The sequence below is a fragment of the Pipistrellus kuhlii genome, unplaced genomic scaffold (assembly GCF_014108245.1).
Source record: "Pipistrellus kuhlii isolate mPipKuh1 unplaced genomic scaffold, mPipKuh1.p scaffold_m20_p_1, whole genome shotgun sequence".
Lineage (NCBI taxonomy): Eukaryota > Metazoa > Chordata > Mammalia > Chiroptera > Vespertilionidae > Pipistrellus > Pipistrellus kuhlii.
In genome coordinates this window covers 64,059,604-64,201,214 of record NW_023425404.1, presented here as the reverse complement: position 1 = coordinate 64,201,214, position 141,611 = coordinate 64,059,604, and the positions used below count along the sequence as shown (strand labels likewise).

Genomic DNA, 141,611 nt, shown 5'->3' with positions numbered 1-141,611 from the left:
AAGCACTCACATTCTTACTCCTTCTTGCACCTTGTGGCTTAGCAGTGGGAGTACAAGTGTGGTGGCAGTGCCATTGTCAGGAACCAAGCCTGAGAACTTACACAAACATCTGGTGTGATGACACCCAGCAAAACTAGAGGGGTGCAGTCTAGGAGGTGCAGGAAGTCACTGAGCCACACTCCCCTGCTCCCCTTAGGGGTTTGTGTCTAGACACCAGAAATACCAGCAGCTCTGACCTGGGCAGGCATTTGAGGAAGATGCAGCCACTTCTGTTCTTTTTTTTTTTTTTAATTTTATAGATTATGATATCACATAATTGTCCTCATCCCCCCATTCCCATCCCAAAACCCTCCCCACACATGCCCCGACCCCCTTATTGCCCATGGCCACTAGCTAGGCCCAAATGCATGTATACAAGTCCTTTGGTTGATCTCTCCCCCTTTCCCTCACTCTACCCTACTTTCCCTCTGGGGTTTGAGAGTCTGATCGCTGCCACTCTTGTTCTTGTTGGTCTTTCTCCCGCCCCACTCCTGCCTCCTAGGTATGACTGGTAAGTGATCATCCCCGTTCCAGAGGCCTGAGCCCCACCACCTCCAACAAATTCTGACCCTTCTGCCCAGCACAGGCAGGAACTTTTCTTCCATTTGCACCCAGGAAATTCCTAAATGCCAGGTCCCATCCCACAGTTTAACAAGTCTGATGCTGGATAGACACTCAACAAGGATGGCCATGTGAAAGGTGTGCACTAAAAGGTCTAACAGTTGTTAGCTGCTCTCTTATCACCTAGAAAATAAGTTTTCCAGAAAAAGGCATTTGGCAAAAGGTGTGAAACTACAAAAGACAAGTTTTCCTTTTTTATTTGTTTTTGTTTTGTTTTTGAGGATTTTTTTTTTATTATTATTACTAATCCTCAGGACCCAAGGATATTTTTCCATTGATTTTTTTTTAAAGAGTGGAAGGGAGAGGGAGAGTCAGAGAGATAAAAACATTGATGTGAGAGAGACACATCTTTTAGTTGCCTCCTGCATGTGCTCTACTGGAGCCAGGGATGGAGCCTACAACCAAGATAAGTGCACTTGACTGGAATTAAATCCAGAACTCTTCAGACCACCGGCTGATACTCTATCTATCCACTGAGCCAAACCGGCTAGGGCAGTGGTTGGCAAACACATTAGTCAACAGTGCCAAATATCAACAGTACAAAGATTGATATTTCTTTTGAGAGCCAAATTTTTTTAAATTAAACTATATAGGTAAGTACATCATTATTAGGTTAATTAGAGTACTCCAAAGCTGACCTTTGCTAAAAACTCAAGGGGTTTGAAAAACACATGTGGTTCGAGAGCCGCAGTTTGCCGACCACGGGGCTAGGGCATACAAAAGACAAGTTATTAAAATCCCTCACCACACCTGGTCTCCTACTCATCTTGAAAGTGAATATAGGCCATGCCCAGGAGAGGAGCAAGGCATGACTGACCTGAGATGTGGCTGGAAGACTGTACACAAGCACCTGGCTGCCTTGGCTCTGCCCCAGCCTGAGCTGCCCAGGTCCAGCCCCACCTCCCCTGCTTCCCAGGCCCTCTGCTGCTCCACTCTCTCTGGCTGTGCCCTCTCCCCATCCCTGTGGCCTTGAATCCCATCAGACATCAGGCAAAAGCTAATTGGAGTCCATCATTCATGCAGCCAACAAATGTTTACTGAGAACCTAGGATGTATTAAGCACTAGGACAAGAGGACTTTAGAAAATCCAACTCCACACCCTGATATATCAAATCATTATGTTGGACACCTGAAATAAGTCACTAAGAGATTTTTATTAAAATTTTATGCAAATAACATTTGAAAAAAAATAAAAAGAAAATCCAACTCCATGAGCTCATGGGTAGATTATTAGAAACAGCACAAATCAGGTGTCAATACAGGTTCATAGCATCAAGGAGACTGAGTCCTGTTCCACCATCTGCAAGATAGGCCTTGTGTCTGAGGAGGACATGGAGAGAAGCACTGTACCCTCATTCTTATAAGGGAGGGCAGTTCCTGAGGCCTGAGGTTCAGAGAAAGTTTCTGGGCTAAAGGAGGATCTAAGAGATCCTCCCTCAATTGTCTTTAGGGCACCTAGACCATCCACTTCAATCATCTCCTTTCTAAGCCTTCCCTCCTGACCACAGACACTGCCAGTCAACTGCCTTCAAGCCTTAACCTTCAGGGAAGATCACTGGGGGACATGAAGCCAAGTCCCATTCCTATACGGCCTTCATTCACATTCAAGATGAGAAGTAGACCAAATGGGGTGTTTCCTTTTGAGAGTGAACTTGGTCCTGACAGCTCATCCCTTCTAAGACCACTACAGGGACCCTATCCTTTCCTCACAGGATGCAGCCCAGGGCAGCTCCCCAGAGTCCTGGTAACTCAGAGAATCCCTCTGAGATCATGACTGGGGCAATGAGAGGCTGGGAAATAGACAAGATTTGGGCTCAGAGTTGAGAGCAAAATAACATAGTTAAGAAGAGAGGGAGGGACCACACTGGGCAAATAAAGCAACAGTGAACCAGGGATTCATGCATTCGGGTCAAAATGCAAATTTAAGCAATTTTGTGATATTTCCTAAGTGCAAGAAAGTGAGCTCCCAGCTCCCTAACCTCAGTGTCAGTGAGAAGCTGAGACGCTCAGCCACCATTTCCCCTAGCCCAAGCCCTCCCTCTGTTGTCACCTGCCTTCATGACTCTGGGGCTATATCGCCTATGACTCTGCCTCCTGCCCCACTCATTATTCTGCTCTCTGTGCAGGTCAATTAGTGTCTCCCTAGGAGCCCACACCATCAAGGAGCAGGGGAAGACGAAGCAGGTCATCCTGGTGAAAAGAGCCATCCTCCACCCTCAGTATAATCCTAAGAACTTCTTAAATGACATTATGCTACTACATGCTACTACTGCTGTTCTTACTTTTATGAGTCCATATTGTTTCCCCTCAACTGCATGAAGTGCTTCCCTTCCTTCCTTTCCATCCTGGCCACCAAACCAGTCCCAGTGATTCAGGTATCCCTCGGTGTCCCAGCCCAGACGCCACTGTCTGTGAAGCCCTTCAGCCTGCTCAGTGGCGAGGATGGGTGAGGCCAGGACAGAAGGCACGGTGGCCAGCTGAGGGCCCATGGAGATAGCACTCTACCAACCACTCTGCAGGAGGTGGAAGTGACCACACACAGTGATGGGCAATGAATGTCATGCTTCCCCAGATACTACAGCAGGGTCACCAGATTTGGGAAGGACATCTAGAGAAGAGAAAGACTGGCTTTGGGATCAGGTTTCCAACATTTACCTTGGCAAGTCCCAGGAGATGGAACTTGGGGAATAGCCATCTCTTTGTGCCTCATCCTGAGAGTTTGGACTTTGATATTTTCGCCTGGGTGGGTCAGGGGTGGAGGTAAGGAAGAATCAGTCACCCACAACAGTGTTATCCCCAGAGTGTCCCTGAGTATTCAAGAGAAAATCTTGGCATGGGTCAAGCTGGGAAGAACGTCAAGTCAAAATCAAGCTGGAGCCAGGGACCAAAGAAGACAACAATGCTGGCCCTGGCCCAGATCCCCCCACAGCCCCAAACACAGACCACCAGCCCCTGTGCGGCAGGAAAGGCAGGACTCCAAGGAGTCCAGAGGGAATTCAGCTCACAGCAAGACTCTAGGGCCCCCTCATGTTTAACAACAGGCCCAGGGTATTTTCTCCTGTGGAGAAAAGAACCTCTAGGAGTCTTCATGAACGTCTCAGACTTCCTCCCCTGGACACAGAGAACAATGAAGAGCCTCTAACAGCAGGCGTGAGACTGGCCTTCCTCTTGGCTTAACCATCCATCTGGGGACAGAGGCAAAAATCCCATGGGGCGGCAGTGTAGAGTACAGGGCCATAATAAGCTCATCTCTAGAGCCAATGCCACAGAAGTCTTATTCAGTGAACTCCTTTCAATAGTCAACAACACTGCTCCACACGCCCTCTGCTGGCAATTCTGGGCTTGCTTCCTCCTTTCTCCCTGGAGCCTCCATCCTCCCTAAACCCCACACAGTTTAGTTTCTCATCCACTTTGCAAGCACACTTCTCTGGTGTTTAACCCTCTGGAAGGCCTGATTCTAAGCTCTATTATTTAAATATATATATATCCCAAGAAATGGTCCTCTTTGGGCCTCGGAAATTTCTTATCTTCTTTAAGCCAAATACTATCATTAATCCCCCTCTTCCCCAACAAGTTGGCTGAAGGAAAATAACTCCAGGATCTAGAAGCCAGAAGGCCATGCCATGGGCACTGTTTCCTGTTTCCAGGGTCTCTCTCTCCAGTGGCAGCAGGATTCTCAGGAGGGTCAGATGCTATGATGGTCCCATTTCCCTCCCCGGCCCTGGGACAGCACTGAGCTCAGTCAGCCTCCTTCCTCCCTGGCTGACCTTCCCAGTTCTGTTTTCCTTCTGAGTGATCAGACACCAGATTCTTCTCCCACCACCACCCCCCACCCAGACCACCTATTTTGAGCAAGCCTCTCTCACACCTACTTACCACAGTTCTGAATATCCAGCGTGAATTCTCCTCTATTGTTTCCTCACCTGAACTGCCAGCCCACCTGATACCTATCAGAAGAAACAGAATCTACCTCCCACCTGGGCAGGACCAGCTCAGTGCCTTCCAGCCCAGCATCCCCCAAGAGCTCAGCCCATTCATCCTGGCCTGGCCACAAGTCCTGCCTCCCCCTGCTGGCAACCTGGGTTATGGCACCTTTGTGAGCCAGAGGGCTTCAAGCTGCATGGTTGTAAAGTACCACTTTGCCATCCAACAATAGATCAAATGTCCTTCTATCTTTTGTGGCAGGAACAAACAGGCTCTGTCTCTGCCATTGGGACACTTGCCTTGATGAGAAATTTCCTCTAAAAATTCCTGGTTCCTCTCATTCAGCAGGCAGATCAGTTTAACACAAATAGGTCTGTATTTGGAATCCAAAGGAAATTTTGTCTTTAAAATAATTAAACTCTCAGTGCTTTTTCTTTATTGCACATACAATTTCACATGCCTGATTGTGTTTGATTCCAGAATGACAGTGTGAAATGAACATCTACCGGTCCTGAGTTTTCCAATCCTACTCAGTGCAGTTCATGTCAGGCGCTGAGGGAAAAGGCAGCCAGGGCAGCCTTATCTTTAGTTACAGAACATGTAGGGGGCATTAGACTCAGCACGCAAACCCACAAAATGCCACATTTCAAGTGCAAGGCAGTTCATTGTGACCCAGATTCCCTCTGTCAGAGCCTGTATCCTCCAAACAGCACCACCGATGGCTGAAGTGACAGAACACAACAAATTCACAGCAGCTGCACAAACAAGGAGTCAAGTGGGGCCCACATCAAAAGGAAAAACAACTTCCTTAAAAAGAATAGCAAATGAACCACAAGTGTATGAGGAACAAAACCCAGCATACTTAAGTGTAAGCTGGAAAGTTCATTTTTCACTAGACCATCCCTACAGCCATGTGCCATGTGTTCCCTGGGGTTCCAGCCCTGGCAGAAGCACAGGTGAGAGAAGAGCTGAGTGTATGTGTGAGCTGAGCAGGTGAAAGGGTAGACAGAGCTAAGGGACCACTTCAGTCAAACATGACCCCCAGGAGGAGCCATCACACAAAAGAAATGGAGCCCCAGGCAGTCAGCCATGAGGGGCCCAGGTGTAAGGCAGAGCCAGCAGCAGAGAGTCCACAGGTACCCAACCCCAAGGGCAAGGTGTGTGGCCTTGAAGGACAGCACTTAGTGGGTCTGCCTTCCCCTGACATCTGATGAGAGTACTTAACATAGGAAGATATACATTAGGAAGAAAATTATAATGACTGAGCATAATGAGGACAGGGCTGCTCTTGACAGTATATGTTTCCTTAAAATGATCTCTAAGTATGTTTGAATTTATTCCTCCCTGTTTGATGTAATGATTTTTATTTCTAGAACCTTTATTCTATGGAAGATCTAAAGTGTGTGTGTGTTTGTGTATGTGCATGCATACAGAGGGACTTATCACATGATCTATATATATAAAAGCCTAAGCAACCAAAGAACAGGAAAAACCAGAACCACCAGAATGACCGGTCACTGTGATGCGCACTGACTCCCAGGGGGCAGACGCTCAATGCAGGACCTGCCCCCTACTGGTCACTGTGCTTCCACAACAGGAGTGCTGCTGAGCTGACAGACCCATCCCAGCAGCCCACAGGCCTGGTAGCAGCCATTCCCTCAGTTATCCTGCAGGTCCAATCTCCGAAGAACAGGCCAGGACCAGCGCCACCAGCACAATTCCAACAGCAGTGCCGCCAGCCTCCTGGAAGTTGACCTCAGGCACCACGGCCACTTCCTTTCCTTAGATGCTCCACAAGGAAGGAAGGATATAGAAGTGGCTGCCAGGTGACTCCCAACAACCAGCACAAATGTTGACAGGACAGATCCGGATTCCAGGCCTGCAAGGGCATCCCACCACCTGCTCGGAGGGCAGTCGTGTCCTGGCCTCCCCCATCCACCTCAGAACCCCACTTATCCATGAATTTTGTGCACTGAACCTCTAGTTATTTAATAATAGACTCCAAATTGGAATCAATATAGGGAATTGATAAAATATGGCACATCATATTATGTATGTACTAGAGGCCTGGTGCATAAAAATGCATGCTCTGGAGGTGGGGGTCCCTCAGCCTGGCCTGCCCCCTCTCACAATTCTAGAGCCCTTAGAGGTGGGAGAAAACCCGACAATCAGGGGAAGGCAACACTCCATCACACTTCTGCTGCTGCCACTGCCAGCAGTGCAAGCTTCAGCCAGCCCTGGTTACCTGAGTCTTGGGCTGGCCCTCAGAAGCTGGGCAGCTGCCATCCAAGGCTTGCCTATGCCTCAAGTCGGCCATGGGCAGCTAGGGAGCTGAGGAGACTGGAGGACTCTGAAGGCAGGTGCCCAGGTTGTCTGAGGGGACTGAGCACCGCCATCTTGTGGCTGTGGGCACTACCATGTTTGAGGGTGGGCAGTCAATTAGCATATTCCCTCTTTATTAGATAGGATTATGCAAGCCATTCACAGCTGTATTACCCACTGCTCTAGAGAACTAGGCTAGAAAATTTTTTAAAAGAAATAAAACTAGACTAAGAATATTAACTAAAGAAAAAATAAATAAACATTGGAAAAATCAAAGCACACCAACTAATCAAAGCAAATTAAAATAATAATAATATTTCACTTTTCTGATTAGGAAGAATTTACAAAAGTAATTACACTCAAATTCACTTGGACATTGAGAAAATGGCATTTTCATATCTTGTATATAAATCTCCTTCTTAAAAAAAAGTATAAAGGAGTCTTTTACCTAGCTATCAACCACACCAAGAACTTTGGACCAGATTATTTCTTATAGATTTGTTTAAAAATCAAATCTTAGAAACAATGCCAATGTCTAGCACTAATTTGGGGATTCACTTAAAAAGTTACATATGAACCCAGCCAGTGTTGCTCAGTGGTTGAGTGTCAACCCATGAACCAGGAAGCCACAGTTCAATTCCCAGTCAGGGCACATGCCCAGGTTGCTGGCTCAATCCCCAATAGGGGGTGTACAGGAGGCAGCCAATGGATGATTCTCTTTCATCATGGATGTTTCTTTCTCTCTATCCCTCTCCCTTCCTCTCTCTGAAAATTAATTAAAACCTTTTTTTTAATTACATATGATCAAACACTATGGGAACTATAAAGTTATGACATAAGTTACATTTTGTCATAGGGAAGAATGGTATATTTAAGGCAAAAGCAGGTTAGATATCAGTATAGAGTTATGTGTCACTCAGTGACAGGGATACATTCTGAGATTTTGTGATCTTAGTGCACTTACACAAACCTTGCCCACCACACACCTTACAAAACACAAGACTGAATAAAGCACCAGAAAAAAAGGATGCAGACAAGAGATGTGGTACATGTGAGGGGTATAAGGCTGCAGGCCTAACATGCACACAGTTTTATAGAAAACTTTTTTAAAGGTAGAAAGAGCACACTCAAAAAATATGACTATCCAGAGCTTCCAAAATGTCCTTCAAAGAGTGATATTAAGGCAGCTCTGAGGATTTCCAGAATCCCTCAGAAGTACACAGCCTCCCACTGAGCCAAGGGCAGCTACATGACGGTTGACTAGAGCAGCATCAAAGGGGAAGTGACCCAGCATCAGCTGGCAATGCTTTCCGAGAAGAGCTGCATTGTTGGTGGCATGTGGGCCACAAGGAGGAGGTGGGAAACGGCCTATGTTAATGTCCCAACATCCCAGAGGAGAAAAAAATTGTAACTGACAAAAATGTAATGAATTAGTCCAACCTAGGCATAACTAGCTATGGGTATTGTGAAGCATATCACATTCTTACTAGTACAAATATTATAATTTTATTAAAATAAAAATAGAAATATTAAAAACTTGCTTGCCCCATCTACTCTCATACTGCTCCTCCCATCTAATTTTTTCTCTATCTCTATTCTTTGACAAACAGACTTTTTAAAAAAAAAAAAAAATTTATTGCAAAATATCCTATATAATAAAAGTCTAATATGCTAGGTGTCTGGTCATCCAGATGGCTGTTCAGCCAATCAAAGCATAATATGTTAATGATATGCTAAGGCTTCTCAACCACTCGCTATGACATGCACTGACCACTAGGGAGCAGACGCTCCAACCAGTAAGTTAGCATGTTGCTGGGGTCAGGTCGATCCCAACTGAGCTAAGCGGGCCAGACATACCCTGGAGCCCTCCCACAATCCCTCCCTGGCTGACCAACCTCCTATGTTTCCCCCCAGCCCTCAGACTGGTCTGCACCCTCTCACAATTCAGGACCACTCTGGGGATGTCAGAGAGTGGGTTACAGACCAATCCTACAGGCCAGGTCAAGGGACCCCAATGGTGCATGAATTTGTGCACTAGGCCTCTAGAACACATATGAAAGTGCACAAAACATAAAGGTACAGTTTAAAGAATAATTATAAGGCAATCACTACAATTAATGTCAAATAGACCATGTAATATGTCTCCCCCTGGTCAAAATGCCCTCTCTGCTCTCCAACCTGACTTAACCCACTGTATTATTCTGCCATACTCTACTGGATCTCATTCTCAGTGTTGAATGAGTGGCTTCAGTTCTTTAGATTTATGTTATTATAGGGAGCACAGCAAGGATGTACCTTCTAAATCATCCCCATCCCTGGATAGAGAATGGGGATTTGGATCATGGGACTCATATCCTGGATAAGATCTTATAAGTTTCAAGCCAGGTTCAGACAGCTCTCAACAGAATCCATCCACCAGGCCTTGCCTGCAAACAGAGAACCCCCTGAGACACAAAAGTTCTCACCTTGAGGAGGAAACGGCAAACAGAAGACCTCAACTGTCCTACCTTTTACTGGGAGTTCCTTCAGGCTCAAGTGACCTAAGAAAGTTGCCATCAAGGGCACAGCCTTGTTCTTCCATTTTCCTTCTCTGCCAGCACCCTCCACCCACCCAGCACAGAAAGCTACTCAATCTGCCTTGACAATTTCTAGAAAGAGGTGGGAGCAGCCAGGGTTTCAGCAGGTGGCCAGGGCCCAAAGGGTGAGTTCAGGCAGGCTTCTATCCCAGAGGGATAAGAAATGAGGTCATAGGCAGCTAGCAGCTTCTGTGCCTTCTTGGGATATTATTGAATTAGATGGGTTTAGGGTCCTGGGTTGCCATGCCCAAAGCTTCTCTTCTTGTGCCCTGGTTCCCATTTCCGCTGAACATGACTCAGCGGCTGTGGGAGATACAGTGTTGCCTTCCCTCAGGTCACTGGTGGTTTGTAGACGAACCTCCTGCCAGTCGAGGGTGATGAAACCTATTACACCAACAGAAAAATTGGAATGGGAACCCTCAAGTCCCCACCCTATCCTTCCTTTCTCTGTTGGGGATTAAAAGCCTGGCAGGAGGAAGCACCAGCAGCATCTGACTGGTCAGCCTTCCTGGGAAGATGCAGCAACTCCTGCTCCTGGTGGCCTTTCTCCTACCTGCAGGGGCTGGGGCAGGTGAGTGACCATCCAAACCCACAGAGGCCCAATCCCATCCCATAGACTCTGGGCCCAGACAGCCTCAGCACTTTCTCACTGTGTGTCATTGGGCACAGTAACTGCATTCACAGTTCCCAGGTATTTCATCTATAAATAGAAATAACAGCAAAGCCACCTTGTGGAGTTGCTAAGATGGTTACATTAGCTTGTGTACATGGAACTCTTGAAATTGCCCCTGGCATGTAGAATGTGCTCTGTAACTTTGCTCTATGAATTTTTCTGCAGCCCTATGCCAAAGCCAAGGAGACAAGGATATGCAATAACAGTCCCCTCAGGTCATATCTAGATTCCTAAAAGGCAGTCTGTGCTGCTCATGAGCTAGTCATGAGCTGGACTTAGGAGGATCAAGAAGAGAAAATACCAGGAAACCTCTGGGAGAAGCCACTACAGAGGGCTCTGGTTGCAGACAGCAAGCTCTCCCCACCTGAGAGGCTCAAATGGCCTTGCCTGGAACAAGGGTTGTTCTTATTTTGGAAAGGAGGGGAGCTAAGTTCTGAGATGAGGGCCCAGCAATGTTTCCTGTAAAACCCTGAAGCCTCTCCAATAATGTGGTACCCTGCAAACCCCAATTCTCAATATCTAATCCAAATCTTCCTTTCCCTGCATCATCTCTGCAGCCTCCTCAAATCTTGCCTTTCTGAAGTCACCACGCTAGTGCTCTCACCCCACACTAGTGCCCTCTCAGGGAGCACAGAGATAAGTGCTGAATACTTCATTCCAGGGGAGATCATCGGAGGCCAGGAGGCCCGACCCCATTCCCGCCCCTACATGGCATACCTCCTGATACAATCTCCAGGGGGACGGAGCGCTTGTGGGGGGTTCCTGGTGCGAGAAGACTTTGTGATGACAGCAGCTCACTGCTATGGAAGGTGAGCAACTAAGGAGCTCTCCGGCGAACATTAAGCAGCTCAGGAATTAGTGTTCATGAGAACATATGGCTGAAAGCAAAGTTCTAGCATTGGCAGTGAGGGAGTGGGGGGTGGAGAGGTGTGAGAAGAGGTTGGGATAAGTCCAGGTAACAGGCTAGTATAAATTCTGGAGAAGAAAATGACACAAAAAGCATGCATTAAAACTCAGAATATGACTTAAAGCTATTTATGAATTTATCCTATTTATCAATTTATCCTTTAGGTCACTGTGTCCCCTACCACCACCAGTTTAAGGCTTTAGAGAGGCAGAGGACGCAAAGATCTCAACCCCAAAGACTTCCTCTTCCCTCACTTTCTTCAGCTGCAGTTTTGCTACCCTGGGTTCTCACCTGCCCTGCACAGCTGGTGGACTTTAGCACATGCAGCTCATACCTACCCCTAAGCCACCATTTCTTTGCAGAACTATAAATGTCATCCTGGGGGCCCACAACATCAGGAGACAGGAAAGGACCCAACAGCGCTTGTCTGTGCTCAGAGCCATCCGCCACCCTGGATATAGTGAGCAGAGACTCCAGAATGACATCATGTTACTGCAGGTACCACCTCCTGACCCTCTGGTCCTCCACCTGAGCTGGCTCCTTCCCAGCATTGGGGGCGGGGGGGGGGGCGGGGCTTCAGGGAGGAGGAAGCAGAGGCAGAGTCCCAGGGGTGGTGGGTGAGGGCTGCATAGACATTCCCTGAGTGCCTGCACTCTTCCCTCCAGCTGGAAAATAGAGCCAGACGGAATCGATTTGTGAGGCCAGTGGCTCTGCCTCAATCCAAGACCAGACTGAGTCCTGGGTCCTTGTGCACTGTGGCTGGCTGGGGCCTGATCAGCCAGAACAGGAGGACAGACACACTTCAGGATGTGCAGCTGAGAGTGCAGAGGGATCAGGAATGCAGCCGTCGCTTTGGGCCCTTCAACGGCCAAACACAAATTTGTGTAGGCAACCGGAGGGAGAGGAAGTCTGCCTTCCTGGTAAGGTCACTGGCATCTGCCTGAGACGAGGGGGGGGGGGGGGGGGTTGGGGTACTGGGCAGAACAGGGCAGTGGGAACAGACTACATCCCCACAGCCTGTCTGGGGGCCAGACCAGAGTAAAGTGTGGGAGGTTCCCATCAACCCAGTATCTGAGGGAAGGGGAAGAGCATGAGACACGCAATGGATACACCTACAGTGTTTTCATGGGAAAAGGCAAGGTACTTTAACCTGGGTTGAGCTAGAGATAGTCACCACAGCCAGGGTTGAAATCTAACAAGTGAGAGACCCAGGAGCTTGAGACTTCTTCACCTGCACCTGCCTCCCTCCTCTGAGGGCCAGATCTTAGGGCCCCAAGCATGGGAGATATGAAGTGCAGGGGCCTGGCTTAGTGTCCCTCCCTCTCATCACCCACAGGGGGACTCCGGAGGCCCGATGGTGTGCAACAATGTGGCCCAGGGCATTGTCTCCTATGGAAGTAATAATGGGACTCCTCCAGGAGTCTTCACCAGGATTTCCAGCTTCCTGCCCTGGATAAACAGAACAATGAGACGCTTCACACAGCAGGGGAATCAAACTGAGACCTCCTATGACTGACTTTCTTCTCTAGGACAGCCGGTGTTGGCATAACTTAATAAATGACCATATCTAGAGTCAAAATAACTGACTTTGCATCATTCTGTACAAAACAAATGTATTCAGGACTGGGTCTGAGCTCCTGCAGGAAAATGGGGTCTTTTCTTTAGGGCAAATGGACCTCCCACAATCCATCCTGGCAGACAGGATGAGCCACTTCCCAGCCACCCTTTCCCCATCTCTCCTCCCCACACAGCTTTGGGGAATGGGACAGAGAGGCCTGGACATTTTGTCCTCTGCTTTTTCTACAAAACTCAATGTCCTGAGAAGAATGGTTGGTGCAATGGAAATATAAGAGCATTGGTGATGGTTGTAAAACAATGGGAATGTATTTAATGCCACTGAACTGTACACCTAAAAAAAATGGTTAATAGGTAAATTTTTATGTTATGTATACTTTACCACAATTTAAAAATTAAATTGCAACACAAAAGGGACAAATCTCTAATGATAGTACACTTGTTTGGTAAAAGCGGGCAGCAACCTCCTCTGCCATGACCAGTAATGTTGGAGCTAGTTTCCCCTTCTGAATTCTCGGGTATCTGAATCAAGAAGAAGAGGCACCACATCTAGCTAACGTCACAGACCCCAGAAGTAGCTCCATTCCAGCATTTTCCTCCTGTGAGCATGACATTAAAAGCAATAACAAATTACAAACACATTAATAACAACCTCACAAAAGCAGCCAAGCTTCTGTCCCTAAGGCTAAGCTGAGGCACAGAAGCCTTCTGCCCTTGGTCAGAGAAACAGAATTGTGATGAGCAGGTGTGAGGTCAGGTGAGATAGAAGTAAAGTGGGGAGAAAGGAGACCAGAGAGAGGCAACTGTCTGCCAATATTTACTGGATCCATGGAGAGAATGGGGGCCTGACCCATGTCCGGGGATGGGGGGGGGGGGGGGGAGGGAGGGGGGGTAGCCAAAAGGAGTATCCCAGTAGCTCAGAGGAAATAATCTATCAGAAAAATGTGATATCATAAGCAAATGTACAAGAAATTAGCTAAGGAAGTTGCTAGAACTCATGGTTCTATGTGACAAGATTCACTTAAATACACATTTGCTTTGGGCCAAAGGTATATCCTCTTATCTTTTATATTCTATACTTCTAGAACTTCATAAATATTATTTAATAGGTACTTATTATCCCACATTTATTTCATAAATCACTACAACATTGCAGAACATACTTGTGGTTTCCAAACTGAAGGTGAGGAAGGGGCATAAATCATCAAAGGTAAGAAAGCAATGACAGACCCTCAAAGGAACTGTCATGCATGAAAATGAGAAGACACTTCACATGTTCCACCTCTGGGGAAGACTGTCCAAAAGATGCAGAAGCAGCAGAAGCATTTTGTCCAGTTGGAGATAAGATCTCAGAAGTCTTCTTCTATCCATTTTATAAAAGAACAAACTCTTAGGCTGATTGCTTGTATTAAAAGTAGAATCAGGCCTTGAAACTTTGCCCTCCAAAAGCCCTTGAGTACCTCTGTGAGGAAAACTGTGTGAGCAGCAAAGCCCAGTTCCTCACCAGGGACAAGGAGCCTCGGGGACAAGATCTCTGCATACATTACAGTCTTCATTGATTACTTGGTTTGGAGGACAGGAGTGACCTGAGTGTGAAAGCCACACAGCGTGGCTTTCGGGTTCAAAGGCTTGGAGAAAAAGTTGACACGCAAATTGAAACACAAAACAAGAAATAATAATTTCGAAATTATGGGGGAAGCCAGGGAAAACTTAACTGTAATAGTCAAGTTCCCAGCTGCTTTTATTTACTAGAATGCACAATTGCCTTTTAGGAATGCAAACAGATATATCAAAGGTAATTATTTAGTAAACAGTAAGATTATCTGGTTAGGAGAGAGTTTGCTTTAGGCCATTGTGTCAGCAGTAGGTAATAAAATGCAAATTTACCCTATGAATATCAAAGGAGCCCAGGTCAGCCTTCTGATGGACTTCTCACATTTATATTAATTACTGTTGATCTTGGTTTCCAGCAACTGAGAAACTGAAAGTGAGTGGCAAAGCTTTGTTTTTTCTCTTTCAGTCTCTACCTGCATGCCCCACAACTACTTTATTATTAGGGTCTTTTTTTAATATATATTTTATTGATTTTTTACAGAGAGGAAGGGAGATGGATAGAGAGTTAGAAACATCGATGAGAGAGAAACATTGATCAGCTGCCTCCTGCACACCTCCTACTGGGGATATGCCCGCAACCAAGGTACATGCCCTTGACCAGAATCGAACCTGGGACCTTTCAGTCTGCAGGCCCACGCTCTATCCACTGAGCCAAACCGGTTTCGGCTATTAGAGTCCTTTAAATCTTTGAAATATCAACAATCTGAAATAACATTGGCTTTAGTGGGATGACCAGAAACCACAAAGTGAACTCAAGAGCATTTGTTTGTCAAACTCCTTCTCTCAAAATCTCATTCTGTCATTTCCTTATCTTTCTAGTGCTCTCATCAACATCCCACCTCCACTTCATCTCCAATACTGATCCTCACCCCCATCTCCAACAGTTTGCAGTTGCCTGAAACAACCAAGAACTTGATGGATGGCAGGGCTCTTGGCTAGTGTATTTTAGGCAAGATCAGTGTTTGGCATTTTTGCATTTATACCTCCTAAAAATGGGGGTTATAAAAAAAAAATGACGTTTAGCAAAGAGTAGGATTGGATAGCTGCAGGCTCCTCCCCAACTTGGGCCCTGGCCGGAACTTGTGCAGGAGGCAACCAATCAGTGTGTTTTTCTCACATTGATGTTTCTGTCTTTTCCTCTCTCTTCCATTTTCTAAAAAGCAATGGAAAAAAGAAAAAGAAAAAGAAAATGAGGACTATAACTCCTCATTCTGCAAGCTAAGAGTGGTTATCTATTCCAGATGCTATTGTCTGAGCCAAGAATGAAAGAGCTTATATCTTAGATGTCACCTTCTCCCTGTGTCCACTCTCACGAGCCTCTCATCTCTACCAGGGCAGATACTCAGAACCTAACCAAGCCGTTAAAGTGGTGCCTCAGCACTTCACCCACAGCCCTACCGAAGACTGGCTTCCACCCAGTCTCCTCCAGTTCATTGCCCCCTCTCACTCTGATTTCTAGTCCTTTGTACTCTTTCCTCTTCATCCTGAGGGTAAGTGCCCTGGAATGGTAAATCGAGTTGGTTAGGCCTGCCCCTCTCCAGCTGCTAGACAAAGCACATTTGAGGACGTTCATTCACATAGTCATTTGTGGGTGGTTTACTACCTGCCTGACTCAAGATGGGGGAAAAGAATCCAGTGTGTTCTGCTCAATGAGCTCAAATCATTGAGGTCTTAGATCAGACCCTTCCTGGAAGTAAATGGGACACAGGGGTCTGAGAAGCTTGGGAACAAAGAAGCAACCTGGGTAGGTCAGAGAGAGTAATTTCCAGGTCTTCTAGGACAGTCTATCCTAAAGACAGAGCCTTTTCCCTTAACATGGTTTTGAAGTGTGTTTGATTCAGAACAAGGGCTAGGCTCTTCCTCTGTATGGGGAGAGGGGGGGAAGAACACCTGAGAACTAAGCAAGGCAACAAGTCATGCTGCAGCCTGCCTTGCTGCCCACAGAAGCCTGAAGACCACTGCAGACTACCCCAGCCTCTGGTCATCCCACTGTCTCAGGCCACCAGGCAGTGCCTATGAGCAGAGATCCAGGGCAATTTTCTCTTTCAGGGGAGATTAAGTGGGGCAGAGAGGCCTGCCTGCACTCCAACCCTACATGGCATCTGTATGTTTCTATCATAACAAACAAGGCTGGAGCAGATGTGGGAGTTTCCTGGTAGGAAATGACTTCATGCTGGCAGCTGCTCACTGCAGTGGAAGGTGAGACGCACCGATGAGTCTTTGTCTTCCTGCGGACCCCTGGTACCATCCCAGGGCCTGTAAATCAGGAAGGTCTGAATATGCAGAGCCAATGTCTAGTCAGAGGAGCCATTTGATCTGCCAGGGGGCCAAGGCAAAGCGAGTGTGGATACAGAGGTGGAGCGAGTGGAGAGAGGCCTGGGTGACAAGACAGGCTGTTGAAGAACTAGGCCTGGGTCACCACTGCAAATCAAAGAAAGGCCACACTGTCCACTTTTCCCTGCTCCTAATCCGGCTCGCTGTCAGTCTGCCTTAGGCCTGCCTTTCAGGAATTGAGTTATAGCTCCCGTGACTTGTCCTACCCCCCTTTCCTTTACAGCAAACATGGGAAACCTCCCTGGTTCTACACTAGGATCTCGAGCTGTCCACACCGAATAAAAAGAAAAAGTACTTCAAACTGCAGAGACCAGACTGAGGCACTCCAGGATTGACTCACCATCATCACTCTGGGGCGAGGCCAGAACTACACTGGGAGCGGGAGGGGTTCTGCCAGAGATTTAATAAGCTCCCATTTTTAAAGTAGAAATCACTGGTCCCTTCTTTATTCACTAAATAGTCTATAGCTAATTGAGTGAATTTTTCTATAATCTCTGAACCTTTTTGAAAAGATTGGATTCAGGGCGGTAGCCTCATATTTTAAACACCCACCTTGGAGAAGTCTAGGCTGACAAGAAGCGGCTTGCTGAATGTCTGTCACTGATTGAGTGTGTTTAGACTATGGAAAAGTGTATGTTGGATATAAAAGTAATTTATATTCATCATATAAATGAAATTAATCCAGAACATACAAATAAGAAAAAGAAAATTACTGAGAATTCCACCACCCGGAGATGATCATCACTGATGCATTTAAGCATGTTTTTCTATGTGTTCATAAGGTGCTGCTTCTTGCACAGAATTGGGATTGGGCTATTTAGAACTCACAGAGCCTTCCTTTCCATTACTCTTCCTCTGACATCACACTGATAAGTGTTGGGATACTCTGTTTTCAAATGATGTAACTTCTAGGCCCAGGGACATCAGAGACAAGATTCTCTAGACACTGGACCAGCAAAATGTCACCCACAATATAAACTGGGGGACATGCAGCAGGTCACCTGTGCTCAAAGCCTTCCCTCACAAGGATTATAATTATAAAGGACAACCACAACCTACTACTGAAGGTACCACCTGGCTGAGTTTCAGGTGCACTTGTACAAGATCAAAGAATTTCTCCAAGGACATCACCTTATTGCAGGTAAGGAAACCTCCTGCTGCTCTTGCTCTCCTGGGTCCTCATTATTTCTCCTCCCACCAAAACCTGTCCCTTCCCTCTTTCCTGTCCCGGCCATGTGACCACTGCCAGTAGCTCCGCGGGGAGAAAGACAATGCAGCCCCATTTCAGTATCCAGGCCCAAAGGCCATTGGCTGACCTGGACTCTTTCCCCATTAGCAGTTGAGAAAGGACACAAGACCAAAGGTGTGGTGCCCCCCTGCCTGTTCAGGAGGAGACCGCAGTAAGCCCAGGACAGAAGTATGGGGAGCTGGTGGTGGGTCACAATAGGCACTTCAGACACTTTGCAGGAGGTGGAGCTGACAGAATAGGAGGACCCTGAGTGTGAATCCCACTTCTCCAGATGCTAAAGATCTGTGTAGGGAACACAAGGAAGATGAAGACCAGCTTCAAGGTCAGGTCAGGTTTCCAGCATTTACCTAGACAGGTCCCAAGAGAAAGGAATTTGGGGAGCTCTAGGATATGGGAGTGACCATACCTTCATGCCTCAGCCTAAGAACTAGCACAACCTGGGTCCAAGAATCTAGTATTTTTTAAAATATATATATTTTTATTGATTTCAGAGAGGGAGAAATGAAACATCAACAATAAGAGAGAATCATTGATCAGTTGCCTCTTGCATGCCCCCACTGGTGATCGAATCCACAATCCAGGCATGGGCCCTAATGGGGAATCAAATCTTAACCTCCTGGTTCATAGGTCGGTGCTTAACCACTGAGACACGCTGGCCAGGCAAGAATCTAGTCTTTCCTGGAGGGTTAGGAAAGATCAGCCATTCCCTCAGCACAGTGAAATTAAAGAGACTTGGAGATATGCAGTTCCTGCAGTTTCCAGTCCACTCAGTGAAGTCCATGTAGGGAGGTGAGGGAGGAGACAGCCAGGGCAGCCTTATCTTTACTTACAGATCATGTAAGGGGCATTAGACTTAGCCCGCAAACCCACAAAATGCCACATTTCAAGTGCAAGGCAGTCAGTCCATTGTGACCCAGATGACCCTATGTCAGAGTCCTATATCCTCCAAACAGCACCACCGATGGCTGGAATGACAGAACACAACAAATTCACAGCAGCTGCACAAACAAGGAGTCAAGTGGGACTGACATAAAAAATAATAATAATAAATAAATCACAAGGATATGAGGAACAAAACCCAGCACATTTAAGTGTAAGCTGGAAAGCAAATAAAAGCTCATTTTTCACTAGACCATCCCTACAGTCATGCATCATGTGTTCCTTGGGGCTCCCAGCCCTGGCAGAAGCACAGGTGAGAGAAGAGCTGAATGCACATGTGAGATGAGCAGGTGAAGGGTAGATGGTGCAGGTGCTAAGAGGCCACTTCGGTCAAACACAACCCCCAGGAGGAGCCATTACACAAAAGAAATGGAGCCCGAAGCAGTCAGCCATGAGGAGCTTCCTGGGGCCCCAGGTGTAAGGCAGAGCCAGCAGCAGAGAGTCCACAGGTACCCAACCCCAAGGGCCAGGTGTGTGGCCTTGAAGGACAGCTCCTGGTGGGTGTCTTCCTCTGCACTTGACACAGGATGACTGAGCATCATGAGCACAAGGCTGCTCTTGACAGTACACATTTCCTTAAAATGATTTCTAATTATGTTTACATTTATTTCTCTCTCTTTTGAAGAAGTGATTTTTATTTCTAGAATGCTTATTCTATAGAAGGTCTAAAGTGTGTGTGTGGGGGGGGGGGGTTACTTACAACAATGTTCATCACACCATTATTTAATAGCTAGAAGACCAGTGCACAAATTCGTGCATGGGTGGGGCCCTCTGGGTGGCCTACAGGGATCGGCCAAAACCCACAGTACAATGCCAGCTCCTACCTGCCGCTCCCACTCATCCCAGCCACACTGCGCCTGCCACAGGCTCACACCCAATCAGTCCCAATTTGGAGAGGCTCATGATGCTACAGCAGCACTCACCAGCCCTGAGCCCCGTGTCTGACACTCTTTTGAGGGGAGTGGCCTGTGGGATCAGGCTGAAACTGGTTCTCCGATATCCCCTGAAGGGTCCCAAATCGAGAGAGGGCATAGACCAGACTGAGGTACCACACCAATGAATGACTGGACTGGGGAAGGATCGTGGGAGGAATTCAGGGTGTGTCTGGTCCATCTAGCTCAGTCCCGATTGGTTGGAACCAGAAGCAAACTCCTATCTGTGAGCATCTGTCCCCTGGTGGTCAGTGCACATCATAGCGAGTAGTTGAACAACCTTAGCATATCATTAGCACATTACGCTTTGATTAGTTAAACAGTTGACTGGTCTCTGAATGACCAGACACATAGCATATTAGGCTTTTATAAGATAGACTACAAATTGTAATCATATTAATGTCCAAAACAGGGAAAAGCTAAACTATGGTACATCACATTATGTATGTACTAGAGGCCCGGTGCACAACATTCCTGCACTGAGCCTGGCTTGCATCTGCTAGCATTCCAGGACCCCTCAGGGGATGTCCGATGGCTGGGGAGCAGGTCTAAGCTGGTCGTTAGACATCCCCCCAAGAGTTCCTTAACACAGCTGCAGAGGCAGGACAGGCTCCTGTCAACACCACTGCACTAGCCATCTGGCTTCTGCCTGAGTAGCGCTCCCCCTGTGGGAGCACACTGACCACCAGGGGGCAGCTCCTGCATTAAGCATCTGTCCCCTCATGGTCAGTGCTTGTCATAACGACTGGCCATCCTGCTGTTCGGTCAATTGCATATTAGGGTTTTATTATATAGGTCTAGAGACCCAGTGCATGAAATTGTGCAAAACCCAGACCACCCTCCCCCCACGCAGGCAGAACCCAGACTCCCTCCTACCATGCCACGAGACCGAGACCCATCAATACACCTCCTGGTGACCGATTATTTGGTCGTTCCAGCATTCCAGCATTATGGCCACTGGTCTTTTATATTATAATATAGATTATGCAAGCCATTCATACCTGTATTATCCACTGCTCCAGAAAACTAGGATAAGGAAATGAAATAAAGAAAGGAAACTAAGCTTAAAACATTAATAGACAAGTTATAAGAAAAACTAAAGATTTGGGAGAAAGTTAAAGTTTACTAATTAATGTGGTTTCATATAGCATTAATTTTTTTGTTTTTCTGGTTAAGAAGAATTTACAAATAATAATAACAATACTTAGCTTCAATATGGCCATTGAGAAAATAACAATTTCACACCTGGTACACAAAGGTCCTAAAAATAAAAATAAGAAAAGGCAGTCTTTTACCTAGGCATTAACCACACCAAGAAATTTGGACAAGATTATTTTTTATACACCTGTTACATAAGTCAAATAATAGAAACTATGCCTATGTCTAGCACAAATTTGGGGATTGGCTTTTTAAATGTTACATATGATTGAACACTATGGAACCTTTAAAGTTAAGGCATAGAAGTACAATTTACCACATAGAAGAATGTTCACCAGGTATGATTAAGTCAAAAGCATAGTTGAGAGCATATACAGTCATGCACAGCTTAATGACGGGGATATACTCTGAGAAATGTGTCATTAGAATATTAGTATTAGTATTAGGTGTGTGAACATCAGGGAATGTACTTAGACACACCCAGATGGTATAGCCTATTACACACCTAAGCCATATGTCATAGTTTATTGCTCCTAGACTGCAAACCTGTATAGCAAGTTACTGCACAAAACAACACAAGTTAAATCAAGCACAAAAGAAAATGTTGTAATCAAGAGACTTGGTAAACAGAAGATCTATGAGGTTGCTTCCTGCATAATACACATACTGTTTTGCAGTATAAATAGAACACACTAAAATAAAAATAGAAAGTACAGAATAGTAAATATACAAACCAGTAACACTTGTTTATTATCATTATCAACGATTATGTTCTGGGAATTGTATGTATTATACTTTTACAAGACTGGCAGCCAGTAGGTTTGTTTACGCTGGCATCACTACAAACATGTGAGTAATGCCTTGAGCCAGGGTGGCTATGACATCACTAGGCAACAGAAATTTTTCAGCTCCATTATAGTCTTACGGGACCACCATTGTATATGTAGTCTGTTGTTGACCAAAACATCATAGGTCTCATGATTGTAATCAGCAATCAAATTTTTATTATACACATATTTTCCTTTTAGGCTTTTTTCTTTTTCCTGCATATTCATTTTCCTAATTTTTCTACAACTTTTATGTATTATTTAGAATACTTAAATGGGTAGTTGGGTAGTGGGGTTAAAGCTGACATTTTCTTCTACATTTTAATTTATTAAATACTCTAAATTTTATCATTTTAAAAATAAGTTGGTACATATTATAGTTAAGCTAACCTAAGGATTCTAACACATAAACACAGCATTTCCTTGACTAACACAATAAAAAGTCTTTTTCTTATTCACACACGATCCAAAATGAGCAGTGTCCGTATTTACTTCAAGTGTCCCAGGTTGGACAATAAGTTACATGGTCAACCCAAGCAAAGGGTCCCTAAAATAGCTTCCAAGTTCCCCAGGTTCATCTGCATCAAAAACTGGAAGGGGATAGTCAGGCATGAGAGCATGTTAGGGGCCAGAACTAGAAGGTGTCCACATACTATCCACTCACATCCCATTTGCTGACAGTCACTCAGCCACACTTGGCTTTAAGTGACGCTGGATAATGTAGTTCACCTATGTCCCCTAGAAGAAAAGGAAATTGTTTTTTGCCAAACTGTTACCTCTCCTCTACTACAGTGTTTAACAGTGTTTGCTGTCTATAAAGATTAAGAGCCCTAAATATTATTCTGCTCATAAATGGAAACTAACATTTCCATTATATAATAGAAAAAAAAATGTAATATAAAGGTGAAAAAGAGTCCCATAAAATAGTTGTTCTGGTTTTTGCCCTTTTTTAACAGGATTAGTATCAACTCACAACATTTTACATTCTACATTTTCCTCTTAATATTAGATGAAGCAAACTGCTCCAGGTCATGAAGCATTCGTCTAAACCTGGAAGCTTTTAATAGCTGGATAGCATTTCATCCCATAAATATATCATGATTTATCCCACGATTTATATTTTGTAATATATCATATTACCATCTCCTATTGTTGAATACTTGGATAGTCTGAGCAATTTTGGAAAAGGGTCTCAGGGAATATGTCCACCTCCAGCTCTTTCTCGCATGTACCCAGGGCTCCAGGGTCAGCTGCTCAAGCTCCTAAGTAAACTTTTCTGAGAGCCTTGAACCTTTTGTCAAATCTTCCTCTGCCATGTCCAGGCTTTGCAGTCCCCCTTTCCCACTAACTATGATGGGAAGGTTTTATGCAGATCCCATTAGATTTCCTTTGTCACCTGCTCTTCCCTACAAGGAAGTGCCTCAGTAGCACTGGCACAGTCTTCTCCCTGTACAGACTCTCCATGTAATAATCACAAGCTTGTCAGTAGAGACTTCCCAAAAAGTTTCCAAAATACCCTTCAAAGGGTGATATTAAGGCAGCTCTGAGGATGTCCAAGATCCCTCAGAAGTACACACCTCCCACAGAGCCAAGGGCAGCTACATGACGGTTGACTTGAGCAGCATCAAAGGGGAAGTGACCCAGCATCAGCAGGCAATGCTTTCCCAGAAGAGCTGGGCATGGGGGCCCCACCAGGAGCTGGGAAACAGCCTACGTTAATGTCCCAACATCCCAGAGGAGAAAACGGTTGTAACTGAAGGAAATGTAATAAAGCAGTCCAAAGTAGATGTAAGCAGCTATGGGTATTGAGAAGCAAAGTGCTGTTATTAGTACAATATTACAATTTTTATTAAAATAGAAAATAAAAACTTGCTTGCCCCATCTATTCTCATATAGTCCCCTCTTTCTCAAAATGTTCTCTCTAATCCCCACTCTCTGGCAAATAGGCTTTTACATTGTTTTATTGTAAAATATACAGACATGAGCTGAAGCAGGTTTGGCTCAGTGGATAGAGTGCCAGCCTGCGGACTGAGAGGTCCCAGGTTTGATTCCGGTCAAGGGCATGTACCTTGGTTGTGGGCACATCCCCAGTGGGAGATGTGCAGGAAGCAGCTGATCAAAGTTTTTCTCTGATTGATGTTTCTAACTCTCTATCCCTCTCCCTTCCTCTCTATAAAAAAAATCAATAATACACACACACACACACACACACACACACACACACACGAGGAGTGCACAAAACATAAAGATACAGTTTATAGGAAAATTATAAGGCAAGAACTACAATTTATGTCAACTAGACCATGAAACATTCCAGAAATCACCCATATGTCTTCTCCTAGTCAAAAAGGCCCTCTCTGCTCTCCAACCCCAGACTTAACTATTATTGTGACTTTTGTGATAACTCCTTCCTTGCTTTTCATCATAATTTTCCACCTATGTATACATTTCTATCCAATGATGTTTCATTATTGCTAACATTCAACTTTATATAAAGAGAATCATACTGAATGCAGTCTTCTTGGGTTCTTTTGCTCAACATCATGTTTGTGAGTTTCATTTGTGAGGTGCCTGTGCAATAATCATTCCTTTTCATTGCTATATAATATCCCATTATATAAATAAGAGTGGTTCGGTGCATGAAATTCATGCACAGGGGTTGGGGGTCCGTCGGCCCGGCCTGCACCATCTCCAATCTGGGACCCCACAGGGTATGTCGGACTGAAAATTTAGGCCTGATCCCTAAACCACCGGTCAGAAATCCCCCTTGCAATCTGGGACCACTGGCTCCTAACCACTCACCTGCCTGCCTGCTGATCTGCTCACTCCCAACTTCTCCCTCACCAGCCTGCTCAACCCCAACTGCCTCCCTGCTGGCTTGATCACCCCCTACATGTCCCCCTGTCAGCCTGGTAACCCCCAACTGTCCCCAATGCTGGCCTGTTTAACCCCAATTGTCCCCCACTGCCAGCCTGCTCGACCCCAACAGTCCCCCTACTGGCCTGCTTGCCCCCAACTGTTCCTCATTGGCCTGATCACCCCCAACTGCCCTCCCCTCCTCTCCTGATCACCCCTAACCACCTCTGCCTTGGCCCTGCCACCATGGCTTTGTCCAAAAGGATGTCTGGAAGGTCTCTCAGAAGGTATCCTGGTCTAATGAGCATATTACCCTTTTATTAGTATAGATGCCACAATTTGATCATCTGTGCTGGTGATGATGGACCTTCCAAGTGCTTCCAGTTTGGGGTTATCATGAATAATGCATGACCTTTTGGACATGTATTTGATGGAAATTTGCATGTGATTCTCTAGGGTGTATACACAGGAGAGGGAATATAACCAACCTGGTGACTGTAACTGGTATCCCACGGTGATTTAAGGGGAGGTTCTAACTACTCAGAGTAACACCTTTTCTAGTGTTTATTGGCCACTTGAATTTCCTCTTTGGAGATGCAGCTGTTCCAGTCTTTTGCCTATTATTCTACTGACTTGAATATCTTTTTTATATGTGTGTTATAAGCATCTTTGCCCCCTCTACAAAGTATCTTTTATTGCTCTTGACTTTAATGAGCAAATTAACAGTCCTTTTTATTATTAGTATTTTATGTACAGGGGTAGACAAAAGTAGGTTTAGAGTTGTGAGTATGCAAAACACATTGTTTATCCTTATATTATTATTTATTAATGATTGTATTATTTATTTGTATTACCACTGTAAATCTACTTTGTCCACCCTTATATATATTGTAGCATTTAACATTTTTTACCTATCATAAAGACATTATTACATTACTAGAGGCCTGGTGCATGACATTTATGCACTGAGGGGGGGCGGGACAGGGGGGTTCCTCAGCCCAGCCTGCACCCTCTCCCAATCTGGGACTTCTCGGGGGAATGTCCGCCTGCTGACCCAGGCTGATCCCCTCAGGGATGGAGCCTAAGCCAACAGTTAGACACCCCTCTCACAGTATGGGACACCTTGCTCTTTACTGCCCACCTGCAGTGAAGACGGGAGAGGCTCCCGCCACCACCGCTGCACCTACCAGCCGTGAGCCTAGCTTCTGGCTGAGCAGTGCTCCCCCTGTGGTAGGACACTGACCACCCGGGGGGAAGCTCCTACATTGAGTGTCTGCCCCCTGGTGGTCAGTGTGTATCATAGTGACCAGTTGTCCCTGTGTCTGGTCAATTTGCAAATTAGGGTTTTATTATATAGGATATTTTCAAATATTTATTCACACCTAAAATGGATTATTAGATATGGTGTGAGTAAAGGACAAGTTTTTCTTTTCCACATAGAAAATATGTCCCTACAGGACACCATAAAGATACCTATTGTCCTAGCATCATTAATTGGAGAGAAAAAGAAGTCCTTTCCCCTCTATCTGTCATGAAACCTCCATCATAATTCAAGTGTCTATATATGTCTGTAACTGTCCAAATGGGTGTGGAATCTCTATTTCTGGTCCATTAGTCTATGTCTCTATGCCCCCATCAATACCACTCTAGCTTCATCAATATGTCTTTATTTGCTAAAGCAAGTCCTCCCATCTTATTCTCATTTTTAAGAGTGTCTTGGCTATTATTGGCCATCTGTTTTTCCACATATACCAGAAATCATTTAAGTTCTATAAAATCTCTCTTTAGTGCAATGAATCTATAGATCACTTTTTGGAGAATTGACATTTTAAAAACATTTTGTCTTGCAATCCACAAACATGGAATATCTTTATAGTTAGGTCTTTTTAAGTGTCTCTTAATAAAGTCTATGAGTTTCTGCTGAGACTGATTTGGCTCAGTGGGTAGAGCGTCGGCCTGTGGGCTGAAGGGTCCCGGGTTCGATTCCAGTCAAGGGCATGTACCCTGGTTATGGGTATATCCCCAGTGGGGGGTGTGCAAGAGGCAGCTGATCGATGACCCTCTCTCATCGATGTTTCCAGCTCTCTATCTCTCTCCCTTCCTCTCTGTACAAAATCAATAAAAATATATATTTTTAAAAAAGTTTAAAAAATAAATAAATAAAGTCTATGAGTTTCTTCAAATAAGTCCTGCACACCCTAGGTGGTTTTGCTCCGTGGTTAAGAGTGTTGGCCCACAACCAAAAGGTCCAGGGTTTGATTCTGGTCAAAGACACATACCTCAGTTGCAGGCTCATTCGGGAGGCAACCAATCAATGTGTCTCTCTCACATCAATATTTCTCTCTTTCTGTCTCTCTCCTCCCTTCTGCTCTGTCTAAAAATCAATAAAGTGAGGGCTTTTTTTAAAGCCCTGCACCTCTCCTTAAATTTATTATTTATTATTTGATCACTTTCATGCCATTTATATTATTCTTTTCAAAATTCAAGTTTCTAGCAGTTCTTATGTATATATAGAAATACTAGGAGCCCATTGTGCAGTATCAGGCACAGTAGGCCGCCCCCTGCTTCCGCAGAAATCAGTGGGAACCAGGAGCCGTGCTACTTCTGCAGGAGGCAGAAGCGAGCCTCCCATGCCCATGGGAGCCAGGAGGGACCCACGCTGCTTCCGTGGGAGGTGGGCCCACATCTCCTTTCCCAGCCTGCATTCAGCCACGGAGGCTGCCGGCCAGTCCCGTTATCCCCCAAAGGCTCCAGCTGCTCCATGCCTGCTGCCCAGGGGCCCTCTGCAGGGCCAGGGCAGAATGGTTGCCTCTCCACCATGGCGACAAAGCAAGCATTCCGTCAGGCAGCTCATGCTGCCCACTCTGAGCAACCACCCCCCCAGAACTGGGGGACTCCAGTGGGGTAAGCGGACTGGGCGCCGCCATCTTTTGTGACAAAGTGATGGTTAATTTGCATATTATCCTTTTATTAGATAGGATGGTTAATCTATATATACATAAATTTCTCTAGAAATTTTGTTAAACTATACTTTTAATTATAACAATTTATCTATAGATTCTCTATGTACATATCATGTATCAATTCCTGTCCTTATCCCTTTCACTTCTATTTCCTGCCTAAATGCACTCACTAAAATCTATAGCATAATATTGAAGAGAAATGATGATTATGGCTACCCAGGTGTCATTGAATTGTTTCACTCTCAAACATTAAACATTTCACCATTTGATATAATCATTGTTGTGGCACTTTTGTGGATAATTTTTACCATATTAAAAATATTTTTCTATATTATTTTTAAATGAATGAGGAAAATTTCAGTAAATGCTTTTTTGTTTTGCTTCCATTAAATAACCACATGGTTTTTCTTTTTTCATCAATCGATGTGATGTGTTATAGCAATTGAGTGTAGAATGAAAGATCACCCATACCTACTGTGAACCCACATTAGTCATGATATAATATCTCTTGCTAATTAATTGATTTGGTATGCATCAATATTCAAGTGGCCTATAATGTTTCTTCCCATGTTGTCTCCATTGGCTTTGTCATTGAGGTTTTGCTAGTCTCATAAAGTAAATGGGTAGCATTTGCTCTCCAGAAGAAATTCTATAGCCTTCTTTGCATATTCTGTATAGATTTTCAGTGCAGCCATATGAGCTTCTGGTTGTCCTTGATGAAATGTTTTTGATAACTGAATTAACTGATTTCACCTTTATGAAAAAAATTCAAACTTCTTGAGTATGTTTTCTAGGGATTTGTCAACTTTCAAAAGTATTGGCTTTCTAATACTTGTAAGACAGCATTCATAAGATTTATATATAAAGTATATATACTTATATCTTCCAGGTACAAACCCCTTCCCAGTTATTGCAAATTCTTTTGCCCATTCTGACTTTACTTTTCACTATCTTAATAGTACCTTTGAAAATAAGGATTTCTGAATTTTTACATAGATCAATTTATCCACTTTTCCTTTATAATTTTAAATGGTTAGTGTTTTGTAGGTCTTGTTTAATTTTTTTTTCCTATCTTATGTTTATAAAGAAATTCTCCTATCTTATATTTTAACATTTATATTTTAAAATTAATTAATTTGAGGTATAATCTATATATATAAGCCTAAGCATTCTTTATGACCGAATGACCCAAATGACCAGGACAATTGGTAGCTATGATGCACACTGACCACCAGGGGCAGATGCTCAATGCAGGAGCTGCCCCCTGGTGGTCAGTGCACTCCCACAGCCAACCTCCTGTGGCCCCTCTGCCCTCCCCACCACCACCACCAGCCTGCCAACCTCCTCAGCCCCTCCCCTAAGCCAAACCAGCCAATCTCCTGCAGCCACTCCCACCCAGCCAGCCAGCCTACTTCTCATGGCCCCTCTCCCCAGCTGGCTGGCCAACCTCCTGCAGTCCCTCCCATTGGCAATCAACCTCCTGGGGTCCCTCCCCCTGGCTGCTGGTCCCCCTATAGGCCTTGATTGCCAGCCAGGCCAAGTGACCCCACCCATGCACAAATTTGTGCACTAGGCCTCTAGTGTTAAATAATTGGGCTTCATCTTTATACATAACAAACACATTTTGATATAAATTATTTTTATCATTATTAATCATTTTCAACTCACTTTTGATTTCCATTATGATTTAAACTTTGACTCATGATTTCTTTAACATTCTATTTCTCTAGTTTTAAAAATAGAGGGGAGTAGAGTGGGTCTTGCCTCAGCCAGGACAGTGTTTTATAAGAAAATCTAATGTCATGATCCAGAGCTCATGTGGCACTGCAGTGGGGTGGACCCAGAGTTCAAACATAGATGAAGATCAGATACTAATCTCACATTTCTCTTAGTGATGATTATTGCAGTATAAAATGAAGAATTCAGAAACCAACCATAGACTCAGATCAACTGCAAAAGCAGGAATGAAGCCAGGACCAGTTTGGCTCAGTGGATAGAGCATCAGCCTGCAGACTGAAAGGTCCCAGGTTTGATTCCAGTCAAGGGCATGTACTTTGGTTGCGGGCACATTCCCAGTGGGGAGTGTGCAAGAGGCAGCTGATGGATGATTTTCTCTCATCAATGTTTCTGGCTCTCTATCCCTCTCTCTTCCTCTCTGTGAAAAATCAATAATATATATATATTTTTTAAAAAGCAGGAATGAAAATTCAAAAACCTTGGAACAGAATTCCAGTGACATCAAACCAGCAAGCAAGGCCTTGCTTGTTGTTCATAAATCCAGGCCATCCTCCACCACATCCACAGGCAAGCAGAGGGCCCTTCCCACCATCACCAGCTCTGCCAGCACCACCCACCACCTCTACCCGCAGGAATTGCTCCTGCTTCTCATATATATGTAGATTTTCTGACCATATTTTGTTCTGCATTTCTAGCTTAAATTCATTGTGGCCTACAATAAATGATGTGTAATTTTAATCCTTTAAAACACTTGTTAAGACCTAACGTATGGCCTAATCTATGGTTAATATTTTGTAAATATTGTACATGTGCTTGTAAAGTATATAATCTTCATTTGTTGGCAAGGTGTCATTTCACTTCATCAGCTATCCATCACTTCTATATAATTACTAATCAATTTATAAAATGTGTCTAAGAAGCCTAAAGGACTATGAAGCTGTTTCTTCCTGACCTTTCCTCATTATTGCTATTTAGAATTCAGCCTTTAATCGCCATTTAGTTGAAAGTCCTCTTTATTTCTCATTATCTCTCTTTCTTAAGATTTCTGCCATGTATCTATGGCACTGATTTCTAGGTATACATTTTTTGTTATTATTGTACTTAAATTTTATTTATCCTCTTAAACCTGTAATTGGATGTTTTTAATCACTTTTGAAAAAACAAATCTCAGCCACTAATTCATTATTTCCTTTCTGATTCTTTTGATTTTCTTCTAGAACTCCAATTATACATATATTCAACCTTCTAATTGGGCTGTTTAATATATTTTTGTCTTTGTGACTCTGTTCTTTATTCTTGACAACTTTTTCTGAGCTACTCCACATTACAATTTTTCTTTTAATCTTTGTCTAATCTGTTAACTTTACTCACTATGACGTTAACTTTGCTTATAACATTTTTCACTTTTAGAAGGCATATTTAGTTTTTCAAATGGAATGTCTCTTTTTAAAATTCCATATTCCCTGCAACTCCACTTAAAGCTTGTTTTTATATCAGCACACTTGTTTTGTAATCTGTATCAGATTATTCTTATAATATTATCCCATGGTTTCCTAGTCATGGAGTCATATTTCTTTGTTCGCTTGTTGATCTTGTTTACATTTGACAATATGCTTGTCATTATAATTGAAATTACCCTATCACATCTCTATTTAAATCATTGGATGCATATATGTTTCTCCCCTTTACCATATATGCAAGCTATACTTTATTCTTCTGTTTTTAATTTAATGTTTCTAAAACAAAATTAGGTTGTGAAAAATAATTTAAGTAAGAATGAATTAAGATAGCCCAAATGCTAAGAGACTAATGAGCTATTATACTATTACTAGAGGCCCGGTGCACAAAATTAGTGCATGGGGGGGGGGGGGTGTCCCTCAGCCCAACCTGCGCCCTCTCCAATCTGGGACCCTTTGGAGGATGTTCGACTACTGGGCCTAAACAGGCAATTGGACATCCCTCTCACAGTCCTGGACTGCTGGCTTCCAACTGCTCGCCTGCCTGCCTGATTGCCCCTAACTGCTTGTGCCTGCCAGCATGATCACCCCCTAACCACTCCCCTGCCAGCCTGATGGACACCTAACTGCTCTCCTGCTAGCCTGATCATCCCCAACTGCCCTTTTTTGACAGCCCGGTCACCCCCAAATGCTTTCTCCTGCGTATTCCCTCTTTATTAGATAGGGTTTTTTCTTTAACATATTGGACAGCCCTAACTGGTTTGGGTCAGTGGATGGAGCAATGGCCTGCAGACTCAAGGGTCTCAGGTTCAATTCCAGTCAAGGCCATGTACCTTGAGGGTATCTACAGGGATATTGTGCAGAATGCAGCTGATCAATGTTTCTCTCTCATCTATGTTTCTAGCTCTCTATCCCTTTCCCTTCCTCTCTGTAAAACATCGATAAAATATATATAAGAAAATAAACATTTAAGATTTCTCCATATATGCCTGGCTGGTGTGACTCAGTGGCTGAGAACCCAGGCTGGACCGGAGGGAATCTCTGCGTGGGTGTGGGCACCACTGCTGGCCTGAGACCCCAGGCTGGGGCCTCAGCCCAAACCACCACTTGGTGCTAGAGCATTTCCAAGTGGCTGTAGGCAGGGCAGGAAGGTCCCCATGTCACTATGGTTCCACCCCACCCCCAGCTGCTTGGCACCGGCACTCATAGGCTCCAAGTGGCCAGGGGGCGTTCTGGGACCCCTGCCACTCAGGGCCTTTGGGCCTACAGACTAGGAGCAGCCTGGGTCCAGAGGATGTTTCTGTTGCCTAAGAAAACCAAGCTTTCCTCCTGCTCTCTGTGGCCGTAGCCATCTTGGTTGGGTTTATTTGCATACTCGCTCTGATTGGCTGGTGGGTGTGGCTGGTAGGTGAGGCTTGTGAGTAGCAGAGTGATGGTTAATTTGCATATTACTTTTTTATTAGGTAGGATACTATTTTTCTTTTTTCTCTTTGTTCTGTATAGTGCTTTTCAGATGTATAAAAAAATTTCATGATGTTGCAGTCATGGAGATGTATTAGAAAAGGTATTAAATTCCTTACAACTTTGAAAATTAAGTGAAAATCTGTATTTCCTATGTAATAAAAAGGTAATATGCAAATTGACCCTAAAGGCAGAATGACCGGGAATGACTGTTAGCTATAATGTGCACTGACCAACAGGAGGTAGATGCAGGAGCTGCCCCCTGGTGGTCAGTGCACTTTCACAGAGGGTGTGCCACTTAGCCAAAAGCTAAGTGGCAGTGCTAAGGAAATTCGACTAATGGCTTAGACCCACTCCCTGAGAAGTGGGCATAAGCTGACAACTGGACATCCCCTGAGAAGTCCTGGACTATGAGAGGGCACAGGCTGAGCTGAGGAACACCCCTCCCCACCCTGAGTGCACGAATTTTCATGCACCAAGCCTCTAGTATGTATTTATATATAAGTAAAGGACACTTAACTTGTATAAGATTTTCAAGTGGACTTATCACAAACTTTAAAGTTTAAGAATTATACTACTTTTTAATTCTGATGTACTTTTTGCAAAAATTATACTGGATCATACTGTTTTGTTGAACATATACATAATCTCCTATACAGTTTTAAGAGTGTCTCACAACCCACTGTACTATTCTGCAATACTCGGCTGGGTCTTAGTGTTGAATGAGTAGCTTCAGTTCTTTGGATTTATGTTATTACAGGGAGCACAGCAAGGATGTGCCTTCTAAATCAGTGTTTCCCAAACTTTTGACATATGTGTACCCCTTCTATAATTTTCGTAATGCTGAGTACCCCTCGTACTCATGAGAACGTAGAATTAGGCACAGCTAAGCACGTTGCTGGCATATCCCCACCAAACTCCGGTGCAACGCGTACCCCCATCAAACTCTTCCTGTACCCCTGGGGGTACGCGTACCACACTTTGGGAAACACTGTATCCAGTTCCCAGGATAGAGAATGGGGATTTGGATGATGGAACTCATATCCTAGATGAAATAGGATCTTATAAGTTTCAAGCCAGGTTCTGACAGCTCTCAACAGAATCCACCCACCAGGCCTTGCCTGCATACAAAGAACCCTCTGAGACGCAAAGGTTTCAGGAAGCCTCAAACAGAAGACCTCAACTGTCTTAACTTTTACTGAGCGTTTCTTCAGGCTCAAGTGACCTAAGAAAGTTGCCACCAGGGGCAAAGCCTTGTACTTCCATTTTCCTTCTCTGCCAGCACCCTCCACCCACCCAGCACAGAAAGCTGCTCAATCTGCCTTGACAACTTCTAGAAAGAGGTGGGAGCGGCCAGGGTTTCAGCAGGTGGCCAGGGCCCAAAGGGTGAGTCCAGAGGGATAGGAAATGATGTCGTAGGCAGCTAGCAACTTCTGTGCCTTCTTGGGATATTATTGAATTAGATGGGTTTAGGGTCCTGGGACGCCATGTCCAAAGTTTCTCTCCTTGTGCCCTAGTTCCCATTTCTGCTGAACATGACTTAGCGGCTGTGAGAGATACAGTGTTGCCTTCCCTCAGGTCACTGGTGGTTTGTAGACGAACCTCCTGCCAGTCGAGGGTGATGAAACCTATTACACCAACAGAAAAATTGGAATGGGAACCCGCAAGTCCCCACCCTATCCTTCCTTCCTCTCTTGGGGATTAAAAGTCTGACAGGAGGAAGCACCAGCAGCATCTGACTGGTCAGCCTTCCTGGGAAGATGCAGCAACTCCTGCTCCTGGTGGCCTTTCTCCTACCTGCAGGGGCTGGGGCAGGTGAGTGACCATCCAAACCCACAGAGGCCCAATCCCATCCCATAGACTCTGGGCTCAGACAGCCTCAGCACTTCCTGTCATTGGGCACAATATCTGTGTGTCATTGAGCACAATATCTGCATTAACAGTTCCCATCTATAAATAGAAATAACAGCAATGCCGCCTTGTGGAGTTGCTAAGATGGTTACATTAGTTAGTGTACATGGAACTCTTGGAATTGCCCGTCACCTATAGAATGTGTTCTGAACTCTGCTCTATGAATTTTTCTGCAGCCCTATGCCAAAGCCAAGGAGACAAGATACACAATAACAGTCCCCTCAGCTCATATCTAGTTTCTTGAAAAACAGTCTGTGAGCTAGTCATGAGCTGGACTCAGAAGGAGCAGGAAGGCCCTTGAAAAAGAAAGTCCTGGGAATTTCAGGGAGAAGCTACTCCCGTGGGCTCTGGATGCCAGTAGAGATCTCTCCATACTGTGAGAGGCTTAGGTGCCTTGCCTGGAGCAAGGGCTGTTCTCCTTTTGGGGAGGTGGGAGGAAGCTGAGGTGTGGGGTAGGAGTTGGCAGTGTTTCCTGAAGAATCCTAGAGAACCTCTCCCATAATGTGATACCCTGCAAACCCCAATTTTTACCACCAAATCCTCCTTTCCCTGCATCATCTCTGTAGCTTCCCTATATTCTAGCTTTCAAGATCAACCAAGCTGTGAGTTCAGTGAGCAGAGATAAGTGCTGAATACTTCTTTCCAGGGGAGATCATTGGAGGCCAAGAGGCCCTACCCCATTCCCACCCCTACATGGCATATCTTCTGACCCGAACACCAAGGGGTCTGAGCACTTGTGGAGGATTCCTGGTGCGAGAAGACTTTGTGATGACATCAGCTCGCTGCTGGGGAAGGTGAGGAATTAAGGATCTTCCAGGCGACCAGTAAAGCAGGTTCAGAAGAGTTCAAAAGACCATGTAGCCAAAAGCAGGGTTCTAAGCAATGAAGGGGTGAAGAGAGACTAAGTAAACCCTGGGAGGCAGGGAATAGTCTAGTGTAAATGTGGTCAAAAGGAAGAGTTGGAAGGCATGCATTAAGCCTCAAAATATGACTGCAAACTATTTCTCAAATTATGCTAAGGGAGGCAAAACTTAAGGTCAGTGTGTACCCGACCATCCCCAGTTCAAGGCTTTGGAGATGCAGCAGAACCAGAGATCTCAACCCCAGGGCCTCCCTGTCTCCTCATTTCCCTCAACTGCAGTTCTGCTGCCCTGAGCTCTCACCTGCTCAGCACAGCTGGTGGACTTTAGCTCATGCAACTCATACCTACCCCTAAGCCACTATTCCTTTGCAGCCGTATGCACGTCATCTTGGGGGCGCACAACATCAGAAGACTGGAAAGGACCCAGCAGAGGATATCGGTGCTCAGAGCCATCCGCCACCCTAGATATAATCAGCAGAACCACCTGAATGACCTCATGTTACTGCAGGTACCACCTGCCTGAGCTGGCTCCTTCCCAGCATTGGGGGGGAGGGAAGGCTTCAGGGAGGAGGAAGCAGGGGCAGAGTCCCAGAGGTGGTGGGTGAGGGCTGCATAGACATTCCCTGAGTGCCTGCACTCTTCCCTCCAGCTGGAAAATAGAGCCAGACAGAATCGATTTGTGAGGCCAGTGGCTCTGCCTCAATCCCAGACCAGACTGCATCCTGGGTCCTTGTGCACTGTGGCTGGCTGGGGCCTGGTCAGCCAGAACAGGAGGACAGACACACTACGGGATGTGCAGCTGACTGTGCAGAGGGATCAGGAGTGCAGCAACTACTTTGATACCTTCAACGGCCGAAGGCAAATTTGTGTAGGAGATGAGATCGAGGGGAAGACCACCTTCCTGGTAAGGCCACTGGCATCTGCAACACTACCTGAGACAGGAGGGCTGGGCAGAACAAGTGGGAACAGACTACATCCCCACAGCCTGTCTGGGGGCCAGAGCAACGTAAAGTGGCGGGTTTCCCATTAACCCAGTCTCTGAGGGAAGGGGAGGCGCATGGGACACACAATAGATACACATGCAAAACTTAAGGTCAGTGCAGCCTTTTCACGGAAAAGGGCAAGATACCTTGACTTGACTTGAGCTAGAGACAGTCACCACAGCCAGGGTTGGAGCCTAAGCAATGAAAGACCCAGGAGCTTGACTTCTTCACCTATAATAGCTCCCCTCCTCTAAGGGCCAGACGTTAGGGACCAAGCATGGGAGGTATGGGGTGGGGGGTAGGGGGCTGGCTTAGTGTCCCTTCCTCTCCACACCCACAGGGGGACACTGGAGGCCCCCTTGTGTGTAACAATGTGGCCCAGGGCATTGTCTCGTATGGAAGAAGATTCGGGGCTCCTCCAACAGTCTTCACCAGGATTGCTCGTTTCCTACCCTGGATAAATAGAACAATGAACCAACTTAACCAAAAGAGAGCACACCGAGACCTTTCTTCCCCCTGTAACTGACTTCTCTGGAATGGAAGCCAGCTCCAGTGGGGTTGCCAGAGCCTTAATAAATGACCATGTCTACAGTGGAAATAACAGATTTCTCGTGTTATTAGACATCTATTCTGTACAAAGCAACTGTATCCAGGACTGAGTCTGACCTCCTGCAGGAAAATGGGGTCTTTTCCTCAGTGCAAATGAACCTCCCACAATCCATCTTGGGGGATAGGATGATCTAGGTACCTCCTCCAAGCCAACCATTCCCCATCTCCCCTCCCCACATAGCTTTGGGGATTGATGGAAAGCCAGATGTCTCATCAGGGCAAGCGTCTCTACTCTCCACCCTACCAAAAACTCTTCTACAAGACATTAAAGTATACTCTAGAACTCTGTGCCACTGGTGTGTGTAGCACAGGCTGACCAAAGGAAAGAATTAAAATTCCATACAATGTTCAATTTAATATATGGCAAAAGTGCCATCTCAAATTGCTGGGAAATAATGAACTTTTAACACAAGGCATCAAAACAACTAGGTAATTTGGTGGCAAGTGGCAATAAAATTGGATCCACTCTTCATACCATAATCCAAAATAATTCTGAAATAGGGCAGAGATCTAAATATTTTTTAAAAATTAATAATACAAGGCCTAGAAGAAAGAAAAGGATCTGCTTGCTTAAAAATAGCCAATGAACCTGGCCACTGTGGCTCATGAGTGTCAACCTATGAACCAGGAGATCATAGTTTGATTCCCGGTCAGGGCACATGCCTCGGTTGTGGGCTTGATCCCCAGTAGGGTCATGCAGGAGACAGCTGATCAATGATTCTCTCTCATCACTGATGTTTCTATTTCTCTCTCCCTCTCCCTTCCTCTCCCTAAAGTCAATAAAAACATATTTTTAAAAAATAGCCAGTGAGCACCCATGTTCACAGCAGCACTATTCACATGGCCAAGAGATGAAACAATCCAAGTGTTCATTGATAGCCAGAGTATCAAATCCCCATGCCAACCAATATAGACCAATATCCTCATTTTCAATATGACAGAGGCCTGATTCCTGTTTTCAATACTCTAAAATTTATCAAACTCAAGCCATATGTTGACTAAAATAACATGACTTGTACCCTAAAGATTATTCCAGGACTGTCTACATTAATATTATATTCAAAATGAAAGATTACTGAAGTCACATGACTTAAAATCACACTTTAAGCACGTTCTTAATGTGACTGCACAGAATCAGCCCAGGAGGTTCTTCTATGTCCATCAAAATGTCAATTATTCCCTGTAGTCTGGCATTTACCATCTGAACTTCACAGTTTCCATCCTCTAAATGGAATTATCATTGAACACATAGCAAATCCAACTGGCTATATACATAAATACTTTGGTAAATTCCAAAGTTCTTATTAAAAAGTCATTTGTCTAATATTCAGTATAAGCTATTTGGCAACAAATTTTTAATCAACAATGTATCTTTGACAACACAGTCATTCTCTCTGTATGTGTTACAGCCTAACCATAGGAATTCCACCACTGCATGTTCTGGGAGATAACAGTCTCATTTTTCAAATGTTTGCATTGCCAAATGGAAAGAATACTTTATGATAGACCTGGGGAGGACAAAGGGTGGAAGAGCCCTCATCCAGCCCTTACTGTCTGTGACAGGTACTGAGATTCCCAGAGCCCCACCCAGTGTCAGGATTCAGTCCCAGGAAATGCCCAGGGTAAACCCATCTCACTTCCCTATCTTTTCTCTGACACTCAGCACTTCTAAGGCAGCTCTCTGCCTCCAGCTGCTCTGCTGGAAATGTTTCTATAGACCTCATGGTACTCACCTCCAGAAGACAATTTCTTTCCTAACCATCCCAGACTCAGCCGCATCACTTCCCAAAGCTCTGCGCGCTTCCCCACTAAATATACCTCAGCAACAGAGCTTTGGCAAGAACGTATTTTCAAGGCACATTGAAGATAGTGCAAAAGGACAACAATTCCTCCCACTTTCTTTTTCCAGTTACAGACTCTGTGCATTAGGGGCCCTACTGACTGGACTGGCATATCATAAAACCAAAACAAGCTCTTGTGCAGTAACCTCATGAGGAACCACTCTCCCAACCCAATAGCCAAGGCAGACTTCTCATCTACAGAGCTTACTGCCCCTGGCCCTGCACAGAGTATCAAGGTCAGGAGAGACTAGACACTGCTTTTCCCTGCAGGCCTGGGTTCCCCAACTTCCCTTCACCTCAGGCCCAGTCTCCCCCAACTTCCCTCCTCTGCTGGCCTGGTCACCCCTAACTGCCCTCCCTTGCAAGCCTGGTCCCTCCCAACTGCCCTCTCCTGCTGAACGGATCACCCACAATTGCCCTCCCTTGCAGACCTGGTCCCTCCTAACTGCCTTCCCCTGCTGGCCATCTTGTGGCCGCCATCTTGTGTCCACATGGGGGCAGCCATCTTGTGTGTTGGAGTGACAGTCAATTTGCATATTACTCTTTTATTAGATAGGATAGAGGCCTGGTGCATGGGTGGGGGGCAGCTGGTTTGCCCTGAAGGGTGTCCCAGATCAGGGTGGGGATTCCCTAAAGGTGTGGGGTGGCCTGGGCAAGGGGACTGTGGTGGTTTGAAGGCCAGCCATGCCCTCCTCCCTCTCTCACCTCCTTTCCCCCGCAACCCAAGCAGAGGTCCTGGTATCTGGGATTTATTTATCTTCTATAATTAAAATTTTGTAGCCTTGAGAGGAGTCCAGGGCAGGCCAGGGTGTGTGGGAAGCTTGGCTTCCTTCATTGCCAAGGAAACCCAAGTCTCCTGCTCACTTCATGGCCACAGCTATCTTGGTTGGGTTAATTTGCATATTTGCTCCTGATTGGCTGGTGGGTGTAGTGGATATATGGTCAATTTGCATATTACTCTTTTATTGTATAGGATAAATATGTGTCCATTTATTTAACATTAGAAATCCGGTGCATGAAAATTCATGCACTGGAGGGGGTGGTCCCTCAACCTGGTCAGTCCCCTCTCATAGTCCAGGAGCGCTCAAGGTCAGGAGGTGACCCAGCAATCAGGGGAAGGTGACGCCCTATCACACCTCTACTGTTGCCACTGCCGGCAGCACAAGCCTCTGTCAGCCCTGATTACCTGAGCCTCGGGCAGCCCTGAATGTCTGGGCAGCCGCCATCTGAGGCTTGCCTGCACCTTGGGCCAGCCCTGGGCAGCTGGAGGGCTGAGGGGGTTGGGGGACTCTAGAGGCAGGCTCTCCAGCAGGTCTGAGGGGACTGGACACCACCATCATGTGGCTGTGGGCACTGCCATCTTTGAGGGCATGACAGTCAATTAGCATATTCCCTCCTTATTGGCTGTGGGCGCCGCCATCTTTGTGACTGTGTGAGAGTCAATTAGCATATTCCCTCTTTATAGGTAGAATTCTTTTTTAACTTTTTTATTCTCATCCAAGGATATGTTTTTATTTATTTTAGAGATAGAGAAAGGGAGGGGAAGTGGGAGAGAAACCTCAATGTGAGAGAAAAATATTGATTGGTTGCCTTTCATAGTATGTGCCCCAACCAGAGTTCAAACTGACAACCTTTCAGTGCACAAGACAATACTCAACCAACTGAGCAACTCCAGCTAGGGTATATAACATTATTGAAATAACAACATTATAGACAAGAGATTAATGGTTGCAAGGGACTAGAAAAGGGGTAAGGGACCACAGTGGGGGAGAAGTGAGTGTGGTTATAAAATGAGATCCTTATAATAATAGAACTGTTCTTTAACTTGACTATTGTGGTGGGTAGATGAACCCACACATGATAAAATTACATAGAATTAAATATTACATGTGCATGCACACACGTAAGCTCACATATATATTATGAAGTAGATCCAGGCCAAAAGCTGATAACTTCATAAGACCCTCCTCTGACTATCGTTGCACAGAGGCCTTGTGGGTCTTTAGAAATTAATATCAATCAGAGCCAGAGCATAGTAACTGAACAAAAAGACATAGTTATTTCTCAGGATTTTTTTTTTTTTTCTCTAATTCAGTCAGTCTGGGAGATGGCCACAGTTAGCTTTGGGAAGTCATGAAGGACATCTACTTGACACCAGTTCCGATATTCATTGGTTATGAAATCTTCTTAAGTGACTCATTTTCTCTGAGCCTCCATTCCTCATCGGTAAAATGGAAACCACAGTACTTCTCAGAGTTGATGTTAGGGTGAATGAGATAAAGTACGTACCTGTATTATGCTATAGTTTGTAATATTTCATTGATTCTAAAGTGCACAATGTTTCACATTTTAACCTCTTTTCAAGAATGAATCCTGTAATCAATGGCATGTTCCTATCTAATTGAGAACACATTTTCCTTTCTTGGTGCACATCTATACTAATAAAAGGCAGTATGCTAATTAGACCGGGTCGACTGGACATCTTCAGGATGCCCAACTTCCTTCCGGACAAAGCCACAGTTGTGGGGGCAGTAGGGGACAATCAGGCCTGCAGGGGAGCAAGCAGTTAGGGATGAGATCAGGCCAGTGAGAGAGAACAAGCAGTTAGGGACGTAATCAGACCAGCACAGGGGAGCAAGCAGTTAGGGTCAAGATAAAGCTGAAGTTGGGGAGCAAGAAAGTTAGGGGGCAATCAGTCCAGCAGGGGAGGGCAGTTGGGGTGATCAGGATGGCAGGGGAGAGCAGTTGGGTATGATTAGACAGGTAGGCAGGTGAGTAGTTAGGAGCCAGCAGTCCCAGATTGCAAGAGGGATGTACGACTGCTGATTTAGGCTCAATCCCCTGAAGGTGCAGGCTGGGCTGAGGGATCCTCCCCTCCCATGCATGAATTTCATGCATTGGGCCTCTAGTAAAATAATAAGAGCTCAAAGTAATATCTCAAGTAATGACAGGTGCAGCCCTGGTCAATTTGACTCGGTGGTTAGAGTAGCAGCCTGAGGGCTGAAGAGTCCTGGATTCAATTCTGGTCAAGGGTACATACTTCAGTTGCAGGCTCAATCCCCAGCACCAGTCAGGCCACGTGTGGGAGGAACTAATCGATTCTCTCTGTCACTCCCCCTCCCTTCCATTCTCTCTAAAAACCAAAGAAAAAAATATCCTCGGGTGAGGATTAACAAAAAGAAAATAATACTGACAAGTGCAGATATCATTTCATTATCAAATGAAATGTGACTCTCATTGCACCAGTAGGAAACCTCAACACTCCCTAGAGAACACTAGTGTTCTCCTTTACACATTCCATTCCTTTCTCCATTCATTATACTAACCCTTCATTCCACATCCCTTATTATTCAGTTTAGTGGAATGAAAAAGTATGCGTTTTAGCCGAAACCGGTTTGGCTCAGTGGATAGAGTATCAGCCTGCGGACTGAAGGGTCCCAGGTTCGATTCCGGTCAAGGGCATGTACTTTGGTTGCGGGCACATCCCCAGTGGGGGGTGTGCAGGAGGCGGCTGGTCGATGTTTCTCTCTCATCGACGTTTCTAGCTCTCTATCTCTCCCTTCCTCTCTGTAAAAAATCAATAAAATATATATATTTTTTTAAAGTATGAGTTTTAGAATCTAACGTATTACATTTTCAGTCTTAACTGCTATGTGACATTCTGAGCATCAGTTGAGTGTTCCATAATTGTGTATAATATTTACCCAAAAGGATGTTTAACAGATTAAATGAGATGATACCCATAAAACTCTTATCAGTGCCAAACATATTTTGGGTGTTCATTATCTAATCTTCTGCTGATTAATTGCCTTGAAGAAAGGGCTGATCTTCTAGATGGGGAAGTAGGGCAAATACACCCACTTCCTGTTTTTGTAAATAAAATTTTCGTGGAATACAATCTTACCCACTGGTTTACATCTCTTTTTTTTAGGCCCAGTCAATGCCATTTATTAAACATGTTGTATAGCCAAAGGCTCCCATATAAGGTTTTTTTTTTTTTCTTCCTGTTTTATTTTGGTTTGGTTTGGTTTTTTTGGCATTAAACAGTTTCTTCCAAGAGCTTGCTCACAGGAAAGACAAAAACAGAGTAATCCTCAATAAGATAAAACAAACAGGAATAGCTGAACAGTCTACATATGAAAAACAAAGGTTAAAATACTCAACAGACAAAAACCACACCAAATACTCATCCCATTTAATTTTATGTTACATGCACTGAGGAAACCAAGAACATCAGGCCCCAAGACAGTAATGCTCTGAGGTTCTGGTTTAGGCTCCTTCTATGTAACAGATTCATGCACACACATTCGCACATATTACTGACTCAGGCAGAAGTACACATGCATGCACAGGTGGCCAAAGAACCACAGTGGGGAATTAGGAAATGGGGGAGTGGTGGCTGGTCAAGGATATAACATCAGCTAGACACTAGGGACCCAGAGAACCTTTCTGCTACAGTAAGAGTCAACATTAAAATAAAGGCAGAAAACATGCCCTAGACAGTTTGGCTCAATGGATAGAACGTCAGCCTGAAGAGTCCCAGGTTCAATTCCAGTCAAGGACACATGCCCCAGGGTTGTGGGGGCATGCAGGAGGCAGTTGATCAATGATTCTCATCATTGATGTTTCTATCTCTCTCTCCCTCTTCCTTTCTCTCTGAAATCAATAAAAATATCTTTTTTTTTTTTTTTTTTAAGGCAGAACACAGGATAAATGTAGGATGCTCAGAGAAGACTGGATAGATGAAGAAGGAAAGATGCAGGGGAAGTATTGGGAAAGCAGCCTCAGAAGAGGTTTTTTTAATTGGGAATGCAGATGAGCAGAGGTAGGAATATGCTGCAGCATTACCACTGCCTCCTGTGCTTACTCTCAAAGTGGAGGAAAAGTGCAAACACCCACTCTCTAGTCCTTCCCATTGCCACTCAAGGACTTTCCCAAAAACTCCCCCCCAAAAAATGACCCGCCCATATTCAAAGTTGAGCCCAGCAAAGGGTCAAGTAATTAATCTTGGTGGAACCCAAGCCAGAGAAGCCCATTACAGCTGCATCTCACATCCCCCTCAAATGTCAAGTCCTCCTCAGCCCTCCTTTCCTCCTCTTTACATTTCTCTTTCTTGTAGGCTTTGGCCTTTTCCTCTTCTTCTCTAAGCTCTTTCCTCCATTCCTCAAAATCATAATCCTTTTGTTTCTCTTCCATCTTCTTGCTGACTTCAAAACATTTCTTCACCTAATGCAAAGTGGAAAGTTCCACACCCATAGACATGCCCAGGTTTTGCTGATGTTTCTTTCCATTAATGTGATCCAGGAAGTTGGATTTTTTCCATTAATGTGATCCAACACAGTCACAGATATTACAGCAATATCCTCCCACCTCAGATTGCAGTGGTCTTGGTGATGACAATTGTCTTCCCAAGCTTGGATTCCAGGTCCACTTTGTAGTTCCTATGCTGGAGAAGCTCCTCCTTAACTGGCTGCACTGATTTTCCATACTTCTTTTCTCTCTCTTCTATGAGCCTCTTCTCAGCAAACTTCTCATATTCATCTTTGCCCCCCTTGTGGCAAAAGTCCAACTTTTTGGCCCACTGCTCAACACCATCTTCCCACTTATTTACATCTTGCCTATGCCTGCTTTTGTGCTGTGATGGCAGAGCTGAATAGCTGAGACAGAGACAGTATGACTCACAAAGCTGAAAATATTTACCATCTTACTATTCATAGGAAAAGTTTGCTGATCCCTGTTCTAGATTCCTACAACATCTAAAATACATGCCCCCTACAATCTGTGATACTATTAGGCCTCTAGAGAGCTGCGTTAGATGAGAAAGGTGCGTTCCTCACCCTAGAAGCCAGGACTCTGGGGCTCTGACCACAGCTTTCACACCAGCCAAGCAGAGAGGAGAACTATGAGAATCTCTGATTAGGAAGATAAGCCAGGCCAGAATGAACAACAAAAATGTGGTTCCCAGTTCCCCCTCACCCCCTTCACCCCACCCAACCCCCCCCCCCCCCCCCCGACGCGCGCACACACTCTCTCTCTCTCTCTCTTCTATTACTGGGGTTATAAAAGCAGGAACAAGAGTGGGGAGAGACAGAAGAACCTTCCCATGAGCAGCATCGCTGGGAAAATGCAGGTTCTACTCCTTTGGTTGGTCTTCCTCTTGCCTCCTGAAGCTGGAGCTGGTGAGTCTATGATATAACTCCCTGTCCTCTGGGTCCTTAACTTCTATTCCAAATTTACTGACCCGAATTACAGAAGACCCTAAAATGAGAATGCAAGATCCCATTGAAGTGTTCCAGGGGAAATCTCTACCTGAAAGAGTCATATTATTTCCCAGAAGTTAGTAACAGTTTCCTGGGGGGGGGGGGGGGGGGGGGGGATCTTGGGTGGAGATAGAAAACTGGCTTTGGAAGTACTTCTTAAGCTGCTCTCCTCAAAATATCCATAATTCTGATTCCTGGTCCTTTTCTCCTCTGTCTTTGCTCTCATGTGGAAAAGGTCAGGATCAGGACATGAAGAAATGTTTAAATTACAATTCAGAATCAAGACTATCTACTGTGTTCTGAAAAGTAGGATTGACAGGGTGGACTGGGATTAGGAAAGCCAATGAAAAGGATATGTGGAAGGGCTGAGTTACATTACAGGTAAGGGTGAGGCTGGGGATGAGGGGTTGCCTCAGCTTTCAACTCATTTTCCTTACCTAGTGCTCTGTCTGAAGGCTTAGTTACCCTGTGTTTGGGAACCTTGGATTTTCTATTTCAGTGAAGATTATCAGTGGCATTGAGTCCAAGCCACACTCCCGTCCCTACATGGCCTATCTGAAAATCACCATGGACCAGGGTCATGTTACTAGTTGTGGTGGATTTCTCATAAGTCAAGAATTTGTGGTAACAGCTGCTCATTGTAAAGGAAGGTAAGAAAACTTTGATTTGTTCTCTTTTCATGTGAGGAGTTGTAGGAACCAGAGTTAACACAACTTTCAAGTGGCCTCAGGAGAGATTTTTGCGTAACTATCTTAAGATGGTCAGTGATGTATATTGGGAGGAACTGGGCCGTTGTGATTGATTAGTCATCTCCATCCCCAAAGGTCAGGGCTTTACTAATGGGCAACCCAGATCAAGACAGGGCAATACTGCCCCCCTTGTCCTGGTGCCAGAGAGCTCTCTCAGTCTGCCAGGGCCTGGCCCTTCCTAAAACAGCTGTGGTACCTGGGAGGAACGGCTTTCCTCAGTAAGAACTGAGTTCCTTAGTTGGCTCTACACTGATGAAGAGGGCCTGTTGTCACTCTGCTCAAAATAGGCCCCTCTCAGGAGACCAGCACCTTTCCTGACTCTGTCTTCCCTCTCAACAGAAAAATTACTGTCATTCTCGGAGCTCATGACATAAAACAAGAAGAATCCACATGGCAGAAGCTAGAAGTCAAAGAACAATTTGTTCATCCGAAATACAACAATTTTACTAATGCCAATGACATCATGTTACTGAAGGTGCCATTCTCTTTCTTGGTCTTCTCAATTCCCCCTTCTTAACCTTCTCCTGACTTGTACATTTCTCATTCTCTTCCAACCCACTTCCTCAGGTACCACCCCCACTCCATGTCATCACCACCCCATTTGGGAAAAACTCTAGGCCCTGCCCAGGGAGCCTCTTCCATTCCACATCACCCACATTCCCTGTGACTGGCAACCATCTACTCTTCCTCCCTCACAGCTACAAACGAAGGCCAAGCTGAACCATGCCGTGGGGACAGTCCCCCTTCCCACCAAGTCTACCTTTATTAAACCTGGAAAAGTATGCCGAGCAACTGGCTGGGGGAGAATAGGCGTGGAAAAGCCAGCATCAGATACTCTGAGAGAGGTGAAGTTGAGACTCATGAAGGCCAAGGCCTGCAATCACTTTATGTTTTACAATCATAACTTGCAAATCTGTGTGGGCAACCCCAGGAAGAAAAGATCACCATATAAGGTACCACAAACTTACACTTCCTCCTCATAATCAGTTTCTGGGAGACAAGGTCCTGCTAAGAGGGGGTGGATCAGAAAGTCCCCTGGTTCAGTTACTAGTGTCTACATTCATGGGTTTCTAGAACTATGGGAACTAGAATCCTCCTTCTGGGTTCCTTCCTTCCATATTCAAGTCCTGCCTCTAATCTTCCCATCTAGTCTGCATATAAGATATCGGGGGCAGGATCTATGTTCTATGCTAGAGAGAGAAAGAAGATATTTAAATTATGACTCCTGACTTATGATTCCATTAGGAATCAAGTTTCCTGACCTGACTTGGGTATCTTGGGGCTAGCCTGGGTACTGATAGAACCAGGATGAAGTAATAGTAGGGAGGGAAGAATGATCCTTGCTCATGATCTGCTTTTTTTAACCCACAGGGTGACTCTGGGGGCCCCCTTCTGTGTGCTGGAGTGGCCCAGGGTATTGTGTCATATGGACGTACAGATGCAAAGCCTCCTGGCATCTTCACTCGAATCTCCCCCTATGTGCACTGGATTAATAAAATCTTAAGGTGCAAGTAGACCCAGAAGCCTGGCCAGACTCAGGAAAAATCCCAAAGCCAGAGCTCTCCCTGGGTAGCCCCCAGGTTCCACAGGAGCCTGTACAGAGCCCAAGACCAGGGAGGCTCCCAGAGGTACCCAAAACCCCTGCTGATTGTATCCCCAGCAAAATTCAATAAAATTCAGCCTCTGCACATGTGTGTGAGACTGTTTCTTCCCCAGAGCTCCCCCAAAGACCAACTGCTCTAAAGAGAGGAATTCAGGTACTCTTCTCTAGTGGGAATGAAGAATTTTGCTGGGCTCCTTTCTTGCCAGACTAATAACCAAGCCTACCAATTTCCATAAACATTGTGTGGTGCTACGGATTATTATAGAAAATATTTTAATCTGTACAATACCACTTAATATCCAGAGTAATATTGGTACTGAGTGACCTTCTTTCTCCTCTGTCCCCTCTTCCTCTTCTTCTTCCTAATCCCCTTCTCCTCTCACTTCTCTTCTTCCCTCAAACCCATGCCTTGGCCACTGCACTACAGGACACAGATGAGCCATAGCAAATTCTCCATCACTATTTCTGAAGATGTGCCAATGCCTGGGTTTATGTCTTTACATCCACCTCTGCCTTATGATCGTCATCTCAATAGTGTGTTTACAGCCTCAGAAGCATCTGCCAAGTGGGGGGAAAAAGAAAATTTCCTAAGCATGAGAGCTCAGGATAATAAGGTGAAGGAAAGATAACCCTTGGAAGTCCTCAGGATGTGTCTGTCTACCTCAACAGTCACAATGGGCTGTATAAGGGTCAAGGCCATTCTAGCTCAGGAGGGGGATCCCCAAGAACATCAGAATGAGCCTCATCCCTGAATTACATCAGAGTCACCCAAATTCAATTGTCATCTTCCTTCAGATATGATATGGTGTCTCCAGGTCTTCCAGAAAAAGAATACCTGAGTTAGGCAAAGTCCTCCAAATTTTCCTTCCATATGGCCTTGAATGCTCTGAATCCCATACCCACCAGCATCTGAGCTGGGTGAGTACACTCACAGCTATACACAACAAATACAAGAGGAACAGAGCGTGACCTCCAGCTACCTCTCAGGAGCCTGCAGTAAAAGGACCTCTTACAGGCCCTTGGTCCCTAAGAGGCCTAAGAAGATAGGCCTGGCCCCATGCAAGAAAGAGTTGCTACTGTTGGTCCCAGATCAGGAACTCCAGAGTTCCTCCACTTTCCCCACTGCCCACCAGCCCACAGATCTAAGCTTCCAGCTTTGCCAATGACCAATACATATAAGAATTTTGCTGGGCTCCATTCTTGCCAGATTAATAACCAAGCCTACCAATTTACATAAACATTGTGTGGTGTTATGGATTATTAAAGAAAATAAAAAGAGAATAATATGTACAAGCCTGATTATAGACTGACTCTACGCAAAAAAAAAAAAAAAAAAAAAAAAATCATATGTATAACAACAAAACTGGAAGATCTCAAAAATAAGAGAACATATGCTGAAATGATAATATAAAGATGTTTTTTTCTTTTTATCCTAACTCGTGTTTTACACTTGTATTTACACTTGTATAACTAAATAAGAATTTTTAAATGTGAGATACAAGAGGAAGAGACACTGTGTAATATTTGCTTAGGAGATCAGAGCACATACTGAATTGCAGCTAAAACCCCATCCATTCTTGATCCCCATACCCTAAGGACAACACATCCACAAGGCAGCCCTTGTTCCCTCAAAGCTGGACAATGGAGATGTGAGGAGAGTAGTCAGCCTGTCCTGCCAGCCCCAAGAAGTAGCAGGGCCAATGGAGACTGCAGGGAGCTTGACTGAGCCCACAGGCTATACTGGACTCCAACAGATTGACAGGCACTGACTTCAGTACAGCCACTGCAGAAGACCAAGTGAGCATCACATGGTCCCCTGACAGCCGTTGGTGGCTGGCACCCAGAGAAGATAAGCGCATCAACATTGCCATGGTGTTAGTTCTGCCATGCAGATAAGCCCACAGAGTGTGTCCGCCTGACTGACATCAAGAATGATAAGTCTCAGGGGAGGAGGATCTGGGGGAGATAATAGATCAACCGAAGGACTTGTATACATGCATATAAGTACAACCAATGGACATAAAACTATGGGGAGGGAGGGGCTATGGGGGAGGGAGGGAGGGGGGCAAAAAAAAATCATTAAAATATGTAAAAAATAAATAAATAAATAAATTAAAAAAAAAAAAAAAAAAAAAAAAAAAAAAAAAAGAATGATAAGTCTCAGCATCACAGGGTCAGCAGAAGAAACTGTCCAGATAAGAGGGCTTTGCCCAAACTCATGGGAAATGGGCCTCAGGACAGCTGAAGGCGGCACACAGGGAAATAAATGACACAGTAGGTAAATGTGCCTCCTCCCATGACCACATCAAAATTACAACTAAACATAGAAAAACCATCATTGAGAACTGCCTGTAAGCTAGAAGTACAGAACTCTTATAACTGAAAAGAAGCCATGTAGAGACTGGTAGGAGGGATGGAGACACTGAATGGGCTGATCTGGTTAAATATCAGGAAGGATATGTGGACTGCAGAGGTTCCCCCCACCCCACCCCCCTAAGAAGCCAGGAGTCCCAGCCCCTCATTGGGTTCCCCACCCCGGGGTTCCAGTGCCACAAATGATGCAAACAAAGGACAGACTTGGCAGGCACCAGGGCCCTGCTCAAGTGAATTCTGCTCTATAGGATTAGCCCCTGCCCAACTGCTCCTCCACTACAGTCACAGCCAGTTCTTACAACCAATCAACCTGAGGGTCAAGCCCTCCCATTGATGTGTCAACAAGGATCAAGGCTAAACTGTCAGGGCCAGCTGAGGTAGGGAGGTGGGAACTGAGAAAAGAAAGAAAGACAGGAAAGTGGGATTGGGAGGGTTGCAAGCCATTGACAGACTGCAGCAGCTTTATTAACTGTGCAATGCTTTTTATACACAAAACACTGAATAGGAGGTCTGTCAAGAGGAATGTATTTTTTGTTTCTCTTAATCTCTAAGGGAGAGATAGAGCAGAAGGGCAAATTTTCGATACAGCAAATCTCAATAGTTACAGACTTCTTGGTAAGCCAGGAAAGGTGGCTCTCATTCTACTCATAACTGCCATCCAAACAAGCCTGGAAAAACTGTGTGGGTAGGGGAGCAAGCCCTGCTAGTCCCTTCGGGTGCAAGGACTATGTCAACTTATACCTGGTTTCCAACACAAAACTACAACAGAAGGACACACACAATCTACCCAAGGGACACACCTGGAGCACCCACTCAGGTGACCAGGGAGACTGCATCACTGGGCCCCAGTGAACACCTACTATATAAGACCACTCTACCAAGACCAGGAGACATATCAGCTCTACTTATACATAGAAACAAATACAGGAAGGAAGCCAAAGTGATAAGAAGAAGAAGAAGGAGGAGGAGGAGAAGAAGGAGGAGGAGGAGGAGGAGGAGGAGGAGGAGGAGGAGGAGGAGGAGGAGGAGGAGGAGGAGGAGGAGGAGGAGGAGGAGGAGGAGGAGGAGGATACAACTCCAGAAAAAGAACTAAACAAAATGGAGACAAGCAATCTATCAGCTACAGAGTTCAAAATACTGTTTATAAGGATGCTCAGTGATCTCAGTCAGAATTTCAACAAGGATATAGGAAACATAAAAATTAAGATAAAAAACATAAAAAAGAGCTAATTGGAAATGAAGAATACAATAACTAAAATGAAGAATATATTAGGGAGGCCCTGGCCAGTATGGCTCAATGGTAGAGCATTGGCCCACAAACCAAAGGGTCATAGGTTCAATTACCAGTCAATGGCACATACCTGGGTTGCAGGTCGATCCCAGGCCCTGGTCAGGGCACATGCAGGAAGCAACTGATCAATGTGTCTCTCTCACATAGATGTTTTTCACTCTCTCACTTTCTTCCTCCCTCTCTCTTTTCTTACCTCCCTCCCTCCTTTCCAAAAAAAAATCAATGGAAAAAAATATCCTTTGGCAAGGATTAACTAAAAAAAAGAATATATTAGAGGGAATCAATAATAGAAGATAAAGCAGAGGATCAAATCAGTGATTTGGAAGATAAGATAGCAGAAAACACCCAATCAGAGCATCAAAAAGAAAAATGAATTCAAAAGAATAAGGACTGTTTAAGAGGACCTTGGGACAACATTAAGTATTACAACATTCACATGATTGGGGTATCAGAAAGAGAAGAGAGGGAGAGCAAGGAACTGGAAACCTATTTAAAGAAACGGTGATGGAAAACTTCCCTAACCAGGTAAAGGAAATAGACATACAAGCCTAGGAAGCACAGAGAGTCCTACAGAAAGTGAATCCAAAAAGGCCCACATCAAGATACATCATACCATGTGTACCAGTTAATAATGCAGATTTTTTTTTTCAATAGATGGAGTTATACATATGTTGATATGCAATTTGATAAGTATGCTATTTTGTTGATTGACAGCAAGCTTCAAAACTTCATATGTCAAATTTTTTTAAGGTGTTAACATCATAGATATTTTTATGCTCAAAAATGTCAAATTTCATGCCAAAAAAAAAAAAAAAAAGCATTTGTGGGAAGTTTTAATTCATTACTTAATTTTAAAAAAACGTGCTGCTGAAAGTTATTGTATGCTTCAGGAAGCTTATGGTGAACACCATCCAAGAGTAGCTATTGGATTTGCCACTGGAGTAGAGGCATTGTGTGGTCGCACACACAAGCAGTGAGAGTGTCTGAACTGTGGGAATGCATTGTGAATGGGGTCTGAGTTGCATGTGTGAGTTGAGAATCAGCAGACACCCGCCCTACAGAGCTGCTTCCCACGGGTAGGCCTGGCTGCCCACTTTCAGGCAAAGAAAGGAAATTGCAGAGCTCTTCCACTGATTAGACTTCTAAATCTTGCTTCTCGTTGCCCTCGGAGTTGGCTCCAGTAGCATATTATCTGTAGGACAAGAGCTATTGCAGTAGAAATACAGTTTACTCTGTGACTGAACCCCAGGAGGGGTGTTTGAGCTGGACCTATGGAGGTCAGGGGTTGCCATTATTATCAGAGAAAAACAAACCTCATTCCCAAGTAACAGAGGTAGTATAGCCCTATGAAAGCTTCAGAAGCTCAAACCGGTGAGGCCACAGAGGATATAAATCTTGCAGTTCAGGGCCATTTACTGGAACAGAGCAGAAAGACCTCCTCAGGAATAATGGGAAAACAAGGAGAATAGCAAATGCCATGAACAACCACAACAACAACAATGACCAGAAATAAAATGAGAAATCCCCAGAAAATAGGTTGGAACATATGGAATTATGCAAGTTGAATGACAGAGATTACAAAATTGCAATTCTGAATACTCAATGAGATGTGAGAAAATACTGACAGGCAATTTAACACACTCAGAAAACAAATTAATGAACAAAATGAGCATTTCTCAAAAAAAATTTAAAATTTAAAAAAGAAGCCAAAATTCTGGAAATGAAGCAGGCAAATGAAAAAATAAAAAATGAACTGATGAGCATAGAAAATAGAACAACCAGTTAGATGAAAGAACTAGTGATATAGAGAGAGAATCAAATTGGCGGCATAGGTAAATACCTATACTTGCTGCCTTCCACAACCATGTCAAAATTACAACTGAAATACAGAATAACTATCATTCAGAACTGCAGGAAACATGGTTGAGTGGAAGTACTACAATGAGAGAGGTAAAGAAGAAATCACATTGAGACTGGTAGGAGGAGCAGAGGTGAGGAACAGGCTGGTCTGGGACCAGGGTGTGCTGCTTTTTTAATCAGGAGGGAGATTGCCTCTTTGGAGGCCACCTGGAGAAGCAAGGAATCCCAGCCCCACACCAGACCCCCAGCCCGGATCCCAGGGGAAATAAGTCCCTACGACGATGGGCCATAAGAACTACGGATTGTAAAAAAAAAAAAAAAAAAAAAAAAAAAGACACTGTGCATTGTAGCTGAGTAACACACAGGATGCTGGAGACCCAATTGTTCTTCTTAAAAGGCTGGCCTCATTATCTGAATTTACAAGCTCTCACTTGCTCTGAGCTCTAGTGTCAGGTGAGGTTCTGGGGATCCAGACACATACAGGGAGAAACTGGACTGTCTGGCATCAGGGTAGGAACTCAGAAGCAGCTTTCTTCCAGATGCAGGTGCTCACAACAGTCATTGTTCTCATGCTGGGATCTCTTCAGTGTAGGGCTGACAAAGCATTTCTGTTTGCTCTGCCCTAGTGATTCTCTGAGACCCCACCCCACCTAATTTACAACCACACCCAAGCTGGCCACAGTGGGTTTTGCATATGAATGGCCTGTACTTTCTCAGCCTAAAATCTGTCAAACAAGCTGTAGCTGGATCAGAAAGCCCCAAAGCTATCAATAAAATGCCCAAGGCCAGCACCAGCATCAGCGTGCCTTGCTTCACAGCTGGGCCTTGCATGGACACTTCCAAACCCTACACAAAGAAGAAGAATATACAGATCTCCCTGTAGCTCCTGCTGGGTGGCCCCAGGTAGTGGCTGACTTTGCACCTACCTGGAGGCCCAAGAGCCAGTGTACCCAATGGTCGGTGTGAGACCATACCAGATTACAACTCTTCACATTCATAAGTGACACACTCAAGGGGCAGATTTAGTGAACACCAAAGCCCTGCTGAAGCAAGACCTGCTCCAAAAGGGTGCCTCCAGCACAGCATCTCTTCCACTGTAGTCACAGCTGGTCCCCACAGCCAATTGGCCTGGAAGTCAATTCCCCACAGTGACAGCAATAGCAATCAATGGTTTAAGAAGAGGAAGAAGAAGAAAAAGGTAAAGATTAAAATAAAATTATGAACAACAAAGTGACAAAAAATACATATCTATATTTTATATTTTACAGATGCAGTAACTACTTCATATTTTACAGATGCAGTAACTACTGCTGAGAACTTAAGGAACTAAGAGTTCAGTGTTAGAAGCAGGATATAATTGCCCCAGCTAACCCCAAAAATAGCTGCATGCCTCAAATGTCAAAGTGAATAAGGGCACAGATAACATGTTTCAGGAACTCAGAACAGGAATGATCACTCTGCATTATTGTGGCTAAGGGATCACTGCCATCATTAAAAAGTCAGTTCTTTTACATCAAGTCCAACCCTCTCCTTTCTCCTAATTGTGAATCCTAAACAAGAATCTGTACAACATCTACTTCAAATATCTCTAGCAAATAGGAAATCACTTACCTTCCCTGAATACACATTCATGTTTTAATAACTAATCATTAGTAAATTCTTCTTTATACAGACTCAACATCTGTTTGCCAAGATGCTGTAGAATCTGATCTGGACACAGCCTGGTCAGAAACAATATCTGAACTATACCATGAGACTGTTCAGCAAAGTCTCACTGCCCGCTGGCTTGGTCCAGACACTGTAGACAACACCAGACACCTAACCCATGACTAATTGTGTTCCCAAAGCCAGGTCCCTTTGGGACTTACTTTCACCATAAAAATTAATCCTACATAATGCCTGATATCTCATGTTACCCCTTCTAAGCCAAATTTTACATTTATTCACATGGGCCTCGATGCAAGACAATCAGAGAAAGAAAATCTGTGGATCATAACAACAGACCCCACCAAAATACAACGGATTGTTACAAAATACTATGAACAACTCTATTCCAACAAACTGAACAACCTGGAGGAAATGGACATATTCCTAGAAAAATACAAACTGCCAAAACTCAATCAGGAAGAATCAGCCTAGGTGCCCGTCAGCAGATGATTGGATCCAAAAACTATGGTACATCTACACAATGGAATACTATGCTGCCATAAAAAAGAAGGAATTCTCATCATTTGCAGCAACCTGGATGGAATTGGAGAACATCATGCTGAGTGAAATAAGCCAGTCAATGAAAGAGAAACACCACATGACCTCACTCATTTGTGGATAATAAAGATCATTATAAACTGATGAACCAAAAGATAGATACAGAGACAGTAAAGCAACAAGCAGATTGTCAAATTTCAGCGGGGAGGGGAGGAGGATCTGGGGGAGATAATAGATCAACTGAAGGACGTGTATCCATGCATATAAGTACAACCAATGAACATAAAACTCTGGGGAGGGAGGGAATGTGTGGGAGGGAGGGGGGAAAATCAATAAAATATGTAAAAATAAATAAATAAATGTTTAAAAAAAAATCTCAATAGACCAGTGACGTGGGAAGAAATTGAAACAGTCATCCAAAAGCTTCCAGCAAACAAAAGCCCAGGGCCAGATGGCTTCACAGGAGAGTTTTACCAAACATTCAAGGAAGAACTAAAACCTATCCTCCTCAGACTATTCCAAAAAATCCAAGAGGAAGGAACACTTCCAATCTCCTTCTATGAAGCCAGCATCACCCTAATACCAAAACCAGATAAAGACAACTCAATGAAAGAGAATTACAGGCCAATATCCCTCATGAACATAGATGCCAAAATCCTCAACAAAATTCTAGCAAATCGACTCCAGAAGAACATCACAAAGATCATACACCATGACCAAGTAGGGTTTATTCCAGGAATGCAAGGATGGTACAATATCTGCAAATCAATAAACGTGATACATCACATTAACAAATTGAAAGATAAAAATCATATAGTCATATCAATTGATGCAGAAAAAGCATTTGATAAAATCCAACACCCTTTCCTGATAAAAACTCTTAACAAGGTGGGAGTACAAGGATCATACCTCAACATAATAAAAGCTATATATGATAAACCCACAGCCAACATTATACTCAATGGGCAAAAACTAAAACCATTCCCTCTAAGAACAGGAACAAGGCAGGGATGCCCACTCTCACCACTCCTGTTTGACATAGTACTGGAAGTACTAGCCATTGCAATTAGACAAGAGGAGGAAATAAAAGGCATCCAAATTGGAAAAGAAGAAGTAAAGTTATCCTTATTTGCAGATGACATGATATTGTACATAAAAAACCCAAAAGACTCCATTAAAAAACTAATTGACTTAATAAATGAATTTGGCAACGTAGCAGGATACAAAATTAATGCCAAGAAATCCATGGCATTTCTATACACCAACAGTGAAACTACAGAAACAGAGGCTAAAAAAGCAATTCCATTTACCATCGCACCAAAAAAATTAAGATACCTAGGAATAAATTTGACAAAGGAAGTAAAGGATCTATTTGTGGAAAACTACAAGACACTGAAAAAAGAGATAGAGGAAGATGTAAGGAGATGGAAGAACATACCATGTTCATGGATTGGTATAATCAACATCATCAAAATGTCCATACTTCCTAAAGCAATCTATAGGTTCAATGCACTCCCCATTAAAATACCAACGACATATTTCACTGACCTAGAAAGAACTCTCCAAAAGTTCATTTGGAACAATAAAAGACCCCGAATAGCCACAGCAATCCTGAGAAAGAAGAGTAAAGTAGGAGGGATCTCAATACCAGACTTCAAACTATATTACAAAGCCACTGTTCTCAAAACAGCCTGGTACTGGCACAAGAACAGACATATAGATCAATGGAATAGAATCGAGAACCCAGATATCAACCCAAATCACTATGCTCAATTAATATTCGACAAAGGAGGCACGAATATACAATGGAGTCAAGACAGTTTCTTCAATAAATGGTGTTGGGAAAATTGGACAGACACATGCAAAAGAATGAAACTAGATCACCAACTTACACCATTCACAAAAATAAACTCAAAATGGATACAGGACTTAAACATCAGACGGGAAACCATAAAAATACTAGAAGCATCCACAGGCAGCAAAATCTCAGACGTATGCCAAAAGAACTTCTTCACCGATACTGCCCCTAGGGCAATGGAAGCTAAAGAGAAAATAAACAAATGGGACTTCATCAAAATAAAAAGCTTTTTTATAGCAAAAGAAACCATCAACAAGACAACAAGAAAGCCCACGGTGTGGGAGAACATATTTGCAAATAATACCACTGATAAAGGTTTAATCTCCAACATTTACAGACAGCTTATATAATACAAATAAATAAAAGGAAGATGAATGATCCAATTAAAAAATGGGCAATGGACCTAAATAGAATATTTTCAAAAGAAGACAGAAGGAAGGCCAAAAGGCACATGAAAACATGCTCAAAGTCACTAATTGTACGAGAGGTGCAAATCAAAACAACAATGCGGTACCATCTCACACCTGTCAGAATGGCCAACATCAACAAATCAACAAACGACAAGTGTTGGCGAGGTTGCGGAGAAAAAGGAACCCTCATGCACTGCTGATGGGAATGCAGACTGGTGCAACCACTGTGGAGAACAGTGTGGAGTTTCCTCAAAAAACTGAAAATGGAACTCCCATTTGACCCAGTAATCCCACTTTTAGGAATATATCCCGAGAAACTAGAAACACCAATCAGAAAGGATATTTGCATCCCTATGTTCATAGCAGCACAATCTACAATAGCCAGAATTTGGAAACAGCCTAGGTGCCCGTCAGCAGATGATTGGATCCAAAAACTATGGTACATCTACACAATAGAATACTATGCTGCCATAAAAAAGAAGGAATTCTATCATTTGCAGCAACCTGGATGGAATTGGAGAACATCATGCTGAGTGAAATAAGCCAATCAATGAAGGAGAAACACCACATGACCTCACTCATTGGTGGATGATAAAGATCATTATAAACTGATGAACCAAGAGACAGATATAGAGAAAGTAAAGCAACAGGCAAACTGTCAAATAACAGTGGGGAGGGGAGGAAGATCTGGAGGAGATAATAGATCAACCGAAGGACTTGTATACATGCATATAAGTACAACCAATGGACACAAAACTCTGGGGAGGAAGGGGATGTGTGAAAGGGAAGGAGGGGGGCAAAAAAATTAATAAAATATGTAAAAATAAATAAATAAATTTAAAAAAAGACAGAGAGAGAACAGCCTACTTTCATTCAGTTGCTTTGATAATGTAAATGATTCCAAAATTTTTAAAAGATTAAATTTATATAAAATGATTTTTAAAAAAAAGAAAGAAAATCTGTGGATCTACCTTAAGGAAGGCAAGAATCATAATTGAGAATTCTCCTAATACTGAAAGGGTGTTCAAAAGACATTAAGGATCCTTTGGCTGCCCAACATGAATGTGTGGTCTTTTTCCATAGTTTACATTCCTTGAAACAAAATGTATCCCATTGAATATAACTCTCACTGTCTTTTGTACAAAAGAAAAAAAGGCTTGACTACCTCGAAAAATTAAATAACCCTATCTCTTCATTTACTGCTTTCAACTCCAAGTACAGGAACTCTATGTGATATTCCATTCCACTTCTAATCTAGTCACACTCCCAATTTTATATTCTGCAAACTGTATATAAACTGTAAACTTCACCACCAACAACATAACACATATACAACAGCAGAGGGAGAGAAGAGGGTGGAGAAAAGGAAATCTGTTAAAATACAGAAATGCACACATGACATTGCAAGAAAGAAATGCAGACAGAAGTGCAGTCCTCATTTCAGAAAGTGGTCACCTGACTGACACTGTACCTATTCCATTCCCTTGTCCTCAGCCAGTGCAGGTGAAACAAAACTTAGTCTTGGTGAATCTGAACCTTAATGATGCTGTGGAGCTATCATACTTGCCCTGAATGCCCTATCTCTCAACTTCTCATTACATGAATGAAAAACAGATGCCCTTCATTTGTTTACCCCTCTGCTTTTTGGTCTAAAATGGTGTGGGGCTATAGGACAGGACTTCTCCAACTCCAGATTTTCCCCTACTCTGCTGAGGGTAGAATACAGATGGCAACAAATAAAAATACAGGATTCCAGTTACGTTTGGATTTCAGATAGATCGTTTGTTTAAGTATAAGTATGTCTCATTCAATATCGGAACTACTGCCTAAAAACGATTTGTTATTAAACACAGATTTCACTGAGCAGTCTGTATTTTAAACCAGCAACTCTAGAAAGTAAAAGAATTAATGCAGGGATTCCTTCGACATGAAGAAAAATGTGTAAATGTTCTATTCTAGACAGGGTCAGTGCTGAGGGCAACAGAGGACTCAGCCAATATACACTAAGAATTGGATCACCCAATTACAAGCCCAAGCTGAGTCCTGGGGCATGATAGAATGACTTGGGGAGGTAGTTATCCCTGTGCTTCCCCGACTCTGAACTAAATGCCTTACAAATCTCTAAGAGAAATGACACGCCACCATGTTACCCCACTCTTCCCTGGACTCCCTGCTTCTCCAACTCTGGGGAAACAACAGATATGCACTTGAAACCCAGTTATGATAGTTAGGAGTTGTGTGATCTTGGTCATGTTTGTGTCTGAGTCTCAATTCTACATCTGTAAAGTGACAGTAATGGTATTTCCAAGGTTATATGGGGGGGGGGGGGGACCTCATATACTAACATCTGTGTGTTCATATTCTTTTTCAGCAAAAGCAGCTTGATTCCTAATGTGAAAAAAGGAAACTCCAGCCCCGCAAAAGCAAACATCCTTCTACATCTATTGTATATCCCCATCGGCAGGACAAAACTTTTCTATTTCTCTTTGGTGGTAAAGCAGAAAAGGGCCTTAATTTATAATCAGGAAAGTCTCATTCTGGACCATAAGCCTGGATACATAAAATTGAAATAGTAATAACTACTTCACAGGATTGTGATGAAAATATATCAAAGAATTATGACAATAAATGATATGCATAGGCTCTCAAAAAGGCTACTGCCAATCTCCTTTGCTCTTGTGATAATGTGTGTGAAATCCTAAAACAAGGATTCACTTCCCCCACCTACTCTCCTTGGATCTCTCTTCTACCAATGAACATTTGATTCAGAGGAAGCAAGAGATCCAGATCAATGTTTTTCAAATTGCAGGAAATAATCATTTAAGTCGATGCTGCTCCCATTTTTAACAGGGAATGGAACGGGATGCAATGCAATGCAATGCAACGAAATTGAGTCAAATCAAATCGAAACTAACAGAGAGCATTGTACTGATGGAAACTCAGATATGGCTGCCAATCAGCTCTGTGATGGGAGATATTCCAGCACAGGAACAATGATGCCTGTGAGCACCCCAGTCTGTGAGAAAGCCACCCTGAGTTCTTTCACTGAAATCAAACAATCCAGTTCCTCCCCAAATGCACTGGAGCCTAGAGGAATAGAATCCAAGTAAGTCCTTGTGCCCAGCCTTTAAGAGGAACTGCCTGGGTCTCCAGTAACCACTGTGTCACTCAATTACAATCTCCACTGGTTACAGGAACTTCTCTTCCAAGCTCTGGAACCCTGGGCTAGGTGTCTGCTGTAGGGCTGGGACCACTTGCTCCTCAAGGAGCACCTCCACTGCTGGGATATCCCTCCTACTTAAAAACACCAGCCTGTTCCAGGTCTTGGCCCCTTCTAATAGTCTCTATGTGCTTTCTTCTTTACTTCTCTAGTTGTAGAACTTCCACTCACCCAGATTTCAGGCAGTTCTGAATGATGGTTGTTTTGTATTTTAATTGTAGTTTTGATATGGTTGTGAGAGGTGGCAAGTAGTGGCATTTACTTATGCCACCATCCTGTAATGCTTTTTAAAAACAATATAAAACAATCTCTATAGCAGAATCTCAGTTTTGTAAATGTACACTGAGTGGCCAGATTATTATGATCTCTGAATATCCTATATATGATCTTGGTATATATCCTATATAATAAAAGGCTAATATGCAAATTGTCCCCTCAATCAGGAGTTCGACCAGCAGGCAGGCCGGCCAACCACCCATGTCCCCTCCCCTTGGCCAGGCTGGCCAGACCACCCATGCACAAATTCATGCACCAAGCCTCTAACACACACACACACACACACACACACACACACACACACACACTGAGTGGCCAGATTATTATGTGTTCGGAGATCATAATAATCTGACCACTCAGTGTATGTTTTATGTGTGCATAGAAAAAAATTGGAGAGCTTATAAGCCAGAAAGACCTTCCCAGAAGACTATGAAACCAGAGCACAGAGGAGCCAGATCCCCAGGGCAGAAAGTACAGGAGAGACCCATAACTTTCTAGACCCAGAGCTGAGGGAACCACTCACAGTAGCAGCTGTAAGGGAACCCCAAATAGACACTGTGTAGGCCTGCCACCCAGGGCCCAATGCCCTGATTTGGCCTAAGCTAAGGGAAAGAGAAAGAAGCTAACACTGCTCATGTCAAAACACATTGTCTGAGTACTGACTATATGTCAAGATGTAGTGCTGTGCATGTAACGAAAGGGGAGGAATCTGTGTCAGTATGGGGGCTTGTTTTTCCTGGGAAGACTCTGGACATTTCCTCTTCTCTCTGTAAAAGATCTCATGACTGCATATCCCATATCAGTGCCCCAAGCCAGAGAGAGATTAGGTAGAAGATGATAGATCTCTGCCCAGATTATGTGATTTGTGGTTAAGACCACTATTTACTGAGTCCATGTTTTTTATTAAATGATGAAAGGCTTCTGTCCTTACTCAACCTTTCAGTACTTTCAACTTATTTGGATAGTTGAAGTGTTCGAAGTTTTTTGGTTTTGGTTTTGTAACATGGCCTTAGGGCTATCAGACATCACAGCTCCCAGAAGAGGAGTTTACTTTGGGTTGGTTTCTTCATCAATAGTTGCATCACTGGGCAGGGTTAGTCAGGAAGCGAAGATCTTTGTTAGTTTTCATTATGCTTTTCCTGATTAAAATCTTCTGATTTTCACCTCCCACACTGAGCTTATCTTTGCTGGGCCTGCTGGTTCTGAAAAGTGCATCACGACTAACTGCAAGTTTCCAATTGTCCCACTTCTGGACTGTGAAGTAATCATATCAACCTGTCTTTTGGGCTTTTATCCTCAAAGAGTCTGTCTGTCAGGTCCCAGCAGTGATCGATGGCATAATCACACCAAAGACAAGTTCAATGGAGGATTTGTTTGCAAAGGGGGCAGAGTTACAGGAAACCAACAGGGAATAGTGATGCAAGAGTGTGAAGCCACCATAGTCTCTTGAGCATGAAACAGCCTGGAGAAGGAGTGGTTACTAGAACCCAGAAAAGGGGTTCTACTAGCCTCTACTAGCTCTAGCTATGACTACAGGACATGAGCTGTGGTAGAGGAAGGACCCACAGGTAGTCAGTGGTCTGGCACAGAGAGTATGTGAATAAATTCCACCATCCCACTCTTTTCCTGCCCCCACCCCCACCCCCAGCTCCTGACAGTGCTCATTTGGCCAATTCCCACTGAAAACCAGAAGGTGAAGGGGTGGGTTGAAACAGCCCAGAAGGTGAGCCACAGAGCAGGATAAAGAGTGGTTCAGGAGGAGTAGGGTCTTTTCCAGCCTATGCCCAATCCTTCAAAGAACCCTCCATAGGGTCCTTCGGCCTCTTCTCTCTCCTATATCTCTGATTGAAAGCTCTAAAGCCACATGCCATTCTATACACAGCAGCTCTTCACTCTTCCTCTTCAAGGACAGGAGACAAAGAAAAAGGTCACATCACTGAGGCTTAGATTCTTTTCTTTTTTTTTTTTTAATATATTTTATTGATTTTTCACAGAGAGGAAGAGAGAGGGATAGAGAGTTAGAAACATCGATGAGAGAGAATCATCGATCAGCTGCCTCTTGCACACCCCCCACTGGGGATGTGCCCGCAACCAAGGTACGTGCTCTTGACCAGAATCGAACCCGGGACCCTTCAGTCCCCAAGCCGATGCTCTATCCACTGAGCCAAACCGGTCCCGGCGAGGCTTAGATTCTTAAGCCTGTACTAAAGTAGCTTGTGGAGCAGGAATGGTAACAGGCCTGGAAAAGCTACTGTTGGGATTTACTTCTACATGGGAGGCACGAAGGGCTACTTTTTTAAGGCAAACCCCTCAAGAGGGAGACATCTGGTCCTAGCTGATCAAGGGGGGTGGTTAGAGCTATTGTAGGAGCTAGGGCAATATTTTTGATCATCAGTAACAACTCACTCCCACCATTCCATCACATAGAGGGAATGCACACCTATGCCAGGGAATGTGAGGTAATCAGAGTTCAGCTTACAGTTTCAGACTCTTCTGCTTTGCGTCTTTCCCTCTGTGTTCAGTATTTTATAAACAGTTGCTCTAGTCTCTCACTGCCTGATTGCATCTGAGAGAACTGCTTACATCAGGGCCTCCCACTGCACTTGATCGGGAAATATTTTTCCAGCCCCTTTCTAAAGGGACCTACAAAATATCCAGCACCTTTGACGGCTTTTGTTTACAGGATCTATGTTGATACTAATGCTTGGGGATCCAAAATGCAATCTTGGCCCATCTGTTAGAGTTAGTACTTAGCAGATGCGAACTGATAAGTGGAATTCTCACCTACATCCATCTAAAAGTGGGTCATTTGAGTCCTTGACCCTCAGCCTGTGGTCAATTCCTAGACTTTTAAGTGCATACTTGGAATGTACATACAGTATTTAGACACTGACAGGCTCTCATATGAGTCTCTGATTTATGAACTAAGATCCATTTTGGTAGGAAAACCTGTGTAGCTGCCTCCCTACTTCTGGCCAAAGTGGATACTCAGGAACAATGCAACATCCTAGGTGAAATGGCTTAGTTTAGTGGCACCCTTAAATATGTAAAGCTTGCAGGGGATGGTGCCCTGAAAAGCAAGGTCTACCATGAAAGATAACAATCTACCATAAGCTTCACCAACTATAACCCCAATTGCCACTGCTGTTCTGCATGTCATATCTTTGCAACCGAATAAGGCAGCAACTCAAACCAACAGATATACTTACCAAGAGGTGGAGTGGGGAGTGGGAATCTGGGAGTAGGAAGGTGCTAGAGGAGAAAGATAACAATTATTAATGATGACCCCAGGACCAATGCCAACAATAAGGACTATAGCTGTACTTATAAAGGCATTTTTTTAATTGATTTCAGAGAGGAAGGCAGAGGGAGAGATATAAACATCAATGAATCAATGATGAAAGAGAATTATTAATCAGCTGCCTCCTGCCCTGCGCTAAAAATCGAGCCCACAGAAACCCAAAATGGTGGGGTAAATAAACATATCTAAACTCCAGGGGGCACAACAATTTCAAAACTGCAACTAAAAGACAAAACGTCTATCACCCAGCGCCACGGGAGGGCTGGCTGAGTGCAAGTTCTATGACCAGACAGAAAGAGAGGGGAGCATTCAGTGCACAAACGCTGAAAAACTGATGTATGGGGGAGAGAGATACGGACTGACGGCAGATTCCAGCTGGCAGCGGGCATTGCTTTCTTCAGCAAGAAGGGGAGATGCTGGACTGTCTGCCATCGGGTCCGAAAGTGAGGGTGGCTGGCTTGCAGAACTGCACGGAGAAATAATTGTTTGTTGCTCTGGGGCACAGACATGGGGACCCAGTCAGAGGCACAGGACAGCTCACTGCCAGCCATTGCTGTTTGCCACACCCTAGCCTAGTGATGCCCTGAAACCCCGCCCAGCACAATATACAAACACACCCAAACTCCCTAGCAGCTGCTTTTGCATATGAATGGCCTTCCTATGGCTGCTAACTTGCAAACCAGTTCAGACAGCTCCATAATCTACAAATCCCAAGCAGGAGGAGAGGACTATAGTTCTTCCTGTAGCTCCTGCAGGATGACCTCAGACAGTAGCTGACCTGCACCCCATTGGAGATCCAGAAGCCAGTGTACCTAGTGGTCAGTGTGAGACACAGATTTCAACCCCTCACATCCATAACTAACACATTCAAGAGGCAGACTCAGTGAACACGAAAGCCCACTGAAACAAGTCCTTCATAATAAGCATGTCTCCAGCGCAGCAGTTATTCCATTATAAACACAGTGGGTCCCCACAGCCAAGTGGCCTAGAGGACAATTCCTCTCAGGGCACCAACAGCAATCAAGGATTAACTACACCAAGACTTTGCACTCAGCCCACAAAGGGGTGTATCAAGACCATCCACCTCGGGTGATTGGGGAGACTGAGCTACTGGCCCCTGTGGTTCACCTACCACACAAAAGCGCTCCATCAACACAGGGAAGTAGCCAAAAGGCGGAGACACAGAGGCATGTCACGAAAGGGGGCAATGGAGAAAAGCAAACTACAGGACGACATGGAGTTCAGGACCACATTTATAAGGTTACTCAAGAATCTTCTAAAAACTGCTGAGAAACTTGATGAGACCTTCAAGGACCTTAATGAGAATGCCAAAAAAAAAAAAAAAAAAAGGAAAAGGATCAGTCAGAAATTAAGAAAACACTGTCTGCCGAAAACGGTTTGGCTCAGTGGTTCGATTCTGGTCAAGGGCATGTACCTTGGCAACTGATTGATGATTCTCTCTCATCGATGTTTCTAACTCTCTATCCCTCTCTCTTCCTCTCTGTAAAAATAAAAAAAATAAAAATAAAAATCAATAAAATATATTTTTAAAAAAGAAAAGAAAACACTGTCTGAAATAAAGAATTTACAGAAACTCAACTGTACTCAATTTTACTATATTTTATTTAAAGGTGTGTTTTTACTTACAGCAGCCAGCCTCCTGGACTATCCTGGTTAATCACTAAGGAGGAGGATTTTAAGTGCTTGAAAACATTAATCCAGGAATTTTAGTTCTTAATTTACAGGGTTCTTATGGGTTGCTGCCTTTTAATATTCTATGTTTACAATTTAATTAACTAAATTTCCTATTTTATTTCAGTTATCTCCCGCTTCCACAAGGGTGTTGGGTTTAATTGGGTGTAAACATTATTACTGAAGGAATTACAGTTAATACCTGGCTTCGTATATGTTGCAATCCATTTGAACATCTTGAAATCTTAAGTAAAAACATAATTTCCACCCTAATGAGGCATTTTTCACCCTTTGTTTCCTCAACTAATACAGTTTATGTTCAATTAACAGCTTCTCTAACCTCACTTTTTACTCTGGACACTGGCAACAGCCTGCAGCCCTCCCTTTGAGTGGGTAGGAAATGGAGTTTCTGGACTAGTGAGGCCTCTGGTGGTGGAAGAGCTGCTCATGGTTAATACTTCCTTTCAGCCTGACCAAAAGCTAATATCTCTTTCATAACTCTCTCTCTTCCCTCTCTTCTTTCTCTCTCTTATCACACACACACACACACACACACACACACACACACACACACCAGCACTGACAGAGCACTTAGGAGGGTAACCCTTAACTCATTTCTCACTTACTGTTCTGGGAACTAAATGCAGAGAGATACCAGGCCCTAGCTGGTTTGGCTCAGTGGATAGAGCATCAGCAAGGGTTCCGGATTCCAATCTGGTTAAGGGCCCATGCCTAGGTTTTGGGCTTGATCCCCAGTAGGGGGCGTGAAAGAGGCTGCCAAGCAATGATTCTGGCTCATGGTTGATGTTTCTATCTCTTTCTCCCTCTCCCTTCCTCTCTGAAATCAATAAAAATATAAATAAATTTTTAAAAAATAGGGTGAAAGCAGAGAGCTATCAGGAGCATTTTTGTCTTCACAGCAGGTACAGACCAAGAGCAGAAGAAGATGGGGCTGATACTAGAGGTGAGAAAGTATCAACTCCTGAGTAAAGCTCTACTGTGAATAGATGTCTGCATAGGGGTCTGACTAGAGAGGGTAGACTTTAGAAGTCTTCATGGAGGGGAGAGAAGACAAGGTGTAGCTCTGGGACGAAGCTAGCCTCTCCACAGAGGGAGAGGCTTAGGGAAACCTGCTTTTGTTACTATAAAGCCCAGGGTCAGAGGAGACTATCTTAAAGAGGAGAGGCAGGATATTCAAAATCTGTTGTGTCTTCATATTAGGATTTTTGTTGACTTGTTGGTTCTACCATATTTTAATTGAAAACCATGTGAAATGATTATTTGAATAGCATTTAGCAAGTAGCCTTCCCGAACCTAAGAGAAGTTGCAAAAATCTGTCCAAACAAAAAGAAGCAGAGGGCATTCACATAGTTAGGGGTGGATGGGGGAAGAGCAGAGGCAGCTATCACCAGCAAACCCCCACCCCGCCCTGCCCTGCCCTGCCATGCTGACAGAAGCAGCCAGGATCCCTTATAGCGTCCTGGCTTCCCGTCCCTGCCCAGTAGTGAAAACCTGATCACTCAGAGGGACTGTGTTCAGCTCCTTTTACTGTTTCAGGAAACAACTGTGGGGGAAAGAGTCCAATTTCGATGAATGAAGTCTTTGCAAGTTTTGCAGACTTGGGAGGGACCCTTGACTTTCTCAAGGGCAAACCCACTGCATTTGCCCCCTACTCCAAGATATGTAGACAGAAATTTTTCTTATCTTGTGGTCTGTCACAGATTTGAATGTTTTAATTGCTAAAGTGTCAGATGAGCTATGAGAGCTAAAAATAGTTTAATGTTAAAAGAGAGGCTGAAGAAGAGTAAGTTGGTCCACCCATCCCCAGCACCCAGAAGAAAAAAAGACCTCAAGGCCTTTGAGGGAAGCTGAGTACACTCTGACAGATCCTGCTCTCCACCAGCCTCCCTGGAGAGGAGGGAGTTTGTTGCTAAGAGCAGAGCACTGTCCCTACGAATATCCCCTCTCACAAGGGCACAAAGCTCTGGAAGGGATACCTATCTCACCTCTGTGAGGATATTGATGGACCTCCACCCTCCTGAATCTGTAATCTAAAGGCATCTAATTTAATAGAAACTCTCCTCCCTCTCCCCCCAACCCCACCCCAGAAGCTCACAGGATTGTGCCACAATTCCCAGGCATTGCCTAGAGACTACAAGCCCCTCAGATGTGGGGAGCTGCCCTGAATGCAGGGTTCCTACATGCCTGAATGCAGGCATAAGTGTGGGACACAGCTCTCCATGTACCCTTTATATTAACCTAAGTGGGAAATTACTGCTCTTTTTAGGAATGCTGATACGTGCTTAATTGCAGAAATCTTTGCTTATTCTATAGGTTAAAGAATAGTCGGGAGCCTGTTGATGCAGAAGGAACTATGGTTAAGAGGAAGATAGTGTGTTCGTGCAAGGAAGTTGGCAGGGTGATAAGGTTAAAGAACCGGGTGGGCTTCGAAACCCATTGTGCTTACAATACTTGCCTAAAGGAAACACTTCCTCTTACAGAACTGTATAAGAAGGCTTTGAGAAATAAACTCGGGGCTGCAGACCTCAGTCTCAGTCCTCCCGACCCCATCTTTTCTTGTCTGTCTTTTTTCTCATCCTCACCCCCTCATTCAGGTACTGTTCGTTGCCGGCAGGTTCCGACAGGTGGCGCCCGAAACAGGGACCTGAAAACCTGGGACGAAGGTAGAGGACACTGCCAGAGGAGCAACGAGGACGCGTCTGGAATAAGGTAGGACTGGGGCAGTGAGTGTAATAGTCGGGAGTAAGAAATATGGGGCAAGGGAATAGCCGAGCGCTGTTTGTGCAAGTTCTTAAGAGTATGCTTCGTTCTAGAGGCGTGAAGGCAGGGCAGAGAAAGTTAGAGAATTTTTTAAGCTTTATAGAAGAAGTCTGCCCTTGGTTCCCAGAGGAAGGGATGGTAGATCCTGAAACCTGGAAAAGAGTGGGGAAAAGGTTACAAGATTATTATTCTGCCTACGGACCTAAGAAGGTCCCAATAGATACTTTTTCTTTATGGAATCTAATTAGGGATTGCCTTGATCCCAGGCATGAAGGACACCGGTGGTCTGCGAGTCTTATAAGGGGAAAGAGTACATCAACCTCTAGCATAAAAGAGACTGGGGAGTTGATCCCTATTGCCCCACAAGAACAGGGAGAATTAATGCCACCCTCTCCACCAGAAAATCCTTATCAGGAGGGACGCGCCTGCTCATTATCATGATGATGATGATGATGACCTAGGGCCCTGGATGCTGATGATGAGTGCTAAGCAGGGAAAGAGGGAGCCGGAGTGGAAGGCAGGACTAGATGAAGATCTTAGAGAAGTTAATAGGATGCTAAAAGAAGTTCTGGGAAGACTTCCTCCTGAGAGCCTTATGGTCTAAAGGCTTTAACTGTCCCCAAAATGGATAGGATAGGGTCATATCCACCATCAGTGGTCATGGGGTTAGATCCTCCACCGCTGATTCCACTCGACCCTCCCCAGCCAGTCATAGTTGCCTTACAGGAGCGACCTGGCCTTAAGCCATTAGCCGTACCAGCACAACCTGACAGGGATATTCCCTGGGCCCCGGGTCCATCCCCCTTACAGAGGGCCCTTCAGAAGGCAGTGGCTGCCGATGAGGACTTGGGAGGTTTTAGCTTATACCCAGTCTTTGAGGAAAATCAACAGCGGGTGCACCAACCCATTCTATTTAAACAGCTCAAGGACCTGAAATTAGCATGTGCTCAGTATGGACCTACAGCTCTATTTACTGAGGCGATGCTTGAAGCACTGGCTACTCAGGCGCTGCCCCCTAATGACTGGAAGCAGCTGGCTAGAGCCTGCCTAAGTGGAGGGGATTATCTGCTGTGGAAAACGGAATTTGTGGAGCACGTCAAGCCACTGCAGATATGAATAGGTCACAGAACAACTCTATAGATTTTGACATGCTGGCCGGAGAAGGGGTGCAAGGGCCATTGATTAGCAGCTACACTATGCGCCAGGAGCTTATTCTCAAATTAATGTGGCAGCTCAGAGAGCGTGGCGAAGACTGCCTAGCTCCAATAAAAAGACTGAAGATTTATCAAAAATAAGACAAGGTCCTGATGAACCATATCAAGATTTTGTTTCTAGGCTTTTAGAAGCTACTGGGGAGCTTCTTAATTTCAGTGATGCTGGCATGATGCTTGTAAAACAATTGGCTTATGAGAATGCTAATTTCGTTTGTCAGGCAGCCCTGAGACCATTTAGAAAGAAAGGAAGCATATCAGATTATGTAAGGTTGTGCTCAGATATAGGACCTTCATATATACAGGGCATCACTTTGGCTGCAGCCCTAAAGGAAAGACAGTCAAAGAGGTCCTGTTCCAGCAACAGCAGAAGAAAAAGGGGAAGTCTAGAGTTGCTGGTCCCCCTGGCAGTTGTTATTCCTATGGACAGATGGGCCATCGAGCTGCCCAGTGTCCTAGTAGCCAGGGAGGCAATAACAACCAAGCAAAGATACGGGGGATATGTCCTCATTGTAAGAAGGGAAAACATTGGGCAAAGGATTGCAAGTCAGTTACTGATTTGCAAGGGAACCGGTCTGCCTCCCCTTCAGGGAAACAGGAAGCAGGGCCAGCCCAGGCCCCGCAACAATGTTACGGGGGCAATCCAGGGACAGTCCCTAGAGGGGGAGTCCCAAACGAACGGGGAAATCCGTTTGTGACTTGTTCAGAGCAACTACAGGGAGCACAGGACTGGATCTCAGTGCCTCCACCTATACAGTACTAACTCCTGAGATGAGAATGCAAGCTCTCCCCATGGGGGTGTATGGACCCCTCCCTCTAGGGACGGTGGGGATATTATTAGGAAGAAGTAGCACAATCATGAAGGGATTATTAGTAGCTCCAGGGGTAACAGATCAGGATTATACTGGAGAGATTAAGGTTATGACCCACTCTCCAAACTCTATAACAGTCATCAATTCCAGACAACGAATTGCACAGCTCGTCCTGCTTCCACTAGTAAGAACTGGGCAAACAAAAACTGGTCACCAATGAAGGAGTCAGAGTTTTGGATCTTCAGATGCATACTGGGTACAAGCCATAAAACAAGAAAGACCAGAATTAATTTTAAATGTCAATGGAAAAAAATTTAAAGGAATTCTAGACACTGGAGTGGATGTGTCTGTGATATCAGAACAGCATTGGCCTCCTCAGTGGCCAAAACAGTCAGCTATTACATCTTTACAGGGGATCGGTCAAGCTCATAGCCCTGAATAGAGCAGTGAATTGTTATCTTGGACAGATGAGGAGGGTCATTGTGGGAATTTCCAGCCATACGTGTTGCCTGGTTTGCCAGTGAATTTATGGGGAAGGGATGTTATGCAGGAAATGGGAGTGTACATTTACAGCCCTAGTGCTGCGGTCACACAGCAGATGTTTGAGCAAGGGTTGCTACCTCAGCAAGGCCTGGGGGCATCAGGCCAAGGAATCACAGAACCTTTACAGCCCAGGCCTGGACCACCTAGAGCAGGGTTGGGGTATTTTTAGGAGGGCCTTTGACTATCCTGCAGCCCAGCTCACCCTATTACATGGAAATCTGATGCGCCAGTCTGGGTTGATCAATGACCCCTAAGTGAAGAGAAAATTCAGGCTGCTGAACTATTGGTACAGGAACAGTTAGATAGCGGCCACATAGCTCCCTCAAATTCACCTTGGAATTCTCCTATATTTGTAATCAAAAAGAAATCAGGCAAATGGAGGTTACTACAGAATTTGAGGAGGGTTAACGAAACCATGGAACTTATGGGAGCCTTACAACCAGGATTGCTGTCTCCTATGGCCATTCCTGATAATACTTACAAAATTATAATAGATTTGAAAGATTGTTTCTATACCATACCCTTGGCTCCACAGGATTGTAAAAGGTTTGCATTTAGTGTGCCATCTACTAATTTTAGATAACCTATGAGGAGATATCATTGGCTTGTACTACCTCAGGGGATGGCTAATAGCCCTACTTTATGCCAAAAATATGTGGCTCAGGCCCTCAGAGTTACGAGAAAACAATATCCAACAGTGTACCTAGTGCATTATATGGATGATATACTATTGGCACATACTAACAAGGGGCACTTGCTTGCTGCTTTTGCCTGCATAAATGAAGGGCTTAAAAAACAGGGCCTAGTAATAGCCCCTGAAAAGAATCAATGAAGCCCACCATACTCATATCTGGGTTATCAGTTACAAAGATATTGCTTTAATTCTCAGAAGATACAATTAAGAAAAGATGATTTGAAAACGCTGAATGATTTTCAAAAGCTATTGGGAGATATTAATTGGATTAGACCTTACCTTAGAATAACTAGTGGAGAACTTAAACCACTATTTGACATATTAAAAGGAGATTCTGATCCAACCTCGCCCAGAGTATTGACTGATGAGAGGCGTGCCGCCCTCGCTAGGGTAGAAGAAGCAATAACTGCTCAGCATGTAACCTATTGTGATTACAGTCAGGAATGGGGTGCATATATTTTGCCAACACAACACACCCCTACTGCAGTTTTATACCAAAAGGGACCACAAATGTGGCTACACTTAGCAGTTTCTCCTTCTAAAGTTCTTACTCCTTATCATGAGCTGGTGGCAAACCTTGATTCATATGATTAGGAAAGAGTCTTGTCAGTTATTAGGAAGGGAACTTCATTTTATTTGCTTACCTTTTTCCAAGCAGCAACAGGATTGGCTATTTCAACACAGTGATACTTGGGCCATCTCTCTTGCAAACTATACAAGGAAGTTAGATAACCATAACCCCCATGATAAACTGTTACAATTTGCTAGCCTACATCAGTTTGTTTTCCCTGGAAAAATATCTGCTGTACCATTAACAGGTGCATTATTGATATTCACTGATGTATCAGTGGATCTGTGTTACCTCCAAGCAGTATAACAATAGCCAGCACGCTTGGGGACGAATACAGAAACACCTATTCGGTATATGGTATTCAGAGAATGTCTCGCTGGACCTGTTGCAATTACATAAAGAGATATTAGATATTAAAAATCCTCCCTTGGACACTGGTGTGGCAAAGTGCAAAAGATTTTGTCCAACTACTATTGGGTCAAGTACCATCCTTAACTAGTTTCCAACATCTTGCTATTGTAGTGTTAGGGTTATTAGGCCTTTTAGGTATTATCTTATGCTGTGCTCCGCTTCTCCTTCACATGTTATTCAAGAATATTTTAATGATAAAAGCAGCTTTGCATTCTACCAATTTACAGCTAAAAGCCCACAAAGGTACTCCAATGGAACTGCAGCTTATACTATGGTAGGAAAAACTATTACTTGGAAAACTGGATACCACTCAGCTCAGGAAGTCAAGCTACAAGCTGTCCTTGCTACTATTCAAAAGGTGTCTGATCAGAGATTCAATCTGTACTATGATAGTCAGTATGTAGTTAGGGCACTACAAGTTATAGAAATGGTTCCTTTTATAGGAACCTCTAACAGCAATGTTCAGAGTCTATTTAGAGCTATCCAAAAAGAACTTCAGCAAAGAACTGAAAAATGCTATTTTGGCCATATCCGAGCTCACACTGACTTACCTGGGCCTTTAGCTCAAGGCAATGAGATGGTCGATCAGGCCACAAGAATTCTGTTATCCAAGAACAATTAGCAGAGCAATCGCATGCCATCCATCATTAGAATAGTAACAGCCTCTGACTCCAGTTTAAAATTACCAGAGAAGCAGCTAGACAAATACCGTGTCTCCTCCGAAAATAAGACATCCTCCGAAAATAAGACCTAGCGCATGGAAAGATAAGACATCACCTGAAATTAAGACCTAGCGCAACTTTGGGAGAAAAAATTAATATAAGACACTGTCTTATTTTCGGGGAAACAGGGTAGTCAAACAATGTCAGTCCTGCCCGGAATTACTCTCTGTGCCACAATTGGGGGTTAATCCCTGAGGTTTATTGCCCAATCATTTGTGGAAAATGGATGTGGCTCATGTCTCTAATTTTGGAAAATTAAAGTATGTACATGTTACTATTGACACATTTTCCGGATTTCTAATGGCCACTTTACAATCCGGAGAGGCGAGCAAGCACTGTATTGCCCATTGCTTGAAATGCTTTACCACTATAGGACAACCAAAAAGTCTTAAAACTGATAATGGGCCTGGCTATACTGGAAAAAGGTTCCAAGTGTTTTGTACACAATTAGGTATAACTCATAAAACTGGGATCCCCTATAATCCTCAAGGACAAAGTATTGTATCAATAGAAAGAGCTAATAGTACTCTGAAACAGCAATTACAAAAAATAAAAAGGGGGGAACTATATCCCCTGACACTGCAGAATTACCTCAACCATGCCTTATTTATTTTAAATTTTTTAAATTTGGATTCTAATGGGAAATCTGCAGCTCAGAGATTCTGGTGTACAACATCCCAGCACACCTATGCACAAGTGCACTAGAAAGACCCTCTTACTGGACAATGGTCAGGACCAGATCCGGTGCTAATTTGGGGAAGAGGGCATGTTTGTGTTTTCCCACAGGATGCCGAAAATCCGCGCTGGCTCCCGGAGAAGCTTGTACGCCAAACAGGACCAGAGCCTAGAGGAAAAAATGAAGAGGCTACGTCTGAGTGAATCTGAGCACCCAGAGCTTCCTGCTACCCAACAACATCTTCCATGGAAACAGTGCTATGGGGACAATGTGACTCAAATACTGATAATAGAACTTAATCTCAGCATTTATGATTGGTAAACAAGTCCAACTCTCAAGACAACTTGCAAGGATTTGTACAAGGGCTATGGACATTAGACCATAAGACTTATCAGACTGACTTGTGGAAACTAAGTACTAGTATGGGGCCCTTTTTGGCCATAGCTAGGGGCAGCTCCAATCTAAAGATCACGGAAATTACTGCATGTGTTCCTGAACCTTATGCACTGCTTGTGGGGAATGTTCATATTACTGTCCATGACTCTTGTATCAAATGTAATCTCACTGTTACCTCAGTTGAGGATGATACCAAAATTGTAGTGCTATATCAGCCAGCCTTTGGAATGATACCAGTTAATATTACAGGACCTTGGTATGAAGAAAAGGGATTACAGATATGGAAAGAGGTTAACACAGCACTATCCCGTACCAAAAGATTTGTAGGATTATTGATTGCTGGAATTACAGCACTCATTACTCTTGTTGCTTCAGCAACAGTGGCTGCTGTTGCTTTGACACAGTCTGTTCAAACAGCACATTATGTTAATGATTTATCAAAGAATGTCTCCCAAGCGCTAGGAACCCAAGAAAATATAGATAGGAAATTTGAGGAGAAACTAAATGCCTTATATGATGTGGTTCAAGTCCTGGGAGAACAGGTTCAAAGTTTAAAGCTTAGAAATCAACTTCTGTGCCATGCTGAGTATCAGTGGATCTGTGTTACCTCCAAGCAGTATAACAATAGCCAGCACGCTTGGGGACGAATACAGAAACACCTATTCGGTATATGGTATTCAGAGAATGTCTCGCTGGACCTGTTGCAATTACATAAAGAGATATTAGACATTAAAAATCCTCCCTTGGACACTGGTGTGGCAAAGTGCAAAAGATTTTGTCCAACTACTATTGGGTCAAGTACCATCCTTAACTAGTTTCCAACATCTTGCTATTGTAGTGTTAGGGTTATTAGGCCTTTTAGGTATTATCTTATGCTGTGCTCCGCTTCTCCTTCACATGTTATTCAAGAATATTCTAATGATAAAAGCAGCTTTGCATTCTACCAATTTACAGCTAAAAGCCCACAAAGGTATCCCTGTTTAAAATAAAAAGAAAGGGGAAGATGTGAATGCAGGGGTCCTACGTGCCTGAATGCAGGCATAAGCGTGGGACACAGCTCTCCATGTACCCTTTGTATTAACCTAAGTGGGAAATTACTGCTCTTTTTAGGAATGCTCATACGTGCTTAATTGCAGAAATCTTTGCTTATTCTATAGGTTAAAGAATAGTCGGGAGCCTGTTGACGCAGAAGGAACTATGGTTAAGAGGAAGATAGCGTGTTTGTGCAAGGAAGTTGGCAGGGTGATAAGGTTAAAGAACCGGGTGGGCTTCGAAACCCATTGTGCTTACAATACTTGCCTAAAGGAAACACTTCCTCTTACAGAACTGTATAAGAAGGCTTTGAGAAATAAACTCGGGGCTGCAGACCTCGGTCTCAGTCCTCCCGACCCCATCTTTTCTTGTCTGTCTTTTTTCTCATTCTCACCCCCTCATTCAGGTACTGTTCGTTGCCGGCAGGTACCGGCACTCAGAGAAGCCCCAATTGTCCCCACAGAGTTTGTGGTACCTTTTATTTGACACTCCTCTCTTCAAAAGTTAGAGCCTGTCCTGGCAGGTTGCTCAGTGGTTAGAGTGTCAATCTATGGACCTTTGGGTCCCAGGTTCAATTTCCAGGCAAGGGCATATATCTCTGTTGCAAGTTCTCCGGCTCCACCCCTACTACAGGAGGCAACCAGCTACTGTGTCTCTCTTACAAGGATGTTTTTCTCTCTCCTTCTCTCTTCCATTCCCCCGCCCCTCTCCCCTCTCCTCTCCTCTCCCTTCCCCTCCTTTCCTCTCCTCTCCTCTCCCCCAGTTCTCTCCTTTCCACTGTCTCTAGAAATCAAAGGAAAAAATATCATCAGGTGAGGATTAAAAAAAAATTTTTGAGTTAGAGCCAAATTCCCCTCCCAATGGATTTAGTGACTCACTTCAAACAGAGTATAGTAACAGTGACTGCGTTGGGAAGCACTGGACTTGGTTGAAAAGTCTGTAAGGAGGATTCTCCGAAAGGTCAGGGGTCTCTCGGGGGACCTTGCTGAAGGTGGCAGCCCCTACCTTGACTTTTCCAAACAAGTCTGAGCCCCCAGGTGTTTTACTGGAATCTCTATGTCTAATCTTCAAACCCGACCTTGTAGAAGCATGTGCTTTCTCAAGGATACTTACTCTGCTGATTGTATCTAGAGGTTAATTTCAGTACAAGCTGTTGAAAAGCCTACAGAGGCAGGCAATCGAGACTGCTTTGTTCCTAAAGCAAAACAGCCCCTTAGCCTCTCTTTCACAGAAACATGTGTCAGAATAATCTATTCATCTGTTGCTCAGGGACTGCTGGTCAGCCCCAGAATGACTGTATGTAACTTCTGAGACTAGGTTGGCTATTAAGGGCATTGAAGCTTCTTTCTCATTCTTACTTTCTTAGATCACTCACTCCAGGGAAACCACCTGCCATGTTATAATGACATCAAGCAGCCCTAGGAAGAGGTCCATGTGGCAAGAAATTGAGATTTTCTACCAACAAGAAACATGACCCCCTGCCAACAGCCATTTGAGTGAGCCGTCTTAGGAAAGGATCCTACAAGTCTTCAGATCATTGCAGCTCTAACTGCTATCTTGACCCATAACTTCATGAGAAACCATGAGTCATAACTATCTAGCTAAGCTGCTTCTATATTTGTTAGCAATGTTATATAACTAATAGTGTCAGACTACAGCAAGGTGCCTGGGCTCAATCAAGAGATGAGCCTGAGGGGAGATTAACCAAGGTCCATACATTCCATGCTATTAACCAGAAAACAAGCCAAGTGTTCCTCTGAGCTCTACAGAAAATTCTGGAATGCTGAGATCAAGGCAAGAAACATGAGCATCAAAAGCATTAGTTATGATACTCAGAAGCATAGGTATCAGTATCAAAGTGTGCCCAAAGCTGACCTAACCAACTGTACCTTAGATGTCAGCAGGCAACATCTAAAGGCCCAGTAAGATGAGATTCTTCTGAGCAGGCATTGTGGACTAGACAACAGTGCCTGGACCAAAGCGCCTCCTACACCCAGGTAACTAGCCGAGAGAAGGACAGGGAAAGAGGGATATAGCTCTCTAAAAGACTAAGAATTTACTCAGAGAAACTCAGCTGAGAAATTTTAAATTAGAAATTATAACGTTACTTGGGTTGGATGAGTTTAAGTTTATTGCACTAGTAAGGAGAAATGTTCATGAGTAACTTATGTTCAATTATAAAAAATAAAGTTATATTTATGTATGTCTGAGATACAACTATGAATTTTAAATCTACTATATATTTTTTATTATGAAACTAGTGATCTGGTGCACAAATTCATGCACATTGAAAGAAAATTAATCAGAAGAAATATTTTAATATTGCTATTTGCCCTTTCTCTATAATAGAAGTGTCAACCAAATGCATGACAAATGGAAACACACACATGTGATTTGTGCCAGTGAGAGCTTTTTATGTATCGCGCATGCACAAGTTAACTTAGCCTTTTATATATACTAGTATAGAATTAACTTGATTAATTAGACCTGCTTCCTTATTTAAACTTTTTCCAGCCCAGTGAAGCACCCCAACTTCTCTTCTCAGCAGAACAGCAATAAATATCAATACAAAGCAAGTTTATTATTGTAGCTCATGCAGGGAAAACAAAGGGTAAAACATTTAACTGCATCAGTGTTTGCTATATTCTGTGCAGTGAGAAAACCTTAAGTCATTTTCAAGATCCACCATTTCTTATTTCTTTTCAGTTGGATCAAGTTTCTAAGCTTTCTAAATATCTGTTTTACTGGCTAATGAAAAGAAAATAGGATTCTGAATCTACTATCTACCTACTCCAGGACTTCTGTGAGGATCGAATGAGATGTGGCACAGTAAAACACTTCACAGACATTTGGTTAAAGTGTGAAATGTTTTCATCTGGCTATAAAGCAAGTCATGTTCCTGGGCTGAAGAAACTGCAAGGAGGCTAGTTGTCACTAAGGAGAGGAAGCCAGGCTTTGCTACGTGACATCATTACCCAGCACCCACAACATTACTGGGCCAGGCTGTGGGCCACATTTTGCACCATGACAGTATTGGCTACAATTTGGTGGGCTGTCGCTCTGGGGTGGTGGCGGGGCCTGTGCCCACTTGCGGAAAGCCAAGTGTTCCTTTTTTGGCACCAGGTCCACACTGCCATTTCTCTGTAAATGGCCAGTGCATGTCATGGCAGCTCTTGCATTGAGTGACTGCCCCCTAGTGTTTAGTGTACATCATAGCAACTGGTCAGACCTGCAGAGGGACACCTAACATATTAGCCTTTTATATATCTAGACTAGAGGCCCAATGCACGAAATTTGTGCAAGAGTAGGCCTTCCTTCCCCTGGATGCTGGCACTAGCTTCCCTCTGACACTGGGGACCCGGTCTTCCCTCCTCTGCTGGCAGTCACTCAGGACCCAGGCTTCCTTTACAGCCCCAGCCTAGTTTGGAAGGATGGAGGACTAATTAGCCTGTTAAGTTTTTATTATTAAGGATGACTAGGCATGAATTTTTTTATTTATCCAACTTGAGATTTATTTTGTTTACTGAATCTGAGTATCTCTATCTTTCATTACTTAGGGTATTTAATCAGCTATTATTTCTTTAAAGATTTTCTCTATCCCCTTCTCTATCTCCTCTCTTCTGGAATGCGAAAGAGAGAGAGAGAGAGAGAGAGAGAGGAGAGAAAGTCAGAATCTCTCACTGTATCTCGTGTCTTACTTTTTTTCATATTTTCTTCCTCTTTGCCTCTCTGTGCTGCATTATGTGTAATTTTTTCATACCTAATTAATTTTCCCTTAACCAATGATAAATCTATTCCTTGCTACTTAAACTCAGTCAATGATTTTTTACATTTCAATCATTATGTTTTTAATTTTCTAGGAATTTAAATTGGTTATCAATTCTGCTGGAATTTTTTTATAGCATCTTGTCTCTTTCGCATGTTTTTAATGTCTCCTCCTTTAAACATTTTAGATATTCTAATATCTAAAATCCTGTTTGGTCTAATTCTGCTGTGTTGTTTCTGCTGACTCTTCCTCAGAGTGATTTCTTTCCCTTTGTTTTGTAATTTTGTATTGTGTGTTCATGCTTGGCAAGATTTTATCTATTAAGAACCTGTGAAACCTATTCTTGGCTTAGGGCTTCCTATACCAAACAAGTAACAATGAGTTCAAACTCCAAAACTGTATGAGGGCAGGACAATAGATACAACTTCTCAAAAAAGACCAATTTTTAAATTTTAATTTAATTTTTCCCATTATCATTTATCCCTTGTCCATGTCCATGAGTTTTTCTTTTTCTCTTTTGCTTAATCCCTCTACCCCCATAATACCTCCACCACCAACGCCAAAGCTAGTCTGCCTGCTACCTATGAGTCTGAGTAAATCTTTTTACAAGTAATCCTACCCAAGAGCCAGGCCTACAGAAGCAACTTTATCATATTCTTTTATACTAAGTGGGCTTTTTAAGTTAATTCTTTCCCTGAGGACATAGCCCACCAAGAACTTTATCTAGGGGTCTCAGTCCTAATCTTGCTTTGTTCCCAATCATCATCTCCTGTCACCCAAGCCTCTGAGTAACTGAAATTGACAACCACAAAGTAGCCTCAGTACCAAGGCACACTTTGTTTTCGGTCTCTGATGATTTTTTTTATTTTCTAGTTAGCTCAGCCATCTATTTAAATGGGGACGTCAACTTTTATTCAGCATATCCAGGAATTTTGCAATTGAAGTTTTGTTTGGTTTTTGTTGTTGGTGGTGGTGGTGGTGATGGTGGTGGTGTTTTTTTGTTTGTTTTTTAGGATATATATATATATGCCACCTTTGTGTTCCTTCCACATGATCTTAAAAGATAATTCAGCTTGCAATGTATAAGCCAGTTGGAAAGGAGAAACAAGCAGGAGCAGGGAAACCTATTAGGAAACTATTGCAGAAATTTAGACAAAGGTTTAGATAACTTGAAGGAGAGTAGTGGTGGCAAAGGGAAATAGATGGGCAACATTTAATAAGTAAAATCAACAGGGTTTCAGACAATCAAGAACAGGCTGTCTAGTGGGGAGTTTTTATAGGAAACAGGAACTCAGAGGAGAGATTCAACTGCATGGGACATTTGACAAGTCTTCGAAAAACTGATCATTGAATTCACCCACACAGATGTTTGTGGGAAAGGGCACAGTGGGAAGAGGAGGATCCTAGGACCTAGCTTTGAGGAATACCAACATTTTAAAACCTTAGAGGAGGTGAAACAAGCAACTGAGACTGAAAAGAGCCAGGAGAAAGCCCCAGGAAAGAGTGTGGCTTTTACTCAGACCCAGGGATGAACATTTCCAAAGGGATGGAGGGGTCAGCAAGTGTCCAGTGAAACAGAAATCAAGAAAAATGACTGGGAAACGAAACATTTGTTTTAGTGACACAGGAGAAACTGGCAGTCTTGGCAAGAGAGGCAATGAGTGACAGTCAGAGCCAGAACTGGGAAGCAGAAAACGGACACCACGCATTTGAAAAGTCTGGCAATGAAGGCGAAGACAGAGGCATTAGGAGAGGGACAGAGGGCTGGAGAGGGGTTAAAGACGGGGGAAACTTTAGAATGCTTAAATGCCGACAGGAAGGGGCTGGAACAAAGGAAAAAATAAAAGACCGCTTAAAAAGAAATGCACTGTAAAAGTGGACGGATTCTTTTGAAGAATTGACCCACCAAACTGAATGTACCTCCAGAATCTAAAGCACATGTGTCAAACACAAGGCCCGCGGGCCAAATCCGTCCCGCCAGGCCTTGCAATGTGGCCCGCACCGCGCTGTCATCACTGCACTCCGCTGCGTTTCCATCACAATGACAGTTTATGACTGTTCAGTAAACCATTCGGCCCTCGATTTAGGCTGGATTTTAGATTTTGGACCCTTCTCTGATTGAGTTCGACACCCCTAAAAGGGTTCGAGCAGCTGCGGGTTTGGGGCCAAGCATGTTTTTTCGCCTCCTCCCCTTCTTTCCTGGCCCCAGGGTCTATTCCGCCACTTACTCCTCCATCCCCTCACTCGACTCCCTGTCCCTACCAGGACTGCCCCACACAATCACACACTCAACCCGGGCCCCGCCTCGCAATGAAACGCGCGAGGTACCGCCTTTGGTAGGAGTTTTTCCGGGTCACGGGGCAGGGCCACGCCCCGTCCCGCCCACGCTCCAATGGGAGCGCACGTCCCGGAGGACGTCTGCGCGTGCCCGCCCCTCCCCACCCCGCCCCCTCCGGGCTTCTAGATGCTGCGCAGGCGCCTTAGGTCCTGGTGGCTATGCGGGTGCTCGTGGGTGAGGGAGGGCAGAGAGGGAAAGTGGGGGGCGGGTTTATGGAAAGAGGACTGAGCCAGAGTTGGGGAGTAGGTGGACCCCGAGGAAGGGCACTGACTCGTGCAGCGGCCACGTGGCCTTGGCCTCCGAACCGCAGAAGCCGAATCTCCCTAATCCCTGTGACCTGAGTCACCTGTGTGCCGCGGAGACGGGGCCGAGGAAGAGGGGAGAAGGCGGGGGTCAAATGGCCTGGCACCGGAAAGGGGGGGGGGGGCGGCACATGCGGGAACCGAAGGCACCCCCTGAGAATAAACACCTCGTATTTTCTGATCAGGTGGCGGGACGGGCTTCATTGGGACAGCCCTGAGGCAACTGCTGAAAGCCAAAGGTCATGAAGTGACTCTCGTCTCCCGGAAGCCCGGCCCGGGTCGGATCACGTGGGTATGTCCACCCCACCTGGGGGGCGGGGAGGAGGGGTGGCCCCTTTGGGCGGTGCCCTGCGAGGCGGGCACCGTGCGCTTACTCTGACAGGATGAGCTCGCTACTTCGGGGCTGCCCCGCTGCGATGCTGCAATCAACCTGGCTGGAGAGAACATCCTCAACCCTCTCCGAAGGTCAGTCAGCGCTGGGCCCCAAGACTGACATCCTTCAGAGCAGGAGGTGGAGAGGGCCGACTCTGAGATGTGAAGAATGGAGCTGCCAGATCCCGGATTACTCATCCTGCCCCCCTCCTCCAAACCCATCCTCACTTCTACCCACTCAGCCAGTTGACTTTAGTCCTCACAACTCATTAGAGACAGACAGTTCCTCTAAGCCACACTGCAGGGATAAGGGTACAGACATGCCTCAGGGAGAAGGAGAAAGGGATATGTGCATGTATTCATTCAGTGGCTTATTTCCCTTGTTTCTTCTGCAGGTGGAATGAAGCTTTCCAAAAAGAGGTTCTCAGCAGCCGCTTGGAGACCACTGACTTGCTGGCTAAAGCCATCACCAAGGCCCCACAACCCCCCCAAACCTGGATCTTAGTCACAGGTGTAGGTATGCCCCGAATCACCAACCCTTTACGTGAGCCAGGGAGAGTCCACAGTGAGGGGGTAGCTCAGGCCCTGCTAGCTATACATGCCTGGAGGTCTTCCGAGGCCCTTGTTCCATGCATGTTTCTCCTGGCCTTTGTGTACTTTCTCTGAGAAACAGACCCTCAAAAAGAGAGTGGAATTGTACTGCTCCCAAGTCCCTTTCTTCTCACAGCACAGATCTGTAGGAGCAGCATTTCTGGTTCTTGTGTTTCACCTTTGGGGCCAAAATAATTACAAAATATACACCAGCCACTAAATGTTTTACACATATTATGGCATTTAATCCTCACAAGAACTCTGAGGTAGGTACTATTATTCATTTTATTTTATTGTTTTAAATATATTTTTATTGATTTCAGAGAGGGAGAAATAGAAACATCAATGATAATCATTGATCGACTGCCTCCTGCATGCCCCCTAATGGGGATTGAGCCCACAACCTGGGCATATGCCCTTGTCTGGTATTGTATCCAGGACCCTTTAGTCCACAGGCTGGCACTATCCAGTGAGCTAAACTGGCTAGGCCTGTTATTCCTTTTTTTTAAAAAAATATATTTATTGATTTTTTACAGAGAGGAAGGGAGAGGGAGAGAGAGTTAGAAACGTCAATGATAGAGAAACATCGACCAGCTGCCTCTTGCACACCCCCTACAGGGGATGTGCCCACAACCAATGTACATGCCCTTGACCAGAATCGAACCTAAGACCTTTCAGTCCGCAGACCGACGCTCTACCACTGAGCCAAACTGGTTTCAGCTATTATTCCATTTTAAAGATGCAGATATTCTGCACAGAGAAGTTATGTAATTTGCCTAACGTCATAGTTAATAAATGGTGGAGCTGAGGTTAAAACTCAGCCTGGCACCCACGTCTTTATTCTTAACCACTACACCCTAGCAACGTCTCAGCTTAGCCGTGCAGCTAAAGGTAAGTTAATTGAGGCAGTAACAAGTCAGCTAATGAAGAAGCTCAAGGGAAAAATAGCCACGGCTCTGTCCCAGGGGATATCCAACGGCCAAGGGGGCCTTCATGACAAAGGACCAGGCAGGACCAAGGACAGCCAGAGCAAACCAGCACTGTTTTACTGGCAGGTTACTACAAGCCCAGCCTGACTGCTGAGTATGATGAGGACAGTCCAGGGGGGGATTTTGACTTTTTCTCCAACCTCGTAACCAAGTGGGAAGCTGCAGCCAGACTTCCTGGAGATTCTACACGCCAGGTGGTGGTACGCTCTGGTGAGAACAAGGGGCTTGCATGTCAGGCAAGGTTGCAATGTCCTCTGGGCTGGGGGAAACAGGAGGTGTTGGGGGAATAAAAGGAGCTGAGCTTACTGAGTGAGGATGCCACTACTCCTGGCCCACTTGCAGATGGGAGGATGGGAAGTCCCAAAGAGAGCCATATTCTTGGACTACTACAGGGCTCAGCCAGGATGGGACAAGAATGAGAAAAAGGAAATGGGGAGAAACAGTAGGCTGCCTGGAGGCTGAGGAGCCTCCCTATACCATCCTTCTTGTCTACTCTAGGGGTTGTGTTGGGCCGTGGGGGCGGTGCCATCGGTCACATGCTGTTGCCCTTCCGCCTGGGCCTGGGGGGCCCCATCGGCTCTGGCCAGCAGTTCTTCCCCTGGATTCACATTGGGGACCTGGCAGGAATCCTGGCCCATGCCCTTGAAGCAAGCCACGTGCAGGGCATCCTGAATGGAGTGGCTCCAGCCTCTACCACTACCAATGCTGAGTTTGCACAGGCCTTAGGCACAGTCCTAGGCCGCCCAGCCTTCATCCCTCTCCCTAGCATCGTAGTGCAAGCCGTTTTTGGGCAAGAACGTGCCATCATGCTGCTGGAGGGCCAGAAGGTGATCCCACGGCGGACACTGGCCACTGGCTACCAGTATTCCTTCCCAGAGCTGGGGGCTGCCTTGAAGGAAATCGTATCCTAAGTGGGGAGGTTCATGGTAGGGCCTACGGCCTCGATAGAGGCTTCCCGGTTAGAGACTGTGAATAGGTCAGGTACTCCTCTACCTGAGACCTACAACCTCTTCCTTTTTTTTCTCATTCTTTTGTTGCTGCAGTTTTAACTGATTGCCCACTGTTCTGAGATTGCAATTTTACCTAATTGGGACCTTAACCTCTTCAACTCCTTGTAAAAGAATTTCCAAGTTTGGTTTCCCTGTATGTCTCATTCCTGCCCCATTTCTCTTTTGCTGTGTAATGAATTTAGGCAATAAAAATAAATAATCTCATTAGCTTTGGCTCAACTCTTTGGCCTAGGTTCTGCTTGAATGTATTTCAAGGAACGTCATACTAGATTACTCTTTCCTCGTTGTGGGATTTTAAGAGACAATGGGCAACATCTCTCTCTTTGTTCCCTCCATTGCCAAGAGTTGGCAACAAATTGGGAGCATGAGATTATGATAAAAGTAGAGACTATAAGACAAGTGACCCATTTCCAATGGATTCTGTGGTCATCCTGCTTGCTTCTTCACATGGTACCATTAGGATGCCAGCAAAGAATAGGGCCCCAACTCTAGGACAGCCTTCAATCTGTCACTGAGTGGCAGTGATTAAATAAACCAATCACATACTGGTCCAAGTTCATCAAGCTGTAGGAGTAAGCTAGCGCCCCTCTAGGAAGCTTAGGACAGGCTTATCAGAGTCCCAGGCAGGTCAGAAGATGCCTTTGGCCTATTGTACATCCATCACTGAAAGTAAAAGGGGCAAGAAGTATGCCAAAAACTAACCACCCTGTTGGGGGAAAGGGGGTATCCCAAATATTTATTTAGGACCCTCTCCCATCTTACCTGCCCTGATATCTACATGACCAGAGGTTCCTCGGGCCACCAAGCTGTGCCATGTTAACCAATCTCCTTTCTTCCAAGGAGACTTTGAGTCACTGTCAGCTCCCTGGCTAGCCTTTCTCCTACACACCTGTTCCCAACCCAAGTCAGTAAGGTCTAGTGATATACATCACCAACAGGGAGGAGGGGCAAAGACACTAGGACCCAGAGTCCCTCTCCATCATCACTCAGTTCCCACTAGAATGAAGAACTGGGTAACAGTCTTCAACTCCCCATGCTGCTCAGGGAACAAGCCAGAGCCTGACAGGATCATGTCCAGGGACTTGCTGCAGGGCCCAAACACAGAACCCTGTGGCGCCTGTCCCTCTTCTTTTTCTGGTCTTGGACTCTTAGGAAGTTGGCTGGCTCTCTTATTATTCCTGAGGGAATGACCAGCCTCAAAGGCAGAAGTACAGAAGAGTATATTGGGGGCTGCAATAAACTGTCCACAAGGTAATGTGCTACCTTGGAGGTAGTTTTTTGGCACTAGAGGACTTCAAGCAGAGAGGATGTTTTGATGGGACAGCAGTTTATCTGATTCTCCCTATTTTAATTCTTTGGTTTTCATTTTCCAGATTAATATATCTAGTTACAATCTCTATAACCCTCCCTCTCCCCACATACACACATACACAAAAAGTGGGCAGAAGTGGGCCTCGCTTTATGCAACATATGTATTTTGTAGGGAAAATGCTAAGGTCAGATCACATTAACATTGTCATAGCAGAGCATGGCTTCCATTGGTTTGGTGAATGCGCAACACCACAGCAAGTGCAATGAACAGGGGACTTTCTGACACATTCGTTAATCTGTAAACACTTGAATGCAACAGGAGAGCTGCCATTTAGAGGAACCCTGAGAGTATTCTGGTAATGCAAACAGTCACCCCTAACTAACTGTTTTGTAAATGTGGATTTGGGGGTTGCCCAAAGGGACGCAGCCATTATAGGGCACAAAATGAGGGTGCAGTGTTAAAATCTAGGGCACAGGCCCTGGGGACAGAGGACACTCGGTTCTCTGAACGTGAGGTTTTGGTTTGGAAGCCTGTGCAGCCACAGACAGACACACCTGAGACTTGGTCCATGTACTTTTCCTCCAAATAGCCCTGGCTCCATGTTCTCATTTCTCCCAACAGGCATTTTTACATCTGATTTATAGGCAGAAGTCAAGGGCAAGTAGCTCAATCAAGGTCACAAACAGGCACAGCTGAGACCAGAAGCCAAGTCTTCATCTACTTTCCCCACTAACTCCCTGCTGCCCCACTGTGACCCCAACCCCAGCCATTCCAGGGCCCCTTATTCCCTTTTCAAGGTTCCAAGTTCTGCCAGGCCTGGGGAGCATCCAGGGGTAGGAAAGGCTTGCTTCCTTGGCACCTATCTTGATTCCCTTCCCACCCACCCCAACCTCCGTCCCCAACTCAGCTTTGAGGAGGAACTGGCAGTCCCAATCTCCAGGACTTAGCCTTTCCAGCAGCCTGCACTCCCTACAAAAACCCCGTGCTAAGGCAAGGTTGAGGAGTTAAGGCTGACCAGAACCCCTTGAGAGCTGGTTAAGGTCCTGACTCAAGAGGAGATCAGATCGCATTATGTCCCCAAAGTGCCCCAGGCAAGAGCATTCCCCACTCACGAAGGCTCTTCCTCAGTGCTTCCCTCACCCAGCGCACCAATTCAGAGTGGGTCTGGGGCAGGATCTGAGCATCACAGAAGGGACTAAGCTAGGCAAGGCTGGAGCTGATGTGATGGCAGCCACTAGGGCAGGTGAGGCTCAAAAGTTGAGACTGAGCAGGGCCTCAGAGAGCTGGTTGATGTCACGGCAGTAAGGCTCCCGCTGCAGGATGAAGTCCACCTTGTGATCCTGGCCCCAAAACACCTCCAGCAGCTGGCGCCGGAGCCTCTCAGTCTCCCGGGTCTTCCGAATGCCACCACTGCCCTTTTCCTCCTCTTCTCTCCCCTGCTGCTGATTACCGTGTTCTGTGAAGCCCCTGGAAGGATGCTGAGCCTTAGAAGATTCCTGTGCCCTAGGAAGAAGCAGAGGGAATAGAAGAGCTGATGTGCACCCTGGAGAGAAGTCAGAGGCTCAGCGGGCCTCCCAGCACTCCACTGCTGTTAACTGCCCTGCCTATTCCTGGCTCTGAAGTTCCCTAAGCTGACCACTGAGTGGCAGTATCAACGCACTTATGAAGGGGAGACAGAAAGTTCCTTTGAAACCAGGAACTTGCCATTACCACAATCTAGTTCTAGCCTAATAAATTAATCACTTACTTAATGGTCCAGCAGAGGGCGTGCTGCATACGAGTGGCCATAAGTAAAATCAACCATGATCCAAATAACTCCGGCAAACACTAACTAGAGACAACAGGAAGCAGCAGCTTCCCTCCCAGCCTGCAGAGTCTATGTCAGGTCTTCCAGGGAAGCAGTTAAAGGCAACCTAAACCACTGCGGAATTAAGCTGGTCCACACTGAGGTCACACTTCCTCCAAGCCTGCAGGCCTGCAAGGCCCCTGCAGAAAGGGGGCTGGGGCTAGGGCCAGGCTGCCTATGAGAGTCTGGAGCGTTACCTGACTGGCTTCTTCAGGAACTCATCCAGCATGGGGCCATTTCGCCCCAATGGGTCATCAGGGACCATGAAGAGGTTTCCCACGAAGGTGAAGGGCAGCAGGCTGGATGGGAACAGAAATGCAATGGTCACAGAGGGGCCCCTGTTCACCTCCCAAACAGCTGAGACCAACTCCACCAGAAGCTGTCAGCTATAATCCTCCAAGCCCGTGTCAAGCCCCCTCCTGAGTCCTCACCCGGTGGCAGAGAAGAACTGGTTTTAGAGAAAGGTCTGAGTCGGAGCCCTTTTCTCAGGGGATGCCCCCTCACCGCTCTCTGATGATTGCCATCCACTTCTCAGACTCCTCCGCCAGGTCCCGGAACTGGTCGTTAGAGACAATGATCCCGTCGGTCTCTTCAGCCAGCTTCACCATGAACCTGTCTCAAAAACCACAGCAGCGTTCTGGACTTCTCTAAAGCCTCAACCCCAAAGAGCACTATCAACCCCAAAGAGCACTATCAACTCCCATGGCCACTTCTGGTGATGGAGATCTGCCCCCACCATCCCCCCACCTTGACTCAGCCACCAAGGAACTGACTGGATACATGGTTAGAGAGAAAACAAAGACAAATCCAATGTGGAATCCCAAGAACGTACCCTGCACTCACCACAACCCTCTACCCAATACTTTGTGCTTCGTTAATAAGACAGTAAGATCTAGCCCTGGTCCTTTTTTCCACCATACAGTCACAAATCTATCAACAATCAGTCACAAATCCATCCTGTTTTTCCTCTGGAAAGCCTACCATTCTGTCCCCTTCCTTTCCAGTCCCAACATCACAACCATAGCTATTCAGACACTCCAACTGAGATACTGATAAGGGGTTTCTTGACACTTACCACCCTGCAGTCTCTCCTGCCCTTCCCCAAGAGAACATGTTCTTCGGCTACACAAAACTCTTCCACGCCTGCCCATTATCTACTGGATAAAGTCCACAAGCCCAGGCCTGGCAGCTAAACCCCTGAAGAACCCAGATCCAGCCACTTTTATGGCCTTCTCTCTCCCGGAATTCCCAAAGGTGCACTCAACTTGAGCCAAAATCAATGATTGGATTACATCTCTTCTTCAAACATACTCGCTGACTTCTACGTTTCTCAAATTATTCCCTTTATTCAGGAAGGTGATCCCAACCTCATTGATAAACAGAATCACCAGAATAACTTTTAAAAAGAGATGCCTCCCCTAGCCAGTTTGGCTCAGTGGATAGAGCGTTGGCCTGCAGACCAAAGGGTCCTAAGTTCAATTCCAGTCAAGGGCTCGTATCTTGGTTGCAGGCTCCTCCCTGGCCCTGGTCAAGGGCTCATGCAGGAAGCAACCAATCGATGTGTTTCTCTCACATCGATGTTTCTCTGTCTTACCCTCTCTCTTCTTGTCTCCCTAAAACTCATGGAAAAATGAGGATTAACAAAAAATAATAAATTTTAAAATAATAAATAAAAAGAGATGCCTGGGCCCCACCTGAATAATCCTGATTCCTTCGAACTGGGCAGTATGGGGAAACTCACAAAGGCGTAGGTAGGGATCTTTTTGAACAGGTTTAGAAAACAAGAGATCCAGCTCATCCTATATTCTTCTCTATCAGCTAAAAATAAAATATCTCCCTTCTCACAAAACCCCAGACAGAAGTGGGCTCCCTTTCCTCCAGGTTCCTGAAGTGTTTGATTTATAGTTTCTTTTGGCCCTTCAAAATCAAATTCCCAGCATTCCCACCTCCTTCTGCAAGCCACACACCTAGTAGTAAGTGGGCAGTCAGTATTTGAAAGACTGTGGTACAGAGGCACTACTAATCAGGATAAGGTGTGACAGATATCTGGTTCTGAGTTTCTGTCTGGGAAACAAATTAAGGAGATGGCATGCAATTGTATACGGTGTCATATAATATACAAACGGTATTTTCAGGCTAAGCTTATTTACCATTATCATGTTGCATCACATGTTGTTCAGCAGTATTCACCCAGATGACCTATCCTATGCACCAGTCACTATAACTAGGCAAAACTCCAAATTCCTATTGTGCTGTCAGCTTGTCAGGACCTACACAACTGTTCAAATATTTGCCTTTAAAATTCACAACTAGCTTGACTTTCAGTTTCAGTTCTGTGTCAGTGCTGGTATGAAAAGAAGGTTCCATATCTTAGATAATCTGTGAAATCTAGAAATTAAAAAAAAGTATCAGGAGACAGTGAGTTGCCCTTTTGTAGAATACCATTCACTTGTCAGGAAGAAAAAGTTAAGTACTTGAAAAGATAAAATGTGTAACCACTATGGTTTGGAAACTAGTTGTTTGTTTTTTTGGTTTTGTTTTTTCATCTAAAACTGAAAATCCTGGAGAATCAAGAACTGTAGTTGTAAACATTCTTAATTGGATTAATTAGCTTTTTTTAAAATCTGCCCATTTTCCACACGGTGTTATGTACACTGAGGATGAAATGTGTCCTGTGTTTTTCTTTTTCTTTTTTCTTTTTTTAATATATTTTATTGATTTTTTTTTTTTTTTTTTTTTTTTTTTTTTTTTTACAGAGAGGAAGAGAGAGGGATAGAGAGTTAGAAACATCGACAAGAGAGAATCATCAACCAGCTGCCTCTTGCACACCCCCTGCTGAGGATGTGCCTGCAACCAAGATACATGCCCTTGACTGGAATCGAACCTGGGACCTTTCAGTCCACAGGCCGATGCTCTATCCACTAAGCCAAACTGGTTTTGGCTGTGTTTTTCATTTAAACCATGTGGCAGCTTTCAATTCTCATTTTTCCTTTGCTACTTGATACGTTTTGCCAAGAGAGTAACCACTCTTATCCTCTGCTCCATTTCGGTACTGTAGAGATAAGACCTTCTGCCACACTTGATTGTGTTCACGAACTAGGAATATCAGCACATAACTTATCTTTTGACAGTCACAAAGAGCATGAATGAATGGGAGAAGACCCTGAGACAAGAGGTTAATTGGTCCACAGTCAGAGTCAATGACTAGTTCAACTTGGGGCTCCAAGTCAGATCATAAATTCTAGGTCTAGTGATCTTTCTATTATGCCATGTTTTATTTATGTCTTATTTTATGTTAGTATGCATGAACTGTGTTTCATTTAACTTGTTATTTTTGAACATTTACTCTGGTTTTTCCAGAATGTTGGGGGAATTTCTCTTAAGTGTTTGGAAATTTATGCTGTAAGAACATAACTGTTAGCTACTCATGTCATAAGCTTTCCCATTTTTTCATTAAGCCAGTATTTTCTAGGCAGTGGGCACTATATAGATACAAAGCATTATTTACTTTGATGAATGAAAAATGAATGATGAATGAGCTAACACAGTTGTCTACCATCCATTTTATCTCATCTGTGGGACAGGTTTACCTGCCCAGTCATAGAGACACATGAAGGACTAACTGGCCCTGAACCCAATACCCAGGCTTAGAAACAGAGCAAAGGGTCAGGAGCTTCTGACTCTCCCTTGATCTCCCACTGGGCTCCTTGAATGTCAAGCCTGGGGCCAGGAGAGAAGTAAGTACCTGTCATCATAGGAAGAGATCCTCTTGCCGTCCATGACTCGGGAAGGAGTGAGGGAGAGCAGACTGAGGGAGTAGAGCTTTTGCAGGTAGTGACCCTCTAGAAACATAGGAGCACAATGCGGTTATCTTTAAGGTTGAAGCAGGGTCTATCCCAGGACACAAAGGACCAGGCCCAACTCACCTCTGACCCTGGCATCCCTATTGAAGCGCCACTGAGGCACAAAGACCGTTATGTCCCGGTGGCCACGGTCCCAGAAATACTGCACAGCAATGGCAATGCCCCGGCTGGAGAAGTTGTGCTGGAGGCCATGCCTGCAGTGGGAAGGGGTCGGCACTCTGGGGCCCCAGATGAGGGCCTAGCAGCCTGGCTGGAGTGCTCTCCCCTTGGCATATTTCCCCCAGGAAAACTGCCCATCTCCTCCCCCTCCCCAGAACCCCCAGTCCCACCTGGTACTCACACCATGGCCACGTTGCTGCCGTCAATGACAATATGGCGGAGGTCCGGCTGGCCAGGTACATTGGCAAGGCACAGGGTAAAAGGGTCCTGTAGGGCCTCCTGGAAACGCTGTGTGCCAGTCACCAAGTTGCCCCCCCGGGTGCCTCGTTTCCACGGAGACCCCCGACCTCGAGCCACAACCTGTTGCTTGTCTCCCCTGTCTCCTCGGTCTCCACAATGCCATGGGGGTTCAGGTGCAGTTGGGGGGCTAGGCACTCTGGGAGGTGAGGCTTCCCCATTGTGGAGCCGTTGGAGGAGAGAGGCTCCCCGGATCTGAGCTGCCCTCTGACAACCCTGGGCACCAGGAGACTCACCCTGGATACCAGACCTTCCTCTTTCCTGAGGCACCCCCTCCTTCCCCGGGGCTTTCTTCTTTGGGAAGCCTTCCTGCCCTACCTCCCCGCCCCCTGACTGTGACCTGCAGGTCACTTCCTTCTCCCAGGCCTCTTCCCCAGGCAGCCCCTTCAATCCCAAATCCATCTCCCTGGAGCCGTCCTGCTTCCTTCCCTCCTCTATAGCATGTCCCTCTCCCCTTGACTCTGGACACCCTGTAGGTCCAGTGTCCAGGGACCCCCTGCCTTCATTCAGTGGAGCTCTGACTCCTTGATGCTGAGCACCCAGCAGGCCCGGGCTCCCCCCATCCCAGGAGAAGTGTGCTTGGGGTCCTTGTCCCCTGGATGCCTCCTGTACCAGGCTCAGCAATTCCTCCTGGACAGCCAGGGGCAGCTGCAGCAGGGCCTCTCTGTGGGCATCCCCCTGGGGCTGCAGCAGGGCACAGAAGTCCTTCAGCACTCCGGCACACTGCGAGGCTCCAGGAGACAGCCCTGGCCGATAGTCCCAGCTCAGCCGCTCCACCAGCTCCTCCACTCGGCTCTGAGCCATGACGAAGGCCTCCGTGAGGCCACTGACCATCAGTGACCCGGGCGCCCCAGGCACCAGGTGGGCTGATGTGCTCCAGACCAGGCAATCATGGAAGAAGCCCTGGGCCCCCAGGAAGATGCAGTGCAGTTTGGGTGGGTAGTGGATTTCATCCCGCAGCTCTGGGCTACAGAGACCCTTCAGGTATTCCTAGGGAAAGAAGAAAAGGGTTGGGGAAGGAGACTGCTGGAATCCTACGTGGCCCAGTAGCCGCTTCAGGCTCACTGCTCTCCCTGAGCTCCAGGATACCTGGACAGAGCAATGATGCCCCACAGATCCTGACAAAGGTAAACGTTCAAAAGGGGCCAAGAATCTCACTTCCTCTCTTTCCAGCTGACAGCTACTGCTAGTATTTCCATTTAGAACTTGACTGGCTTTAAGATAAAATTGTAACTAATTACTTACATGACTGTCTCTCTATTTAAGTGTGTATGTGTGTTGTCTATATCTATCATAATGATGGCCATTGCTAACTTTACTGAACTCATGCTTTATTTCATTCATAAGCCCAATGAACTGGGTACTGCCATTATTCACAGTTTATAGATATAGAAACAGACTCAGGTCATAGAGTGGGTAGGTAAGTAGAGCCATACTGGAACCCAGGCCTGGCCTCCTACAGTGAATTCCTTGGTGGGGCCTGCTTGCCCAACCGGATTTTCTCTGCTGTCCCAGAGAACACACGCTGATTGGAATCAAATCGCTTGTCTCCAAGCCTTGGCAGAAGTTAGGTCATCATATCAGAAATGAAATCAAAACTCCAAACAAATACAAAGTTGGGAAGCCTCTCACAGTTCAGGGTCACTGAGGTTGCCAGAGAGACCAACAGTGTCAGTGGAGACCATTCCCAGCCTCTGAGAGGGGGAGGGGGTGAATGTCCCCCAACTGGGCCAGGGAGGAGCGTTCACCTTGGCTCTGCTGATGTTCTCCTTGGGGCCCTCCAGCTGCAGCCAGATGTGAGGGGTCTCGGGGCAGTCCTTCCGGAGGACGCTCATCCTCACGCGGAAGATGCGCTCCACATGGGGCTGTTGCTCCCACACCTTGTCCTCGGCCTCCGCGGACACGGCGAAGCGGTCGGGGGTCGCGGAGCCAGCCCCCCAGGTAGGCATGGCTGCTCGGCGGCCCAGACCTGGAAGTGGGAAAGGCAGCTCAGGGCCCGCCCCCGCCCCTTGGCCCAAATCTTAGGTCTCCAGGGCTGCGTCCGGCCACCAACAGGTCGCACCTAGTTACACACAGAGTAAACAAGCCGGGAGACCTCGGGCCATCTTGGAGTTAGCAGAGGACGTCAAGCTAAAGGAGCACGGGCCTTCCCTCCGAGGAGGACGTCATGGACAGACAGACAAGGCTGCCTCTCTGGGATGGGCGTCTGGCCTTTGTACAAGGGTGGCCACGGCCCGGGGCAGGGCCGGGGGGCAGGGGCGGGGGAGGCGGGGGCCAGAGGAGCGGACGGTGAGGAAAGGAGTCCCTCTTTCCGGGGACTCTACAACCCCTGGGCCCAAGGCGTCCTCTGAACATGGGTCCTCCCCAGGGCTTGACCCGAACTGTCCCCTGGCGTCCCTCGTCTTCCATTTCCACGCTCATCCCACCCCACCCCTCGCCCAGCCGCCCGCAACCACCCCCGATTGCGCCACGCACCCCACCCGGGGCCCCGGGACCCAGGCGAGCCCTTCCCACAGCCTCTCCCCCCGCGGCCGCCGCCTCCGGCCGACCGACCGACCGCGCTCCGCACCGAGGCCTCCGAGCCACGGCCCGGACGCCCCTACCCGCCGCGGCCGCCCGCTGCGTCCGTCCGCTCCCGCCGGCGCCTCCGGAGCCCGAGGCCCCAACTTCGCCCGCGCCCCGGGCCCCGGCCCGGCCCAGCCCCAGCCCCAGCCCCAGCCCCGGGGAGAAAGGCGGGGGGCTCCAATCTGGGCGGGCCTTCCCGGATTTCTCACCCAACTGGGACCTCTCTTCACATCTCGAAGTGTGTTTTTTTGCGGGATGTTTTTTTTCTTTTTTTTTTTTGAGTCACTTCCTGGCCGGGGGAGGAGTCAGCCGGGCCCCTCAGCGCCCGCCCCCGCCCCCAGGCTCCGCCCCGCTCCCGGCCTCAGCCCCGCCCACTCGCCCGCAGTTCTCTGGGTCTCCCCACAGCCTCCCCTGGTCCCTCTAGGTTCCTGCTGTTCTCAGGAAAGAGGAACCACTCACTGAGAGTCAGAGCGGAAGAGAGTGTTAAAGGGACGAATTCAGACCCTCCAGGTGAAGCTATTGGAAGGCCAAGGAGGAGAAGTGACCAGCCGAGTGACACTGTTGGCCCAAGGGCTTTCCCACCAAAACAATTGTGGGAAAAAGACAAGGGCTTTCCTTTCTAACAATGAAAAAGGCTCCACTGAGAGTGCTGTGAGGGGTTTTGAAGAGGGGAGGAATGAGGAGGAGGAAGGACCGTAGGAGCTGTCTCTTACACTCTTGCAAACACACACACACACACACACACACACACACACACATTTCTCTGTTGTCCCAATTCCAGCCTTCAGTGCTCTCCGGAGAGGCTGTCCTGGGGTTCTGGCTGTAGCCGTCCTGTCTGGCTGCTTCATCTCTCCTCTCCCTCCCGGAGCCCAACTGCTGTCATTTTGTGCCCTGCCAAGGAGGAGGGAACTGCAGCGACAGCAGGAGTGAGAGGCAGGACAGAGTTGTGGGGCACGGAGTGGTATGGAGAGGGAGATGCTGAGACCAGGTGACTGACCGTGAGATGCAGAGAGAGGGCTAAGGAGTAGGGTGAGGGCTGTTGAGAGTCTGGAGGAGGGTGGAAACGAAAAGGAGTAGCAAGAAGGCAGGACTTGTGGGTCACAGCCACTCAGCCATGCTGGGAGCAAAGCGACTCTGGCTACCAGCTCTTGCACCCAACCCCTGGTTGCCCCTGGCCCTGATGCTTCTGGCCCTGGGGACCGGATGGGCCCAGGAAGGGTCAGAGCCTGTTCTCCTGGAGGGTGAGTGCCTGGTGGTCTGTGAGCCCGGCAGGGCTGCTGCAGGGGGCCCTGGAGGAGCAGCCCTGGGAGAAGCGCCCCCCGGAAGAGTGGCGTTTGCTGCAGTTCGAAGCCACCACCACGAGCCAGCAGGGGAGACGGGCAACGGCACCAGTGGGGCCATCTATTTTGACCAGGTAACCCCCTACCCTGCAAGGACCTGCAATCAATACAAGCCCACTCTGCTGTTAAAAAGACAGCCCTGCTATGGCCCATTGCCCCTCTACCCTGCTGCCCATCTCCTTTCCCTTCACTCTTACCCCTATACCTCCTTGCCCTTTCTCACTATATGTTGTTAATCTGTGCATTTCTCCTGTGGGCAGCTACTTACAACCCCTTACTTTCCTTATTCACTGCTCCGTCCCTCAGCCCAGTGGTTTCCCTGAGCCCCAGGCATCCCCAGCCCACTCAGCAGGGTCTGCTTCCCCCAGGTCTTGGTGAATGAGGGCGGTGGCTTTGATCGCACCTCCGGTTCCTTCGTGGCCCCTGTCCGAGGTGTCTACAGCTTCAGGTTCCATGTGGTGAAGGTGTACAACCGCCAAACTGTCCAGGTGACCTGAGCATGGGGCCCTGTCGTTGTCCAGACTGGGTTCGGGGGAGAATAAGTGGAGCCCGGCTGATTCCTGGGCAGACCCTCCATTGGCCTGGGAGGGGGACAGGAGCAAGGGAGGAAAGGGCCTGCCTAGCAGAGAGAGGGGGAACTGCAGAGTGTGACACTGGCGACCCCTCAGCTCTCCCAGGAGATTGCACTGAGCCTCAGAGTCCCGGGTTCCAGAGTGTCCCTCTGGGGCTGGGAGAAGAGTAGCAGCTCTTAGAAAAGTGAGGTCCTAGGACAAGGGCTGGGTAGAGACGCTAACTGGTCTCCCTTCCCAGGTGAGCCTGATGCTGAACACATGGCCTGTCATCTCAGCCTTTGCCAATGACCCTGATGTGACCCGGGAGGCAGCCACCAGCTCTGTGCTACTGCCCCTGGACCCCGGGGACCGGGTGTCTCTGCGCCTTCGTCGGGGGAACCTGCTGGGTGGCTGGAAATATTCAAGCTTCTCTGGCTTCCTCATCTTCCCACTCTGAGGGCTCAAGCCTTTCAGGGATGGGAATCTAGCCCCTGACCTCTGTCCTCTGCCCTCCCCTGCCCCAGAAGCAACATCTTTGGGGTAGGAGAAAGGCTCCCTCTGGCTGCCTAATTCCACCTTCTTGCATGGGACCTTGTGCCAAACACCCAAGGTGATGAGTAGAGCTTTATCTAGGGGCCGGCCCCTCTAGTCTCCCTCCCCCTTTTCACATGCCCTCACAACCTCTCCCTGCATCTCTCTGTCTGCACAACCTTAGGATCAGGGCAGGATTTGGCAGGTAGAGAGTCCTGCGAAACTTTGCAGACTTTGCTGCTCCTTCCCCCACCCCACCCCCAGCTTCTAGCTCAGTGCTACTTGGAAACAGGTGGCACAGGTGAGCCTGACAGGCCCCCACAAGAGCCCAGATGGACCGGCCTCATCATACCCTACAGGCTCCTTCCTGTGAGGAGTGCCAGCATCACAGATTTCTGCCAACACAGTCAGGAGCTGAGCCAGTACCATATGGACTAGCGCAGGAGGCTGCCACCAGTATAATTGTGGGGAGGGCCACTGAGGAGCCCAGAGCCTGTGGCTGGTAGGATAGGAATGGGACATGTGACCAGCCTGAACAAGGTACACATTTTTTATGCACACTGGGGCAGCCAGCAGGCAGTGAACCCGGGTGTTCATCTGTACAGGTCCCAAATGGACTCTGGCCCTCGCCTCCCCACCTGAGTCATGGGGTGTGTGTGTGTGTTTGTGTTTGCTCTGGCTGAGAGCAGGTATACAGTGCTTCCTTGGGCAGCTGTTGGTGAGGGTAGAAGGTCACATGTGGGCAAGTGCAGATCTCTAGGCATGGAACACGTCAATGACCATAGCAACCTTTTAAAAGTGTTCAACCTTTGTAGTCTGCAGTTCAATCACTTCATGTTCTGGCCACCACCTCCTTCCTCCCAGCTCTATCAATTACCTTCACCAAACTTGTTCTGGACTATCCCACAACCTCTCTTCTTACCCCTGATCTGTGCTATCTTAGCCTCCATTTTAAACTTCCTATTTCCTTGGTTTCGATGATGCATTCCTTCAACCACTCTCCTGCCATTATAATACACTCTCTTACCTGGCTGTCCAATTGGCCCAGCATGGGTCACTCTATCAATAAAGTAACTAGAGAATGATAGTTGATGAGACACTATAAGATCACTAAAGATAAAAGATACCATTACAGTTTGGATAAGAGACTCCAGGGTACAAGCGGGTATGTTGTAGAGAAAATAAATATAAAGCTGTGCCCTGGCCAGCATGGCTCAGTTGATTGAGCATCAGCCCATGCACCAAGAAGTTGCCTGTTCTATTTCCAGTCATGGCACATGCCAGAGTTGTGGGCTTGGTCCTTGCTGGGGGACTTGCAGGAGGCAGCCAATTGATGTTTCTCTCTCATCAATGTTTCTCTCTCTCATCCTCTCCTTTCCCCCCCCCCCCGCCTCTCAAATCAATAAAACATATTCTTTAAAAAAAATTAAAACTGTATGTTAGAGTAAACAAAAAAAAGATTTAGTAATGCTTGAGTTAAATAGGAAATACCAATGTGAATTTGTGGTTTTCAAAGAAATAATTTTTTCTAATTGTATTACTAAGGTAGCATAGAAACAACATTAGTGGGGGGTGGGGGGGAATGTCTGATATGCATTCTTAGCACCTGGATCTTTGCCTCAAATATTATTTACCTTTAAAAGGACGCAGGATTACTTGGAGAATAGCTGCATATCTCAGATAACTATAGGCAGGCCTGAAACATGTTGTTGAAGACAATAAGCAAGGATGTATAGAGTAAAGCTGAGAAGGCAAAGGAACCAATTTTTAAAAACTCACTTGGCATTCTGTGACAACTTGATAATCAAAATCAAAATCACATAGTTAATTAGAACAAGGTGAATTTTTTTTAAAATCTATGACTTTCCATAGTGATATTCCTAATGGAAAAAGTCACTATGAAGTGATGAATGAATATAATAGGGTATTTTTCGTTTGTTTTGATAAATAGAAGAGTATAAATACAATATATATTTTAACTATTTATAAGGCACATTTACTTTTTTTTTATCTGTATAAGGGAGAGGTGGATATAGAGAGCTATGAGTAATTCCAGAAAAAGGTTGGAACTGTACCAAGAATGAAAGAGACTGATTGGCACAGTCTGGTCACACCTTACAACTAGAAAGAAGGCCAATAGTGTGTTACAAGATAATGAATTAGTCAAGTGTCCAAAAGATAACTGCTCACTGCTCAAACGTGATCTTTCATCTCTCGGGAAAGGGAGACTCTGTATTACCATACTAATTATAATGGTATTACATCAACAGAAAAGCTCAAAATAAAAATGGCTTAATCAAAGTAGAAGATTATTTTTGTCTCACATAGAAGAATCTGTAGATAAGAGTCCAGGGATGAATGACAGTTCTTTTGGGTTCCTGGATACATTTCCTGTGTGTGTGTGTGTGTGTGTGTGTGTGTGTGGCAGCGGGTGTGCTTCCCACAAACACCAAGCAATTCTCAGACACCAGCAGTATAGCCAAGAATTGGGCTCAATTCAACACAATTCTGAGACTACCTACCTGGATTTTGCATCAGATTCCACAGGTTAAGGATTTAGCCCTACACCACCACCACTCTTTACTTCAGACTCCAGCCAAAAGCCCAGACTGTTAACTGTACTTCTAACCAACTGCTATCGATTAGAGGTTCCAATGATCTCTTCCTTGATAACTTCCAGGTTGTTACCTGTGCCTCTGATTGACTGACTAGGTTCCAGGGTTAAACAACAAACTTTTAACTTCCACCCTGGCTGGTATTGCTCAGTTGGTTGGGTGTCATCCCCCCAAAAAAGTTGCTGGTTCAATTCCCAGACAGGGCACATGCCCCAGTTTTGGGCTCAGTTTTAGGCTCGATCCCTGGTAGGAGATGTGTAGGAGGCAGTCAACCTATTGATGTTTCCTTCTCACATCAATGTTTCTCTCCCTCTCCCTTCCTCTCTCTCTAAAAATCAATAAAAAATAGTTTTTAAAAACTTTTAATTTTCACAGTTGGGTTTTTTAAAAGAAAGAGTTTATTAGGCCATTTCTAGCAAAAGAAGAAGACTGGTCATGGGGCATGGACTCTAAACCACAGCATGGGTAAGTAGAAAATGTCCAGGAGCTTCGCCAGTGTTCTTATACATCAAAAATGGAGACAGCTGTAAGTCGTTCTGAAACATTTTACATTAGCTTTAGATAAAGGAAGTGGGGGAAGGGCTAGTTCTGGGATGAGCACAACAGAGTCCACAAAGTTCATGTGCAATAAGAAGCAGGGGCTCCTGGGATTCGATGGCGCCCCGAAATCAATCCTCTCTTGGATGATCACAGAGATAGCTTCCTGGAAATCAATCCTAAATTCTAACAGATACCCAAGAATGCGAGCAGTCTTTTTTCATATAGCAATTAACAGTATAACTGTTTTGTCTCTTTCACTCTCTGGTGCTGGAGTTTTAACTTATAACATCCCAGAATTTTTTCTCTTGTCTCCAGTTACCTCCTATTAATTTGCTAGAGAGGCTCACTTAACTCAGAGAAACATGTTACTTACATACTAGATCACCTACTTTTATAAAAAGACTCAAGAGCCCTAGCTGACCAAGTAACTCAGTTGGTTAGAGTATTGTTCTGATACAACAAGTCTATACCCAGTCAGGGCACATACAAGAATCAACCAATGAATGCACAAATAAGTGTAAGGGACATCTCTGGTCTTTAAGGATTTTGTCTCACAGGCCTATCTTCACTCTCAGTGGAGAAGGCTCTGAACTGAAACCTGAACGACAACCTTATCATTGTTCACTGTGTTTTTTCTGGTGACCTCCCATAATTGACTCTCCATGGCCAACATCTTTGTCTTTGGCTGATGATGGTGTTACAAGGGATGGCCTCCACCATTTTGGTGAATTAACTCAGTGATCCTAGGTCTCTCCCATGTATACAGGAGGTCCGCATGTTATTAAACTTTATTTTCTCCTGCTAGCCTGTCTCATTAATTTGATTATTAGTGTAATCACCATTAAGGTCAAGGATACATTAAGGTAAAGGATAATTTTTCCTTCCCAACATGGTTGTAGGAGAGGCTCTGGCCCCCCTCCATCTTTTTTTTTTTTTTAATCAATCTTTATTGTTCATATTATTACAAAGGTTCCTCATTTCTTCCCCCTTCCACCAGGTTCCCACCCCACCCTCCGCCCCCTCCCCACCCCTCATTGTCCTCATCCATAGGTGCACAGTTTATGTTCAGTCTCTTCCTCCCTCCCTTTCCCCGAAAACAATCAGTCCACTCCCCTCCCATATCGCAGACTCTACTACAATGAACCGCTATTATTGTTCATCAGGTTTTTCAATCTCCTTTTTTGTTGTTGTTGTTGTTGTTGTTGTTGTTGTTTTAATTAATAAACTTTTACACTTCTAAGAATAAATTTTAAAATCTAATAATTTTAAACCTTGTTGTTTTTTTTTCTGCCCTGGGAATTGAGAGCAAACTTGTTTACATGTAAACTTGCCCTTAGGCTATCAAAAGGTGTAGCCATTCAACTGTAAATGGACACATTGTTTAAATATAGCTGCTGGTTGGGATTGGTTTACCTGTTCTGGGTGGGAAGGGCTTATCATTCCCTTTCTCCATTAAAATTAAGGTGTTAGCTTTAAAACCTCTTTTTGGCAAGGGACCTTAAACTTTCAGAACTTTAAATTTTTCAGATAATAAATCAGTTACTTAGCATTTTCTCAAATCAATAATACCTCCACATGCCCAGGGATACACTTCACACAAAAGACATTTCCAAATAGATCATCCAACCTCATCCAGACCCCACACAAGGCATTCACAGATCAACACCCCAGCGCTATACTAACTCAACACATCCAGATCTAAGCCTTCATCACTTGATTCAGCAGACCCTCAAGTTCCCCCAAAAGTTTCCAGCCATGTCTGAGAGGCAGCCTTGGGGCGGAGGCAGGCGAGGAGTGAGCTGTTCCGGGCCTGGCTGCTCCAGGCCTGGCCTCTGTTGCTCTGATCCGTTCCACAACCAGCTGCTCCGGGTCTGGCCACTGCTACTCCCGACCTGGCTGCTCCAGGCGTGGCTGCTGCTGCTCCGACCTGGCTGCTCCGGGCATGGCTGTTGCTGCTCCGGCCCTGACCTCTCCCAGCCTGGCTGCTGCTGCTCCAGGCCTGGCCACACCAGACATGGCTGCTCTGGGCCTGGCGGCTCCGGGCCCTGCTGCTCCGGGCCTGGCTGCTCCCAGCCTGACAGCTGCTGCTCCGGGCCTGGCTGCACCCGACCAGGCTGCTCTGGGCCTGGCCGCTTCAGGCCTGGCCGCTCCCAGCCTGGCAGCTGTTGCTCCAGGCCTGGCTGCACCTGACCCGGCTGCTCTGGGCCCGGCAGCTCTGTGGCCCCCTCCATCTTTGAGCCAACAATGTCAGTCCAAGTCCTTCTCACATTTTAATCTCTCTGACCTACACTTCTGCCACATGTCTGACTTCAGTGGGGAAAGTTCTCTGATTTTAAGGACTCATGTGATTAGATTGGCCCCACCCAGATAATCTTTTAAGGTTCAAACCTGAACTACATATTAGAAGTTCCTTTTTCCGTGTAATAGAACATATTCAGAGGTTCCAGAGTTGTGGGCATGGATGTCTGTGAAAAGTTGACATCATTTAAAGAAAAGGCATCTAGTTACGATACACTAACTGCATGAAAAAGGTGTAGGCTTGAAAGAGTCCTATGATAAACAAGATAAGCTCAGGTTTTAATCATCTTAAAAAGTTTAACCAGTTCCCAGGCCCCAATCAAGACTTCATTAATTTTTTTTTAATTTTCATAAGAGTTCATTTTCATAAGAGTTCAAATTGATGACATGCTGGAAAGCAAGATCTCAAATGCTGAAGATATTTTTGCAGTTTTCTTCATATATATTATTCTTTGGAATATCTAATTCAAATTTTGGTCTCAACTGAGATAATATCTATCTCTTGGGTCTACAAACCAATTTCTATAATGAGACTAAAAGTGGGTATGGTAAACTTTGTAGGATATGTGTGATACTTTTAGAGAAGCTGGCATACTATATTGCTGATTCTATCAAAATATGGAGGAGGATTTAAGTTTACAGTCAGTGTTTAAATAGTTTGATTTGTAAAATGTGTTGACTTTGATTTGCTGGTTATATAAATCATGCTTAAATATTTAGACAATGTTTGCTTAAATGGATTTATGAAGTAAATAGATTAAGCAAAAAAATAAAGCACAGATGGATATATAGAGGAGATCCAAGATGGCTGCATCCAGGTGAACACCTAGCCACAGCCGCACACAACAATTTCAATAAAATACAACTAAAATATAAAACGGACATTGCCCAGAACTACAGGAAGGTTGACTGATTGGAAATTCTACAGTGAGAAGCAAGGAGAAAACCAGAAGGAGGTGCGGAGGAGCTGGAAAAGCCCAAGGTACGGAGACGCAGCGCTCAGAGAGGACAGAGCCAGAGAGGAGGGGGAGACGGAGTGCCTGGCGGGCGTTCCCTAGCGGAAAGGAGATAAAACTCCGACTGTGCTGGGCCCCCGACTGCTCTGAACCCCAGTTTTAGGCCAGACCCCGGGGACTCAGGCTCAACCATAGGGAGCCGGGCTGTAAGGCGGAACCCCAGGGAGAGGCGAAAGGAGGTCCCGGCGACGCGCACACACTGCGCGCAGAGAAGGGACGGTCGGCTGTGCCACGGGATTGCCCTGACGGGAAGGAGACTGGGGCTCCTGACTGCTCTGAATGCCACCTCCAACTCCACTTCCAACTGAACTGAACCCCAATACCGGGCTCATTGTGGGAGAGCATAGACTGTTTGGCAGCAGGTGAAAATCGAGGGCACCTTTCTCTCAGAGACGCCGGCAGCAGCGAGCACTGAAGGACCCGCATAGGGCGGGGCTGACGGAAGCCAAAGCTGCAGGCTCCACCCTGAAACCCCATCCCATCTGTAACTGCAAAATGCGACAACAAAATAGATCACAAACGAAAGAAATGGAGGACAAAAAGCGTCTGGATATAGAGTTCAAATCTACGCTTATAAGGTTTTTCAAGAATTTCCTAGAAAAGATGGATAAGGCCTATGAGGATATGAAAAGAAATCAACTAGAATTAATAAGGAGTCAACAAGAAATAATAAGGGATCAACAAGAAATAAAGAATACATTGTCTGAAATAAAAAATATTTTACAGAGTCCTAAAAACAGAAGGGAAGATCGCAAGATTCAAGTCAAAGATTTGGAACATGAAGAGCCAGAAGACACTCCTCCACAGAAGCTAGAAGGCAAGAGAATCCAGAAAATTGAAGATAATGTAAGAAACCTCTGGGACAACTTCAAGCGAACCAACATCAGAATTATGGGGGTCCCAGAAGATGAGAGAGAGCAAGATATCGAAAACATACTGAAAGAAATAGTGACAGAAAACTTCCCCACCTGGTGAAAGAATTAGACTTACAAGTCCAGGAAGCGCACAGAACTCCAAACAAAAGGAATCCAAAGAGGACCACACCGAGACACATCATTATTAAAATCCCAAGAGCAAAAGACAAAGAGAGAATATTAAAAGAAGCAAGAGCAAAGAAGGTAGTAACCTATAAAGGAGCACCTATACGATTGTCAGCTGACTTCTCAACAGAAACCATGCAGGCCAGAAGGGAATGGCAAGAAATATTCAAGATGATGAATAGCAAGAATCTACAGCCAAAAATAATCTACCCAGCAAAGCTATCACTCAGAATCGAAGGCCAGATAAAGAGCTTCACTAATAAAAAAAAGCTAAAGGAGTTCATCACCGCCAAACCAGAATTATATGAATTGCTGAAGGGGGTTCTTTCAGAAGAGAAAGTAAACAAAGATAAAAATTATGAACAACAAATACGTAACTATCAACAAGTGAATCTAAAAACCAAGGAAATTAAAAAAATCTGATGAACAATATTAACTGTTGAATATAATAGAATCCGAGCTATGGAAGGGGAGTGAACTGACGATTCTTGGGGAAAAGGGGAGAGAGGGGCATGGGAAGAGACTGAACATAAACTGTGCACCTATGGATGAGGACAATGGGGAGAGGGGAAAGGGCAGAGGGTGGGGTGGGAACCTGGTGGAGGAAAGCAATGGTGGGGGGGGGGGGGGAAAGGGAACATTTGTAATAATATGAACAATAAAAACTTATTATAAAAAATAAATAAAAAAAAAAAATAAAGCACAGATGGTGGTTAGTGTTCCCCTCCAGGTACAAAAAGCTCCTCAGACTTTAAATATTCTAAAAATAGGATCCAACTGCCCTGCTTTCCCTACACCCACGCCCTGGCAGCTGCTTACCACAGAGAAAAGTCCTACCAGTATAGGATTCACTATGGATCTAAATCCATGGTCTCCAGCCACCCCGTCCTCAATCCGCCAAGCAATTCTTCTGTGGTTTCCTTTGCCAGTCTCTTTCCTCACCCTCCTCAGAATCCAAGTGAAGCCTTCTGTTTTCTCCTTAAATACCTTACCCCCCACCCAACTTTGTCCCCACTGATAGCAGTAGATGGCCTCACCTTTTACAGTGAAAAAAAAAAAAAAAAGCAGAAACTCTAGGCAGGAACCCCTCCCACCACCACATTGAGAAACTCACCATCTTCTTCATCTTGGCTTCCTTCTAGCTGGTTCAGTAGAAGACGTGCCCCTACTCTTGTCAATGCAGCTATCTTCATCCTCCAGTCATGGATGCCATTTCTTCCAAACATACTCTCTTCCTCTCCTCTCACCTCTCCTATATGTTCAACTCTTTCTCTACTTATTTCTCCCCTTTAGTTAAATAGACTCAAGTCTCTTTAACCTAAAAGAGAAAAAATGGGTGTGGAAACGGTTGTAGATGTTTAGTTATTCTCGGCTCTATATGCCCCCAGAACTGACTGGCATAATTCTCCTCCTCTTTAGAGTTAAATATCTATGCTCACCTGTTGCTCACTTCTATATCAACTATGGCCTCCAAAACTCCACCTAAATTGCGCTCAGCTAGTCACTCACTACTTCCGTGTCACTGAAGTCAATGGACACTTCCTAGTCCTTTTGTTACTGGGGCTCTCCCTAACATTGGATCCTGTTTACCACACCCTCCTTCTAGAAGCACTCTCTCACCTGATTCCCTGACTGTACTCTCTGGGCTTTCCCTCCACCTCTTTGCCCAAGTCCCGGCTGTGTGTTCATTTGTTTGTTTGTTTGTTTCAGGCTCCTCTTTCTCTGTCCATCTCTTAAATGTTGGTTTTCCTCAAGGTTCTGCCCTAGGATTCCTTCTGTCTCAAAAGCAGGGATTATCCCCATGTACTGACAACTTCTGCATTTTTTATCTCTATCCAGAATCTCAGACTTATACATTGTATGTCTCACCTTAAAGTCAACCTGCTAAAATTATAGTTTTCCCTCCGTAAATCTGTTCTCCCTCCTTGTTCCCTGTGTCTACATATGGAACCTCCCTGTTACCTCAACCAAACACCAGCTCTTATCTTTAATTCTTGCCTCTCCCATAACCACGTATCTTGATTACTCACATCCATGGGTTCCACCATTGTTTTCCACCCATCCTGGCTCAAACCACCAATCTCTCAGAATTCTACAAAAGCTTTCTAACTGGCCCCTTGACCTCCAGTTTTGCCTCCTTTAGCCCATTCTCTGCACTGGGGTTGCCATAATGTTCTATCTAAATGAACTTCACTGGCTAAAGCTCTTCAGAGGAACCCCAGGAGGGGAGTGGATTTCAGAATGAAGTCCGTATTTCTTAACATTGATATTTTAAGGTCCTTTGTAATCCAATTGCTGCAATATCCCTGCTTTATTTTTCACCATCTGCAAGAATGTGGAAACCTATGAAATAACACCATTTATTAACTGAGGGAAAATGGCACCTCTTAGAAAAAGAGAGTATGGCATTCAAGTCAAAACTTACCAGGGCCAGCCCTGGCCAAGGAGCTCAGTTGAACATATAGGAGAGGTGAGAGGAGAGGAAGAGAGTATGTTTGGAAGAAATGGCATCCATAACTGGAGAATATGGTCAACAGGATCAGAGGGTGTGGTCAACAGGATCCAATGTAAGGGAGAGCCCCAGTAACAGAAGGACTAGGAAGTGTCCATTGACTTCAAAGCACTTAGAGCATTATCCCAATACACCAAGGCTATGGCTTTGATCCTTGTCATGGTACATACAAGAAAGAGTCAACCAATGAATGCATAGGTAAGTGGAGCAACAAATTGAGACATATATATATATATATATATATATATATATATATATATATACACACACACACACACACACACACACACACACACAATCAGTAAATAAAGGTGAAAACATTACCAGGGACAAAAGAATCATCTATAGACACAACTGAGGTAAATTTATAGACACAACTATTTTAGTTTATAAATCACATTAATCTGGGCCAAACCTAAATGGAGAAATCTTAGCTGACACTATATAACATTGATGAAAAATGGAAAGGCCATAGATGGGTTGGTGGGAAGAAGCTGGAGGAACAAAGTTAATATACTTGCATGAGAGTCAGTGAGCATAGTGGTTAAGATGGTGAACACAGGAGTCTCTTACTTAGTAGCTGCTCAGGACCTTGAGCAATTCAATTCTCTTCTCTGTGCCTCATTTTCCCCATCTGTAAAATGGAGAGAATAGTTGTACCAGTATGTACCTCACAGGATTGGAAAGCACTTAGAGCAGTGCCTGGCTCAGAGAATGTACTCAATAAATGTAAGTTACTGTTACCATATGAATTAATAGACAAGTTAAACTTATACATGTCCCAAGGATTCTTGGACAATCTTTAAAAAACAGGATTTTTATTTTGTTTTATTATGGCCATTTACCAGTCAAAATGTTTCTTTCTTTTGGGTTCACCTTTACCCATGAACACAGACTTATTGATAGTAAATATTTGCTAGGGAAATACTATACAGCAAAACTGAGGGTCATCCTAATCTCACCAGATAATTTATGTATGTTTTAGTGTGGGAACAGGATACAGTGTGGAGTGTTCTGTATAGTCTGCTTATGTCATTGAACTGTCTGCATACTGGTGACTTCGTAATTTCTCTGTTAGAGATTTGGGGAACCCACCTACCAGTGCCACCAGAGAGAAGGGAAAGGTGATGGGTATAAACAAGAGAAGCAGTGACTAGTATCCAGTGCTCAGCTGTGGTCAAATTTTTTTAATTCACTCCTTTGAAAATAGGAGGAATCTTCAATCTGTGTAAATTGTTCAACAGTGAAGAAGAGAAATCTCATCCTGACCATTTTCAAGACGTAAACAGGAAAGAGCACCAGCTGGGAAACCACAGCCTGGGCTTTCCTCCTGGCCCTGCCATGAACCAGCCATGGGCCTTCAGATCACTTACCTGGGTGCTGATCTGATCTGGTCTGTAAGTGTTTGGGTCAGATGAACTTGAAAAGGTGCCCTCCAGGTCTTCAAATCTGCAAGCTGGCCTGGTAACATGCAGCAACCATGCCGCATGGCTGCCCCCCAACCTACTCACTCTCATAATTGAAATGAAGCTAAAAAAAAAACAAAAAAAAACTGAGCCCTAGCCTGTTTGGCTCAGTGGCTAGAGCTTTGACCTGCAGGCTGAAGGGGCCCCAAGTTTGATTCTGGTCAAGGGCACAGGCATGGGTTGTGGGCTCAATCCCCAGTAGGGGGTGTGCAGGAGGCAGCCGATCAGTGATTCTCATCATTGATGTTTCTATCTTTCTCTCCCTCTCCTTCATCTCTGAAATTATATTTTTTTACAAAAAGAACTGGACACTGGCTCCATATTGATCTGTTTATTGATAAATCAAATGAAAAATAAAAGGGTATTAGATCATAAATGTGTTTTATAGGAGGGATGGGTATAGCACTGGAGAAGGAAATGAGGTTGGCCATACCTTTAGACAGAGAGGGTAGAGAAGTGGGAGGGGAAGGAAAGAAGAGGGTATCTACGAAAACTCTCACAGCTCACCTTTCAATTTCTCATGTCATCCAAGCATTCTTTCCTGAACAGAATTAACATCTGGAAATGGTTAAAGGGGCAACATCTAGTAGTTTGTCAATAAGATATGGGAAATGAGGAGTTGGAGGGGATATAAGTACAGGGTTTTGAGGGATTGTCTGACCTGAACCTGTCACCAGAACCCTTTCTGTCTATGGTGAACTGGGAGTCAGGAAATTTAATCCTAGTCCCAGTTTAGCCATGAACTATTATGTGACTTGGGATAAGTCACTTTCCCTCTCTGGGCATTTCTTTGGCTGTAAAACAAGCAAATCCTACTCTCTGGCAGGTTCTACTCTGGCTCTTGCAATGCCACATGTGTTGGCAACCTGAGCTAGGCCAGGAGACTGGCTCAGTTTTGGAGAAATAAAACTCCTCAGAGGCTCAGGCAGAGGGCTATGGTGCTGGCCTTCCCTGGAGTTCATTGTGTCAGTGGTGGCAGCAAGCCTTAGGGTGAGTGTAAGCACATCCACCTATGAGAACTCACTCTTGCTATAAGAGCAATCATTGCAGAGTGCTCGGACAGAGCCCAGGTTTTGCCCTACACAGAAAGCAGGTCCAGGGGCTGGGGGTGATTCAACCACAGCAGTCACACACTAGGTGGGGGCTGGGGATGCAGGGCACAGTGGAGGCAGGAGGAGGAGAGGGCTGTGGGCTTTGGGGTGGGGTTGGGAGGTAGAGCCACATCAGCACCTCACCGTCTGCCACACTGCTCACTTCAGACACACTCCCCCTTGAAAGAGAGGCCTCGGCCCCTTGGTCTAGTTGAAGCAGCTCTTCAGGTAGATGCCGCACTTGGCATCAAGATCCTTGATTCCTGTGGGGTTCATACCATCACAGCAGGGGTCAGCGTTATCTCCATTAGCTGGAGTCAAATGAGGTAGGCTGACTCAGTCTCCCCCTTGCCTTTCTGTGCTGACAAGCCCACCCTCCCGCCCCAGCTCCAAGCTTCAGGGCCCAGGATTGCCAGCGCTTCCTGGACGGGGGGGCAGGCCTAGCCTGGCCGAGAAGCTGGCCATGAGAATGGGAACAGGCTGCCTCTTCACAGCCCGTGTGGATTTGTGTCAACTGTGACAACTACAAGGGCAAAGGGTCCCCAGATGAAGGTCGGGGGAGAGGAGTCTACATTCGAGGTTTCTGTTTGAGAGTGCAGTGTGGTTCTGGTTCGAGCCACACTGTTTTATGGTTAGGTAGCCAGGAGTCAAATTCTGTGTGTGTGTGTGTGTGTGTGTGTGTGTGTGAATACACCTGCACATGTGTGACAGGGTGAAGGGGATACTGGGGGAAAGACATTGAGCCTGGCCTACCTTAGTCAGGGGAAACTGCCAGAGGCCCATATCTGACAGCAGATTCTCGCAATACCCCACACTGGGGTCATTTCCATAGGGATGCTGGTCCCCAGTCAAGGCAATTCAAGCAAGGCTTTATGAAGTAACTTCTCCACAAAAGGCACAAAGGGCCCCCCCCCCAGGGGGGTGGGGGGCTTTGAGAGCACTGATGGGTGTAGGGGGAGGCCTAGCAGCAGCAGCCCAGGACCCTGGGAGCGGGACCTCCCCTGCTGCTTCAGCTCACTGCTCCAAGAACTTGAGGGACAGGGGGGTGCCGCTCTTGGCAAAGGGCTTCATCAGACTGCTCGGATAGATACACCCGAGCTTCTCTGCAGTTGGGAAGCCCCAGACCCTGTAGAGAGACAGGCTCAGCCGGTCCCCAATATAGAAGGGACCCACCCATTTGGCACTGCTGCCATTCCTGGGGAGGGACAGCAAGAGGACCTGGTCGCCCACGTTCCACCCTTTCTCCTGGCTCTCCCGCTTGAAACGCCTATTCTCCGCTTTTTCACTGACCTTGTCAGCCATCCTCCAGTGGAGCTCCAGCAGCTCCCCCTTCAGCTGTAGCAGGAAGATATCCATCTTGAGCCCTTCTATATTGGCACTGCTCATCTCCCACCACAAGGGTCCCATCAGCCTCTCCTGGCCCCCGGTCAGGATCTGGAATGGTGTGGCCTGGGAGGAGGAGGCCCTGAAGGCCAGGTGCAGCAAGGGCAGGGAAGCTGCCCACTTCTTGCCGTGCAAGAAGATAAACTCGTTGAGGGCCCTCTTGAATTCCCAGTAGGCCCCTGAGCTTGTCAGACAGGGGAACTGGAGATCCCTACTCAGGGAGGTAGCCTGGGCTCCCAGGGCCAGCCCACAGCTCACCAGAACATGCCGGGCAAACTGGGGGCCTTGGGTGGCCTCCAGCTTCACAGGAACACCCCACCTTGCAAATACATGCTGAAGCAGCACTTGGGCCACAGCCATATGTGTGTAGGGTTTCAGCGGGAATGCTTCCACCCACTTGGTGTTGGGGTCAGCCACAATCAGAACATGCTTGTGGCCCTCCTCACTTACAGTGACTGGGCCCACCACCTCAATCTGCAGGTTTGACCAGGGGGCAGTCGACCTGAGGGGCCACAGGGACTCGATAACCTTTAACTCATTGCCTAGGAGATTTCGGGGGATGCAGAACAAGCAGCTCCTACAATAATTTCTGACATGCTCCTGCATCCCGGGCCACCACCCCAACAACCGCAACTTCTTGTAGGTCTCCTCAGGCCTCTGGTGAGCCCCCACGGGGAGGTCATGCACAGAGAAAATCAGATCCCTCCGGAGTTGCCTCGGGACGACCCAGACCTTGGGCCTCTTATCTCCCTTGAACAGAAGGAGGCCACTCTCCTGATCCACGCTGAGTGAGTTAGAGGCAGAACTAAAGGGAGAGGAGTTGGACAATTTCTGCCCAGCCTGCAGTTTGGCAATGACATCTGCCAGGGTGCTGTCACTCAGCTGTAATGCCAGCAAGTTGGGCCTCTTGCACATGGTATGGGGAGTCACTATGGGGACTGGCACATCTGCTGGCAAATTCCAAGACTCCCCGCCCCCTTGTGCACCCTGCTTGGCCAGGTTGTCCACTGTCACAGCAAACAGGGAGCCACGGTAGGCGGTTCGGTAGATAAATGGAAGGGATGGGAGGCCAGAAGTGAGGGATATGATGTAGGAGAGCAAGCTCGGGTGAGGTAGCGCGGACCCATCAGAGGACAGGAAGCCCCGGGCCCTCCACAGGGGCAGGAGCTCCCAGAGGACACTGAAGACCCAGTGGCAGTGCGTGAGGAAAACCACGGGGAAGTGGGACTGGCTGAAGCGCTCCAGGCCGCAGGCCACGGCAGCCAGGTGGGCATAGGTGGGTGTGTAAGGTGAACAAGAGAAGGAAAGGGAGACGGGTGGGCTGTTGGGAGACAGGACATAGAGACCAAAGCCAGCACACCACTCATCCTCACGGTAAAAGCAATAGCCTGACATGTGGATGCAGATAAAAGTGGACAGGTCAGAGAAAGGAGGCAGAACCTGGAAGAAACGAGGCATGGAGGATGAGGGTGTCAGCAGTCGGTTTTTCCCCAGCAGGCCCTGGAGAAGGGTCAATTCCAGCGCCCTCTTGCCTTTGTCCTGTACCAAGAGGGCCCATCGGATCAACCATGCTTTGGAAAGCTTGTGGCCCTCCCATGCCTCAGGGTCCACAGTGGTCCGAGCAGCGTAGGAAAGGTCCAGGACCACTGGGATGTCTCCAATGCAGCGGGAAAAGTGTTTGAGGGCCCAGGCCACAGCGTAGGGGCTGTCTCCCCCTGACTGGGGGCCCTCGCTCTCCTCGTCGGGGAGGAGGGGTTTTGAGGTATAGGCAATGAGGTGCTTTTTCCCTGAGTTCTCCTGATAGACAGTGGCCGTCAGGGCCACTTGGCTCACCATCACCTCCAGGTAAAAGGGCAGCTGAGAGTCAGGGGCCTTCAGGCAGAGGGCAGACACCAGGGCTCGCTTCAGGGCCAGGAAGGCCTTCTCATGCTCCTGGTGCCATTGCCAGTCTGGCTTCTGCTTGAGGAGGCTGTGTAGTGGGCCCACAAGGGCTTCATAGTCGGGGATGACTTCCCGGTGGGAGTCCATAAATCCCATGAAGAAGGAGAGTGCAGTGAAGTTCCTGGGGATGGTCATCTGGGCCAGGTGGGCAAGAATCTGCTGGCAAGGAGCCTTCCCATCCCAGGGGATACCTAGGGATGGAGGAGCCACCACTGGAAGGAGATCGATGTCAAGGGCTTCATCGAGGGGATCGTGGAGGCTGAGGCACCGGAGGATTTCCTCTGAAAGGGCGGGGCACTCAAACTTAAACACCGATGTCGGCGAGGAGTCCTGGTCCTCTTCCTCGGCTGGCCTCTGTGTGTCCTGCTCCTCGCTCTGCTCCTCGTCCTGTCTCTCCCTCGGCTCTGGCTCTTCATCCTGCCTCTCTTCCTTCTCCTCCCTAACTTCTTCCACTTTCTGAGGACTCTCCGGGGGCTCTGAATTGGAGGTATCGCTCAGCTCAGAGATCCTGGCTGAGCTGGGAGGAAGAGCCTTCCACACCTTCAGGAAGTTGCCAATGTCAGTATCCAACCTGCACCAAAACAGCAGAGCAGAGGGACTGATGCAACAGGGAAAGAGAAAGCCTGCCCCCAGAGGTCATCCAAGGGGGAAACCACACCAGTGGAAACCCTTTGGAGCGCCACCCCATTGCTCAGTATCTCTAAAGCTGGGCAGAGTGCCAGCCCCCGACATAGTAGAGCCTCAGTCAGGACCATGGCTGCAAGTACTTCCCCTACCTCCACCATGTATCAGGCCTCAATATGAGATTCTGCCTTGCTTTGAAGGCTTATAAAGTCAAAACCTCATTGACCAAGTGGCATTTTCAATCAGTGTTAAGTCAGTGGTCGATAAGAATTAGATGGCTGGTGCTTCCAACCTAACCCCTGGATGAGCAAGCCAAGGAGAGGTCAAGAGAGGGAAGGAGAGGATTCCAAGATGGTGGCAGATTAAGTAGAAGCTGCACTGACACTCTCCCAGGACCAAACTGGGTATACAACTAAAATATAGAAAAACCATCCTGAATAATCAACTGAGGACTAGCTTGAGAGAACCCTGATAACCAAGGATGGAAAGTGGAGACCTCATAGAGACTGGCAGGAAGTGTGGAGGCACAGATGGGCTAGCCCGGCTCCCACAGACAGAAGATGAAGTTCCAGAGAGATATCTCAGCCGTGAGGGGTTGCCACTGAGAACTCTGGAGGCTAAACCTCAAGCTGGGCTCCCCAGCCCAAAGGATCAAAACCAAGAAAGGTGCCGACATAACATCTGCTTGCAGAAAGCTGCAGGGTTGCTATCTGTCAGAGAGAGACAGCTGGAAATGCAGGCACCCCCTTAAATGGGCAATGCACAAAATTTCCTGTGTAGCTACTCACCTTAGGCTTCAGCAGCGGGAGGACAGAGTAAACTAGAGCTGTGTAAGGAGAATCCAGGGTTCAGGGCTCTGGGGCGAGAGCTCCAGAGAGCAGCCACCCAGATTCCGGTGCTGAGTCATTCCCTCATCCGGCAGAAGACACCTTTCCCAGGCAGACCTTAACCATCAGACAGCTTTTGCCTCGGGGAGGAAGCAATTGCTCCACCCTGTTAGGAAAACCTGCTGAGTTTACATCTTGCTGTGGTCTATAGCTTGAGGCTAAATAAGAGACTGAGAATAACAATCAGCCTCCTGGCAGAGGTGGATCTCTGGGTGCTTTGAGTTTTTGCCTGATCTGCTTCTGGATCCAGGGCTAGGAAAAGCCAAGGTTGGTGCACATCTTGGTCTTTTCCAAACTCAGCCCTGACAGAAGGAGTCACAGTGGTGGATTGCTTATACCTCCAAACAAGGTACTCAGGGCTAGTCACAAACAGCATCTGACATTGTCCTGCACAGAGACCCTCTGAAGAGACTGGGAGTCATAGCAGATGTACCTAATATGTGGAAACAAACCCAAACAGGCAGCCAAAATGGGAAGACAAAAATGCCCCAAATGACGGAAGTAATATCAAGCATCTTCTCAGATCACAATGGAATGAAATTAGAAATCAACTACAGTAAAAACACTCAAAAACATTCAAACACATAGAAGCTAAATAGCATGCTATTAAACAATGAATGGGTTAACAATGAGATCAAGAAAGAAAATAAAAAACTTCCTGGAAACAAATGAAAATGAACACACAACAACACAAAATCTATGGGATACAGTGAAAGCAGTCCTTAGGGGGAAGTTCGTAGCACTAGAAGCCTGGCAAAAAAAAAAAAAAAAAAAAAAAACAAAAAAAAAAACTTTTAATAAATTATCTAACACTACAACTTAAACAATTAGAAAGAGAACTAAAAATCCCAGAGTAAGTAGAAAGAAGGAAATAATAAAGATTAGAGCAGAAATAAAATATATAGAGTCAAAAAATAATGCAAAAGGTCAAGAAAACCAAGAGCTGATGGTTTAAAAAGATAAACAAGATTGATAAACCATTAGCCAGACTTATTAAGAAACAGAGAGGACCAAAATAAATAAAATCAGAAATGAAAGAAGTGAAGTAACAACTGACACCACAGAAATACAAAAGATTATAAGAAAATACTACCAACAACTATATGCCAACAAACTGAACAATGGGGATGAAATGGACAAATTCCCAGAAAAATACAACCTTTCAAAACTGAATCAGGAAGAATCAACAAGCATAAATAGAACAATAACAACCGATGAAATTGAAACAGTAATCAAAACACTCCCAGCAAACAAAAGCCCGGTCTGGATGGCTTCACCGGGGACATTTACCAAACATTCAAAGAATTAACATCGATCCTCCTCAAACTATTCCAAAAAAAATCCAAGAGGAAGGAACACTTCCAAGCTCTTTTTATGATGCCACCATTATCCTAATTTCAAAACCAGAAAAAGACACTACAAAGAAAGAGAATTATGGGCCCGCCTTAGCTGGTTGGCTCAGTGGGTAGAGCATCAGCCTGCAGACTGAAGGGTCTCAGGTTTGATTCCAATCAAGGACACATGCCTGAGTTGTAGGCTCAATCCCTGATAGGCAGCATGCAGGAGGCAGTCGATCAATGGTTCTCTTTCATCATTGATGTTTCTATCTCTCTCTCCCTCTCTCTTCCTCTATGAAATCAATAAAAATATTTTTTAAAGGGAATTACAGGCAATATCCCTATTGAACACAGATGCTTAATTCCTCAACAAAATATTAGCAAATCGAACCCAGCAATATATTAAAAAGATCATACATCACAACCAAATGGGATTTATCCCAGGGATGCAAAGCTGGTACAGTATTTGCAAATCACCAAATGTGATACATCACATAAACCAATTGGAAGACAAAAATTACATCATTATATCAATAGATGCATAAAAAAAGCATTTGACAAAATACAATACCCATTTTTTTATATAAACTCTCAGGAAAGTGGGAAGAGAGGGATTATAGTTCAACATAATAAAGGCCATATATGACAAACCTCACAGCCAACATTACACTTAATGGGCAAAAACTGAAACCAACCCTAGCTGGTTTGGCTCAGTAGATAAAGCATCGGCTTGTGGACTGAAGGGTCCCAGGTTCAATTTCAGTCAAGGGCACATGCCTGGATTGGGGGCTCAATCCCCAGTAGGGGTGTGCAGGAGGCAGCCGATCAATGAGCTTATCATTGATGTTTCTATCTCTTTCTCCCTCTCCTTTCCTCTCTGAAATCAATAAAAATTTAGAAAAGAAAAAAAATACTAAAACCATTTCATCTAAGAACAGAAACAAGACAGGGATGTCTGCTTTCACCACTTATTCAACATAGTACTGGAAGTCCTAGCCACAGTGATCAGACAAGAAGAAAACATAAAAGGCATCCACATTGGAAAGGAGAAAGTAAAACTGTTATTATTCACATATGACATGCATGATGATGTAAATAGAAAACCCTAAAGACTCCACCAAAAAACTACTAGATTTAATAAATGAATTTGGCAATGTAGCATGATACAAAATTAGCACCCATAAATCAATGGCATTTTTATTATACACAAATAATGATCTCTCGGAAAGAGAAACTTAAAAGATTCTTAGGAATCAACTTAATAAAGGAGGTAAAAGTCCTATACTCAGAAAACTACAGGATGATAAAAAAAAAAAAAAAAGATAGAAAAAGAAGATATAAACAAGCAAAAGATTATTCCATGTTCATGGGTTGGTAGAATTAACATCAATAAAATGGCTTGCCCAGCTGATAGGCTCAGTGGTTGAGCATCAACCTATGAACCAGAGGTCACAGTTCAATCTCCAGTCAGCACACATGCCTGGGTTTCGGGTTTGATCCCCAGAGGTGTTTTTATCTCTCTCTCCCTCTCTCTCACTTCCTCTCTGAAATTAATAAAAAATCTATATTTAAAAAAATTAAAAAGAAAAATAAATAAAATACTACCCAAAGCAGTCTATAGATTTAATGCAATGAAGAATAAACTAAAAATGGATAAAATACTTAAATGTAAGTAGTGAAACCCTTAAAAATCCTATAAGAAACCATAGGCTACAAAATCTCAGACATCTTTCATACTAGTATGTTTGCTGATACATTTCCTAGGGCAAAGGAAACACAGGAGAAAATAAAATGGGACCACACAAAATGAAAAGCTTCTGCACAGCAAAAGAAATGATCAACAAAATGAAAAGGGAGCCTGCTGTTTGGGAGAACATATTTGCCAATGATACATCTGATAAGGGTTTAATAGCCAAAGTATATAAGGAACTCATACAAATTAACAAAAAGGAACCCAATCCAATTAAAAAATGGGCAAAGGATCTAAACAGACGTTTCTCCAAAGTGGACATACAGATGGCTGAGAGACATATGAAAAAATGCCTGTGTCCATGGGCTATGCATATGTGCATACAAGGTCCTTGGTTGATTACCCCTCGCCCACATTCCCTCAGATAAAAGTCACTGATCATCACAGAGATGCAAATTAAAATGACAATGAGGCATCACCTCAACCTGTCAGAATGGCTAACTTCAACAAAGCAACAACTGACAAGTACTGGAGAAGATGTGGAGAAAAGGGAACCCTAGTACACTGCTGGTGGGAATGCAGAATGTATGAAGTTTCCTCAAAAATTAAATATGAGCTGTCATTTGACTCAGTGATCCCACTTCTAGGAATATATTCTAAGAAATCCAAAATACCAATCAGAAAGAATATATGTACCCTTATGTTCATAACAGCACAATTTACAATAGCTAAGATCTGGAAAAAGCCCAAGTGCCCATCAGTGGATGAGTGGATAAAAAGGCTGTGATACATTTATACCACATGTGTCAAACACAAGGCCCGCGGGCCAATTCCGTCCCGCCAGGCCTTGCAATGTGGCCCGCACCGCACTGTCATCACTACACTCCGCTGCGTTTCCATCACAATGACAGTTTATGACTGTTCAGTAAACCATTCGGCCCGCGATTTAGGCTGGATTTTAGATTTTGGCCCCTTCTCTGATTGAGTTCGACACCCCTAATTTATATTATGGAATACTATGCAGCAGTAAAAAAGAAAGATCTCTTATCCTTTAAGACAGCATGGAGGGACCTGGAGAGTAATATGCTAAGTGAAATAAGCCAGTCAGAGAAAGATAAGTATCACATGATCTCACTTATATATGGAATCTAATGAACAAAATAGATCCGGAGACACAGAAGCATGGAACAGTCTGATGAATCTCAGAGGGAAGATGGGGGTGGGTGGGTGGGGAGAGAATAACCAAATATGCATAGCCCATGGACACAAACAATAGTGTGGTGAAGGTCTGGGAGGAGAGTCAGGGAAGGGGACTCATGAGGGGGGAGGGGACATCTGTAATACTCAATAAAAATATTTTATCATGCTAAGTGAAATAAGTCATTCAGAGAAAAACAAGTATCACCTGATCTCACTCATATGTGGAATCTAAGTAACAAAATAAACTGATGAACGGAGTGGATCCAGAGACATGGAAGCATGGGACAGAGTGTGGAATCTCAGAGGGAAGGTGGGCGAGGGGTAATCAACCAAGGACCTTGTATGCACATATGCACAGCCCATGGACACAGACAATGAGGCGGTGAGGGCCTGGGGCGGGGAGTCAATGGGGGAAAAGAAGGACATCTGTAATACTTTCAACAATAAAGAATTATTTTGTTAATTTTTTTAAAGAGAGAAAAAGAGGGTGAAAAGGGGCCCCAGTGATCTCAGAGAAAAAAGGTGGGAGGGTGGAAGCTTAGAAACTTTGGCCCCAACTCAAATACATTTTACATGGTGACACAGCAGGATGTGCATTAAAAAAGAGAGAGAAGCGGGGCTGGGGGCGGGTTTGGAGGCGCTGGGGAGAGGGAAGGAGGTCTGACAATGTTTTTGGAGAAGCCAGAGACAAACCTCGACCAAATCACTTTTATTCCAAACAGGGAAAATGGGACTGGGAGGACCAGGCCCAGGAAGTGGTGCCATGCCCAGAAGGTCCACCACTGTCCCCTGCTGGGCTCAGGGAACGAGGAGATGGTCAGCAAGGGGACTCGAGGGGCGAAGGCCACAGGATCAGAGTTACAGCAAACCAGTTCTGCTGCCACCAGCAAAGGGACCTTAGGAAAGTACTAGAGTCTCGGATTTCTCATCTGTAAAATGAAGATCGTGGTCATGTACGTATAACTCAGGTCGTGAGGACCAAAGGGGATAATAAATATGGAATAAATTCTACTTGGCATAGACTCTGGACACAGCTGTCCTTGTACACAATGGAACAAGAACAAGACTGCTCATTGCAGCTCTGGTTCCAATGGCGTAACAAGAACACTGTCAGTGGCCCTCCACAGAGATCCGATAACTGTTGGGAACTCCTGTAATGGAATGCCACACGACCATTAAAGTGAGCCACGTGGATTAACATCTGGAAGAAAAACAATCAATGTTGACTACAAGTGCCTGTTGTTGAAGGATACATATAGTATTAACATGTGTGTGCAAAACCATACTGGCAGTGGTTTGTGGATGTGCAAATAAATGGGAGAAGTGTGAAAACCTGAAGGAGTCAAATCCCTCTGCTCACGGTTACACACTAAACAAAGGCTGGCCAGCATGCAGGGCGGGTTCCTATTCAGTCCAGGAGGGGCTGGGGTGCAGGGAGGCCCCTTACCTGTTTGGCTTCCTCAGAAACTCGTCCAGGGTGGGGCCATCCCGACCCAGGGGGTCATCGGGCACCATGAACAGATTCCCCGCAAAGGTGAAGGGCAGCAGGCTGGAGAGAGGAGGCAGTCACAGAGGAGCCCGTGGCCCGCCCACACCCCATTGCTGCCTGGGCATCTCCACAGGGACCCAGCCCCACCTCTCCTCCTGGCAGATGCTGGCGGAAACAGGCCTAAGGACCCTCTCACTGCCCCAGTACCCCACTGCCTGCCACCCACGGGGAAGGAACAGCCCAGCCCCCTCTCGGCCACCTCACCGATCTTTGACCATCAGCTTCTTGGAATTGTTCATCAGGATGTGGAGCTGCTCGTTGGTGACGATGATGCCGTCTGTCTCCTCTGCCAGCTTCACCATGAACCTGCAGGGAGTGCAAACGTCACTGAGACCCTGTAACCAGACCTCCCTTCCCTGGGCCTCCGGGAAAAAGAACCTGCAGCTTCCCTTTGTGTTGGACAAAGACTGCCCCTGGTCATTGGGAAGCCAGGGCTCAGGAGCCCTTCCCTTCATCTATGCACCTATGTACACCTCCCATCTGTTTATTCAAGCACAGACCCCCATTTTACACCTAGGAATTCACGTACACATGCACAGACACCCACATAAACCCGCACACTCATTCCCATCCACACATGCATTTCACTGCTTCCGTTTCTGCATCTGTAAGACATAAATGCCTCCCCTCTCCTGCTGTGAGGATTGAACTGAATGATGACACATGGAAGCCTCTAGCTCAGCATCTCCCACACAGCATTCACAGACATTTTCCATTATTATTCTTCACCAACACATAACAGTCATGTACATGCCAAGGCACACATGTGTGTATGTGTGTATACACATATAAAAACACACCTGAAGAAACAAACCTATTTCTCAAAGATCCCTTCTCCATTGCTGAAAGCATGCTATTCCACCAGTGCCCAGCAGAGGGGCCTCCTGCAGAAAAGCTGTCTTTCCTCAAACCCTCGCCTGCATCTAATTCTAGAGGCTCTTAAACACCTCCCCTTGCTCTTGAAGGGGAGATGCCTGAGCGGCCCTACCCAGCCCTTCCCAGGCCTGCAGGGTGTCAGTGTTGGGAAAAGTGACGAGGAACAGAATTTCTCCCTGCCCAGCAGGGGAGGAGCCTAAGTGACGCCAAGGCCTGTGTCTGCCGCCCCGGACTCCAGCCCAGGACCAGTGACTCCCGCAGGGCCTCCCTGCCCCCGCAGCAGGGGCATCGCAGACCCCCCTGTGCACACTGTGTGCAGCCAGGTGGAGGACTGGGTGCTTGGGGCTGACAAGTAGGGAGAGATTCGGGCTTTAGCTAGGAAATGGAGCCAGTCTAACCATTTTCAGAGGCCAGCCAGAGCTCCAACCACATACAGCCACACACATACCTCCTCTCAGTGCCAGGGCTGGGGAAGGGCGAAATTGGAGCAGTTCCTTGAGACACGAACTTCAACCAGCTGCTTAGGGGAGCAACTCACTCGAGGCGCCAGGAGTCACCTGGGCTAACCCACCCACAGCGGGGGTCTCAGTCCGCAGGTCATGGGGGGAGACTGCCTGTTAACTAGGCAAAGGGAGCTGCAGAGTCCCCAAGTCAGGAGTGCCCCTGGCCTCAGGCAGAGCCGGCTCCTCACTGTGTCCCTCTGCGCGGAGGCCATGTGCCAGCCTCTCTGAAATGGCCCCTGGGACACAGAGCAGATGAGCAGGACTCCACCGGACACAGCCCAACCGCAGACCCACAGGGAGAAGGCCCGGGGCCTGGCACACCTGTAATCATAGGTGGTGATCTTCTTGCCATTCTCCAGCTGGGAGGGGGTGATCGAAAGCATCTTGAGGGAATGTAGCTTCGTCAGAAAGTGGCTTTCTGAAGGTGAGAGGCAGAAGATAGAGATGGTCAGAGGAAGGGCTAAGTGGAAACGGCCATGGTGCAGAGGCAGGGAAAGGAAAAGCTGGGTGCTGCTGCAGGGGCTGGGGAAGGAGGAAGAGTGTAGACAGCTCACCTCTCACCCTCCGGTTCTTCTTCAGTTGCCAGGTGGGTACAAACACAGTGACCTCTCGGTGTCCCCGGTTCCAGAAATACTGCACTGCCATGGCGATGCCACGGCAGGAGAAGAAGTGCTGGAGGCCGTGGCTGTGGGGGTGGGGAGTAGTGAGGGGGTAATTTCTTGCCAAGGAATGGCCCTGCCTCCACTCCTCCCTCGGAGCCTGAGCAGCACAGTGGGCAATGCCAGGGCACCAGCATCAGACACCAGCAATGCCCTCGCCCTTCCCTCTATCATTAAACATCCTGTGAGCACCTCCTGGGTGAGCTCTCCTCCTGTGTGTTTTGCATGTTCGCGAGTGTGCACAGGTGTAAAGGGGCCTGCAGGGCATGAAGAGGAAGAAGGCAACCTCTCCACCCAAAGACTCAGGTTAGAACTGGAAGCAAACATTTGCTGACCACCAACTCTGCTGGGAGTATGCTCAGCACAGATAACGCTCTACCCTGTTGGCACATTAAGTGGTCTTACATATATTCATGCTAACACATACACATGGTACGTCTTGATCTAAGGCTTGATCAGGAAAGACTTCAGAGAGGAGGTTCGTGCTGGGCCGTACGATTCAGGCTAAACATTTGACACCTGGCTGGGGGATGACTGATGCCACGTTATGTGAGGCAGGCTGCAGGAAAAGAGCGTGCACCCCGGCAGTGGACAATCTGAACCCAAAGACCAGCTGGAATGCTTACTGGCTCCGGGACCTTGGGCAAGATTCATCACCTCTCTTTTCTGCCTTTGCCAAAGAGGGAGGACAGAAACCCACATGTGCAGGGCTGAGAGCTGCGGTGACAACTTCGCACACACTGCCTAGTAGGCAGCAGCCACTCAACATGGGCCACTTCCAGCTTTTTCCCATCTGAACCACATCACCCTTATACAGAGGTCAAAAAGGGGTGCCCACCGTGCCCCCAGGGATGCCCTGTCCCAGCGCCCCAGCATGCCCAGCCTACCCTCATGCTACTCACACCATGGCCACGCTGCTGCCATCAATGACCACTCGCCGCAAGCCCTGGTTCCCAGGTTCTCCCGACAGGTTCAGCTCGAAGGGCGTGTTCAGGGCCTCGTGGTACCTCTGGAAGCTGGTCACTGTGCTGTTCACCTGTGGCTGTCGAGGCGGCTGCCTCGGGGCCCCCTCCCCAGCCCCCAGGAGCCCACCCACCTGAGGCTGGTGCTTACTACCGGGAGCCACGGTGCTGCAGGACTGGGGACCCTGCCTCCTGGCCTCCCCCTGGTCCTTTGGGGAGGAAGCACTGCGCTTTGGCTGAGGCTGGGCCTCTCTCGGGAGTTTGGCTGCATCCAACGCTGGCCCTGGATCTGTGGGCGCCTTCTGAGCTGCAGGGGTTTTCGGAGCTCTGCAGGCTTTGGGGGCCGCAGGCGTTTTGGGGGCCGCAGGTGCTTTGGGAGCTGCAGACCCTGTTTTAGCCAGAGGCCCAGTTTGAGCTTTGGGCGTTTTGGGACCAGCAGGTGCTGTTTTGGCTGCAGGGGTTTTCTGAGCTGTGGGGGCTTTCGGAGTCGCCGGTACCACATTAGCTGCCAGTGCTGGTTGAGCCACAGCTGCCTTTTGAGCTGTGGGCCCCCCAGGAGTGTCTGGCTTTGTTGGAGCCGAAGGCCCTTGGGAGGCTGCAGGTTCTGTGTGGACTGCAGACGTCATCTGGGCTGTAGGCACTCTGGGGGCTGCAGACAGCATTTCATTTTGGGGTGGGGTTTGAGCTCTAGGCACTGCGGCAGCCACAGGCACTTCAAGAGCATCAGGCACTATCTGAGCATCAGGTGCTGACTCAACCATAGGCTCCCCTGGACCCACAGGCCTCTCTTGAGCTATAGGCACCCCTTGCCCTGTGGGTGGTGCTGGTAAGGGCCCCTCTTCTGGCCCCTTACAGTCCCACTGTGCACTTCCTTGATCCCCCAGCTCACTTCCAGCTTGGAGTTGGGGTGCAGAGGCCAAAGGTGGCCCTACCTGTGGAAGCCCTGGGCTAGCTTTGCCCTTTATACCAGAGCCCCCCGAGACCACCAATAAACTCATGACTTTTGGGGGGGTCTCTGGCCTTGGGCAACTCTGCAGGTCTGCCTCTCCTCCCGGTCCCCCATCTGGGCTTTCCACATTGGGCAAAGGAACCAGCTCCTTCTGCTTCCACTCCAGGTTTAAGGGCAGAGGACTCTGCCCGGGGAGCTTGAACTGAATGGGGCCCAGAGGCCGCTGCCAGAAGGGGAAAGTGAAGCACGCCTGGGACAGGAGCCAGGCCAGGTGGAGAGAATGCAGTTCATTGATCCTCCAGAAGGTCGTAGCGATAGTCCCTGGCCACAGGGGTGCAAAGGCTGGCCCCGGAGCCCAAGCCTTCCACGATGGACACACACCCAGGGCTGTCACGGGAGGCTGGAAGGAGAGCTTGTCTTCCAGCCTCTGGAGCTGCCGCTGCTGTGACAAGGCTTGCAAGTGGTTTGCAGGATCCTGGCTGCCGATCACTGGCACTGGCCCTTCCTTGTAAGCACTGTCCGTACCACCAGGATTGTTGGAACCGACCCTGGAGGAAGCCAGAGTTTGTTGGAAAGGTGGGGAGGCCAGTTAGGTGCAAAATTATTTCCTTGGGTTGGGGGAGTAGGGAAAGGGGCAGGGAAGACAGACTGATTCTCCAAAACTTACCATACCAGCTGGTGTGCTGTCTCATGCGGTGCCTTCTGGCCTGGGGTGGCTCCCAGGCTGGTTAAGCTCTTTGCATTTTCTGTGTTCCCATTCTGGAGGGTCCTCATCTCCAGCAGAGGCCCAGGACCATCACCCACAGACATCACGGCCGAGCCTTCCGTCTGCTGCTGTGACGGGCAGATGAGGACCTCTGGGTCAGAGCGGGCGTTGGAGGTGCCGAGGCGGCCGAGCCACTCGATGATGTCCTCCTTGCCCGCAGCATCCCGCACCAGGCTCAGCAGCAGCTCCTGGACCGCTGGGGGCAGCTGCAGCAGGTCCCCCGCGTACTGGTCACCACGGATCCAGATCAAAGCCCCAAAGGCCCGGGTCACCTCGGCCTCCCAGGCACTCCGGGGAGTGAAAACAGGGGCAGGGCCCCAGCGCAGTCGGCCCACCAGCTCCTCCAGCCAGTTCTGGGTCATGATGAAAGACTCGGTCAGCCCGCCCACCATGAGGGAGCCGGTGGGGCCAGGCACCAGGTAGGCCTGGGTACTCCAGCAGAGGCAGTCGAGGAAAAGGCCCTGGGCCCCAAGGAAGGCGCAGTGCAGGGCCGGTGGGTAGCGAACCTCCTTCCACAGCTCTGGGTTGCACAGGCCCTTCAGATACTCCTGAAGCCGCAGTGGGGAGAACACAAAGGACGTCATTCCTTTAGGGGGCGGCCACTGGCTCACACTCCCCCACCCAGAAGGGCCCTTTCCCAGCATACCAGAAGCCAATGACTTCTCAGGGCCAGCCTCTCTTTCCCTGGTCTTGCCCCCTCACACACTCATTTCTTTCCAGGACACTCTGAGAGAATGAGAAAGGCCTGGAGGGGTTTGGAGACAAGGACCTGGTTCTACTTTCAATGTGACCTCAGTAGGTCAGGTTAATTGTGGTAAATTTGTCATCTTTCCAGGGAATGATAGGAGCATGGCCTCAGCCTCTTCGCCTGTATGACAAATTAAACAAGGTACACCTGAAGTTCAAGCTTTCAAGAATTGTGAAATACCTAGCGGGAGGCGGATTGCATCCTCCAGGTGCCAGGAACTTACGTGACCTGGGGCAAGTTATTAATCCCCCCGTGCCTATATTCCCTCAGCAGTAAAATGAGGATAATAGTTTTTTAATTGATTCAAAAATCAATGGCCAAGCTCAGAAAATGGCACAGCCTATTCCCATTTTGCAGGCTCAGAAGGGTTATGCAACTTGTCCAAGGACACACAGATAAAGAGTGACTGGGCCAGGACCACAAGCCACATCTGTCTGACCCTGAAACCAGGTGTTCTTTCCACTTCCTCAGGCTGAGTACACAGTGACAACAGGGTAATCTTGTGGGGTTCTGGCTTAATCCTCCAACAGCAGGTCTGTGGTACAATCAGTGCCTGTAACCATGGTAACTCTGTTACCCAGAACAGACAGAGAAAGATAGGAGGAGATAAGTCACTGGGCCAGCATCCAGGAGAACCCACAGACACATACAATGGCTGAACTAGCAGAAAGGCCTCTGGCTTTCTGGGCAGACCAAGTCCTCCTGTTGACAGGGTGCATATACTCGGTCTTTAGCAGTTGCTGGGATGGGAGGGGTTGGGCTCCTCCACTAGATGGCTGAGTTTCACCAGGACAATCCCATGAGCTCCAAAGGAGCGTGAGCATTCCCTCTTAATCAGCCAACTCATGTTGACCACATTCGCCCTCATTGTCACTTCATAGCACCTTGTTGACAACGGTCATCTTGCTCTCCTCTGGCAGTTCCATTAGAAATAAATGCTCCATTTTTGGGTCCCCAACAGCTACCCTGAAATCAGCTCCAGGTCCTCTGCTCAGTGCCCAGCCCATTCTTTCCTGCAATGGCCTATGTTTGCCTCTTCCATCTGACCCAGGGCCTAAACTGCCAACCCTTCCCCAACGGGACCGAAATGCACCCCAGCAGTTAGACCCAGGTCTAACCCCTTTCTAATCAGTCCAAAACCATCTCAAAACATCGTCCCATCCAGGACCTCAGCTGGACCCACTGCCAGCAAGGGTGAATCTGACCAGGTACGGGATCACTCTCCTTAACGGGCTCTCCATCCCATACGCCCCACATTCTAACCACGTGAAAGCAATATGTAAACACAAAGAGATGTGCTGGGTAAGAAGATGGTGGGTGGTTTCTTTCTCTTTGTGTAAAGAGCTTAAAGTATTTATTGTGCCATTAGCTGTTCAATATTTTTAACTGAAAGATATATAGGAATTGAAATAATTTTCAAAAGAATAAATTTGAGTATTTATTGAACACTTACTATGTGCCACATATTATCTCATTTATTCCTCTCACAACTCTATAAGGAAATTACTATCATCCTCATTTTGGGGGAGCAAGGATGGGCCCAAATTTATGCAGATAGTAGGCTGGGACACTCAGCCACTCTGACTCCAAAGTATAACCATGATATTGTCTATAGTTTCAAGTGAAGAAGAAAAAGAAAAAGGAGGAGGAGGAGGAGAAGAAGGAAGAGGAGGAGGAAAAGGAGGAAGAGAAGGAGAAGGAGGAGGAGGAGGAGGAGGAGGAGGAGGAGGAGACGGAGAAGGAGGAGACGGAGGAAAAGGAGGAGGAGGAGGAGGAGGAGGAGGAGAAGAAGGAAGAAGAAGAAGAAGAAGAAGAAGAAGAAGAAGAAGAAGAAGAAGAAGAAGAAGAAAAGGTACACAGCAGGCATTTATATCCAGAATATACCTGGAGCACTTTTTCTGCATAAAGCCTACCCAAACCTTTTTTCTCCAAGGGGAAAAGAAATAGAGAGGAGGCAGGAACAAAATAAGCACAGAAAAAGAATGGTGTGTTTATGAAAACATATTGCTCAATGTCCCACAGGACCTTTGTGAAATTGTAAATTAAATAAAAACAACACTAAATCATTTAATTCTGCTCTATACTTGATCAAGTTGCTTTATTATTTAACACCTGACTTAGGATTCTCCTTTCTCATAAGTCAGTTATCATTCATTGTCTACTTTCCAGAACCACCCAAAATTACACTGCCAAGTACACAAAAGGCTCAGAAAACAGCAACACCGAGAAACTCTGGAATTGGAATTGAAGGGGAACATTAAAAAAAAAAAAAAAAAAATTTAAAGGCAAACTAAGGTAAAGTTGTTTGAATAACATAGGCTTGGCAAGTACCTTCCTACCCACTGGAGGCTTGCTCTACAGAGTTGAAAACAGGTCCTAGGATTAGAGGTTTATCAGCATACTTGAGAGTGTAAATACCATAAAAAAAGTAATCATGGGGGAAGGGAGAAGGGCCAAATATGATGTCTACAAAGAAGGCCGAGTGTAGAGAAACTCATTCTTCTCTTTCAGAGATTCAGCAGCCAGACCCTGACGCTCCAGGACAGAGAATAGAGAAATGCAGTCTAGAAGTCCAGCCAGCTCAAGAACAAAGACCACCAAACAGGTTCCCTAACAGACAGTGCCCCCAGTTATCCGTACAGCCAAGCTCCAAATCAGGAAGCCTCAGTCTCAGTTCCTAGTTGGCTTTTTGGGTTTTACTCTTAATCATGCAAAGATTACCAAGAATATATGAAGAAAACGAATATGAGATAAATATGCAAAATATATACAGGAAGTGGTGGAGAGCAACTTGAAGAAAAAGAAAATAGGGAGGGAGAAGAAAACTTCAGAAAGTTTACTATCATTTTCCTTAGAGAGATAATTAAGAATATTGTACACAGTGAACAAGAATAGGATACTATTTTTTAAGAGAATTCAGAGAGAACATAAATTACTTTTAGACATTAAAAATATGATGGCAGGAATTAAAGACCCAAGAAAAGGATTGGAAGATAAAGTTTAGGAAATCTCCAGAAAGCAAAGCAAAATGTCAAAGTTGGAAAAAATAAGAAAAGTGGACCAGTCAGTCCAGAAAGCCCAGTGTCTGATTAAGAGTTCCAGGAAGAGAGAGAATATAGAAAACGCAGGGGGAAATCATCCACGAAGTATTTCCAGAAAATGCCCTGATCTGAAGAGCATGAGTATCCAGAAGAGTATGAGGGCCCATTGAATACGACAGAAACTAACAATGGATGAAGACAGATCTACACAAAGGGGTCTCGCTGGGAAACCTCACAACAGCTAGGGAAACTACAAACTTTCAGAGAGGAAAACTTCGCATGCAAAGGACCAGGGGTGGACCCAGAATAGCTTCAGACATCTAAAAAGCAAGAAGTCTTTGGAATAATGCCTTTACACTTCTGAAGGAAAATAATTTCCCATTTATAATTCTATGCCAGCCAAACTATCAATCAAGTGACCTTCAGATACAAAACTCCAACTTTTTATTTCCTAAATCTTTCTCAGGAAGCTACTGGAGAGTACTTCCCAGCAAACAAGAAAGGAGACAAATATTGGGGGGGGGGGGGGGGGGAAGAACACAAAGGCAATCTCCAAGATGATAATGAAGAGAATTTTCAGAATTTATTTATCCATTCATCAAATCATTATTGAGCACCTATATGTCGGGAACTGTTCTAGGATGACAACTGTCAGCAGGCATAGAGGACAACTAGTTCAGATTGGAGGAAAGGACTCAAGAGACAACCACATTGAGAGCAGTCATCAGTATACACTTTACCACTGCTCCATCTTTCATCTTGATGAAGCTTGTTTTAAAAACATATTTTAATTGATTTCAGAGAGAAAGGGAGAGGGGAGAGAGAGATAGAAACATTAATGATAGGAAAGAGTCATTGATTGGCTGCCTCCTGCACTCCCTCTCCCAGCGATAGAGCTGGAAACCCAGGCATGTGCCCTTGGTAGGAATCAAACCCAGGACCCATCAGTCCATAGGCTGGAGCTCTGTCCATTGAGCCAAACCAGCTAGGGTTTGATGAAGCTATTGATAGATGTGCTCTACCGTGTTTCCCCGAAAATAAGACATCCTCCGAAAATAAGACCTACTTACATGTTTCCTTCTGAGTGAAATATAAGGCATCCCCCGAAAATAAGGCCCCCCTAGGCTAAACATGAAAGATTTGGTCCACTGATTCTGAAAGAAATGGAGTCACAGGAAATTCAGGAATTGGATTGTTATGATGATGTTCCAGAAGATGATGACATGATTGTCATTGAATAAATGAGTAAATTCTTGATACTGTAGGATATACAGTTTGTCTGGTTTGTGTTGACAGCTACCGTACTACAGTACCGTATACAGGTAATAAATTTCCTTTATTTTCATTTAACAATAAATGTGTACCATATTCTTCTTCATGGAAAAATAAGACATCCCCTGAAAATAAGACCTAGCGCATCTTTGGGAGCAAAAATTAATATTTTCAGGGAAACAGGGTAGTAACCCAAGAAGATATTCAACCCAGGAAACAAAACATTTAACAGCAACAACAAAAGGCAAAGGGATGCCAAGAATGATAGCAAACAGAAGTCTCCGGATGACAGACCAGACAAAACAGAAGGAAGGATGTCCTCTGAAAGTTGTAGAAATTAGCAATAGATACAAAGAAAAACAAGCATATTAAAAAACAATAAGTTCTAAACCTCAGTGAGATAAAAAAGAAAGAAAATGTAATCATAGTACAAATGTTAATGTTTGCATAAGGCATAATGATGCAAATGCTACTTATAAATTGAACAGAAAATTTAAAAATTACTATATTGGAAATCTTCAAATCAAATCTTCACCTTCAATAATAGGAAGAAAAAAAAAGATCTAAAAGGGATTGATCAAAAGATAACAGTATCTACAATTTTGTTTTAGGAATGTAGAGATGTGTAAATGTCAGAGTAAACATTGTCTACAAGAAAGGGCACCGAAGAGAGAGTTGGGAAAGACAGACAGGGATTCACTGTGTTCTATTGTGAACTTCTTCAAAAGTATTGGACTTTTAAATTGTTAATTACTTGGATAAAAGGGGGAAAAAAGTTTAAAATAAAGGAGAAGGGTAAGATGCCCCCAACACAATTGGGGGGCAGCTCTGATATATAGCATTTATTTTCTGTGGTGTAAAGACTCCCCCATGGCTGATTTCAAACTACCAGTGGAATGTAACCAGTTTGCAAACTTCCTGAAATTTTAATAAGGCCAGTGCCAGCACACCGCTGGCCAGTACCAGCTTCCATGGCACTGTGCTCAACTGTTAGTGGGGAGTAGGATAGATGAACTTCCAACTGACAGCCAAGCCAAAAGATAGCAATCCACACCTTGTTCCCCAGCTCCCTGAACCCAGTCTCTGGCTCCTCATTACCTCCCTCCCCCATCTTCAGAAAGAGTCTTCAAGAAGGGGAGAAGCGAGAATGTCATCTCTTCTCTGTGAGTCCAATCCTTCCTCACATCATTGCCCAGGAGGACAGAGGGCTCAGCTCGTCACTGGGCAACTTAGATCATTATTAAAACCTTCCTTTCCACTTGCCGATTTCATCTCAGAGGTCAGTCGTCCCTAGTATTTATTTTTGCTGCCTGAGAATGAATTCCAGCAATGTCCTCATTTTTAAAAAAACATATTTAAAGGAAGGGAGAGGGAGAGAGAGATATAAACATCAATGATGAGAGATAATCATTGATTAGCTGCCTCCTGCACACCTCCTACTAGGGATCAAGCCCACAGCTCAGGTATGTGCCCTTGACCGGAATCTAACCCTGGACCTTCAGTCCTCAGGCCAACATTCTATCCACTGAGCCAAACCAGCCAGGGCAATGTCCTTATTTTTTAAATCCCACCACGACAAAACAATGTAAAGGCACTGTAGAGTTCTATAGAGATTTTCCTGGAAAACCAGCCACATATGATATAGAACACAACCCAGGCCTTTTTGAGATAGGCCTCTATCCTTCTTGACCCTTTTTTCCCCTCACCAACATGCCATCCTCATCCTCAACCCTTCCACATCCTGCAACCTCCAATCTCACTGAGACCTCACTGCCAGTTGGTTGGCCTGTGTATAGCATCCCATTAACAAAGTGCATGATTGTGTTCCTACAGCTGGAATTGGGGTCGGCCACAGCACCTCCACACGGAAACCACAATATATCCTTATACTTGGGAAATTCTCCTGTATCAGATCGCTCGACCTTAGAGAGCATTTAATCCAATCTTCTCCCTTTACAAACAAGGAGAGTGAGACTGAGGGAGAGAAAAGGACTTGCTCAAACTTACACAGCTAGTTAACAACAGTAACTGACATCTGTACTCTATAGCTTTCCACATTTTGCAAAAGTGCTTAAGCATGCATTATTTCAGCTGATTCTTACAACCCTTCCATGAAGTGGGTGTTATGTTATTTTATAGATGAGAAAACAGGCTCAAGGGAAGGTAAATGATTTGGCCCAGTTAGAAGATAGCAAACCCCAATCTCAAAGTCTCTCCACCATACCCATCTGTCCCAGTGTGACTTGGTGACAGCAAGTTGAGCCCAGATTTCATAACTCCAGGGACAACGCCTTATACTCCCTGCCCTTCTGCTCATTCTGTGAAATCAGGGAGGGAATCACTTAGAACCCCCTCACGCTCTGTTTCCATCTTAAACAGTGCCTCTCCCCAGGGGAAGACAAAGGGGAAGGGGGTAACAGGGTGGGGGAAATGAGGGAGCCACCTTAGCAGGGCCTGGGGTGTGAGGGAGGGATCCCTGAGGAGGCAGTGGGAACAGGAGCAGACAGGCCTGGAGAATGTGATCCAGGATTTAAGCCCGGAGCAGGGGAGTTGGGCACCTCAGAAAGCACTAGTAACATGCAAGAGTGAGCTGCTGTAGCTCAAAGCAACAAAAAGATTAAAAACCCAAAACAACCGACCCAAAAGGCTCCTCTTGTTAACCCACCCTGAGTGAGAGTCTTCATCTCAGGGGCTCCTACATCTGTTCTCTGGGCAGGCACCCCGCCCCTCCCCCAGCACCTCTGTCAGAATTGAAAAAACTGCTGATACAGCAGCTCAGCAGAGGGGCTGAGGGAGGAACTTTCCAGCCTGTCTGCCCGCCTGCCAGCCTGCCCGCTGGCCAGTGCTTAGGGCCTCCCCCACCCATGGCCTTGACCAATTAGGATGTCGGTGTAGACACAGCTGGGGAAGAAGTCTGCGTTGGTGCGGTCCGGGGGAGAGGGAGGCTGTAGCATTCCTACCAGGAGAAGATAAGATAAAGGAATCCTGGGGCAGAGGGAGACCTTGGCCATGACTTGGGGTGAGGGGGTGGGGGTGGGGGTGTCAAAGGAAACTTGAGAGACCAGAGTGGAGGAGAAGCTTGAGAGAGAAGCCAGGGAGAACACAGAGAGGAGCACTACGACCTGCCTATCCAGAAGTCATTTAATCCGAAAGCCCACGGCCCTCTTCCCAGATTTCAACCCATTCCTAAGGGCTGGTGCCTTCCAGAGCAGCTGCACCCCACCCTGAGCCCCTGCAAGAGTGTGGAGCAGGGGGCCCAGAGCTCCAGATTCCTGGCCCAGCCCCCACGGCCCCCACCTAGCTGACCTGAGCACTCAGACAGGCCCCTTACCCTTTCCGGTCGTGACAACTAGTGGGTAAAATGCCGGCTCTGATTTAGTAGCATCTCCAAGGGCCCCTGGAGCCCCAGCACTCTGAGAGGTCCCGAAGATTTAAGGAGACTTAAAAAGAGACAGGAGGGTCGTCTTGGCGGAGAACAAAGAGGTGTGCTGAACAGGCCACAGAAATGCAGGAGCTGAAGCTGTTCCCCCGATGGAGATGCTGGGGCCCAGGCCAAGGAAGGCTCAGGGGGTACACACCCGCGGAGCCTCTCTCATGTCACTCGAGGTATAGGAGTGACACTCAGGAGAGGGGTGGGGCAGAAAGAAAGAGGGAGCCAGCGAGAAGGAACCCAAGGCTGCGGACCTGGGGGGAGGGGGGGTCGTACCCAGTACCTGCCCTTCACACTGCCGAAGCCAGGGCGGGGACCTTGGGGACCCTTGTCCCCACGGCTGGCAGCGGGGCGGGAGCGGGGGCCGACAGGAAGGGCAGGGTGGGGGCGGGGAGGCGCTGCTTACCTTGGCTTTGCCCATGTTCTCCCTGGGCCCCTCGAGCAGCAGCCAGAAATTGGGGCTGTCCGGGCGGCTCTGGAAGGCGTTCAGCTTGATTCGGAAGATGCGCTGCACTTGCAGGCGCTGCCGCTGCACGCGGGGCTTCGACTTGGTCTGCAGCATGACCCACTCCTGCGCCGGAGGGTCGCCCCCGGCCAGGAGCATGGCTGCCCCCCCTGCCCCTGGAAGGAGGGAACCCCAAGTGTCACCCGGGTCCCGGCGCGGGAGGCTCCCCAGCCCCAGAACGGGGCGCCCAGGCCACGCCCCCTGCTCCCCGCGGCGCGCCCCCAGCCTCGGCGAGTCCCCGGGGCTCGCCGACCCTCCCGCCGCCGCCCCGGCGCCCGCCCTCCCGGCTCGTCCGTCCCTCCGGCGGCGGCTTCCGCGGCGATCTCTTCCTGCCAGGGGCTGCCGCCGGGGGTGGGACCCGCCGGGCTCCCGCCGCCCTTCCCTCCGCCCCCGCCTCCCCCTCCGCCAGCCCCTTCGGGACCCGCTCCTCCGTCTGGTCCGCCCGCGGCGCACGGGGCGGGGAAGGAGCGGGAGGGGGACTGGGCGGGAGGGAGGGAGGGGGCGGGGAGGGTCCTGGGAGCCTCTGCCTTCCACCCAAGTCTTGGGCCCTGGGCCAGGCTCCGGGGGTCAAAGTTAATTTCCTTCCACGTCCCCCTTTCCCCAGTGGAAGGCAGAGGAAGGGGAAGGAGGGGCATTCCGGCGAGGGAGCGGCGGCTGGCTTTCAGGGACCCGGCCTTTCTCTCCGCTCCTCCCTCCCGCCTCCCAGGCCTCCCTGGGGAACCAGGGCCTGTGCCACTCCCTCTCTCGAGGAAAGGGTTAAGCGAGGGCAGAATGGGGAGCCCGGGAGGCCGGGGCCCCAGGAAACTCTGGGCTGGAAACCGGGCGGGCGGGCTGGAGACCGTAACAGCACCGCCTCCCCGCTTCTCTCTGCACGCCCCCCATCCTCCACCCCACCCCGCCAAGTCTGGGGACAGCCAGGAGCTGGCAGGCAGCCCAGACCCTCCTGAAGCCCCCAAGCTGGAGGGGCCTCCCCGCCCGAGCTTTCAGACTTGCCGCGTTGTTTATGAAAGCCCTTTTTTTAGCAAGTTTGAGTTATGCCCTGAGGGTTTAGGATGGGAGCAAGGGTCTGGTGGGTAGCACAGCCTCTGAGGATTCCCGTGGAGAAAGGGTTGACCTTGACCCCCAGCCAGCTGCTTGGCATCAGTGATCAGGGACTAGCCCTGCACTGGGGCCACCTCCAGCACAGGCCCTTGAGGCACCCCCAGGACAAAGGACACCTTGTGCAGCCTGCGGCCTGAACAGAAGCCGGCTCTGTGGAGCGCACAGTCTGCGTCTGGGCCTCAGCGACCTTTATTTTCCACACCGAAACCCAGAGCTGCTGTCTGACAGGCACATGTGTACCTGCGGAGACAACAAAGGGCAGTGGATTTAAATAAGAGCTGCCCTGGAACATCTGGAACATCTATGTCTGTGTGCCTACAGGCAAGGGCCAAGAGTGCCCCCTGGAAGGAAGGGGCCCAACTGGAGGAGGAGGGGAGATGGGCTGACACTGCTTCTAGTCTGAACTGAATTCAACCCAACCAGTCCCACCCCCACTTCTGCTTCTCCCTAGATTGGAATCCAGACAAGGAAAAAGGTGATGTGTATAACCTGTGGCTCCTAGTCTAGCACGTCCCTAACTTGCCTCTCTACAGCACTTTGAAGCAGACCCTCAGGGTGAACTTGTGTCTCTCCACTCTTCTCACCTCTATCTGCTCCCCCTTTATCAAAAGAAGCCCCTGCCTTATTATTATGCTTCTTCTCTGAAGCAAGGTGACAAGCAAGTACCCCTGCTCCCTACTAATAAATACTTGACTTTTGCTGCTCCCTTCCAATTAGGACCTCAAGCATATTAAAGGAAAATGCCCCCAGCTTTAACCTTGTGTTCAAAGAGGCATGTGGGGGGTGGAACGAGTCAGGTACTTGATAAATGGGAAAAAGAGGATAATTTATTTAAACTCTTGTGCCTCCATTTCCTCAGTTCCGTGGTAGGCAAACTTTGGCTCAAGCCACATGCGGCTCTTTGGCCCTTTGAGTGTGGCTCTTCCACAAAATACCACGGCCTGGGCGAGTCTATTTTGAAGAAGTGGCATTAGAAGAAGTTTAAGTTTAAAAAATTTGGCTCTCAAAAGAAATTTCAATCCTTGTACTGTTGATATTTGGCTCTGTTGACTAATGAGTTTGCCAACCACTGCCTTAGCTCATAAAAATGGGGACAATAATACCAACAGCACAGGTTGAAAATCATACCACACAGGTACAGATACTAACACCTGACACGTTGCCTGGCAAGGAGTAAACATCCAATACACTTCAATTTTTTCTTCTTAGATCTTATGTCTCTTCACCACCACCTCAGCTCTTGCCACTATGTCACCATACTTCCCCAGAGATGCCCCTCCTTCCTACCCTTTTGAACCTCAGTGTCTGGGAGATACCACTGATCTGGCTCCTCGATGAGGTTCCCCTTCTGCCTCTCCACCTGCATGTAGTGGACTTCATTAGATATCCTGTGTCCAGTCCCAGCGTTGCCAGTGATGAGTTGTGTACTCTAAAGCAGATAGCTAAATCCCTTGACCTCTCCAGGCTTTCTCATCTAAATTCATTCATTGGACCAAATTCATTCGCTCATTCAACAAATTCAACTCATATTTATTGAGTGCCTACCATGAGCCTGGCCCTGGGAATACAGCATTGACTAAGACAGTTATCTCCTACCTTCATGGAGAAGGTGAAAAAAAGAAGAAAACAGTTGTGATTTCAGAAAAAGATACATATTCTGCTGGAAATAAAATGAGGTATGGTGATGGAGAGTGCCCTGAAGGAGCCTCTCTGGTTAAAGTGGTACTTCGCTAGAGGGAGAGCAAGAACATGGGCTCTGAGATGGAGCACCCTAAGCTCTTAACAATTGTTGATCCAGGTTTCTCACCAGCTTGAATACATTTAGCCATTCCTTGACTAGAATATTAGGTTAAAACTTGTTTGATTATGTTGGAGGCCTTCCTCTCCCTGACCCAAATCTACCTCCCAACCTTGTATGGAAAGATCTCAGATCAAATCCAAATAGAATTAGATATGTCTAGGCATGTCAGTCAACAGGGCAGCACACCTTGCCAAGAGCCTGCTTGCATAAGGAATGAGAAGCTTCTGGGAGAAAGCTTGTTGTGATTAAAGGAGGGGCCTGCTCTGTGATCCTGACAGTAATGGATCTTACCCCTCCCAGGCTTCAGAGAGACAGGCAGTTCTGTCACTAGACCTCCTCACCTAGCCCAGACCATGCCTAGCCAGTTCCTGGGGAAGGGGGTGGGGAGCCCTGGAACCCAGCAGCCAGTTTGGAATCTTCGTGTGGTGTAGCCTAGAGGGAAGACAGGCTTCTCCCTGACTTTGCCAGAGTTCCTGAGAAGCTTGCTTTCCTAGAGAGTTCTCATCAGAGCAGAGGTGGTTTCCCAGAGGCACAAAGAATGGTCAAGACTTAATGTGGTTCCAAATGAGCAGGTGGAGGCAACAGCCAAGGAAACTAGAGTTACTCTGAGAGTGGGGGAGGAGGAGAGATAGTGACACCCCCTGTTGTCAGGATCTGGGTAGGATACACATGATCCTCTCAAAGGCTGAAGGTATTTTAAAGAATAGATTGTTTTTAATCCTCACCCAAAGGTATTTTTCCATTGCTTTTTATTTATTTTTTTTAATATATTTTATTGATTTTTTACAGAGAGGGAGAGGGATAGAGAGCTAGAAACATCGATGAGAGAGAAACATCGACCAGCTGCCTCCTGCACACCCCCTACCAGGGATATGCCCACAACCAATGTACATGTCCTTGACCGGAATCATCCACAGATTGATGCTCTATCCACTGAGCCAAACCGGTTTTGGCTCCATTGCTTTTTAGAGGGAGTGGAAGGGAGGGAGGAGGAGGAGAAAGAGAGAAACATCAGTGTGAGAGACACATAGATTGGTTGCCTCCTGCACACATCCCAATCAGAGCTGGGATGAAACTGCAGCTGAGGTATGTGCCCTTGATGACAAATTGAACCTATGACCCTTAGGTCTGAGAGATGATGCGAAAACCATTGTAGCACAGCTTTTTTTATGCATTCATCTACTGACGGGCACTTGAGATGTTTCAGATCTTAGTTATTGTAAATAACGCTGAAACATAGGGATGTGTGCATATATTCTGAACATTAGATATTTTTTCCCATGGGGTCAAAAGGTACCTAAGTATATGATTGCAAGTGAAAAATAGTAGCCAGAAATCAAATATAGGCAGTTTTTCCATTTTCATTTGTGTGTAAATTTGTTAAATATAAGTGCAGGAACATAAAGCATTAATGCAAGTCAAAATGTTTTAGTGAACACGTTTCAGCAGTTCAACTTTATAACAATATAAATAAACCTGTTAAATTTTTCTGGACAATGTCAGCATTTGAATGTGTGTGGTTTTTTTTTTTTAATTTATTTTATTTATTGATTTGAGAGAGAGATCTGCCTATTGCTCCATTTATTTATGCATTCATTGGTTGCCTCTTACATGCTCCCCAATTGGCTTAGACCTCAGGAGTCCAGGTAGCCTGATACTAGCTACCCAGTTTGTAGCCCCAAAAGGGAAACTTATTAGTAGGAAACACATGTCCTCTATTCCATAAAGGCCCTTTGTTTCCCACTGAGTCCCCAAAGCCAGAGTTTCAGCTCTAAGTGGTTTGCTCTCTGTCTCTTTTCAATTATATTACAAATTAACAGACTGACTCGGTTGTTTCACTGTTGGCAAACAGGGGGGTGATACAGTCTTTCACACTGGTGCCGGCATTTCCATAGGACAAATTTCCATAGAACTGATGCATAAGGGCTCTGCATGCTTGGATTGTTCTCTAGAATTATGGTGGATGCATACTCTTAACATTTATGTGGCCAATAGAAATAATGAGGTAGATGATTTAGCAATTCCTTAAACTGGGGGGGGGGGCACAAAACAAGACACCTGGCATGGTTTTAAAATGAGGATGGGTAGAAGTGGGAAGGAAATGCGGGATGAGACTTCCACTTCCACTTTCTGCTTCTCAGTGCTTTACAGTTTTTTAATATCTTAAAATATTTTTAATAAGCAGGTTCTGCCTTTATAATTTTTTTTAATTAATGAGAGGAAGATAGGCCTGTTCTTATACAAATATGCACAAGAAGAAATTCTTCCTTCCGTTCCAACTGACATGAAGAGGCTACACCCACCTCTCCTGAGATTATTCTAAAAGACCATTCCTGAGATTTAGGATTACTGTTTATCTTGGCTTGAGCTGGCAAAGAGAGCCTCTGTCCCTGATATCATACCAGGTACAGTGATTTCTGCCTTGCCCCTGTCCTGGCATATTGCCGGCCCTTCCTAGAAAAAGCCTGGGATGGGACTCATGAGGGTCTACTCCCTGGCTTCCCAGGGACACAAGAAGACACTGGTGGCTCCCACAATTACCCCATATTTACTGCCACAAGACACCGATGTACCTGCGGAAATTGTTGCAAAGAAGCACAAGAGCAACATTTCAGAGCTCAGTGGGTGTTGAGCTGGGGCTTGGACACTGGCTGTAAGGGCACGGAGAGTAAGTGGCCTCAGGGAAGCTGGAGGCCTGGTGGGGGGACAGTGAGCATGTGCTGGGGCATATGCAGAGAATTGCCTGGTAGCCCCTGAGAGAATGATGTGGGGCAAAGCTTGTTAAATGGGGGCCCCAGAGGTCAGAGGCCATCACAAGTCAAGCAAAGCAGGGTAGTCAGTGGGGAACTTTGGGAAAAAGGGTCTTTAGCAAGTATTATATATGGCTAAATAAAGCCCTCTTCCCTCTCCTCCTCACTCACCGAATCAATCATCAAGTCTTACAAGACAGGATTGGTTTCTATTTCCTTCAGTGGGTAAGTATTGAGTGCCTCCTATGTGCCAAACTGTTCCAAGTGCTGGAGATACGTCAGTGATAGTGGCCCCTGATCTCATGAAGCCTATGCCTAGAGCTGAACAAATAAGGGCATAATTATATCATTGTAATTTTATTGTGTTGCTAGAGGCCTGGTGCACGAAATTCATGCACGGGGAAAGCGGGGGGGAGGTCCCTCAGCCAGGCCTGCAACAACACCAGTGTCTCGCACCCCAGCTGCTATGGGCGTTGCCATCTTTGTGACAGAGTGATGGTTAATTTGCATATTATCCTTTTATTAGATAGGCTGAAGGAAAAGGAATGCTGTAAGCCTTGAAGTTAAAAATAATTAACTTGCCAAAAACAAGTTTAGCTCAGTGGAAAGAGCATCAGCCTGAGGACTAAAGGGTCCCAGGTTCAATTCTGGTCAAGGGCATGTACCTTGGTTGTGGGCACATCCCCAGAGGCGGGTGTGCAGGTGGCAGCTGATGGATGTTTCTCTCTCATGATGTTTCTAACTATCTCTCTGTAAAAAAATCAATAAAATTTATTTTAAAATAATAATTAACTGTATTGTGTTTCCTATACTTACCTCAGAAACCACTACCCTCCTTTCTCTTTTTTTCCTGTACACACAGACCTTATTTTTAGAGCAGTTTCAGGTTCTTAGCAAAGCTGAGTGGAGCATACAGAGTTCCCACAGATCCCTTCCCTCCACGCATGCATAGCCGCCCTCATCATCAACATCCAGCACCAGTGTGGTACTTTTGTTACAACAAATGAACCAACGTTGACACATCATTACCAACCAAAATCCATAGTTTACAGTAGGGCCCTTCTTTCTTCATCCTTTTTAAAAATATAATAACACTGTATTCCACTGAAACTCACAGCTCTAGGGCAGTACAGAGTTTATAGGTTCTAAGAAAGAACTGATCACTTAGATTAGTGTTTTGAGCAGGCTTCTCCTTATCTGATCCATGAATGTGTGTCCTTCTTATCTTCTGAGATTTAATTGGTTCAGAAGGGACAGATACCACCCTGCCCATGTTCCTGGAATTAACTTTAAATTGATCTGCCAGCCACCAGACCATCCCAATCTCCCCACTGCCACCCCTGATTTACCTCCGACTCCAGACCCCCTGTTAAGTGAAGAATACTACTGTCTTCATGGCATAAGCTTGCTCAGACATTTTCAGTAACTCTCTAGCAGTAGTTTTTAAATATTATTTTTTCATTTTTATTGGCTTTATTGGGTGGCATTGGTTAATAAGATTGTATTGGTTTCAAGTATACAATTCTATAACATCATCTGTATATTGTATTGTGTGTTCACCACCCCGAGTCAAGTCTCCTTCCATCACCATTTATTGCCCCTTTACCTTTGCCTACCTCCCCTACCCCCACCCCCTCTCCCTCTGGTAATCACCATACTATTGTCTGTGTCTAGTATGAGGTTTTCCAATATTATTATCCATGGAACCCATGGTGATGGCAGTTGAATATAGTGATTAAAAAGCATAGGCTCTGACATCTGGAACCCAGAGACTACCTCCCAGCTCTAAGAATCCCAGCTTCCTCATCTTTAAAGAGGATCATAATACTACCTAGTCAAGGAGATGGGAGATTGGGGGGGCATAAAAAGCATACAAAGTGCTTACTAAGAGTATAATAAACATTTCTAAT

The 141,611-nt window shown here is 46.0% G+C and overlaps 6 protein-coding genes, 1 long non-coding RNA gene and 2 pseudogenes across 12 annotated transcripts; 5 read left to right on the top strand and 4 right to left on the bottom strand.

The window, feature by feature from the left end:
- Positions 1-9,854: 9,854 nt before the first annotated feature.
- LOC118726109 (cathepsin G) lies at positions 9,855-12,632 on the top strand. Its single transcript, XM_036450564.2, has 5 exons — positions 9,855-10,053; positions 10,817-10,964; positions 11,425-11,560; positions 11,728-11,982; positions 12,399-12,632. Exons 1-5 carry the CDS (start codon positions 9,999-10,001, stop codon positions 12,576-12,578), a joined length of 774 nt encoding a protein of 257 aa, XP_036306457.1. The 5' UTR covers positions 9,855-9,998; the 3' UTR covers positions 12,579-12,632.
- Positions 12,633-33,785: 21,153 nt separating this feature from the next.
- Positions 33,786-36,511, top strand: LOC118726093 (annotated as a pseudogene).
- A 6,829-nt stretch (positions 36,512-43,340) lies between these two features.
- LOC118715127 lies at positions 43,341-44,137 on the bottom strand (annotated as a pseudogene).
- Positions 44,138-44,421: 284 nt separating this feature from the next.
- CMA1 (chymase 1) lies at positions 44,422-47,065 on the top strand. Of its 2 annotated transcripts, none has more exons than XM_036450573.2 (5): positions 44,422-44,549; positions 45,130-45,280; positions 45,719-45,854; positions 46,078-46,332; positions 46,751-47,065. In XM_036450573.2, exons 1-5 carry the CDS (start codon positions 44,474-44,476, stop codon positions 46,892-46,894), a joined length of 762 nt encoding a protein of 253 aa, XP_036306466.1. In that variant the 5' UTR covers positions 44,422-44,473; the 3' UTR covers positions 46,895-47,065. The 2 variants fall into 2 exon arrangements, with proteins under 2 accessions (XP_036306466.1, XP_045440987.1); XM_045585031.1 differs by lacking the exon at positions 44,422-44,549 and adding an exon at positions 44,867-45,011.
- A 13,691-nt stretch (positions 47,066-60,756) lies between these two features.
- Positions 60,757-86,825, bottom strand: LOC123652749. Its single transcript, XR_006742236.1, has 3 exons — positions 86,116-86,825; positions 65,814-65,819; positions 60,757-60,782 (listed from the first exon to the last, which is right to left on the bottom strand). It is a non-coding gene; the product is annotated as an uncharacterized LOC123652749 (long non-coding RNA).
- On the top strand, positions 81,510-84,892 carry SDR39U1 (short chain dehydrogenase/reductase family 39U member 1). Of its 2 annotated transcripts, XM_036450457.2 has the most exons (6): positions 81,510-81,595; positions 81,909-82,015; positions 82,106-82,188; positions 82,491-82,612; positions 83,742-83,885; positions 84,174-84,892. In XM_036450457.2, the coding sequence occupies exons 1-6, from the start codon at positions 81,580-81,582 to the stop codon at positions 84,584-84,586; spliced, it is 885 nt and encodes a 294-aa protein (XP_036306350.1). In that variant the 5' UTR covers positions 81,510-81,579; the 3' UTR covers positions 84,587-84,892. The 2 variants fall into 2 exon arrangements, with proteins under 2 accessions (XP_036306350.1, XP_036306360.1); XM_036450467.2 differs by lacking the exon at positions 83,742-83,885.
- A 40-nt stretch (positions 86,826-86,865) lies between the features above and the next one.
- KHNYN (KH and NYN domain containing) lies at positions 86,866-95,045 on the bottom strand. Of its 3 annotated transcripts, none has more exons than XM_036450440.2 (8): positions 94,937-95,045; positions 93,911-94,131; positions 92,047-93,152; positions 91,770-91,900; positions 91,589-91,685; positions 88,348-88,455; positions 88,041-88,142; positions 86,866-87,500 (listed from the first exon to the last, which is right to left on the bottom strand). In XM_036450440.2, the coding sequence occupies exons 2-8, from the start codon at positions 94,109-94,111 to the stop codon at positions 87,248-87,250; spliced, it is 1,998 nt and encodes a 665-aa protein (XP_036306333.1). In that variant the 5' UTR covers positions 94,112-94,131; positions 94,937-95,045; the 3' UTR covers positions 86,866-87,247. The 3 variants fall into 3 exon arrangements, 2 of the variants coding, with proteins under 2 accessions (XP_036306333.1, XP_045440972.1); XM_045585016.1 differs by lacking the exon at positions 94,937-95,045 and adding an exon at positions 94,766-94,854; XR_004990209.2 differs by lacking the exons at positions 86,866-87,500; positions 94,937-95,045 and having other exon boundaries at positions 88,035-88,142; positions 88,275-88,455.
- A 135-nt stretch (positions 95,046-95,180) lies between these two features.
- On the top strand, positions 95,181-98,236 carry CBLN3 (cerebellin 3 precursor). Of its 2 annotated transcripts, XM_036450478.2 has the most exons (3): positions 95,181-96,141; positions 96,436-96,555; positions 96,878-98,236. In XM_036450478.2, the coding sequence occupies exons 1-3, from the start codon at positions 95,842-95,844 to the stop codon at positions 97,073-97,075; spliced, it is 618 nt and encodes a 205-aa protein (XP_036306371.1). In that variant the 5' UTR covers positions 95,181-95,841; the 3' UTR covers positions 97,076-98,236. The 2 variants fall into 2 exon arrangements, with proteins under 2 accessions (XP_036306371.1, XP_036306383.1); XM_036450490.2 differs by lacking the exon at positions 96,436-96,555.
- Positions 98,237-108,952: 10,716 nt separating this feature from the next.
- Positions 108,953-134,722, bottom strand: NYNRIN (NYN domain and retroviral integrase containing). Its single transcript, XM_036450420.2, has 8 exons — positions 133,951-134,722; positions 124,955-125,601; positions 123,279-124,835; positions 122,272-122,402; positions 122,039-122,135; positions 120,543-120,644; positions 120,237-120,338; positions 108,953-113,622 (listed from the first exon to the last, which is right to left on the bottom strand). Exons 1-8 carry the CDS (start codon positions 134,146-134,148, stop codon positions 110,742-110,744), a joined length of 5,715 nt encoding a protein of 1,904 aa, XP_036306313.1. The 5' UTR covers positions 134,149-134,722; the 3' UTR covers positions 108,953-110,741.
- Positions 134,723-141,611: the final 6,889 nt, after the last annotated feature.

Excerpts from the sequence above, each read along its gene's own strand:
- NYNRIN (XM_036450420.2), bottom strand. The coding sequence starts at position 134,148 with ATGCTCCTGGCCGGGGGCGACCCTCCGGCGCAGGAGTGGGTCATGCTG. Across the intron at positions 122,403-123,278 it reads GGCAGCAGCGTGGCCATGGT|CCACGGCCTCCAGCACTTCT; the intron begins GTGAGTAGCATG and ends CCACCCCCACAG. Across the intron at positions 122,136-122,271 it reads GAAGAACCGGAGGGTGAGAG|AAAGCCACTTTCTGACGAAG; the intron begins GTGAGCTGTCTA and ends TCTCACCTTCAG.
- KHNYN (XM_036450440.2), bottom strand. The coding sequence starts at position 94,111 with ATGCCTACCTGGGGGGCTGGCTCCGCGACCCCCGACCGCTTCGCCGTG. Across the intron at positions 93,153-93,910 it reads AGAACATCAGCAGAGCCAAG|GAATACCTGAAGGGTCTCTG; the intron begins GTGAACGCTCCT and ends TTCTTTCCCTAG. Across the intron at positions 87,501-88,040 it reads TTCCTGAAGAAGCCAGTCAG|GGCACAGGAATCTTCTAAGG; the intron begins GTAACGCTCCAG and ends GCTTCTTCCTAG.
- LOC118726109 (XM_036450564.2), top strand. The coding sequence starts at position 9,999 with ATGCAGCAACTCCTGCTCCTGGTGGCCTTTCTCCTACCTGCAGGGGCT. Across the intron at positions 10,965-11,424 it reads GCAGCTCACTGCTATGGAAG|AACTATAAATGTCATCCTGG; the intron begins GTGAGCAACTAA and ends ATTTCTTTGCAG. Across the intron at positions 11,983-12,398 it reads AGAGGAAGTCTGCCTTCCTG|GGGGACTCCGGAGGCCCGAT; the intron begins GTAAGGTCACTG and ends CATCACCCACAG.
- CBLN3 (XM_036450478.2), top strand. The coding sequence starts at position 95,842 with ATGCTGGGAGCAAAGCGACTCTGGCTACCAGCTCTTGCACCCAACCCC. Across the intron at positions 96,142-96,435 it reads GGGCCATCTATTTTGACCAG|GTCTTGGTGAATGAGGGCGG; the intron begins GTAACCCCCTAC and ends TGCTTCCCCCAG. Across the intron at positions 96,556-96,877 it reads ACAACCGCCAAACTGTCCAG|GTGAGCCTGATGCTGAACAC; the intron begins GTGACCTGAGCA and ends CTCCCTTCCCAG.
- SDR39U1 (XM_036450457.2), top strand. Across the intron at positions 82,016-82,105 it reads GCCCGGGTCGGATCACGTGG|GATGAGCTCGCTACTTCGGG; the intron begins GTATGTCCACCC and ends TTACTCTGACAG. Across the intron at positions 82,613-83,741 it reads GATCTTAGTCACAGGTGTAG|GTTACTACAAGCCCAGCCTG; the intron begins GTATGCCCCGAA and ends TTTTACTGGCAG.
- CMA1 (XM_036450573.2), top strand. The coding sequence starts at position 44,474 with ATGAGCAGCATCGCTGGGAAAATGCAGGTTCTACTCCTTTGGTTGGTC. Across the intron at positions 45,281-45,718 it reads GCTGCTCATTGTAAAGGAAG|AAAAATTACTGTCATTCTCG; the intron begins GTAAGAAAACTT and ends CCCTCTCAACAG. Across the intron at positions 45,855-46,077 it reads ATGACATCATGTTACTGAAG|CTACAAACGAAGGCCAAGCT; the intron begins GTGCCATTCTCT and ends CCTCCCTCACAG.